Genomic DNA, 136,942 nt, shown 5'->3' on the forward strand with positions numbered 1-136,942 from the left:
AGATCATTCCCCTCCCCTTTTAATTTCTGATTTCTTCTCTGAGTGTCTTCTGAAGTTAAATCAGGCTCGCCTCAGGCGTAATAGAGACATGTGAAACCACTTGCAGAGCGGTTTTTGGCTCAGGTGTGATTTCCACAAACAGGCAGGATGATTGACGTTGGCTGGCAGACAAGAGAACATGTCTCAGTCAGCACATTTGTACTATAACTGGAGAATAGAATAGAATAGAATAGAATATAATAGAATAGAATAGAATAGAGGGATCTGAGGTGGAAGAATCAAAGTTAAGTTGAAAATCAGTTGACATTTGGTCCGTGTTAAATTATCCATGACTGAATGCCACAGACTGTGGACCTCAGTGAAAGCTACTTTGTCTGAGTGAGCTCTGTCTGTCTTAATGAAGCTAAAAGAGTCTTAAACAGCTTAACACAGTCTTCAGGTTTCTACCTGTGTAAGGCAATACAGTGAGTGTAATGATGCACAGAGCAGGGCTGCTGTGTGTGCACATGTGCACGAGAGACGAAGATGGGGTGTATGCGCTCTACTGTATGCGTGTGTGTGTGTGTGCAGGAGTGTGTGTGTGTGTGTTTGTGCATGTGTAGAGGAAAGCAGAGACGACATCAGAGTCCATATTAAAGGATAATTACAACTAAACAACAGGAGCCTGTTCCCACGAAGAATCCTGGGGGATTATCACTGCTTATTGCTCCTTTACATTGTACAGCTTTCATGCTCCTGTGTGTGTGTGTGTGTGTGTGTGTGTGTGTGTGTGTGTGTGTGTGTGTGTGTGTGTGTGTGTGTGTGTGTGTGTGTGTGTGTGTGTGTGTGTGTGTGTCTCACACACACACGCACCTATCCACAGTGTGACTAGTCCCGTCTAGTGTTTTGTAAAGCAGTTCAGCACTCATACCTCACAGAGAGTACACTCCCAGGTCAATTTTGCCGACAAGGCTTTTCTCCACGCAGTTTGCATGTTTCCCCCTGTGCAGGCATCGATTTGATTGGTGACTGTATACAGTTGGGCCTGAGATGTGCTGGGTACCTGCTGTGATCTGCTCTTTGCTCAAAGCCACAATAATCATAAATTGGATTAAGGTAGTAAAGAATACAGGCGAAAGAATGTCATGAAAGTATATTTTGTAATTGTCAGATAAAGTGATGATACGTGTAATCTATTGAAATCAATTTAATTATGTTTTATTTCTTTTGCTCCAACATAGCCATGTCATGTCATTTCACATTAAAATGGAGAAAAAAAAAAGAAGCCTTCGACAGCAAGCAAAGTGAAAATAAAAAAGGAAAAACTTTCTTTTAACATGAAGGAAACGTCCAGCTGTACCAGACTCAGATGATGCATTTTTCTATGTACAAAAGAGAAGACAAAAACAACATATGAGCTCAAACTCAGACAGCGCAGTATTTCACACACGACAGACAAATCACAAACATCCATCTTGGTGTGTCCAGCTCTGTAAACCTACAGCAGCTTCACTAAGAAAATGGTCCCAGGTGACCTAATCTATTCTTTTTTCTAAGTCTCATCAAATAGGAAGGTTTGTGGTGTAATCTCATCTCTTTCCACAGCATATATGTGCTATACAACTTCTAATAAAAACCGAATAAGATATTATTATATGTTTAATTTTGAGCTTCTATACAAACAGTCAGATTTTTACTGTGTTGCAGTCAACAGTAACTCATTATACCAATGAAGCTTGTGTTCACATAATATCATTTCTGTTGAAATGCAAACATCATGCAGCTTACATGGAGTGTAAACAACGAAAATGCTGCACTCAGTGCGTCTGATTTCATGCAGTAGTTGGTAATAATTGCCTAAAGCACCGATGACCAGCAGCATTTACCACTGAGTCCGTCTCCTCCCAATAGATTTTTGGTATTTGTTCTAAATTATTTACATGAGGAAGAGGTAAACACTATTTCTTTCTGAAGATGGAAGTAATAAACTGGGACTGATGAAATACGGCTTCTTATAAAGAGATATAAGCTTTGAATGCTCATAAGCCGTAAGTTACTGATAAAGTAACCATTCTCACACATTTCTATTGAATCTTGTTTATTTTGTTTTTCTAGTTGAGGTGGTAATTGTCATGCAAACATTTGTTCTGGATCTGATCTCATGCACCCGCAGCTCATACCTGCATATCTGATAATTCACTGTCATTGATCAAGTGTTGGACTGTTCACTGATTTGACTGGGAGATCAAGTTTTGTGAAAAAGCATAATGAAAATTGAATAAGACTGGACTGGACTGGACTGACACAGTGCTGTGGTGGTTTATTACACCAAAGCGCAGCAGGAATGTGTCTGTTAGAAACACGATGGCCGACAGGACGTTCCTGTGTGAAGGTTGCATGTTTTTCCTGTGTCTGCTTGGCTCCAGCCTCATGTCCTTGCCCTTGGTCTGTATAAAGTGTTGGTACCTTTTCAGTGGCGTTCAGTGGTTGTATTGGTCAGAAGCTTCGTTTCATAGGAAACAATTATAATATATGAATGTGAACTCGTTAGAAATGTATGTCAATCTTATCTGTGTGATTAAAAAGATGATCTAAAACAATAACGAGCATCAAACAGCAGCATATTCTTTCATATTACAATATATATTAGTTTAGTGTCACCCTCATTAAGAAAATGACCCTCAGTAAATCCTCATTGTTACACGGGAACTTCAATAATAATAATAAAGCCAGTGTGGCTTCAAACAGTCACATTAATGATGTCAATAAAGTCGATGATTTTTTTATGTTTTATGTATTTTTAAAAATCTTTTACTTTTGTTTTTTTAACTGATAAAAAATATATCGGCAGCATGTTGTAAACTTTGCGGACTTACAGTTAAAATAATTGTCCCAAAATAGAAATCACAAAACTCTGAAATATTTAATTGTAAAACCTAATTTCTCTGCTTTTTCTTTTACTTTTTGATCTGTATCATCTTTGACTGAATTATTTTCACACTATCACATAAGAGAGATTCCCATATTCACATTTAGATTAGGTATAATGAAATACTGTCACTTTCCACCACATCTGTTTTCATTGATTTTCTGGATGGAAAAACAGACGGAAGTGTTGGTATGATAAGTCGCTTGTGGAAACGATGATTTTAAATCAAATATTGTTCTAATTCACGCAGATTCAGTTGGGGCTGGATCACAGAGACCTTAAGAAAAGTTCATGGATCTCGCGGTGTCGCTCCTCTAAGCTGGAGTCCTCCCTGTGAGACAAAGTCTGATTCCCAGTAGAAAATTAGTGCATTTAGCTGTCATCGCTCAGCTCGCTTTACAACCCCAACCAGCATTCACAGAAAGAGAGAGAGGGAGAGAGAGAGAGGGCACTGGCCTCTTTTCTCTCCCTCCATCCATCCACCACCCCGCCTCCCAGCCTCCCAGCCTCCCAGCCTCCCAGCCTCCCCGCCTCGAGCCCTCGCCTGCTTGCTTGCTTTCTTTCTTTGAGTAGGAAAGGCGATCCCATGTATAGCTCAGAGATCAAGACAGGAAGGTGTAAACTGCAGATAAATGTGATCAAGTGTCTCTGCTATCACAAGCCCTCGCATCGGAGTGGCTGGCTAACTGGCTGGTCCCCCCCCACCCTCCCTCCCACCCTCCGTCCACACCAACATGGATTAGCTGCCCCCTCTTTGTGCCTCTCAGTGGAAGCAGACAGGTAGAGATGAGGAGATGTTCACTCATTCTGGACTTGCAAACCTTTCAGGCCGGCTCTCAGTGGTAAAATAACACTGAGTGGCTATCATTAACCCCCGCAGACCGGCTGTCTCAAAGGTCATCTGGGGGGCCTGCTGGATAAACGCAGGTAACTAATGTGGAACAACGTCGTAGGGGGTGGATGTGAGAGAATGTTTGAACGCCAAATACCAATTAAAAACTCTTCACGTCATACATTTTGCATGGAGAGTTGTTTAACTGTTAAATATTGTTTGATCACAGTATGTCTGATGTATTTATTGCTTTAAAACAGCAGAAACAACCTGTTATTTTAAGTTGTATTTAGATATCAAAATGAAGAAATCTACAAGACGTAATCAGATCGTTACGTTTGTGGGCTGTGAAATAAAAAAAAGAAAAGAAAAAAGAATGAGAAAAGTTGAGGAAAATAACAGACGCACGAGATTTTCCTCTGTGTAGGTGGTAGTTTTAAAGGAGTTAAGTGACTTTCCTAGTAACTGAAATTCAGTTAAGTTGAATAGACTTATACTGTGTTTTCACTGCTTCAGTAGCCTCAAAGTACTTTTACACTGTTAGTCTCACACACACACACACACACACACACACACACACACACACACACACACACACACACACACACACACACACACACACACACACACACACACACACACACACACACACACACACACACACTAACTGAGGCTGACTCCCACCGTGAGAGGTGTTCAACTTTCCATTGGGAGCAATTCGGGGTTCAGTTCAGTCTATGACTCATTAGATTCCATCATTTGGAGGAAAGTGAGGAAGATGCTCCAGAGTCCGAATGTTCGCACTTCTTTGAAAGAGGAGAAGAAGAAGCAATAAAAAACTACCAACATATAGTCGGATTGCTTAAGAGCTGACTTTAATGTTTCTTCCACTCTTACATTGGTCATCCAGTAAACAGGAGTTTATTGAAATGGCTGCTTGGAGTTTAATTCCTCTGATTTGTCTTGCTCACGGTTCTCAGTCGAGGAGACTATCTGCATAGGAGGCGGTCAGGAACATAAGCCGGAGCAGACACATAATCCACTTTGAATTTGTCCTGCGGAATCACACCATCGGCCCTGCGCTCTAGTCTGATGCGTAAAGGAAATCTACACCCCAACTCTTACCTGCTACTCGGCTCGGCTCTGGGAGACAAAGAGATTCATGGCAGATGGCATTTCAGGAAAGTGGCTGATGAATGTGTCCATGAAGTGGCCATCATAAACAGTTTTTGTTTGTCTTAGACATCAGAGAGTTTGATAGTTAACGTCACTTCCGCATGAGCAGAAGAATTATTTATCACGGTCGTAACAGCGCCCTCTAACCTCTGGAGGTCTTTGCAGGGGAGAAAGGAATGTTCCAAAGGTTTTGCGGTTACACTCGTTTTCGTTGTCGTGTAAATCGGGCCTTAAGTGGAATCCAAGAATTACTGCTGGTGTCAACAAGTATGTTTGTTTGTTTATTTGTTCGCTGCTGTCTTCCCCCTTAATCTCTTTATCTCGCCTCTGAATGTTGATCCAGAAGTGTTTTTCTATAAAAGTGTGGCTATGTTGTCATTTTCATCCTATAAATTTAACTTAATTAAAACCTTTTGTCAAATCGAGTGAGACAATGTTGTTAAAGTATTGACCATGTCACAAACTTTAATGAGATTATTGTCAAAATGGATAAAAAAAAATTTTTTTTTAAAAGACTTTGTCAGTTCTTTTTAAGCTCAAATATTTCAGTCCAGAGTTACACGATCAAATAAAAAAAAAAGAAGCTTTATTTGAAAGAAAACGAGTCTCCTCCCTGGAATACTGCAAGTCATAAAGCGTTGACGTTACATGCATGTTTCTCTGGTTACCGCTGACGTGTGCAGGTTATTACTAAGAAATTATTACGTTTTATTTCTGAAAGCATCTCAGTTTATTTTTACTTCCTGTAACTTTTGCTCTGTGCCGTAAGCACTGAGTGGGAAGCACTCCATTTACACCTCATTTCTCCACTTTTTTTTTTTTTTTTTCCCGCGTATTTTTCCTCTCCATCCCTCTTTCACGCTCTCCTTCGACAGTTCACGTGTCTGATAAACCATTTATCCCTCCAAGGACGTTTTCCCCCATCCTCAGCGACCATCCAGTGAAATTACACACTCGACGCATAATAGAATCTGTTCCTATCGTCTCGGCACAGAGAGACCCGGAACCCACATCTGCTCCCGAATACCCCAGACAATAAACAATCCAGTCCTCATGTTCAAATCTAATTTTTCGGACAAAGTCTTGACAATAAAAAGCAATAAATTACGCTGCCGCTGAAGGAAGCCGCCTTAGCCATTCTGGAGATGTGGGGAAAAGTTTTTCTCCGAGTTTTTTTTTTCTTTTTTTTCCGGCGGCGAGCTGATTCCTCTGAGCTAGCCATTATCTCAGGAAGGAAGTTAATTAAAGTGGCCCAGTCTGAATCAATGGGGGAATTTGCAGGCAAGCAACGGACAGACCAACGGACTGACGGGAAGAGCGGAGTGATGGCCATGACACCACTTCAGAAGAGAAGATTAGCACAGAGACAAAACTCTCAGCTCTGATCAGCCCTACAGAGTGGCGCTCCTCCTGGATTACTACGCCCCCCCCCCCCCCCCCCCCCCCCCACCCCCTTTCTTTTCTTTTTTTTCCTATCTTTTCCTTTCCATCCATCCATCCATGCCTCCCCCATCCTCCAGCCCCCAAAAGAACTTGAGGGGGCCTTGTCTTCAAAGCTCGTCTCCTCCTTCCGTCCCTGTAATTCCTCACATCATTACCAAGTTTCCAAAACTTAATTTTAGCAATTACACATGCAATTAATTAATAAATGTGCTGTCATTAAAGCCCCTTGTGTGATCTGAGCCCCATGAATGGGAGGTTGAAATAAAGTGGTCAAATGAACTGGGAGGGCTTCAGAGAGAGAGAGACAGAGGAAAGAAGGGAGGGAGGGAGGGAGGGAATGAGATTGTTATTAAGGGATTGCAGAGTTAATCGTTTGAGGGGCTGCCGCTCTATCAGAGGCAGAAGTCTGCAGGGAGCGCCAATGAGAAACAGACTGAGAAAGAGATAGGGGACAGTCGGGGAGTGAGAGCGAGACAACAAGAAATGTACAGAGCGGAGAAAAAAGAGGAGGGCAAGACAGACAGGAGGCTGGAGATGGAGAGCGAAGGAATGGACCAGAAGAAACACGAACAAAAGAGAAGAAGAAGAAAAAAAAGAAGGAGGAAAATGGTGAAACAAAAGACGATGAGGGGAAAGGAAAGAGAAACGACGGGGAGGCGGGGGTTCCAGCTCCGTGGAGTGAGCTCAGCTCAGTCAGCCGGATTATTAATGAGATCAGTCACTTCTCAGGTCACTTCAGGAGCATGAGCAGCAACGCAAAGACAACACACACTGACACGACACGTAAAATAAATAAATAAATCAACTCATCCCAGTCCTGAAGTTGTGGGAGGGGCGTTGTTTATTTTTGTTTAGCGTTGCATGTAAACACAGACATTCACGGAGTGTTAGAGTTTTCTTTAAAATATATTTTGAGAGCGAGAGAGAGCGAGAGAGAGAGTGTTTTAATCAAATGTACCTGAAACCGCATGTCTTCTGCATGAGGTTTGCATGTTCCTTCCACTCCCGTCAAAACCCAAGCCCAAAACCCAACTCAGGTTTGTCAGTGTGACTGATGATGGTGTGAGTGTGTTTGATTAGATTCTGTCCACGTTGCACCCTGACCTTCATCCAGTGGCTTTAACTCCTGTGCCCATGACCATAGTCTGGATGAACGGAGGATGGATGGATGAGTGGATGGATGGATGAGTGGGTTGATGAACATTACGAGAGCAGATCGCATTCATATTATATTTTAAACATATTAGATTATAAACTAAATATTTTATAATGTATATGGCATGATAATTCCTTTTTTAAATAAATATTTGGATTATGGAACAAATGTTTGGGATTGACGTAAACAACATTGTGTGACATTTGTTCAAGTTTGGTGAAAAGTACCAAACTCACCAAAATCTCAAGTTTTTAATCATTGACATCAGTAAAATGCTTCTCATCTTCAAAATATCCTCGTAGGATTACTTCCTTTACACCGCTGAGTCCTATTATGTCATGAATGAATGGCTGATAAAAAGTATTTGACCCAACACCTTCTGCATATGATTTGCATGTATGAACTTTTATTATGTGACTGTCATTACAATGTTATTGACAGTTTGGAAGAAATGTGAAGTTTACCAATAACAATGGAGGGTTAAGGTGCCATCTGGCATCAGGATTGACAATAATTAACCATTGGGGTTACTTATTATAGAATCTATTATAAAATCTATTATAAATCTAATTACATAACAGGCAGTTCAGTAATTCTGATTGTAAATCAATAAGTGACAGGAGTGCAGGATGAAGTTTCCAGAAGCTTATTGAAGCCTCTCATGTTGAATGAGAAAAGAGGAAAAACAAGATTAGAAACAGGAGAGAACCTAAATTGACTCTCGGTGTCGCCTCCCGGCTTCTCTAATCTGCTCTGAGTGCAGGCTGCGTCGTCGGGATGAATTAAAGATGAGGGTTAAAACAACACGGCTTCCCGGGTTAAGAGCAGAGGAGAGCGAGATCAAGTATCTAAAGTTGGTGATTATTACGTCTTTTGAAATTTCGCATGAGAAACTCTTGCATATATTACACTGTGTATGGCTGTGGATCCGCTCTCGGCCCCACAGCGTGTTTATTGGTCGAGGATATTCGTTTTAACTCACTGTAACATTGTTTTAGTCTGGAAGAGTGTGTTTACCTCTGTCAAAAACTGCCAGTATGTATGGGTATGGTCCGCACGCTGCCAATTCCATCCCAACACGCCCGCTTGTCAAAACAGCAACTCTCCCTCTTTATTTTTTATTTTTTTTATATTTAAATTTTTTTTTTTTTTTAAGAGAAAAAGAGTAATTCCGTGAATTAAAATGCTTAAATGACAGTCAATCAGGCTTGTAATTCCGTCTGGTATAATTAGAGGCTGGGAAAACTAATTACAGCGGAGAAACCTAACTCTCCTCTCGCTACTACAGCAACCCTCATCACCGGGATCAGGTGACAGCTATCAAACTCGTTAGGCCGTCACGCACCGCCACGCGCACAAACACGCATGCACGCAGACGCACCGTGTGGTTGAGCGAGCAGCTAGGCCGAGGGGAGATGAGTAGGAGGAGGAGGAGGAGGAGGGGGGGGGGGATGAAAAAAAAAATAGCAGCAGGTAATCAAGAATGAGTGGCAAAAACAACAGGTTGTGTTCTTAATCAGCAGCACAGAGCGCGAGAGAGACAGAGGGAGATGCACGAGGATGAGGTGAAACATGCGGAGAGGAAAAAAGAGCAGAAGATGGGGACGGCGAGGAGGGATACGTAAAGAGGGAGGTGGGGAGAACATATAGGCTGGAATGTAAATTACTTGAAATGCATCTCGTAGCTCCTGGCTTGATTACTGCAAGGAAAAGGATGTTTGCAATGAAAAAAAAAAATAAAAAATTAAGTGTTTCTGATTATGCCCCACAGCTCGCTCACAATTTCTCCCATCTGAAAGACACAGCCAGCTGATAATTAGTTATGACTAGAATTAACAGCTTAAAACTGCAGAAGAACTTGGTTTCACCTGAAGGACAAAGTCCTGCGAACAAAACAACCCAAATACCAGAGCATCACCCTCCTGTCTGAGTCTGCTGATTTGTATTTTGACAGAATTGTTCAAGAGCTGTTTAGCCTCACTTTTTCTGTAAGTTAACTCCTCTCTAATTATTTTACCAAAGGTAGAGAAATCTTTCCGTATAAAAGAAGTGCTTACAAGCTGCAATGCGTCGGGTAAAAACCAGTCGATTCAGAAAGCCGCCCTGGTCCAACCAAAACTCAAAGGCTGTATTAAGAGACTGATTATTTGAGCTGGGAGGGTTTAGGAAGTAGAGGAGTTGTGTTTGGGATTGGAGGTTCACAGGTTTGAACTTTTGACCCCCACCAGCTCACCTGGAGCGGCACTGCGGCACCTCACTACCTCTCGTATGTGTACTTAAAGTTAACTATGAATAGGATGGGTTGATTGCAAAGAAGAAATATCATAATACTATATGATTAATAAAGTTTGTTTTCTTTCTAGAATTCTGCAAAAAGTATTTAACGAATTCAGTCTCGGCCCCAATTTAATCAATTCAAAAGACATAACGACACTGAATAAGTCGGTTTGCAGTTTCTTTCCTTGATTTGATGTCTTGACAAAATGAGGCTCTGATGAATAATTGACACAGAAATACCAAACACTATTGAGGTTGTTAATATGATACGTCACAATGTTTTGAGAAATGTTGGGTTACATTTTCTCTTTGGATCAGTTCTTTCAGCTCCACCGCCTCATGCAGGAGGATTCATATATTTGACAGTGTCACTTGGCAGCGCGTCAGACTGGTCTGGTGGCGTTAGTGCCACAGGTGGACATACGCCGTGTTATTTTGACCGTCCTGGACAAAAGGCAGTAGTCAGTAGTGGTGTTATCTCTGACTTCGGTATAAAACCCGTGGCGTGGTCGAAGGAGAGGTCAGCCATGTCACAGTGTGGCAACCACAAACATCCTGAGATTTTCTTCTGATCTCCACCTTAAAGCAAAAGTGTCTCTGCCGATACAACTACAGCTGCTAAAAACACAAAACACAAACGCAGCACAAGATGACTTGATGATACCAAGGAGGGACCAAAACTTCCTTTAGTAGGAATTAAAATGCTGGACCACGTCCGGAGTCTTTGTGTATTTAATTGAAAAACGTTTCTATCGTCACGGCAACTCCAGAAGATTCCTGAGACAAGATCCCGTTTGCACACTCGATCTCACTTCGCACCGGACAAAAGATTGACAATCATTTTCACAACATTTCAGACTGTTTTTTGAGAAGGTCTGGCTTTTTTCGCGCTGAATCGGTCAGCTGTTGTTATTTTCGCTCGAGCTATCTTTGATATCCCAGAAACCCTTGGGGCGGGTTTCCCAAGATGCCATCAGTTAGCAAAACCAACACACAGTTTGAAGGCTACAAATATCGGCTTGTTTGTCAACATATTGTCTTTGTTGTGATCGATTTAGGCAACTGTGGGTTGGAAATGAGTGGAAATGATCTTGTTTTCATGCGTTGGTTTATTCTCTGTTCAGAAGTGAGAACTTTAATGGGAAGTCCATTTTAAAGATTATTTTCTGGCAGAGTAGCTTTAGCAGCAACGTTGCGCTGCCCAAGTTGATGAAATCCATGTTTCACAGTGTGGAAGCTACTTAACTTGCTAAAACCTTAAAGTCTATAATGAGCATTCAGGAGATGGAGCAGATGTGGTTTCTCTCGTTCCTGCGTGTTTCTAATGAGTTCCTACTTCAAATAACTGGAATGTAATGACTGTTCATGAAGTTCAGCCTGGCAAATAGCTCCTGTTTACAGTCGGGCAGATTGAAACAGGTACAGGCGGAAACCACACAGGACTACGGCCCTCCAGGAACATAAGTGCCGACATCTGAAGAGTTATAAAGTCAATTACCATATCATGACATTGTTGTGACTTGACCTCCGTCATCTCTGCAGGGCTGACGCATTCCGCTCCAAAGCCAAAAGCTCCCTAAAGTCGACTGCCTCATCTGCTGTAGTATTAAGTATTAAGACAGAAACAACACGACGAATACAATAAATGAAAAACCAAAAGTTCTCCAGCCAAGCAGCTCACTGTGCAGCCGGCTTCAGACGGAGGAGAGCTCCACAGTGAGGAGCGGGAGCACTGACGTACCTCCAGGCTCACGGCGTCTGTAAAAGGATCCCAGCTGCTGGCTGGTCGGTCAGCAGAGGCCTGGTAGGTTAAACGCTTTGTAACATTTAGCCCCTTTTACTTCCCTGCTGCGACAGAGTAATGACCAGGTATCGCGGCGAAAAGACAAACCCATTACGTTGAAACCAATCGCCCAAAACCAGGTTCCCCTTGAGCTGCAGGCTGGGATTCGGAGCGGGTCGGCGGCGTGAGTCTGGGATACGTGCCTGAGAGGAGAGTAACAGAATACTCTTACTTTTTTTGTTCCAACAGAAAAGCAACAGGCTGCATTTCCCTTTACCCTTTACTCCATTTAGTATTTGTTTTGGATCTGTGTTGGTTTTAACTTATTCAGTGTCGACTGCTCTCGCTCATATCTTCAGCATAATTTAAATACATTTCACTGTAATCTAACAGTCTCACAACATACACATCTTTTCTGATCATGAGCACCAGATTTTAGCTGAATGTTGAACTGCCATGTGTAAAGTAGAAGATGCAGTTGTTTTTTTTTTATTGTTATCATGAAACCAAACACAAACAACGATATGAAATTGGACGTTTTTAAAGACATTACTGAAAATAAAAGTCTCGATTTGTGGCTTACACCTAATGTACACCCACAGTTTTACACCGCAGCCTGTTTCATAGCTCTGCTGGTTCTATCTATCTACATTGTTTGACACCGCTCTCAGCGTCCCTGATGACTGTTTCCCTCTCTCTCTTATCAACCCATTTTTCATCCCTGATGACTGTTTCCCCTCTTCTTCTTCACTTGGCATCGTGAAGTTCCACTACCACCATCTGCTGGTTTCAGCTAGTTCGTACCACCAACCGCTCAAAAAAAGGGGGAGAAGAAAGAAAGAAAGAAAGAAAGAAAGAAAAAGAAAAGACTTGAGCTATCTCATACAACTTCATAAAACCTGTTCGATGTACAGTTTTACATCATTGTGTGTGAATTTTAAATTTGACCCTATTATCCTTATGATATTTGGTTTAACTTTTGTTTCATAACTTAATTAAGTTGATTTCTCCTCAGAAATCACAGGTATGAAGGCGCACGGGGAGACGTGAAATTCTAAACCAAATTTGTTTGTTTTTTTGCTAACCTCTAAACACGTCTTTTTTCTTTCCTCTCATATACGAAGCTTGTCCCTCAAACACTCGGCCGACTCGATTGAACTCTCTGAAAATATCTGGTCAAAAACTTTGACTTAGCTGGTTTTAAGATGCCTCATTAAAATTTTTTTCATTTTTCATTTCTGTGCTTGATTACATTTGAAAATAACGATTTTTCATTCACTTTTAATTGAGTGAAAGAGCCGAACCGGCAATTCTACTTTTTCACTAGTTTACTTGAGAAATAAATGTATTTTTTGCCACCTCTGATCCCAAAAAAGCGCGAGCCCTGCCACTTCCTCTGTGGACTTCGTTTCTCTGGTTTACTCTGTGTTCACCTGTTAACCCTCCGTGTGTCGCCGGCTTTGCCCTGAGAAACCGGCTAAATGTCACTGTATGTTCCCTCCAAACCATGTCGCGAAAGTGGGTGGGGGACCTGTTTCCAAGGCGACAGGGGTCTCATTTTTCGCCAGCGGCCCATTCCCAACCTGTTACCAAATGAGCCGGAGCAGCACCACTGAAGCTTCAAAGAGCAGCAGCCTCAGAGCCGCCACAGGGGCTACTAATGTCAGGAAACCCAATACCGCGGCCAGGGCTTGGAAGATTTCAGTCGGAGCTGCGCGGGTAGATGGAGAGACAGACAAGTTGTTTTGAGCTTGACTTTCAGGAAAAAGAAAACAACAAACTCGGCCTCGTTCCCTCTTTGGTTTGTGGCTTTCTTCTATCTAAGCAATTTATTCTCATCAAGTTCAACTTCCACTGATGGCAGCGTGCCTAATTCACATTTTACTTTCTGGGACTTTTCAAAAGTTTGCGTAAAATTCACTTGATAGTTGGATGGAAATATTCAGTAACAAGTCTGCCTCTTCCTCACTCCTTCCTCATCTACCTGCATTTCTTGCTGTCTTTCCGTTTCCCTTCGTGCCTGGAGGTCGCAGAGCTTCAAAGTTTATTTCCCTCCATGTTAACTTCTGGGTGAACGCTTGAAATGAAGAGGGGAGAAGAGAAGAGAATAGAAGAGAAGAGAAGAGAAGAGAAGAGGGAAAAAGAAAGGCACATGTACAGAAAAAACATCCCAAAAAATAGAAATATAGATATATATATATGTATCAAAATAGATTCACAGCCAGGAATCGTGACCAGGAAGTCTGTCAGACTTGTTATTCGAGCTCCAGTTGTTCAGATGTCAAAAAAACGAAACACAAAACAAACGTGGATCTTTACCGAGACGTGTGTGTCTGAAGAGTAATCAACCATTTACTTCATAAATTCTTACGGTTCCCACCCTGACACTCATTGGATTAAAGACATCAAAGACTGAGAGGTTTTAACAAAAGTGCAGATGTTGCTTCCCTTATTTCATTTTCACCTTGAATGCTACCAAACTGCAGGGCATAACGGTGATTAGAGTCTTTCTTTCTTTTCTTTTCTTCTCTTTTCTTCTCTTTTTTTGATCTGATGCCACTATTGGAACTTGACATCGTTTGTTTGTGATGTTCAAAGCAAGAACAAATCACTGTTGGAAAATAAATCAGCTTTATGATCTTGACAGTGCTGTAATTATGATGTGGAGGAACAATGTTGGCCCGCATGACTGTTGGTTGCACTTACTTTGCACATGAGAAATTTACCTGCTTTAACATGTATGTTGTGCTTAATGTAAAGATTCTGGACAATCTTGATGGATGATTCTGTCCGTTTGCTGGTCAGTACACCCCAAAAGGGCCCAACTGGTATTTGAACCCACGGCCTTCCTGCTATGAAGTGAGAACAAACCTTTTAAAGTCTGTCAGTGGCAAAGATGACCTTCTTACCAGGAAAAACACTGGTTGAATAACCATCAGTTGCACCTCTCGGCTTGTAAAAGGCTGAAATGTTTCTTGTGTGTGTGGAAGACAACTCCTCCTCTGTCTCCCACATGAGCTGCTCTGGACAACTTTGCTGTCGGCTTCGCTGTCGCGCGGAATTGGTGTGAGTGTGCCCGTGCGCGTGTGCGTGTCCGTGTGAGTGTGCGTGTCCGTGTGTGTCCGTGTGTGTGTGTGTGTGTGTGTGTGTGTGTGTGTGTGTGTGTGTGTGTGTGTGTGTGTGTGTGTGTGTGTGTGTGTGTGTGTGTGTGTGTGTGTGTGTGTGTGTGTGTGTGTGTGTTCTGACTCTGAAACAACAGCTGGTAAATAGTGGCAGCTCCAGTTCCACTCTCTCCACCTCCCGGACCTTAATAAACTGATTTCTGGGATTTTGGTGGAAAACTGGATCCAGGAGAAGCATTGAACTTGATCAAGTTTAGGAGCCTTACGAAATGATCATCCCCACCTCCCACAGGAAGATGACACACTTCCAGCTTCTATTCAAGGGCCACTCGTCCCTGTGGACTTCCCCTTGTTCTCTCAACCTGGCCTGGATGCCTCCATGAATCTACTGCTCACGTATCCACCCGACTGTCTGTAGATCCATCTATCTGTCTGGTCGTCCAGGCCTGTGTTCTCTCACCAGGGTTTGATTTCAGGCTGAATCGACGCCCTGTAAGACGAGTCGAAGCCAGCGGCTCCTTGGAGGCTCCAGGGAGGGGGAAAGGGGCGTGTGGCCAGGTTTCATCCCAGGCAGGGTGCAGTGTTCTGGGGTTAGGAGTGGCCCGGGGGCCCCTGGGCACGATGGAAGGATGGATGGGTGGATGCACTGACTGATGATTATGTTTCCCCCAAGGCAGAGACATAGATCACAGCAGGTAGCGAGAGCGAGACAGAGATCGCCCGGTAGAGTTAACCAGTTCACTTTATATGGAGGCTCAGACTGAACTTACTGCCCCATGCGGTGTGTTTGTGCTGGGATTACTTTTCAAGATTTAATACTCCTTAGTGAGGATGAATTCATCGATGCTGCCGATGCTTTCAGGGATATCGCCGTCGGAAAATCTGACTGACAACTATGCTTGCAGATTGCATACAATGTGTGATAACTTAATTCAAAACCACACATGACCTCCTGGATTATAAAGTGAACCATTTCTTTAATTGTGTTGTGAATGATTGTAAATATTATATTGATAACCAATTCAAAGACATTAAAACGTATGGGGCCTTTCCAGATATACACTTTAACAGTAGGAGTCTGTATAAAAACCACAATTATATTAAACAATATTTGAGTTTATTTCGAAAATCATGAAAATCAATGGTTAGACAATGAAATGGGGTTTGATGTGTTCATGGAGGGTTATGAATTAAATAGGACAAAAGGTGGGGGAGTTGCACTATATGCACTGTTTTTACTTCAGAAAAAGGTCATTATAATATATAAATATAATAAATATAAATCAAGCTGACTTTTATGCTCCCAACAAACTGTCAGGTTAAAGACTTATAAAATACAAGATATTGTCAACCTTAGCACACTCGCAGTGACCTATTAAAGGAATAGTTATAATCTTCCACCTTATGTCCAGAAGATGCTCGAACACAGAGCGAGTCGCTATAGCCTCAGGGGGTAATATGTGTTTCTGTAAGAGGGGTTAGTTTATGGAACAACTTAAAACTTCAAAAAATCTAATACGCTACAAATATTTAAAAGGCGGTCTAAGCTCACTATTTTCAAAAATATTGAGTTCAGGAAGACTAAAAAATTCAAAGTGTTTTTTCAGTCATGGCAAAGCAGATGTAAGTCTCCTCTGATATTGACATTACTGATGCCGTTTTCAGTTTTGGCAGTTAATTGTTTCTGTTTTGTTGCTTTGATTGTAGAAGCTTTTACTTGTATTATGTACAGGGTTTAATCAGTAAGCTTTTAATTCAGCCTAAACCCTTTGGTCACAAATTATAAGTATGGATGTTGTCTTGTTGACAGAAATAGCTTTTCCTCAACTCTCAGTCCGGCTCAGCTGAGCGATTCATCTTGTTTAAAAGTAGTTTCCTCTCTTCACCTGCGCTGCCTCATTTGCGATTGTGTGTGTGTTTTTTTTCCCACCGCTTTTCTAATCTTCACTTTAAAATTAAATGGTTTTATCTCAAACGCTTGGAAGAAAACGTGTACAAGTGACCACATGGTCTGGCTTAGTTGTAACTGTTCCTGGGGTGTGACATTTTGAAATCAAAAAAATCTAAAGTTTTGAACCTTTCATTGGATCATGTATGGAAACCAAGCTGCAGTCTGAACAGACATTTTAAGAGAATAAGACGAACACGGTTCAATAGCTAGAGTGGTTGTGTTGGATTGTTAGGTTGAAAGATACAAAACACGCTCACGAAAGCGAGCTCATACTCTTCAGTCGTTTGTTGTTAGTAGTTAGAACATGAACCATATCCCTCAAACATGAGCACCAACAACTAGCAGCAAATATATCTATAGAGTGACAATAAAAAACAAACAACCCCCCCCCCATCACAAGTGTAAATACAAAGCATTCAGTGAAACAAGTGAAGTAAAAATGACTTTGGATTGTGGCTGCTGCTCTCAGGACTCCACTGAGCATGCTCAAAGTGAACTCTTCACTTCCCTAAAACTGACCCCACGTTACAGTCGTCCTCAGTCTTCACCCCACGTGTGTCTGGATGTCCACATGCTTTGTAACGTGTGTCTTATTACATGCGAGCAGCTGGATTTGCTCTCAGGTCCCTATACGTCCATGTTGCTATGGATACTAGAGATCAATTAGCCTTGGGATGTCTCTTAATCCGGACCATATCACAACAGCAGCTATAGCTCTGCTTGGATTAACTCAATTACGTCTAAGTATTATTACAGGACACTGTTCGCACTAATTCTGGCTCTCTTTCTCGCTGCCTTTCTGACAGTCTCTCATCCTATGTAATAAGTGGCACTAACGTAACACACAACCCTTTAAAGGCACCAAATATAGATCCTTTGAGAGCGCCGTTTCATTAAGATCAGTGGTGGGAAGTACATTTTGGTGTAATCCGACTTGTCAAATTAACATCAAAGAATTGGCGTGAACACAGACTCAGACGGAAAGAAATATTTCCTGTAATTGACAGATCATCCAACAAAGGGCGTAGAGCAATAAATTCAAATTATGATCTACGACTTCCTCTGTGTTTTAATGTTGTTCTTGGCACAAAGTCAGAGTGGTTGCATTTTGATTCCGCTGCATCCCACGTCAGTCGCTGTGTCGGTACCGTGGCTCTCTATCTCAGATGTTCTGATTTATTCCACACAATGAGGAAGTGCGTAATTTGGTGTGCAGCACACTTGTTTTTATTGGAGGGAGCTGCAGTACAACAGAGTACGTTCGGGGGGAAAGAAGTGCTCTGTGAATCGTCATGGATTTGACGTGGAAATCAGACAAACGCAGTTTTGAGGCATAACAGATTAGGCAATCGTTATAAAACCACACGCTCGCTTTCATCATTTACATGCTGGTATACACAAAAGAAAATAAAAAAACACACTAAGAGTGCGTTTATTCTTGTCACGTTTGGTCCAATTGAAACAAACCTTGCATGCGGGAAAGTAAGTTGAGTGAACTTAAAAATAAAATATCTTTTAAGTTTAGTAAAGTTAATATGATGGGTGTGTGAACGCAGCTTTAGAGTTTTAAATGCCAAAAATTTAGAAAGTCTTTTTTACTATACTATATATATACTATATAATACTATATCTCACCTCCAGTTATATGAGAAAACTCCACCTTTGTCGGTTTTTTATAAAAAGATAGGGCTGATTAACAACCAAATTTGTGATCATTGGGTTGTCCCAATGCACTTTAAAATATATTTTAAAAAAACTAAACAAAAACAGGCACTTTACCTATTCAAACTACTGAGTAAGCGCTTTAATATTTGTACTTTATGGTAGGTTTTTTTAGGAAGAATTATTTTATCATCTTTGTCGTTTTACCATATTGTTTCCACATTTTTATTGTTTATATATGTTTGTAACCTTGTATGATTTTATGTGGGACAACGGATGGATATCAGCCTTCTTAGGTTGTGAAAATCCCACCACAGTAATCCAGCAAGGCACTGTAGTGCATTTAAACCATTATCAACATAAATAACAACTGTCCTGCCAGAGATTTGTGTCCATCTTCTGGTGGAAAGCAAACCTCACCCTACCTGTGTATTCATACATATGAACATAATTTCTTGGCTTTACATAATCACACCTGTCTCCTTCATAGTGTCGGACGAGGCCGCAGGTTTCATTCCCTGAGTGGCTGCAACCCAATGTGGGTGAGGACCGACGACAACAGTGTGGTACAGCACTGTTATGGTGACACTGTGTAATTACATTATGTCCCATTAGTTGTTCCTTACGCACATTCCTTCACACTGTCGTTATCTGATCTGTGAACAGCTCCATGACGGCACATCCAGGATCGGCGCATGGTTTTGGTCTCAACGCTGTGGTCGCATAGTAAAAATCAATTTCTTAACTATTGACATTTCTCAAATCGCAGTATTTTACTTACACTTTCAAGGGCATTTATGAGTTTTGTATGGTCTGACGATGACGTGGGATTATGGATATCAGAAGAAGGGAAAGAGTGAAGCTATAACATGGCTGCCGTCAATCATTCTATTCTTCTCTCTCACTTGAGGCTGTGGGGTGGGGAGCAAAGCCGGCGCCACAGATTTCTTGCTCGTACTGGGAGGGTGACGGCTGAAATGTACTAAGTCACATCGGTCAAATCTTTTAAAGTAATTACACCTGGAAAGGTTTGATCTCCACTTTGGTCATTTTGTGGAGACAGGTTCTGTTTAGTTTTTTGGGGCTATGGGCTCTCTCACTGCAGCATTCTGGAGAGTCTGTCACGTTTTTATTCACTCATCTAGTCCATCAAAGTTTCCCACACAAGATAAAACGCTGTACCTTCTAGCCAGTGTCTGACTCCGTGCAGTCCACAACACAGTTCACAGGTTTGCACCAGTTCACCGCGTAATTTCTTTTACTCCTGCCAGCGTCTTGCTCAACTGTTCCAGGAGGAAATCGCTGAGAATCATAATTAATTTTTGTCTTCCTGTTGCTTTACAGGGTTGGCAAGCGTGCTTTCTCTATTATTAATACCCTCTGGTATTGGGTGTGTGTTGTGTTGCAGCCGCACTTACATCTACAACAGGAAATTCAAGACGATTATATTTAACGTGGGAACTTGAGACACATATTCTCAGCCAGACTGAGAAGCATGAAAGGACAAGTGGGTATGAGAAGAATCCACACCGAAGTCTCATACCTCATGTACATGTCTGTTTTCTCCTAAGTCTTTGTGTGTGTGTGTGTGTGTTTGTGTGTGTGTGTGTGTGTGTGTGTGTGTGTGTGTGTGTGTGTGTGTGTGTGTGTGTGTGTGTGTGTGTGTGTGTGTGTGTGTGTGTGTGTGTGTGTGTGTGTGTGTGTGTGTGTGTGTGTGTGTGTGTGTGTGTGTGTGTGTGTGTAATGAAATGAGATGAAATTAGAATCTGAAGATTTTTTCTCAATGTGACTGGGAAATAAAAAAGTAGCTCCTGTGACACTGAGTGACAGTCTCACTTTGTCACAGAGGGAGCAGCAGTAGTAGCCCGAGGCCGGAGTGAGAGCAGCGAGTGTGAGGCTGGGGGGTGGGGGGGTGGGTGGGGGAGGTCAGCTCAGCTTTGAAGCTGTTTCAGGTAACTTTGTGCCAGGCAGGTAGACAGGCAGGCAGCCCTCAGCCTATAGCCCATGATACCCTCCCTGTGTGTGTGTGTGTGTGTGTGTGTGTGTGTGTGTGTGTGTGTGTGTGTGTGTGTGTGTGTGTGTGTGTGTGTGTGTGTGTGTGTGTGTGTGTGTGTGTGTGTGTGTGTGTGTGTGTGTGTGTGTGTGTGTGTGTCCAACAGTAACTCTCAGGGGAGGTCTCCGGCGGTCACAGAACACTGTCTGATACATGAAGGATGGTCTCGTCTCCCTCCTCTACTTTCTCCCACTTTATTTTTCTCTCGTTTTCTTTGACCCAGCCCCTCCCTGGGTCTCTCTCTCTGGTCTCTCTCTCTCTCTCTCTTTCTCTCTCACGCTCTCTCTCGTTTAATTTAATAGATTTAGAGGTAATAAGAAGGCATGGCTCTTGTGAGCTGTCAGGTTCCCTTCATTGTCACAGTCATAACACTGAGAAGGCCAGTTTCCTCTTTGTTTCTCTCTTTCTCTTTGTCTTTCTCTTCTTGTCTGACGAACTACGTCTTTGCATTGGAAACACCAGAAAACCTAGGAAAACTTGTCTTTGATGGATTGTTTCATTTGTTGTAACAACGCTTCTTGGCAATAAATCTTATTGTTGGGACTCCTGTTTATTTCCCTGCCATATTCTAGTAGAGCTTGAAAGGGACGCGTTTGTGGGAGCAGCCGCTGAATTCTGCTGTAGTGACAAACAACCTATTCTGCTGATGACTCTTGTTTGGAGGATGTGAATAAAACATTTTTGGCAATATATAAATGTAGAAGCAGGAGCCTCAGCAGCATGTGGAGGAACATCACAGAGCCATATCAGGCTGGCACCTCCCCCTCATGTGTCGTTGTGACTCAGACGATATGGTTTTGTTGGTCACTCTGACATGAACAGTGGTGTTAAGATCATCCTCTCCCAAACTCTGGAGGTGGTCCCTGGTCAACGCTGCTCTGTGGGGACGACTGTGTTCAGTCCTGACTGTGCAGCTATGGGATTGCTCTCTGTTTATCGAATCGCATTTTATTATTTCCTTCCAGAGATCGCCTCCAGAAAGCTTCCAGTGAGGAAGAGGCTTCACGTGGGGTGCCAAAGCATTAAAACCATAGATTTTCCATCCAAGTCAGCAATCAGACGTTCACACCCACCTTAGGGTCTGAATAACATCAAACTGTGGAAGGAAACAGGAAGACTTGGAGAAAACCTTCTTACGCTGAGGAAGAATATGCAAACACTCAAGAAAGGCTTCGAGTAGCGCTGCAACAATGTTGGTACAGTAAAGGCAAAATTAAATATTCTGTGAAATATTGCCGGAATAAAAGGTTTTGTTGTTTTCTTTCCTCTCAATCCTTTTTTTTTTTTTTTTTTTTTACTCTTCTAGTTTTACTTTTCAACACATAAATATCACAAAGCTTTGGGTCAGTGAAAACTCATAACTTGGAAAAACTCCTCGCAAAGTTTTCAATTTTCCACCGTGATCTATTTTTGATGTGACGCGAGAACAGTGTGTGCCTTTAGGTTGGAGGTACTTTTGTCTGCAGTGTGTGGCCTCCTTCTTCGTGATATTTCAGGAGCAGAAGTATCGAGATTTGATGCGATCACTTTCAGAGCAACAAGTGATTTTTTTTGAACAAATTAAACGTCACTGCATTAGCAGCATTACTCTTTGTTATGGAAACTCTGTAGTGGGTCACCAATATTTAAAAGCATTATATTAAAACAGGATATTCATTGATTTTGATATTTTGTTTAAAGGTTGTGTTAAACATGGAGATAAGCTTTGTGTGCCTTGGTTTTATATTGGATGGATTTAGATACGTTTTTAAGCTGTGAATTGCAGCTCTGTTATTTCTTCACATTTATTATCCAACAATGTATAACAGCAGGTGAACCAAAGTTTTGCTGGTGTTGTTTAGCGAGTAAAGGAAGTTTTCAGAGAAATCCTATCGACAAGCTGATGCCTGAAATAGTGAATTTGTGGAGCAAAGACATTTATAAAAACTTTTATTGTGCCAGAAACATGTCATACTCCTTTAGTTTCAGCACATTATGGCCTCCTGCCAAAGAACGTTGTAACTGAAACATGCTTTTAACTGATGGTGCACGATCAAAGTTAGACGAAACGATAATAATATTGCAGGCAGTTGTACCTCACTGATGCCTTTATGTTGATGTGCCTAATGACAGTGCAGACCGTTGGAGATGAATTATGCAAAAGGGAGTTTTCTGTTGCTGGCTTGACAACTGTCGCCTTGCACTGCCTCCATCTGATCATATAGATAGTACCAGCTACTAAACACAGATGTTATTGGGGTGCATGAAAGGACATCGGCCTTCAAGCCACGACAGAGTACAAGTTTCTAAAAATGCATTAATGATTAAGCAATGACGTTTTTATTCAACTTCCTGTGTGCTGTGTGTGCAGATTTACAGTGAGCTTACTTGACAACTTACCGTCCTTAAACAATAAGAAATATGGACCGCGCCAACTTTTCTGGTTTGGAAAAAAAAAAATTCAAAGAATCAATTGTGTGTTTTTGTCGACCAAATATATAGTTTTAGAAAAACATGCAGCAATACTCCTTTTCTGTGATCCAAAGTTTCTCATAATGTAGTAAAACCTAAAAAAAAATAAGTAACTTAAACTTGTTATATTTTGGACATTAACATGAAATGATCAGAAACATAATCAGATTTAGTGATTAGATAGAAATGCATCATAGAAAGAACCGCATGACCTTTTTAATGTAGTTTGTATAATAATTTGTTAAGGCACAAAGAGAAAAGAGCGAGAAAGGGAGACATGCTTATTGTGCAGTCAAAAAAAATAAACGTTATGTACAATTTCTTATTCATATAAATGAAAGGAATCAAAAAGGAATAAGAATAAAGTTTATCTATCTTCATATATGAACAATATATATATATATATATACATATAAACTACCAAAATAGATCATGTGTAGAGTAGAATAGTTAGAGAAGATCGTTTGTGTCTGAACAAGGTTCAAAGCATGAAGACCCGTTTGAGTCTGATGGCATTATTCTCCGTAAATTACCCACAAAACTGCATAAACTGAAAACAAAACGTATTTGTCTTGTGTGTCATGTGTTATTTCATTCACCTCATGCGAGAGCTGATTGAATCAGGTCCAAACTGTCCTGGTTTGATGCTGTTTTAAGGTTAAAAAATGAAATATCTTGTGCGTCTTGTTGGTTCCAGCAAGTGTTTCCAGAGAAAGTGCTTGAAATGCAGTTATGGCTCACCCACACCCTCTCTCACCTTAAAACTGACAGTTTAACCATTTGCAAATCCTATCATGACATCTGGGTGTAGAGAGACGTGCAAAGACACATGACTGATGTCTGAAAAGATTTACTCTAAACCTGTCAATGCTCTGACATTGCGAAGTCGTCTTTATACTGCTGCTTTTTGACGTGTGGAAAAAAAAGATGTCAGCATGCCAACAAATCCAGAGTGGATTAGATATAATCTTCCTTTTTGGAGAGATCAAAAAATATTACGACAGGCCCCGGTCTACCTCTACATATTGTGTAGTTGTTGTAGTAATATTCTGCAGTTGATTTTTGCCAGCTTTTTTCACACTGGCAAGCTGTGAGGAGGTAAAGGAGACAGGTAACATGTCGTCCACGCCCACAGACGCACAAACACACACTCGCGCCCCGAGGCGTGCTGCCGAGCGCAGCAGGACAGGTTTGTGGAAGCAGAGGGCTGTCATTACACCGCCATATGGAGAATGACGATCAAGTCAGAATTAGCTGTCTCATAATCCCCGTCCGCTCCACCCTTCTTCCTTTTCCTGTTACTCATCTCTTTGTGTCTCTTTCTTCCTTTCTCTTTGTCCCGAACGGCGAGAACATCGAGCACCTGTGTCAAAGTTTGGCAGCGACGATACAACTAAAGTTCTAAAAAGGCTGGGACGGTGTGTGGGATGTAAATTCAACAAGCTACAAGGCGTGCGCAAATTATTATGGAATGGTATTTTATTAACGGTGGAACTAAAATAGATAATAATAGATCAAATAAATCTTTGTGAGGAATGGTTAGGGTTAGTTCTTTCTAACAGAGAAGGGACATATATTTATAATATGTGTATAGCAAAAAAAAAAGAAAAAAAAAAAGGAGCTGTTCTCAGGAAAAGTGTTGCAGCTGGTGACCAAGAATAGCAAAAAGTGAGCAGCCCTGCTGTTCTGTACGGAAGAGTTTTAGGGCCACTGAAGAAAAAAAAATTCGGAGGCTAAAAAAAAAAAAAAAAAAAAAACCTTTGTGGGCTCAGAAAAAGTCGAAAATCAAAGTCGAGATTTTTTTTTTTCACGGTGGAAAAAAAAGTCTGTCCATCCACAGGCCAGCGCCTGTGACTGCTTCCTCAAACTGCATATCAGGCGGTTTAATGAAGTGATGAAAAGATGCTTCAGGACAGAATGTAGCTCATAAACACGGTGCAGTTATCATCAGTATCAGGACTATAAGAGACAGAGCAGCCTGCTGCCTTGTTCCGTCGCGGAAGTTCGTCGAGTACGAAGGACAAAGGCACGGATCCCGGGCTGCTTATTTAAATGTGTTCTTATTATTAATCAAGGAAATCCTGTGTAAAATCACATGTCCATAAGCAGTAAGCAACCCGATATAGTCAGAATTAAGTGATTTAATATGAATTCACATCTACGGGCAAATGATGAGGGATGGACAGACGTCTCCCCGTGGAAAAAATAAATCTCGACTTTGATTTTCGACTTTTTCTGGGGCCATGAAGTTTTTTTTTTTTTTTTGCCTCCGAATTGTTTTTTTTCCTTCAGTGGCCCTAAAACTCTTCCGTAGTTCTGGATGTGTCTCTTGGTAAAAAAAAAAAAATTTAATTAAATAATGTGTATTTTTGCTGCACTGTTCCACAGTGCAATTGAAGCCACGTTCTATTAAGTCTTAGTATAACAGCACTGCTCTGAGGATACAGATATAGCTTCATATTTATGAACAAGCCACCAAAGCTCATTATCAAGGGGCACTTCTAGACTCACGGGGCAAAAGTCCTGTTTGGAATCTCCCTTGACCAAATGTCAGTGGTCTCTGGGAGGCCGCCATCCTGCCCTGTAAACAGTGACACCGTGTAGGCGGATTAGGACGACCTTGCTCCATCTGGATGTGGTTGCAGACAGTATCCGACAACAGGGGTTCCATCAGATTGTCATTGATATGCACCAATATCAGTCCTCCCTGGGGCGCCTCCTCACAGCTCCACCTTTCCCATCCCGTTGTGACGCCTCTGCTCCTCACAGCAGATCGCACTACGGGAGCCTTATGAGCTCAAACTTGTGTTGAACACGAGGCACAAAGTGCACACGCTGTTGCATTCAGTTTCACACTTAATTTCCACCCAGGCTTGTCTCAGCTGTTTTGGATCAGACCAGAGTCCAATAGCTCAAATCCATTGCATTACATTTCATTACATTTACTGTATGTATGCCCATTAAAATATTGCATGTTTCATGGCTCTTATTCAGAGAAAAACCTGAGAAACTTAAGTAAATATGGCTGTGGAGAGTGAGAACACATTTTCAGAACTTGACTGTTCTGGTTGTCGTTTGAGAAACGTAGAAAGAAAAGATAGGACAGAGACCAACAAACAAACACACTACAGATTGTTCATGCCAACCATGTCTCAGAAAATAACGTGGTTATGATTATCAATTGCTTATTAATACATCATTGTTGCAATGACAAGTAGAAATTGTAGAAATATAGAAATAAATCATCTGGTCTACTTGTGCACTCGCTCTCAAACCAACACATTGAGCAAAATTCAGCATAATATTTAGTTGATTATTGAGCACGATGTCCTGCAGGTATCGCAGTATAATTTGCTGCTTCTATTCCTCATCCCAGTGTGAAGATGACAGCCAAGTATGTGTCTTGGTAGATTCAGAGCCCCCACCCCCCCACCCCCTTTACTGTATGCCATGTTGCTACGTAATAAACCTCTCTGCGCCTTCATCTCACTGCTGCAGCTCTGTCAGTGTGTTTGTTGCTCTGAATGGGATTTAGTGTCACACAGAAAGAGCCAAGTCTTCTTACAGCATGTTCTCACACACCCCTGTCCCTCCCTAGCCGAGCTGCATGTTGTGCGTTTGTGGGAGTTGTGTCAGGTAGGTTAATGCAGCCCTGTCATCAAAAGCCTTATCTCAGTTGGACAGGATTCAGCGCTCCACCTCAGTGTCAACTTAACTCACAAGCGTGCACACACACACATACGCACTCTTTAAAATAACAAGGCTTATGTCTTGGCACCTCATTAACGTTTCTGTGGAAGTTAAAGTCGTGGCAAATACCAACAAACTTTATTTGTCATGCATGTCCATGTGGGATCTTTTTATTTATTTATTTTTGCATGGGATTGCAAATCAAACTGGATAATTAATGCCTTAAATATTCGTGCAACCATGACTGAGTAGTGGGCGATTTTCCTAAGAAGTTTTTGACTTGTAGCGCGTCTGTTTGAGGGTTCTGGGTGCCACAACATAAGTAACCTGCAGCACGGCCATATTTCTTTACCTGACAAAGAAAGATTTGTACTCCCTGCATTTTTTGCATGTGACATTTGGTGCTTGAATTAGATATTATGCTCTTGAAGCCTGCAGGCTTCTCTGAGGCCCCATTTAACACGACGTTTCAAGGAACAACAAATTGACCGTTATAGAAAAGTGTTGCTTTTATACTGCAGCAGCGGACACAACGACAACGATGGAGTTAGTATATTAGGCCACAAAGGGGCGCTGTTGCTTGTTTTTGCAATGAAATGACACAAACATGTGCAGAGAACAATACGCTAAAAACTTTAACAAAATCGAGAGAATCCGACATTCGTACCAACAGATGACGAATCAGATGCTATCGGGGGTGAGTCTCAAGTAAAACTACCGATCTGGACGATAAAACCTACAGAACGCACTTGGAGTCACGCCACTATGGAGACGGCCATGTTTGTTACTCGCTGAGCACAAGGAACTATTTAACACGGTGGAGCAGCAATGGCTCCGACTGTCTCTGCGGACGAGAGTCAGAAGCGTGAAAGTAAAGTTCCACCATGGCAGCCATTATATAAAAAGTGGATCCGGACCCCCCAAAATGTAGGAAATTTTTTGCGGTTACACTTGTTTTCGTTGACATGTAAGCGGGGCCTGAAGTCAAAGGGGATTCACAGCAACAAGGAGATCAAACATCAGTCACCCAGTGCAGGTCGATTCCATATCAACCTGCACTGGGTGGGGGAAACCAAATGCATGGTGGTCATTTTTACTGTAATTAACTGGGTCATATACCATCAACTTGTTGCTGGAGAGCAGTCTGTCAGCAGAAACTGTTTACTGTGGTAAAGACACTCATCATTCATTCATTCATTCATTTCATCTGCAGCCAAACAAGCGTTGCTGTAAACCAGTGGCTCTCGTCTGGTCTGGCTTCAGGACCCACCGTCGCCACTCGGTAACAAGCCACCACTCAAATCGGGGGTGAGTTTCAATCTTTTCTCAATTTTTCAAATGTTGTGCATGAAGTTATGATCCCACAAAAAGTACCATGATAAACAGCAGGTGGCCTATCACAGAGATGAAAATATTCCATTTTACATTCAATTACATGGATTTGAATTAAAAATGAAACTCTTTAATTAAGTGACTTCAGTCTTTTTCTTCTTTTTTTTTTAAATCCGGGCTGATTAAATGAAAGAAAATCCTATTTTTTACTGCGATTGACCAGTCAGGTGAGAATCACTGCTCTCAAACACAAGTGTTATGGGCAACACACAGCTCAGTTTGGTTATAAGGGGACCAGAGCACCAAAAGGACAGGAGGATAATTGCATTTAATGGAAAGAAATACAGCACATTCTGATGATATTTGCACAAATGAACCTTTTATTTGACTTTTTACAAAGTTTTTGACAACATATGAATACAGGGTAACTCGCTTTAACAAAAAATGGCAAAAAATAGGAACGTGAGCTCCTTCTATTTTATTATATTTTTACTTATTTGCTCATGGATAAACAAAAGTGAGGATGTAAAAACAGTACAGTGGTTAGCACTGCCATATGACAGTAATAAGACGTGTTTAATTCTGGACCTGTTTGGACATTTAGCTCACATTAGCTTTATTGTGATTTACTTATGTTATAAATTATGTGCCATGACAACCGAAAAAATCGGACATATAAATGGTTATACAGTTTCTTTTCCCCATACTTTTTTCTCAGTTACCATTTCTTTTTATGATAAATCTGTGTTTTCCGCTTGTCTTTATGGCACCTATCTGGTAACTCTTATCTGGTACACGAGGATTATTGTAACCTCTATTTGATGAAAAAGGAAGCACTATCTGTTTTCTCCTACAGAGTTGTCCACTTAACAATATCCAACCTTAATGATAATATTAATGTGTATCCGGCGGAGTCAAGCAGAACAATTAGAGTCAAGTAGCCGCTGAGTATTTGGCGGCTTATCGCAGCTCCGCTACGCTCAAAGACAATTGGTATTATCTGTAAAACAACTTATTACACAGACTATCAACTTAAAGAGCAGGAGGAAGCGACGCACACAGGCAGGCACAAACACTTCAACACACACACACACACACACACACACACACACACACACACACACACACGCACACACACAGGTTTATCTCCGAGGTCAAAGCTATTATTAACCCCAAGGGTCTGAGTATTAAACTCTTCCTTCACACGGACAAAAGAGCCTCCTGAAGAGAATAACAATCACACAACTACCAAAGAGAGAGCCTGATAGCTTCTTAAAAAGAGAAAGCCACATGAAAAAGATAAATAAGCCATGATTGCCTCCTCCTCCTCTTCCTCGTCCTCCTCCTCGCTGCGTGCACACCCCGAGGCTCATGAGGAAAGGCTCGGTATCAGGTGGAGCCTGATTTGAGCTTACCACCGTTCCTATTGTCAGCGCCCTTTTATGTGTCATATTAGTTACAGAGAGACAAAGGCGGGATCGAACCAGCGGAAACCAGGTACAGCAAGAGGCGGAGGAAGGGAGGGACGGGCTGAGAGGAGGAGATGGAGAAAGTTTAAAGCCGTCGTGTTACTATCAAGTTTTTTCCTGCGCTGAGGTCAGTGGGACAGGAAGGCCTCACACAGGCTCTCACAAATACCAGGACAAAGTCTCGTTACCTGGAGGGAAACCCTTATGAAAGCTGCTGCGCCGTCCCAGAAACACACACAGGTGGTTCCAGGAACAGAAGGTGTAGAAGTTACTTTAGTTAAACAAGTTCGATTGCAGTTTCATGCATCGTTTATATCGATAGCACTTCAGATAGTGAAGTGTTGAGATTTGAGGATTTATAATGAATTCAGTGAAACAAACAGTGCAGAGGCTCGAACGGGCACTCGGTGGAGCGCATACCTTCGCCAACGGCACTTTTGTCACCATGGAAACCAATGGATGACAAGGCTGTTTGATCCACTACACCACTCCTTCCATCATTTGTTGTCGTGGTCGTTTGAATTGCTTCATGTCATCACTGTTTGACACTGATGTACACACATTTGACAATTTCCGTGTGACCCCCCCCCCCCCCCCCCCCCCCCCCCGACCTTTAACCCCCAATCGCTAACCAGGGTCATGACGTCACTGCATCATGTGGCATATCGTTTTGGTGTCAGTTTGACGTCAATCGGATTAAAACTGATCGCGTTATGACGAAAAAACACGTTTGACCTTTTCGTGACCTTGACCTTTGACTCAAGTCGCTCTCAAAACTAAATGGATCCATTTTTGAATGGGGACAAGTCATCTCTGAAAATTTCATACCATTCAGGCGAATAGTTTGTTTTTTTTACGAAAAGTTGATGAAACACATACGTGCATACATGCAAACCAATAAATGAATTAATAACTACACGCAGACAAAAACATAACCTTCGCCCCATCTTTCGTTGGCGAAGGTAAAAAGAGGCAAGTATACAATTAAGAAGGCCATAAACAGGCCAACAGCTTCACAGCTTGGCAGTTTAATGCAAAAAGTCATCCAGATAGTTTTCTTCACGGAGAGATACACGTGAAGTAACTCCTGAAAACCTTGTGACCGCTCCCTGATGTCTTAGTGTGTGCATGCGTACTTGGGTGTGTTGACAAATACCTCCCTTGTGAGCTTTTAAAAGGCAGCAAAAAATGAGAAAGGACATATTTAAGGCCGCAGACGCTGTACGAACAACCAACACAGACGTTTCCCCAGACATTTATTACTACAAACACAAACCTCGGTAAATTCGGTGTGTACCCAGTACTTGACTGAGTGTAAACACGGTTACAGCTAGAGTTTTTAGATATGACCATAGTTACATTTTGAAGTTTAACTGTAGTTGCATTTAAACTTTTTGCGTTTAACTGTAACTACAGTTAGATTCAACATTTTAACTGTAACTTATGAAAGTACTGCTGTTATAAAATCATCAAGGAAGTACTTTTCACATTAACAGTAGGATTTATGAATGAATGCATTTAATTGCTTCGTCAATGAAAAGCACTTGAGTTAATTAAAATGTGTATAACGTGTTTATGGTCAAAGCACATTTCTTACATAAACACTTAACTATATAAAATCTACTAAATGGAGGAGCCATATCCATCCATCCATCCATCCATCCATTGATCCATCCATCCATCCATCCATCCATCCATCCATCCATCCATTGATCCATCCATCCATCCATCCATCCATCCATCCATCCATCCATCCATCCATCCATCCATCCATCTATCCAGCCATTCATATTCTACACTATGGTTGAGGGCAGGATGCACCATTATGGTTTTAACCTTTTTGAAAGGGCAACAAACCTTTATTTTTATTTATTTTTAATTCTCATAAAGACCTCAATTGTAACTTACATACCAGTTTTTTTTTTTTTTTTTTCTTGCCTTGTTGGGAACCTGTGATACAACATGTCTGAGTCCATGCATATTACATCGCAGTGTTAATGATAATGCCCAAGAATGCCACTCTCATCCCGTGTCAGCATTATTCACATGAAGTAAATAACGTTAACAAGAGGAACACTGATCTTTAAGGCTTCTGTGATGTTTATTTACTGAGACGGTCACTCAGGGTCCAGGTAAACAGGCCCGTCAACGCCCGTTCACTCCGGTCAGGAGAAAAGGAACCGGGGCCGGCTCCTCCACCCAAACCCAGGGGAGTGAAATGAAAACGGGGCTGACCAGTCCAACGACTGAGAAATAAACAATATGAGCCTATTTCACACCTGCTCCTCTGCTCTCCGGGAAACAAGAACATAAATTCAGATAAGAGGAACTGTATCTCAGTGATCGTCTGGCCTTCCTTCTGGCCCACTTTGCAGCCCATGTGGGACCAAGTCCCAAGACAAACAGAAACTACAGAGTTTTTTGAGATTGTCTGTCACAGATGACAAACAGTTTCATGACATATCAACTGCTTCACAATTCCCACTTAATTCATTCATTTATCTTTTATTACTGCTTCATCCACACTGGGGTTGTGGTAGTTTAGGTATATGGCTTTTCTTAGTCCTTAGGCATTAACTAAAATGTCACTGAATTTCACTCACTCGCTGTGAATCCGCTTCAGCCCTGAACCGGTTTCAACGACGGCGACTCGTTCGCAGCTCTGCTGGAAATACAGCGTGTGCTGCATTTTCATCACTTATTAAAACGGCAGAGAACATCGGATTGAAGTTTTAATAGACTGCTTCTTTCTCGCTCGCTCTAACAAGGACAGATTCAACAGCACTAGCGGTTAACCTTGGGCCCCGCGCTGACTTCAAGATGCAGACCTTTCATCTCGCGCTGCAGCTTCACTCTGCGTCAAGGTGACAGTTACATTCAGAGCCGTTCGGCTGCTCCCATGAACACGGGGGACAGCGACGTTGATCGCCTGACATTTCTCTCTCTCTCTCTCTCTCTCTCTCTCTCTCTCTCACTCAGCGTTCGGCGTGAAAAACTAAATGTGTTCCCATTGTGCGTCTGTTTGTCTCCAACTTCTGCTGGAAACTGACCTCATCGGTGCGTACGATGTGACTCTGACAAAAGTCACAGCGGAGTTTGGTACAGTACATCTATACTTCAGATGAAATAACTTTTGGAGTTATAATAATGTCGTGGTCGGGTATAGAAGGTGATGCAGCTGCACTTGTTTGTTTGTATTCTCTATTTGAATGAACGCGGCAGCTCGGATGAATTCACTAATTATGCTTCAGATCATGTAAAATCTGTAAACATCAAGGATCCTTGTTGTAAAAAGCAGCTGGACTTTACTTGAGGGTTTGACGATGTCTCATCTGCAACTCAGAATCACAGGCTTGTCCTTAAGCCGGTAGGTTTTCAGTCATTAATATCTTTATACATAAAATAAGAGAAGGAAATTTAGGCGATCGGTCATGAGAAGACAAGTGGATCAGCAGAAAACAGATTTCTCAGCAATATAAGTGTATGGTGGGATAAAAAAAACAGCACAAATAAAATGTAAGGCCCAAGACAACAATTATGTCAAGGTTTTTCTGTGCGTGAGATGATCTGAGGGGAGGAATCTAAATGTGACATTCAGAAGATGCGCACAGATAGGAAAACTGTTCATGTGTGGCCTTAAATAGACAGGAATAGATAAATCTGATAGAAAACTGAAAGATAGAAAAGTATGATATTTTGTGATTATGTGAATGAAGGGCGTCTTACAATTATATAATAAACACTATTAGATGGCTCGATCTATTGTTCTCCTGCACCTTCTGAACACCAGTGTAAAGAAATGTTTCCCATAGAGGTCACGTAAAGCATAAATATATTAGATTTATTTATTTAAATATATAATACTTAGAAAAAAAGTTTTGATAACATGGAAGTGAAGGATTTTATCTTTCAATAACAGGTAGGATTTATTAAGTTTTTACTTCCTGTCACTCCTTTTTCTAAAATATGTTTGGGTTACTTATTTTTATTTAATTTTTTTAACTATTAAAGTTGTTTGATTAAGTCACAACTCAAGGGTAGGATCACACTATGGCATATAGAACATGAAAATGTGGCTCCGCCCTGCCTTGTGCTGGTGGTTCAGTTATACTTCAACAACATATTACATGAATAACTCTTTCAATACATTGGATATTTTAAGCCACATCTTTGGTCTTGATGGAGTGAAACGCTATAATGATAAGTTGAAGGAGCTTTAGGGCTCGAATATTAAATGTTCTCGTCCTTTGACCCGAACAAATAGATGATTTCAGTGAAGAAGTTGGGGGGGGGGGGGGGGGGGGGTTGATAATAACTGGATTTAATCGTTTGATGCATGCTCACTTCCTCTCCCCCGCGGTGCTCTCTGGTTTCAGCGCAGGTCAGGGTGGCATGAGAATGACCGAGCAGGTAGGGGTCAGAGGTCGCCGGGTCAGGGCTGTGCTCAGGTACAGGGGTCCTGTTACACATGAGAAGACAGGAGAGGCGACTTGTCACTCACTGTCAGCAGATCACACACCGAACCATAACAAATCTCTCAACATGGCAGGCTGCACCTCCAAGGACCAGGAAACAAGACTGAGCATGGATCAATATTAAATTACTCACCTTCAGATTATGACGGAGACGATGTTCTATCAAATATCTTGATGAAGATGCAGCATTATTTTTTTTCCAACAATTATATATTAAGTTTAGGATTTATTTAGAAAATGATTGCAAAACTGTATCGGTGTGTGAAATCAATTATTCTAAAACTACAGTTTGTACTCTAAACTGTGCTTTGCTATAGAATAAGTATTAAATCATCAGGAAACTTTATCATGACACTGCAAGACTGAGGACAAACTTTAAAACCGCTTTGTGCTTTTATCAAATGCTTATCTTATGCTCTAGGTGGCAGCGATGAGTCGTTTCTCAAGTTTGATTTTAGTTGCTCCAACAACTCCAGTGTTTCTCATATGTATTGTTTTTAGAGCGCAAATCTGCTGCTGCTTGTTTTCTTCTTATTTTGAAGGTAGGAAATGTGGTAAAGTGACTCCCCGCACCATCTTGTGGTATAATGAGGTATTACAATAGTGATTTGGCTGTGACTTGCTGATTAGCTTGTGTTAAATCTGTTAAATATTTGTCGGATTTTCTTGAAGAGTTTCAGAATAAAATCTACGGTCTCACACACAACAGGTATGGTGACTAAACAATACTCAAATATGAGGCAGTCTTGTTTCCAGTGTTTTAAAAAAAATCTCTTCAAAACTCTCCACATGGAGATTCATTTGCAAGAATTGTTAAAATCAGATAAAAAGTTTAACATAGAACTATGCCCAAGGTCAATCCTTAGATGGATTTTCTGCATTAAAATATAAACTAGTATCTTCATTTTCATTACATTTGCAAAGCATCTGTGCAGTTCGGTCTATTCCTTTTAGTGTCTGTGACTATCCGTATACACTGTTATGTAGGTGTCGGTTTAATTATTTGTTTTGGGAGTCAAAGTTAATGTAGATGATCAATGTTATGTGACATTTTTCAAAATGTACAAAATGAGCACAACACTTGTTAATACGATGTAGCCCTGCATGGCCTCGACTTCACTGAGTATGCTTACATAGGTTTTGAGTATCACTGTCGGGAGTCTTGTCCGGGTTTTCATTATAGTCTCAACATAACGGCGCCAATAAGTCGGGTCAAACATATCCAATTGTAAAGGACATGATGGATAACAGCATCTTGATTTCTGCACTTCTACTCAATATTTGCTAGACGTCTCAACACATACGACAAAGTATTTTTTAATATCACCATGATGATGGTGACAGGAGCATTGATTGCTGTGAGCCACAGCAATGAACGGAGGATGGAGGAATCCAGCAGGGTAAAGAGAAAATACCTGTAGGAGTTGATCTTCCATGGGTGGCATGTGGGTGCAGTTTGAATTGTTGTCTCACAGCAGCAATGTCAGGGATTTCTTCAGGGACTCTTCTTTTCGTTCTTCTCTTAGAAACCCCCCCCCCCCCCCCCCCCCAAAAAGGCATTTTAGGTAAATGATTGTGTTTTAGTGGGTTTAACTCCAGACAGCAGAATATTCCCGGTTTGATCAGGACCTTTGTGGGTGGAGCATACATGTTCTTCCTGTGAACTCATGGGTTTTTCTTCACTGACAAAATAGGATTAATATATGTTTGTTTCATGACTGAATTGTGATACTTATGATATTGTATTTGTGAGGATGGCGCGCTAAGCAGTCCACCACTGTGCATTCTATGAATACTGTATGCCAAATTGTCTTATGCAGACAGGAACTGAGACGAGGTGTATCCATGCATGGATTTTTCAGATTCCTTGAGTACTGCACCTCATAAAAGTTAAATTTTTTAAATATTAGAATTTGTAATTTTACCGATTTTAAAATTAGGATTTAATAATTAGTGTCTAAATTGCCCTCATCTCTAAATGTGAGCGCGCATGACTTGTCTGTGTTTTCCCCCACAAAGCTGGACTGGTTAAAGTGGTATAGAAGGGAGGTGGATGTTTACCCGCAGTAGTGTGGTGACTCGCAGTTTTGCTTCATGCCAAAAATGTGCGTTTATATACCAATTTCAAATCCAGATTTTATTTTATTTTTTTTTTTCTCCCATTTCCATGTCCACTCTATGCAGGTTTGGCTTTTCTTTGGTTTCCTCTGACAGTCCAGAAACATTTATTTGAGGTTTGATAATTTGAAATGGCCTCATAAGTAAGTGTGAATGAGTTTGTGCCTGTTTGTCCGTCTCATTGCGTTTAACCTGTGATGATGGATGGAGGCATGCATATACATGGAAAATACATCATATTCAAAATTCTAATTTTCATGTAACTAAATGTGTTGAATCGATAATAATGATCATGTTTTCACCATGGACTTTCTATCAGAGCTGGTTTAAACAGTTTCAATAGAAACGTGGCTGGTAAAAATGACCACAGGGGACGATTCGGTTTTAGAAAACATCTCTTGTTTTGCGTCTTGTATGATATTGAGATATAAGAGATTTGTTGTCCCATAGTACACAATGTCTTGTCAGAGCAAATGAGTGTATCACACCATGTGATGACATGTATCACATCGTGTCACACAATGTGGTACTTTGTCAGATTAATGTCTGTTTCTACTCAAAGTTCAAGAAGTTCAAAGTCTGCCTGCTTTTAATTTCATTCTCTGTCTCCCTCTAGTGCTAAAAGGCCCCTGGAAAAAATGTAAAAATGTATTCACTTCTCAACATAACATTTATGCATTTCCTGACCTACTTATAGTATTTGTTTCTAAACAACAACAACAGACAGCAGTCAGCTCCATGGTGCTTTTACAATGATTATCACCAATATTAGCAGTGTATATTAAAAAGTAAATATTATTAAGAGATGGAAACTGTATTGATTGAAATTCCCCCCAAAAAAGACTCAAATCCTGGTAATAACTTTGGATTTTACTGATTTTCAAGCTTCGGTTATCTATATTTGTGTCTAAATTATGTACACTAGAAGGCTTTGATTTGTACTATTTATTTATCATTTTATCTATATACTAAATTTATATGCATTCTGCAAATGCCCCATTTTTGAAACAATTACATTTTTAACTGGTGGCACTTCAAATGCTCTCAAGCAAAATTATATTTGAAATAATAATTTTGTATTGTAATAGTTTTTTTTGCCTTTTTATTCAACTTTCTTTTGTTTAGGGATATCAATGAAACAACAAACCTCTGCTTTGGGTTTCTAACATGTAAAAGTGTTCAACTCGAGAACAGCACACACACACACACACACACACACAAACACACGCGCGCACACACACACACACACACACACACACACACACACACACACACACACACACACACACACACACACACACACACACACACACATTCATCAGGCTTTGGGATCCAACAGCTTAGCATGAAAGCAAAGGTGAAACTGAATCTGTAAATTGCAGAGCAGGGAAAGGAAAGAGAGAGAGCAAGAGAGGGCGAGAGGGATAGACAGAGAGCTGTTATCAGAGCAGGGCCGTGTGTAACCTCATCCCACTGCTAGGGTTTCCTGATCGGGTCACCTGACCGTGGCCTCGGGGTGTCATTGGCTGATTGGCTCCTGCAGCCAGGTAATGATGTAAGGTGAGTGTGTGGGAACGAGCGAGGGTGATAAACCTGTGTGTGTGTAAGTTTGTGTGTATGGGAACAGGGTGGGTTGATAACAGCTTTTCCCACTGCTGCCATATGACCCTGTCAGCTGCCTACCCAACACTAGTTATCACCAAGTCCTACACAGCAGGAGGTCTGTGTGTGTGTGTGTGTGTGTGTGTGTGTGTGTGTGTGTGTGTGTGTGTGTGTGTGTGTGTGTGTGTGTGTGTGTGTGTGTGTGTGTGTGTGTGTGTGTGTGTGTGTGTGTGTGTGTGTGTGTGTGTGTGTGTGTGTGTGTGACTTCATGAGAGAACGCTTTCATTGAAACTCAGATGGGCAACTTTGATCATTGTGATAACCACAAACATTCATCCTCACCACATCATGACATTGTTAGTGTGCACTTCTACTACAAAGATTTATGAGAATAAAGGCGTATAACTTATTAAAAAATCATCTCTAATTACATGCTTGCATTGCACATTTTTCTATCTTTAAGTGAACCATTTATATTTAGTCGTCAATACCTGGTCGAGATGTGTTTAAAACCATTATCTGCAAAACCATTGTGTAATAAAAAAAATTAAATTCCCTCCCAAGCCAATAAGTATAGACACGGGGGCCATATTTGGCCCTTGGACCACCACTTTCCCATCACTGATGTGACTGATTGAGTGAGATGTGCAGCAGGGAACCAGGTTTCATAACCAGAAGTAGAGCGATATGTTCTATGTAGATATGTTGTTTTGGTTGTACGAAACTCTGACTTCTACTGCTGACATGAGTTTCCTTCACTAGCTGGAGTCATCAGGTGATAAAAAGTTGGTTTAGATAGCAACTCAAAGTTGTACAATGTTAGTCTGTGTCAGAAATTTCTCCACTGGAGATCATATACATATAAAAAACACTCGTCAATCCCTTTCTGTAGTCGTCGTCCATTTGTGGCTGTACTGTTGTGCAGTCGCTGACACACTAATCTTATGGGCTGATGTGGGCCTCGAGTTCAGGCCAGGCTCTTCTGTGTGACATTTGCATTTTATCCTTAAGCATGTGTGGATTCTCTTCAGGTATTATGGTTTCCTTCTGTCCTAAAACAAACATTTGAGTTTAATTGACGACTCGCCGTAGATGTGTGTGACTGTCTGTCTTTGCGTTTGTATGGTTGTCTATCTAACCCAGCTGCTCCACAGTCCTCTACAGGTTGTCACACACACGGACACACAAATCACTCATGCACGCGTTTACGCTTGCAAACAATCCATACGCAGCAGTTACCTTGAAAATGTCTTGAACGTGAAACTCGAACAAATTGTGACAAATCGGCCACAGAGTTGGTGTTTTCAGCTAAAGAATAGTGCACCGACAGAACGTTTCTTTTTCTTTTTTTTTCTTCTTTACAACATTTTAGACTATTTTCCCCAAAACCCTGATTGATTTCTATATGGTGTGTGTGGCTATGAAATAAACATGGTTTGAAAAAGAATTTCGCGGATGAAAAGTTGTGTCCTATCTGAAAATAAGGTCAGAACTTCAGGAGGGGCTACTCAGCAGCGGAAATCAACAGGGGGGGCTCGGGGTTGTTTGGTTAAGCTTAGAGGACTTGGATAGTTGTTGTATTGCGTAGTTATTTTGATTACCCCAGCTATTATTGTCCTGTAAGTTAGTCCTTCAGTTATCAGTGTATGTAAAATAAATAAATTAATTAAACTGAGATGTAATCTGGCACAAATAACTTGTTTAATGTCATAGTTGAATTGTGTTGATTTTGTCGTTCTAACTACGTATGTATAGATTCTTTTTAAATAACGGTAAATGCAGGCAACATAATTTATTTATCTTCATGTTTACAGTCACTGCATTTGTTTTAGTCGTTTCTCAGCAGCTGTCGCAGATGTTACGATGGCGGGAGAGTCGTTAGTGAAATCTATGGTTGTGGCTCTAATCAGTGGGCGTAACGTCGCACAGTGTTCATCGACGGTCGTGGTCGTAAGCCGTATCAGACGGTGTCAGATAATTGGGGAGATCGTAGCTGCTGCTGCAACCTGCTTCCTTAGTGTGTTGTGTGGGGAAAATGAAAGACCACAACGGTAGATGTAAACGAAAAATGCTAGCAAACGCTAATACGTGCTAATACGTGCTATCAAGTATAACTTTTTGTCTTAATGTGACAAAAAAAAGTTCTTTAGCGCAATTTTCTTTTTCTTTTTTTTACTCAGTGAAGGACGAACAGCTTCAAAAGATTTTAGGACACCTGCTAAAATAAATTCACAACTTTCCACTGTTTGATGCTTCTACGTTTCTTCTTCTACACTGATATTCCCATGCAAACACATAAACATCGCTAACAACAGCTCCCAGCTCCCCCGCCATGACCAGGAGCGCCATCCAACTCCGTTCCCATCGTAGTTGCCCAAAACCTTAATTGATCTTGGCCTTCAGTGTGTGTGTGTGTGTGTGTGTGTGTGTGTGTGTGTGTGTGTGTGTGTGTGTGTGTGTGTGTGTGTGTGTGTGTGTGTGTGTGTGTTTTTGGACTCGGAAAGAGTGAGACAGAGGAAAGAGGCAGCGACAGTCACTGGGAATAGATTTTCTGGGAACCAGGAGCCCCCATGAACACCACACCACATTTACCACACACACACACACACACACACATTCACTCCTCTCCCCACCCCCGTCTGCCCCCTCGCTGGAAGAAACTGGCTGGTTCTCAGACACCTGGTCATTACCATTGCTAATTAGGTATCATTAATCAGGCCTGTATGAGTGTGTAAGTGTACGTGCGTGTGTGCAAGTGTGTGTTTTTGCATGTGAGCAGTAAGATTGAGGGAGAAAAACAGTAAAAAAGCTTTTAAAAAAAAACACATAAAAACCGGACCAGGTGAGTTATTTTATGAATAGTCTTGAAAGTTTAAATTATTAATAAAACACATTAAAAAAAAAACCTTTTATTCAAAATTGTATTCAGATATAGGACGCCAAACTGCACGGCTGTTTTGGCTGATTATCATTTGGCATCGTAAAGCCCGACTGCACCAACTGCTTTGAGTAAGAAACCTTTATGGTGGCCTCTCTAGTCTAGTTGTTGCTTCAACCCCGACCCAGGAGACATGGTGTTTGATTCCTATGAGAAAATATTAGGTACAAAACCATAGAGTTTTATACATGGGTATGAGAACCTTTATTATTGCTATAGAAACTAGAATAAAGGGCTTTAACTTTTTTTTTTTTAAACCTAACTCGAGTATTTTAATGTCAAGAGGAGTTGTTTGTCAGCATTATCAAATCTTATTCATAGATTACACATTGTCCTGCATTTTTGGATTTGGTTGTTTCAATTTGATATCACATTTATAGGTCATTTATAATATCAAAAACAGAGTCACCAATTGTAGTAGTAAATAAATCTATAAAAAATGTTCAACACGTGGACACCATCCCATATTGTCTAAATATGGGAAGTATAACAAAAATTTCAAATTTTTCAATGTAGTATTTATATAAATAATACACATATACATTTATATAAATAGAATTTCTCAAGTATGGAAAAAGTGTGATCAGTTAAACTTCCTCTACCAGAAAAATCTTTAAATATACTTCCCGTAAAAGGTATCACGTCCGCACAGAGAATAAAGCAGTACAGGAAAACTAGACCATCACCACTCATTTCCACTCATTTCCAAGCCGTAGTTGCCTAAATCAATCACACCAAAGTCGTTGTTTGTTTGTTTACAAACAAACCGAGATGTATAGGTTTTGCTAACTGACGTCACCTTGGGAAACCTGCCGCAAGGGTTTCTGGGATATCAAAGATGGCGTCACGGCAGCTCCAGTGAAAATATCATCAATAATTGACCAAGTCAGCCCAAATATTCAAGCCACGAGAAGAGTCGTAAATATTGTGAAACTGATTGTTGATCGTTTTTCCAGTGCGAATCGAGATCGAGTGAGATCCAGTGTACAAACGGGATCTTGATTGTGACACAACGATTCGGGAATCTTCCGGAGTTTCCATGACCGCAAGACGTCAACAAACCGTGGGATGTCTCGTTAGATTTAAATGCTGAAAATTCATGTTTTTAATGACTAATGTCCTTCAGAAAGTTACTGAAAACATACTAGAGATGTACATCAACAATTAAAGCTTGGTCCTAAATGTTTCCTTTTCCCTTGTGGATTCTGGTAGAGTAACTTTAACTTAAGTTACTTGCACTCTTGTACTACTTGTACTCGACTTACAGGTAGTGAGTAGTTGAATTAAATACAATGGAAACGTTTATTTTTCCTGCATTTGAATCAAAATGGCCACATCAGCAAGTAATCTGAAATATGTCAACCCCTTCTTATTTTTAATCTTTATCATTTTATCCAATGAATCGGGAGAGAAAGTTTTTTCATGGGGTCAAAGTTTTTTTTTCCTTCACAATTAAAGCTTTAACAACAGTTAAAAGGTTTTTATTTGATACGTTTAGCTGTTCTATCAAAACCTGAAATGTAGAATAGTAAACTGTTCATTTTTTTTATAGAAATAATGTGGAAATACATACTGTCTAATCAATTACTATCACTATATTCTTCTAATTACCTATACCTTTACTTTTTATTTCTAAAGAAGTTAAGTTACCTGCACCTCATTATAGGATTACTTATAGGACAATATATATACATTAGAAATACTTGGTGAAAAGAATTCAACTTATTGTCATTGTTTCAGAAACAACAAAAAAACTTAAATAGTAAAAATAAAAAATAGTATTACAGTATGAATTGAAGCTATCGACAGGTGTGACCAGTAAATTACATTGTGTTAACATTAATGAGTTTTTAAAGGCTCAGCAGCTGCTCAGTGGGGTTGAAGAGGTCTCATCACAACAAACGGGGGCCTCACTGAAGCAGCATTTCTCCTAACAGCTAAAGTGTGTGTGCGTGTGTGCGTGTGTGCGTGTGTGCGTGTGTGCGTGTGTGCGTGTGTGTGTGTGTGTGTGTGTGTGTGTGTGTGTGTGTGTGTGTGTGTGTGTGTGTGTGTGTGTGTGTGTGATGATAATGAGCGAGATGCATCAGTGAGCTGTGTCATCCACGGGTGTTCAGGGGGGGTTACTTGGTTTAAAATCAGAGCACACATCTCCCACTGTATTCTCCACATACCTCCAGTGTTAGCAGAGGCAGACCGTCCCCTCTTTGCTCCGTCAGCCCGTAACAATAGGGGAAAAAAAAGAAATGAACAAAACACCAAGAAGGCTGACATGCTCTGAATCATCGGATCGGAGGGGTACACTTTGTTGATTGCCGTGAGTAATCTTGTAAGTGAACCTGAAATAGTGGTTCATTGTTATTTGTTTGGCTTGTGCTCGCTCCTTCAGCACAAGTGTGTGAATGTTATTAACCAAAACATTGCGCTGAGATTGAACGAGAGACGCGGCTCGCTCATTTTCTCTTTTCATTGACAAGGTGGGAAAAAGATGTCCTTAAAAATCAAAACACAGACTTATAATCAACAATAATCCACCAACGATTTAGGGCCACCGTTATGATAATAGAGATCTGAGAATAAAGCCATTTATCTGTGTTGTGCACCCTACGGAAAATGTGTTATTTACCACAAATGCTGATTAATTCTTTAAAGAGTGGTGGAGTGACTGGAGTGAATCATAACTTGTTTCTGGAGAAAGTAATTGTGGCCACAACACATCGTCAGATGACATTTATTGTGACGCCATTATCACAGTAACATCATCAGAGGTTGCATTATTGTTGTCAATCACTATTTTGAATGTGAAAACAGATAGCGCTGCTGTCTCTTGAGCTCTTTAGGGCCTGTCCACACGGGTCCCAGAGTGGGACAATTATAAAACACCGGCTCGTCTTTGAGGTGCGGACGGGCGAGACGCACATCTGCAGAAATAGACCCTAAAAACTCCATGTATTTGGTGAGTCACAGTGCCCCTAAAGGCCTGGAATATGTACTACATGCCTTGAGGCATGGTGTAGAGCCGTGGTCATAGTAACGGGTGGACTGAATTTTATTTGAGAACGCCGAGGAGACAAAAAAAGATCGTTTTGGCTCGCGTGGACGGGGCCATAGTCTCTCGTGAGGATTGGCTCTGATGCTATTTCTCTAAACTCTTGTTTACTATCGGAAAACATCCTCATTTATCCTGAAATAACTAGCCTGTATCCACAGCACCGGTAATGAACAAGAGCAGTGCCATATGGACTGAAACGCATCACACCTGTGAGTCGTTCACCTCAGCTGGTTTGTTGTTGCTGCTTCTCGTAGGCTTTGGAAAACAGCTAAAATACATTTTCCATAAATACGTACAGAGCATCTTTCTCCCAGAAAAATCGTGTAATCTAAGATGAACTTAACCAGTTGTCAGATTGACCTGCTCAGTGCCGACAGCTCAGATAATTTGTCACAACACCACCAGAATATTACATCTAAGTACATATTATTAACACATCCTAATTATTCCATCCGTTTTCTATACTGCTGAATTCAATCCAGCTGACTGTTGACGAGAGCAGGTGAGACCAAACACAACCAAATACTTTAGAACTGAGTGGCAATTCTTTTTTACAGACCAATTAACATTAACTGTATGTTTTTCAATGTATTATATTTAAAAGTCACGCTTCCTTTACTTTCTGCAGTAACTAACCTTTAAATTTTCATATCGCCTGCAATGAATTTATAAGTGGTACGATTGTTTTTTGTTGACAAAAGAAATTAATCCAGAATTAAATAAAAACCTAAATGCATCTAAACTGAACTATATTAATATGAATACAGTCTTCTCCATTTCAAACATTATTTGTGGAAAAAAAGTGCTGAATGCAGGAATCTAAAAGAGGTGAAGATCAGTCGACGTGTTTATTTTCTTAATGACCAAAAGAAAAACGAAGCATTTATCTTGTCAAATATCATCGAGCACAACGTGGAGGCTTTTGCTTAATGGGTAATCCCAACGCTGGTGGTAAGAACGCAAATGAAGAGTCTTTGGGCGAGGTAAGAAAGTGGCTTAATGTGCTTTGGAAGCAAAAGTCCATTTTTCAAAACATTTTTCTTTGGTTTAGCTTTTGGTTGCTCTTGTTGTGTTTTTGCAACTTTACAGTTTTCACAAAACTAATATAGAGACCTTGTTTGTTCATTTTTTTTTTAAGAAAAATCAAATCTACTTTGTCAAAGTTTGTTCCAAAAAGGCCAATGCCATTTAAAATACAGCACTGAAATGTCACTCCATCCAAAATCAGTCCAGAAAGTCTTCTGAGGTTAATTCAATTAGCTCGCATGCAGGGTGATATTTGTTCAGTTCAAGGTTTCCCCAAAGACTCTTTTCAAGCGAATACCGGGCTGCTTCTTGGCGAACAATCTTTTTCTGCACTTTTACTGGGAGCGTTCAAGGTTATTGAGCTTCTGAGAGTAACTTTTTTTTTTTTTTCACACGTTGTCTGAAGTCCTTGATCTCTAAGTAATGTCATCTCCTGAAACTGCAATTTTCAGAATTACACCTGATAAGATCAGATTCACAGCACAGCAATGATCTCTCCTTCTCGTCGCTAATTGCCCCCGGAGGATGTTGTTTGAGAGGAACTCCTCATCAAGCCACGCTGCCTTCGCCATGACCACATGGCCACAGTTTTCCACGCATACGATCTACCTCGGCGCTCGTCGTTTCCCTTCGCGGAAGAACGCAACGAGCTCAGTCCTTCGGGAAAATGAGTGTTTTGTTCTTACTGATGAATATTTACTCGAGTGGATTTGGAGAAATGTCGGTATTTCTTTTACGACTGCCGTATTTGTGAAAATGTTCTGCAAAGTTTGTCACGTGTCTTTTTCATTATGATCTTTACTGTCAGATTCATTGCCACTGATCATATTTTCTTTCAGTGGCATAACTGAAAAAACAAACAAACAAACAAACATTGCAGAACACAATGTGAGGACGAGAGTCGACAACAATGACCTGCGAGTCGAGAAGACGGCGTTATCAAAACAACACAATGACCTTGAATGACTATAACCCGACGCTCTCCTCCTTTGTCGCTTTTCTTAATATGCAGCTTTTTTGCGTTTTATATATGTAGCCACAAGTGTGTGTGTGTGTGTGTGTGTGTGTGTGTGTGTGTGTGTGTGTGTGTGTGTGTGTGTGTGTGTGTGTGTGTGTGTGTGTGTGTGTGTGTGTGTCAGCTTTCTGAACTTTACCAACTATTTCCATCGGTTGTCACATAATAATTAAACATTACAGCGTTGGTCATTCAAAGTGCATTAAGCAACAGCATAAAGATTGATTTACTCTCCTGCTTGGATTCCTCGCTGGTAATTGAATTGAATGTGGAAGAATGTCGCAGACGCACGTGTGCATTATTTAGTTTGACAAACATCTGCTGAATTTCACAGAGGAAGTTTCTACGGTTGGAATTTTCAAATCACGTTCATGTCAGTCAGAATAAAAGTTCATCAAAGATGTTTGTGCAAAAACCTCATCGCATACTTCATTTGCATCCGCTGACGACTCAGTCAGATTTAATGAGCAATTCTTCCAATGACAAAACTTGTGATTTGTACTTTTATAGCTAATTTCAAGGATGGATATTTTTCACACTCCATTCATTATTCCTACAATCTTGTTTTGTATGGGTTAAAGAGCATGTTCAAAGTTTTGTTCTAATGGGAGTTTAGTAAGTTCAGTAAATGAGTTTGTTTGCATAATCCATGTGAGAATTCAGACAAGAGCATAGATTATATAATATTGACCACAATAGAAGATTAGAAGAAAAAAACAAACCAACCTTTGAGTGTTTTGTGCAGCAGAATGAAGAGCCATCAAAACCTAAGTGCATTAGGACCTAGATTTTGAGCTCAGATCAGATACATTTTATTTCCTATCTGTCCCTGAAAACACAGACGAGTCTTGCAGCAACCAATAATGTAATCCTGGCCAATAATGTAATAACTGCCAGAATTGTAATAACATAGTTAAAGACTTTTTACAACCACAATTGAGCGAGGGGTGCAGAGTATGTACATATCGATGATGATGGTACCTATTTCTATAAACTAAAGGCACAAAACCTGCAAAATAACTTTGATTCCCAAGTAACGCTATTATGTATTATTACAATATCACTAGGAATCATTACATATTTAAAGGATATTCTTTTAAATTCTACTCCTTAATGTAATCACTTATTGAATTATTGTGAAAAATGTTATTAAGACAATGGCTCGAATATCCAACTACATCATTGGAAAGTTATTACATTATTGGCTTTAATACATTCAAATTGGCCAACATTACTACATTACTGATTGTGACAAACAAGTGGACAGTTTGGCACTTTGCCACCTATTTCATTTCAGTGAATTTGACAAGTTAAATATTTTTCTTGACGTGCCGTGGTGCGACGTTGAGGTGTGACAGTGAGCGCGAGGTTGAGAGCCAATGATTTGAAGGCCTTGTGGGGAGTTTCCATGTTTTATGATTATTTCCATTATTCTCATATTTTCTTATACCTACTTGATCTTAGAAACTCGGGTTTGATTGATTGCATGCTCAAGGTTGTCTCTCAAGACTTTCATTTACTTCTACTCCCAGACATTCACCCTACCATTCATCAATCAATGCTTGAGTGGGTACGGATGGATGGATGGATGGATGGATGGATGGATGGATGGATGGATGGATGGATGGATGGATGGAAACTGTCCCGAAGATACCTTTCTGGTCAATCTTGTATAAAAAAGAACACGGTGATTTCAGGAATATTGTCAATGAAGCCTGTTGCATCCAAAATGTCTTAATTAGGTGTGGAATTGGATTATCGTGAACCAATCACAAGGGAACTTGAGGCCAATGCAGCGCTGATGGGAGAAGTGCTGAGTGGTAAATGTGAAGAATAGCAAGCAGAGGAACAGATCAGAGCCAAACAAAGCCGTACAGCAAGGTACAAACCACCATGGACAAAAGATTACATTCACACTGCGAAACGAGACAGAGAGTTATTCATGTGTTATGGATTATTAATAGGATATTTCAATAGTAGCCTCACAACTGGCAATATTCATTTTGACTAACAGAATGAGAGGGGATATATTAGACACTCCGTGTGAGGCGAAAGAAAGGCCACGTGGCGCTCCCAGGAAGTGCAGCCCATTAAGTCATTTATGTGAAACTGTAACCTAGTTAGCAATTCATCTGTGGGTGAGAAGAAAAGAGCTTATTCATTTTATTCACTCAGAGATTCGCCGGTTCATTTGGGAAAGTAGAAATCACAGGTTTCAAAAAAATCTACATATTCCATTATTTCCCTGCCATTTTCATTTTTCTGTGGCGTTAAATCAGCCACAAACACATAACCTGTGGAAGACTGAAGCCAAGTAAAGCCCTGAAATAAAGCTCCAAATGAGCAAATCTAGGTTTTTTTCCCCCCTCTTTTCCCGAGCACGGCATGTATCAAAAGAAAAGCAGGAACCCTTTAAGAAATGTTTCAGCACCCGTGCACAAAGTTTATTTCTCCCGTCTATTTTCCTCTCAGCCCAACTGAAGCTCACTGTTTGAACCATATTACAGCAGAGAAAACCCATTCGGCAGATCCGAGGCATGTGGGAGCCAGATTACCCAATGTTCCACACCACATTAGTCCCATATTACATTAAAAATCACGGCACTTTGGGTTCCATATCAAAACATGGCCAGAAATTAAAGCATTAATTACTGTAATGATGGTAATCTGAGGGAATGTGACACCACGTTAAAGCATGACAGATTTAGAGTATTTCTGAACGGGGGCTAATTTAAAAATGGTTTAATTCTTGCAGAGGTTTGAAGCTGGTAGGAACCCCAGGGGATAACATGCTGCCATGTTGACTAAAGTGACGCGCCGAGAAGTTCTCTCTATACTTTAAAAGTCCATTTCTGTCCAAAGAAGGGAAATGAATGTACAGACAGGTGGTTTCTGACCAGGTTTATGTTTGAAATGTTTGTTTTCGGAGGTATGAATGAACGCTCCGTGTCTGAAAAGACGGAGAGAATGACCTCAGTTCATTTATGGGCTTGGATGGATCTTACTATGTGGACGTTGCGTGTTTCTACCTGTGCAAGGTTTTCTCCAAGTATTTATATGTGGATGGATGGATGGATGGATGGATGGATGGATGGATGGAATGTATTTTGGCCAATAAACAGGTTGCTAATGGAATCAATAGATCACAATAAAAGCTGCAAAAAAAAAAAATGTTTCAGCTATGTAATTGGCAAAAAGGGTTTAAAATATGTTTAGTTTTCTCAGATAATATGTTGCTGGGTTAAGCTGTGTGGCTGTGTATTGATTATCACTGTTTGGCTTCTCGTTGATTTTTAAACTAAATGGTTTGGGGGGGGGGCATTTTAAAACCAAACGTCTTCATTTAATGTATCCATCAGTGCATTGTATGGCAAATTTAAAAACAACAACCAAAAAAAAAACATTAAAGAATATTTAACTGTATGGATTTGACATGAGAGTTTGATCTGACCACAGAGGAATGGAAACATTGATGATGAAGCCGAGCCAGAGCAGCTAGGCATTCCCCAACCAAGGCCTTATTTAAGAGAAATTTTTCAAATGTTTGTCAGCCAGCAAGACAAGAATCGAACGGTAGAAATGTCCTTCAAAGGAAAACGGTTTAGATTTATACTTTGAGTACAGAGGTGGCAGGATGCTCAGCTCCGTTTAGGCTCCCAGCACAACACAGAAACCTGTGTGCAATATGATACCAAAACATGAGAAACAGCTAAAAGAAGTGCAGTGGTCCGAAAAGTTCTTAGTTATTTGATTTGAAAGTGTATTTTGGACATGTGGGACGAAAGATGAGCAGCAAGGACGATTTGTTGTTTGAGCTCTGGTCCTGAGAGGTCGTCCAAACAAAGGTCGCCTGAGAGTCAAGACATTTTAACCCGCTGTCCCGCCACACCTCCCGGTGTGACTGCAGCGATGACCGACGACTTCCTGCAAACAACAGGAATACCACATTTGATGTTGCACAATACATGTGTTTTTGGTTAAAAACACCATAATGATATTTTACAGATTTCAAAGGAGGACAAAGCTGCACCGGTTCCTCGGTCTTCGTGTACTTCTCTACTGAGCTTTTCCCAGGATAACAAGTGCTTCAGAAATGACCCACACAAGATGTAATGTAGAAATATTCCCAAAAATACAAATGCAGGTATATATTTATGACTGCATGCATACAAAACCCATGCAAATACACCCACACACACACACACACACAAAAAGAATCCAGTGATAAGAGTAAACAGAATGTAAAGGAAATAACAATCCAAAACAACTGGATGAAAATACCCCCCCCCCCCCCCCTAAAAAAAATGGTGAACAACTAAAATCAAATTGGAGTATTTTAAAATATATCTAAAACATAGAGGCATAGATAAAAGAAAACATTGTTAAAAACAATAGTAAAACCTCAATGTAGTAAAGTATGATGATGTCAACAGACAAACTGTCAAGATAATATCCTGAGATTAAAGTACAAAGCGTAACATAAAAAGGTGAAGTACACCTCGTAAAATCAAGAAATGGCTGCCACTCTCCATTAAATCCATTCATCATTTCTCCGAACCTGCCTTAATCCAGTTCCAGATACTTGAAGATCAAGTTGATTCCAGATGATGGAGGATAAAAAGCAGGTATGTTACATCCTGTTCAGGAAGGTCCATGATGGGGCGAACACAGGCCTCATATTTATGAAAAAGAGAAAAAAAAAAGCACACGCAGGAAGAACATGCTAAACTCTCTCAATCATTTTACCCTTTTGCAGCCAATTTGCACCTTCTTCACTGTCTGAAACAACAAAAAAATAAGAGCTTCTCGATAATTAGAAAGTTCTACAAGTCACTACATTCTGACCACGGATAGAATTTACAGATTGTTCAGTGTGGATCTTCACAAAGCTCGAGCTTGATGAAAGGATTAATCAATCGATATGTGCACTTTGCCACTTTGTATTTTTACAGCGATTTTGACTCATCGGCGACTAGATGCAGGTCTGAAGGAAACATCCTGAGTTCAAAAGCATTAAAAACCTACGTTTGTCCAAAGTCTGTTGATTTGGCTCAGAATGACCCCATATACGTACGTCAATAAAAAAATGCTGGACTCTGTATAGAAGTTTATTTTTTATTTTTTAAACACACCTTTGAATATATCCTAAATGTATAATGCCGAGTGCAGAAATAGATGAAAATCAATGCGGAAGCTGTCAGTCTTCATAGCTGATCAATGTTGGTGGTCAGCAAAGGCCCCGGAGGCTACGAACCGACTTGATTTGGCGTCGACGCTGTGAGTTTGAAGTCCACACCGGCATGAGCCAGGGATCACACATGTTGGTTAAAAGGATTAATTGGAAAAGGTTCTTCATTTCATTTAGGCCATGTGAACAGTAGCAGACTGTGAAGCAGCAGAGTCAAGTCTTGGCTCACCTCGCGTGTGTGTGTGTGTGTGTGTGTGTGTGTGTGTGTGTGTGTGTGTGTGTGTGTGTGTGTGTGTGTGTGTGTGTGTGTGTGTGTGTGTGTGTGTGTGTGTGTGTGTGTGTGTGTGTGTGTGTGTGTGTGTGTGTGTGATACAGAACCAGAAGTAGCACCAATTCACTAAGTAGTCCAGTTGGAGTGACAGAATGACTAAATGGTCCAAAACGGACAAACAAAGATCCATATGCCCATGCTGTGCATATGCCAGCTCTCTCTCTCTCTCTCTCTCTCTCTCTCTCTCTCTCCTCTCTCTCTCTCTCTCTCTCTCTCTCTCTCTCTCTCTCTCTCTCTCGCGCTCAGCAGGCCAAGTCAAATCTTGTTGCTAGGTTTAACATGCTGGCAATGAACCAAGCCACTCATGCATTGGAGTGGACTGTTGGACTCCGTCGCACCCCCCCCCCCCCCCCCCCCCCCCCCCCCCCCCCCCAACACACACACACACACACACACACACACACATACACACCCGACCATCATATTTATCATGCAAAGCAAAGTGAAAGCTCCCATTGATAGTAGAGCCAGACTTAGATGGGAGTGAGACAGGCAGCGAGAGAGAGATAGAGAGAGAGAGCGAGAGAGAGAGAGAGAGAGAGGGGAGGGGAGTGCATTTCTCTCTCCTTAACAACCATCATCTTTAATCACCACTTCTAATTTCTCCTCCTGTTGGCTGTCATGGGCTCCAGATTCGACTCCCTGTCCATGTTATTAGCATTTTGGAAAGTGAAGTGAAGTTCTCAGGAAGTAAAGGACTCAGCACACTGACACTGGAAAGGCACTTCAGGGTAAATATGCAGTTTATGTGCGAGTGCGACGCTCTGGCCCAGACCACAGTACTTTAAAGCTGCTATACAACAGTTTTCATTAACAGCTTATCAAATGACTGTAATTGTAAACGTGTTTCTTTTGGTAAAGGATCAGTTTTTCATCTGGGGACACAATTTTGCTTAATAGTGTGGTTATTCTCCGGAGCCTCTTCAGGCCCCTGGTTAGTTTGTTTAGTTTGAATTTATTGACACACATCAGATGACTTCTGTTGAGCATAAAAAAAAAGCTTTTTTTTGTTTAGAAGCAGCAGCAGATAGGAAATGTTACAAGTCTATGGCACGCTGCTTGCTTTTTTTTTTTTTAAGATTTTCTGTTTTTCTTTCAGATTCTTTTTTTTTTTTTCATTTCCACGAAACATTGAGGATCACTTTAAAAACATTTCAATGCAGATCGACGTTTGGAAAAGCTCAGTGGACCTGCCGTGCTGTTGCGTAGCTGTCAGGTCAAAACAAAAGGCAGAAAAACCTCAAACAAAAGTCAGGAGACAAATTGAGCTGAACTGTCAAAGAAATCATATTGTTTTATCGTATGGCTTTTATTACTATTGTTTAACTGTACAAAAGTCGCTGTAGCATGGAGAATCAGTACTCTGTCGTTTAGACAAGGACAGTTTGTGACACGTTTAGATTGAACCAAACAGAAACAAACAAGAAGGATATGATGGTACATCTAAATCAAGACGATAATCCAACTTTAACCAGCTTTATTTCTTCTCCTCCGTCTCTTTGACCCTAAAAAACATTGCCGTGCTGACTATGCGAAGTTTCGTGTTACAATGGCGGGAACATCTTTGAAGCTTTCACAATCAAATATTTACTTAGTATGAAAAATGGCGAGGCGGCGAGGTTTGATGGACTCAGGCGCGGTTGTATTTTACTGTACGTATGTGCATGTGTGTGCGTTTCCACTTTGGACTGGGATTACCGTCGCCACAAAGAGACAGCAGCTGCCTCAAACAAACACCAGCAGAGAGTTTCCAGCCTGTTTCCTCGCGTGCATATATAAGCCAGAGTAAAGAGAGAAGCTTCCTGGCAGACTGAGGAGTGGTGCAACCACTGCACACACACACACACACGCACACACACACACACACGCACACACGCACACACACACACACACACACACACACACACACACACGCACACACACACACCACAACGAAAACTCGTAGACTCAAAAACAATCAGAAGATTAAGGAACAGAAGCATCCTTTGATAGTTTCCGTCTCCTTGAGTAATTAAACCAAAAATTTCACTGTGTTAAAACTTTGTCTTCCCCAGCTTAGAATGTACTCACAACAGCTTGAGGTAAATGCCACCACATTGATTTTATATAGTTGGCCTGGTCAAACCTTTTTGGTGAGTACGGATTACCATCTAGTGGTAGGAAAGAGAACTTCATTGGTGGAAATGAGCTCCTGAAAATACTGTCTGTTGCCCACAGAAATGAAGTCCAGTTAATCCTGTCTGCTCAGTAAAGTCCCATTGTTTGGGCATTTTAAGTCACACACTTACGAACATTATCTCACATATGGAGTATGCTGACACATCAGTAATTGAGTGAAATCATTTGGAAGTCATCAATAGAAACTCGTGACCACGATATATGTGACACAATAATATAATGTCATATAGCTCATAGGATATTTATCAACCTCTAACATAAAGGTAACATTAAGACACAAATCATAACATTTGATTTGACAGTGTAAGTTGTTCACTGTCAATATGCCAGTTATTACATTTCAGGTTTTATTACATTTTATTTCATAATAATTCGGGTCCTTGTTACATTTTGGGTCATTGTTAGATATCTGGATCTAACATGAGCGGTTGGGCTTTCCCAAGTTAAGGAAGTTACCAACATCACAGCCCCAGTGAGGTTTTGAACAATCCTACATATTTTATTTATGGATTTAGACTCTTATTGGATTGTAACAGTGTGGCCCCACATAATGCAAAAGCACACTGCCCATACAGTGATCACATTACACCTGATTGATAGTAGCATCAATAGCAAGTTTAGGTATTTCTGGAAAGTAAAGTACAACTTTTAACCTACTTTTTCTTCCATATTTATTGCACCTGAGTGTAAAACTCAGTGAGGTGTCCTGAATGTGCAGCTGTGAAATTGCACGCACTGCAAATATATGTTAATAAAACACAATACATGGATATAAAACATGAAATATATAGATGAGCTGCTATTGTGAAAGATTTAAATTCCAATTGAATTCAAACTGAAATTGATCATTTCACCAGAATCATTTCACACACACACACACACACACGCACACACACACACACACACACACACACACACACACACACACACACACACACACACACACACACACACACACACACACGTGTCTCTCTTTCCTGCTTCCTCTTCTCGGGCGGTGGGCGTTCCGCGGCTTGCCGCCTCTTCAGAAGCAAAGACATGAGGGTAAAAAGAGGTGCAGGAGGAAAGAGGTGGAAACGGGGGGAAGCAGGTAAGGCACATGTTTGGTCTGTTCCTGATGGAGGCTTCATATAAACATGCTGGTCCGTCTGCCTCCAGACACACACCTGACTCCACATGTAGCAGAGAGAAAAGAGCAGGCACCTGGTGACTCCATTTCCTCCTTTTATCATTTTTTATTTTTTTTTTTCCAACTTTGGATTCTGGTTCTTCACTATTTTGAAGATCTACCACTACATTTGTTTGTAAAAAATATCTCTAAACAGTTGCCGGAGGAAGTTGGTGAATCTGTTTGATTGAAAGAGATGTCGAGGATTTGCTGTGAAAATTTGGCACAAAGCGAAGTAAAACATCGTGTGTTGCGTCAAGTTACAAACACACAACGCTCTTTTATTAATCAATGCGTAGGAGTTTTAACCGTGAAACAAACAGTCAGCCATCACCCATTACTGTGACAATGTTTGTGGAATGTGCGTGTTGATGGGTGTTCAGGATGCCAAGCGATAAAATGTGCAATATAAATAAATCCTGTGCATCATTTCTCAAAACGTTTGAGGGGGTGAATCTTCACACACATTTGGATTTTGAATGAACTCCACTGAAACGCCACATTTTCACCACTTCAGCAGTCTCAGAGATATTTTGTTTACACGATCAGTCATGTTCACACCAAAGGTGATGGAGCAGCCATTCAAAACTGTTCACTCCCTCAGAAGTTACTGGTTCAATATCTTCCCCAAGGAGAATTCAGAAAATGCAGACGTCGATAAAACATCCAACCACTGGATTGAGAGACAACCTACTTCCCCACTGAGCCACAGTGTGCAGATTTATTATAAAGTTTTAGGTTCAACACTTTATGTAACTACATTTGAAAGCTGCTTCGTCTAAGGTGACTGATGTATGCAACTATGCACTGCGACGGCACAAGTATGGTCAAATGCATCTTTAAGTATTTTCCCTTTTCGATCCCAGTCTAACATTCACACATAATCTGATTGTTAAATTTGTGTCGAGGTTGTTGTGTGATGGCGTCACACTGGTGCCGAGCGTCCACGTAGAGGAAGTGGAGCCTTCTGTGTTGCATGTGGGGGGGTTGAAAGGTGGCTGTAAAAGCATTCATGCTGCCAACCTGCATGGAGGCACTCTTTTAATTGCTTGTGTAGACTCAGAAAGACACCATCTTCTCTTTAAAACAAAAGCTTAAAGCTGTAAGGGTTCCATCATAGGACCTATTAAAGTAAACGCTGTAATCCCTGTCCAGGATAGATCATCACAAATCGGTTTCTATTACCTTAACATGTGTGTTGTGCCCAATAAGTGAAGTCATCCTCCGTGTGTTCTACCTTCTGCTCCACCCTCCCTGGCTTTCAGTATAAGTCCACATGGGCTTTTTGTGCCAGGCAAAAACAATATTCACCCACACCACCATTCAAACACAGAAATATGGCTTACGATGTCTGAGCTATGGCTGAAAATGAGAAATTAAAATTGCAGATTTCAAGTAACTGTGACCTTGTTTCCAGTTCCTTGTTAGGGGGGTAATCTGTGTAGTACATTTCACCTCAACACCTGGATTTGAGCCTTCGGGCGGGTCCAACATTGCTCTTTCAAGTGTTATCATCTCAGAATCTCCAACCACACGATAACAACAGTTCTGTGAGCAAATCTGTGGAACTTAGAAGTTTTTGAAATGTTGTTTTTGGACTTGGTAAGTTATTTCAAACAGTGATTAAAATCCTTGTGTACATTACAGTAGTGGCAGTAAGGGAAGGACATCATGTGTCTCTTCAGATTCATGCAATCACTGCAGACACACACACACACACACACACACACACACACACACACACACAGTAGCAGCTGTAATGGCAGTATCAGGAATTACTTCGGCTCGTGCAGATAAGAGAAGTTGTGAAACGAACTGTGCAAATCTTTCCACTTCAGCTCAAACTCGGTCTCATATCAAAGGTGCGGAGCGATAACAGCTCCCCCTTGCTCACACACAGACAGTTCCTGATAGACTAACTATGTTGGTGGTCTTTTCCCCCTCTTGTCTGCCTCTCTCTTAGATTAGCTCAGTGACTGACTGGTATGTACGTCTCAATTCCCAGACATTAGAGTCAGACTTCGACGTTACTGAGTCGCTGCAAGCAAAGACAAAAAAAAAACGGTTGTATTAAACACCGCTGATTATTAGGGACCGAGTTAATAGTTTTTACATCTCTTTTATTGACGTTCTATTTAAAAAAAACCTAGTCATTTAAAATCATTGTGAAAATGTATTCAAATTGTTATTTTAATCCACATGTTCAAGTACAAACAAAAACTTGTATTTTATGTTTTTACAGAGATTATGAACAGAGGTGGTAAACGAGCCCATGTTATTTTCCTGAGTTGAAAAGAAAACAACACTTTATTTACACCATGACTAAAATCTTCTAGGAAGTGGTGATTTATATACTTTATTTAAGTAATGTCATCTCGTAAAAATAAAAATCTGTTTCTGTTCTGGAGTTTTGTTGTTCTCCAGTAATAATAATAGTAGTAGTAGTAGTAGTAATAATAATAACAATCATAGTCACAATGTAACCAGTTGGTCCTGGGAGTTTTTCTATGAGGAGTTTCCTTGTTCTTCAGCTACATATGAGAATTTTCTCCAGGTACTTTGGTTACTTATCACAGTCGATAAATATCAGTTTGAGGAGTTTGTGGTTCATTGCAGTCGATGGTAATGTGAATATGTGATGTTGTCTCGCATAGACAGCTGGAGCTCCATTTCCCTCGACCTCAAGTTGGGAAAAAAAACGATAGTAAAAAACGTGGATGGGTCGATAATACTAATAGGAAGAAGGAATGAACAAGAAAAATACTTAAATTTTGCTGGAAAATACCTGAAGTGGATAAAAACAGTAATTAGCACTGTTACTTCACTAAAAAGGAGCCTTGCTGGTTCAAACCTACTACCTGAAACTACCTTTCTGTGTTAAGTCTCACTAGCTTCCTCCCACAATCCATGTTTTGTAGGGAAACTGGTGACTCATAATTGGCTGGCGATCTTATTGCGTCCATGGTCGCTTATGTGTCTCCCCGATTTTGATTAATTGGATATCTGTCATAGTCTATTCAGGCGGGGCTCCATTATCCCCGTGACCCTACGGTGTAAAGAGGATATAGTCTTGTGGGCTGAGGAGAAAATCAAAATCAGTGGCTGCAAGATTTTTTTTAAAGTTTTGTTTTAGAACTTAACATAGTGGCTTAGTAATTAGTGACTCTACCACAGAACCAATTCACTGTGCACTGGTCTCTTTTTGAAGATTGTAGATTAGAAACCCTCTAACACTATGGCTTGTACTTCACAACTTCATGTGTGTTTAATTTGTAGGAGGTAAGACCGGGGTTACCCCCACTTGTGGTGCTTAAGGTTAGGATAATGCTGAATGCGTCTGCGGACTGCACTGCTTGAATGAGAATGCTGAACAAAGACAAAGTAAGTTTCCATAATGATAGTTTGTCAATTTGGAGGTGAGAACATGTTGTAAAGACTGAGTCAGTAAGTTCACTATGGTATTTATTTTTTTTTTTTAGGAAGAGGCAGTTAGTACTACTGGTTTAGTTTTGATTAAGTCTATAGAAAATAGATAGTCCATGCAATGTCCATGAAAAAGGACATTACGTGTCCATACATCCGTCCATCTGTGCGTGTGTGTGTGTGTGGTGGGCTGCTGGTGTGCTGTTACTCTGTATGTGTGTGGGACATTCTCTCCTGGTGCTGGAGCAGAACAAACATGGATTAGAGACACACCACCATGCAGGTACCAACAACTCCCTCTTCCTCTGCACACAAACATACATGCACACACACACATATAGGAAAGTCATGCTGCAAGCAGCCAGCTGCTGCCGCTTACATGATGTCAGGGCCATTAAAGTCATGTAGCTGAAGAGAGCAGGCAGATGAAAGGCTTGTCATTTAAACACAGCGAACTATGAGAAGGCTTATGGTTGCTGACAGGTTTATGCTGCCTCGGGCATGGAGGCTGCAGAGGCCTGCGAGCCAGAGACGACGGTAGACGTACAGCATGTGTTCATTAAGGATGGATTTTTTCACATTTGTTTCACATGCATCTTTTTTTTTTTGATACATTTTTGGCAATGATGATGATATGAAGAGAAAAACTTCATTGTTGAGCGGGTGATTAGTGGCTCTGATGTTGATGAACACATATGCTCACCTGCAGCGCTGAGAGTTCAGCCAGAGGTTTTCCTGATAACACCTGTAACCTGCCGGGCTTTTCTTTTCCAACAGTAAAAAGTTTTAACAATTTATAGGTTCTTTTATGTTACTGTGGAGTATCATCAGACAAATATGATAAATTCTTCATCTAATTCATAGGTATTCTGAGGTTTTCATTCATTATATTCAACAAAAACATCTAACATTTGTCCATTATGATGGAAAAACATATACCCAGAGCAAAATGACAGTGAGTGTTGTGAAAGGTTTCATGTATGATATTCAGGTATTTCCATCATGTAGTTATAACTTAAAATATTTCAAAGGAAATACATTGTGTGGTTGTTGTTTTTTTTTGCTTTACTACATCTGAAATGTGCAGATTAGGACTTGTTAAAACCTTCAGAAAATCAAAATATACATAAAGAAATGTTCCCAAACTAATAGTTTAAGTCAAATATTGACCCTAAATAAAAAAAAATTTCTCTGAACCATTTGATGCTGTCCACCACATATTGTAAGAACTTTGGTCAACAGTGTGACATGGGCAATTTTTTCTCAGCCTAAATAACAGTATACACAATATTGTTTTATATGTAATGTTCTCTATGTGTCTCAGTTCGTCCTGTTTTTTTTTTTTCAACCCGTCATAAGTGATTATTCTATGGAATAATACACTATAACTAAATCTATCAGGACCTTTCAGTCCCATTTAGTGATTTATAATAAGTGTTGGAAAATACATTTTGAGGAGTATATTTAGGATATTTGTCTTTCAAACATTTTAGATTTTTTGCTGCTTTGAGTCAAACTGACTTCCTTCACCTCTGGTTCAGTAGGGACACCTTGTTGCTGGTCTACGGAAGCACATCTGAGCGTGTCTGAACTCATGTGGACACACCCGTCCAACCCAGCTGCCGCTGTGTCAGTCACCAGCCGGCTCGCCGAGGGGAGCAGCTACACATAGGGGCCCTGCAAAGGCCGGAGTCACCGGGGTCAGGCGTTACCGCGGCAACGTCAAACACACGCAAATGCACATACACAGGCAGATGTACATTGTGAAAGGCGGGGTTTCCCAGGTGACGCATGCTAAACACATACACCTCATGAAGAGGAGAGAATGTGTGGGTGTGTGTTTGTGGTTGGTAAAGGTGGTTTATCAGAGGCCATTTTACTCTTTACTCACCTTCTCCTTTCTGCTGATGCTCTATAAAGATCTCCTCGTGTTGTGTCCGTCTGCTTCTGTCCCTCTATTCACCAACATTCTGGACAACACACTCAGAATAAGTACATTTGGAAGAGAAAATGAAATAGAACTGACACATTTTTTGCATCCGCGGTGAAACTGATGCAGGTAACTGCAACCTCGCGTTGTAACGTTTTGTGTTTGCCGGGTCGTCACTTTTTAATTGTGCATGATCATTTTGATTTCGTTATGTCAATAGTGTTCATGTCTGGAGGCTTTTCCTTTGAAAATATAAATAATTGTCAGTCTTCATATACCATCATCACACCAGTTATACTTGTGTTTTTGTACTTTCAGTCTTCTATATCACTTTATATTACTCTGGAGGCGATCCCAGCTGACTCGTTTCACTATCACTAATTTGCCTTAAATGCATACTTCTGGATTGTGGAAGGACACTTGTGTAAACAGGGAACACATGCAAACCCCACAGAGAGGTGAGTAAACCCAACCTGGACTCAAACAAGACTTTTCCACTTGAAGTCCTAACCGCTACACCACTCTTTATATGTAAATATATATACACGTATAAAGAGAGAGACAGAGAGAGAGAGATAGAGAGGGGGAGAGAGAGGCACCTCATGCAGGAGATCAATGGAGATCAACATCTGTTACCATGGAGACGCTTCCTGCTCAGTGTTTCACAAAGTGACGTAGCTACCTGCCGGCTATCATGCCATCGATGCTAACTCTGTTCCGCAAACAAATGTGGCGTTGGTGAAGGTCTGCGCGCCATCGAGTGACGTTCCAGTTGTTTGTGTTATTGTTTGATATCAGATCTGCTGTGGTGATGTCACCAGCCAAGTGAGTATGATGTGGGTGGGCTAAGAGTCATGGGTGAAGAGGTAGATTAGATGTGGAGGTCGGGAATGTAAATAAAGATTATTAGTTTTTAATTTACAAACGCGCAATTACAAGGAAGACACCACATCCTGTGTGTGTGTGTGTGTGTGTGTGCGTGTGTGTGCGCGTGCGTGGGTGTGAGGAACAGGAGACCTGTCCAGGATGTTCTCTACTAATATGAGATTAATTTGTACCCAATGTTTTAATTTGTACACAACACAGTTCTGCAACTGAGTCAACCCGGCCTAAAGGATTGTGACTAAACCTCCCCTGAACCAGCTTAATCTGAAAATGTGTGTTTGTGCTTGTCAAAATGATGGAGGTGCTACGGCTGCATTTTCAAGCTGCTGCTTGTCTTTGCAGAAATGAAGCAGATCGAACAGCAGAAGAGCGTAGACAGCAGAATCTCTCTCTCTCACTCTCTCTCACGCATGCACACACACACACACGCGCGCGCGCGCACACGCGCGCGCACACGCACACACGTACAGCCAAGAGGCGACCTTGTGACATGAGATACTGAACAGTTTGGGCACTCCGTGGGTGGCTGTACCAAAGCAGATGCCACATGGTGTTGTGTGGAAACCTTATCACCGAAATCTGTGAGATTTCAGTGTGAGCAACCCATCGTTTGGAACTGTGTTGCACAGGATTTGACTCAAGAGTCAGATTGGAGGAGCAAAGCTGATAATTATGACTGTGATATCACCCTAATCCTGTCAGATCAACTGTAACCTCCCAGTCACTGTACTGACACTCTGTGGTTTCTCAAGCAATGTTATCACTTATGTGTATCACTGAAGGTAAACTCTCCTCCAAACTCAAGGATTCAAGGATTCTTTATTGTCATACAAATATACTTTGCATGACATGGTACGAAATTCTATACTTGAGGCCTGGCTGACACAAAAATATAAGTAAGTAAATAATAAAATCGACAATAATAGAACATAGAAGAGCAAAGTAATGATAAATAGGCCCAATAAAAGAAACATACACAGTGTTTACAATAGTAAACAGTTAAATAGGCATGTGATGTCAGTGCAGGAAAGAAAGTGTCTCTAGTTACAGGTAGGTTAGTGGGGTTGCAGAGCGACAGACCACCGTCAGAGTCGAAAAGCTTCTGGAAAGAAGCTGGTGGTCCTGCTCTTGATGGTCCGCAGTGTCTGCTCCTCCTGAGATCCACGATCATCTCCTTGGTCTTTTTCACGTTGATTTCTTTGCATCAGCTCTTCAGATGTCCCACCTCCTCTCTGTATTCGGACGCAATAAACTGCATCTTTTGCAGCATCTTTAACACACGAGTGCTGCTACGCTCCGCTCTGTGTTTCTTGGAGTTTTTATTGACCTTTTTTTTTTTTTTATATTATTGTGAGTATACTCTTTGAGCTCCTCAAAGCTACACTTTTTATTTCACACAGTAACCTACAAATTACATTTTCCCTTTGATAACCATAACACTGCAACTAAATAATTCAAGGACAAAATTGCTGATATTTACAGTTGGAGGAAAAACACATTTTGCAATAATAAGTCACAAAGTTCACTCGTACTATCTCATGTGATGCAAACTCTCATAAAATCCATCTTTAGAAACATTTATTATTATTTTTTTTTTTTTTTCAATTAAAAGGGTCTGGCTTCATCTGTATGTTCACTTCAAGGTGTTTCCAGGATTCTGCATATTTGTTTAGTGGTCAATATATTCCAAATAATTCTCAGTATAATGCAGTCAAGCTTAATGCTACTACAAACTGCAATGTTGAAAACGACCATGAACATAAATCAAACCCTCTGTGATTATTTTAAGTGAAATTGATTGTTGTTCCCTTTTCAAACACAGATTTGATGGCCTGGATATTTTATAGACTTTCCTTGTGTTTCCATGTTTGACCCTCACAAAGACAGAGCTCCCCCACATTAGGACTTTATCACGTCAACACAAACCAAATCCTTGTGCGTCATGATAAAAAGAACATTTTTCAAGAGCAATGTTTTGAGGGATCCTCATAAAATGTCTGAGAAAGTTATGGAAGACCTCATCTATACAGCTTTATATGTTTATAAATGCACATTTTTGCACATGCAACAGGCTGAATTAGCCTGAATTAGCTTTAGTTTACAATTTTAAAGTATTTTAAAAGACATACCATGGTGGGGGGAAAAAAGAAATCCAAGATAGAAACAGGTTCGGATACACACAGTGGTTTCTGCATATCAAGCAGGGAAATAAACCCTCTGATAAAACTTATTTGCCATTTTAAATTTATTCCTTGTCAATACTGTGCTGCCTTACTTCTGCTATTTTTGCCATTTCTCAGTGAAAGTATCACCCTCTACCCTCTGTGTGGCTTATTTATTAAGACTCTAATTCGTTCTCTGGCAAGCCATATAACACACACACACACACACACACACACACACACACACACACACACACACACACACACACACACACACACACACACACACACACACACTAAGTCAGCCGTAACCAGGTCCAGTGAAGTGGATGAAGAGCTACCTTCCCCTTGTCTCTCCGGGTCACAGACTAAGGAGGTCAGGGTGTTAGGTGATGAACTAGTACCTCCTAAGGAAACCCAATACCACCCACCTGGCTACACACACACACACACACACACACACGCGCACCCACACACGCACGCACGCCCACCTCTGTAATGAACGCACACCGACAGAAAACTATAGCAAAGGTGCTGTGATTCAACACACTATGAGCTTTGTGAATTACACATAAGGTGTATGCTTTAGCAGAGATATTGGAATAGTCTGTTTGTAACACCTCAGGTTGTCCTCAAGAGGGAGACACTCACCGCATATCAGATGTCCTGCACAGCTTTCACTTTTGGTGAATTATTTAAAAAGTGAGACCTGTGAATTTGCAGCAATTACAACATCAAGCTTAGAATAAACTTCTTCACTCAGCGCTGCCCATCTGGAGGGTCAGAGTTCAATGTCCTAAAAAGATAAACTCATCTCTTCTCTTTTGTTTGCCTTGAAATGCTTGTCTAGATTTGAAAGCTTTCTTTCTATTTTTTTTTTTTCCCATTTATCTTAATGGTCATTTGGTATTGACTCAGCCATTCATTTTAAAAGCCAATCCATTTCATTCCTATTCCTCTAAGAGGCCAGATGACTATTTCAGTTAGGCTCCCCCGAGTCCACGTAGTGAGACAGATATTTATCCTAACACAACAAGACAATCGCTAATCTACACACACACATACACACACACACACACACACACACACACATTGCTAACTTAGGCCTGAGCAAGCAAGCATTACATGGCGAGCGGGGGCCAGTATTGAGAAGGAGAAGTCCTCTTAAGCCTATTAGCGCTATTAGGGATACTCAGTGGTAATGATTGAAAGCCACTTAGCGCTGGTGTATTTACCAAGAGGATCAGCCACAGCATGGTTAAACAGGACTGATGAATTAACTCAGTTCAACACTGTCAGGCGCCCTTACTGAGAGGAAAGGAAAGGAAAGGAGTCATACTTCCTCCAGTGCAGTGGTTTCCAGTCGTTGGGATGAATCAAAAACCTGAGAGGGCTCCCATGGCTTTGATAACAATTATGTTATTTATATACATATATATATATATATATATATATATATATATATTTTTATTTTATTTTTTTTTTTAAACATTTTCTAGACACAAGAAGACCTGGAAAAACTGAAAAACTGCACATTGCTTTCATTATTAGGACTCATAGTTTTGGATGAGGTGAGAGTGGGTGTGTGAACCTGCAGCAGATCAAAGATCAGACACACCAGATTGATCCTAACCTCTAATTCAGGTACGAAGATTGGAAAACACGATCAGTCATTAATCTTTTCATCATCTACTTTTGGACAGGCATGGGAAATAAAGTTTGATATAAAACTGTTTGATACGTATAACAGTTACAAGCTAAGGGAAGGACGGAGACAATAAAGAAACACACACACACACACACACACACACACACACATGTTTATAATAATTCAGAATACTTTTTCAACCTTTCAAAATGGAAATTGCTGTTAAATACAAACAGACGACATTTAAAACAAAGAAAATATTGTTGACACACATGTGATGTTTTAATGTGAAATTTGCGTTAAATGTTATAAATGCACTAATGGTCCCCGATATGCACAGTTCAATTCAAACTGTAGAAATATTTTACGCAATAGGTAAGATTCATAGACAAACAGAGTTCTGTCGCATTCTTATCTGTACAGCATGCCAAAGAAAAAAAAAAGTAACCTGTTATTCTGCAGTAATAGATGGCAAGCAATTGCAAGATTGCAGTATATAGTTAAATCCAACACGGAGCTGGGAAAGCAGCCAGACATTTTCTGGTGTCTTGCCATCCATTTTCATGACAGACAGTGAGGGCATTATGGATCACCGACCAGCGCTCTCCTGTTTCAGGTACAAAGACACGCATTAAGCACACATTTCAACTGGCAGCAATTGTGCGTGACCATGCAGCATGATCGGACTTATGCTTCATGGAGCCTAAAGCATATGACAGAGCTTCAGCTTATGCAGTGCCACGTGTGTTAAATGATTGAAAGATGCTTTGTGGAGTACTGTATTCATTTCTTAATGGAGGATTAGGACAGTGGCTCTCTCTGACACGTAGGCTATAGAAAAGGTTTAGTCTGCCTCGAACAGACGTGGCTATTTTTAGTTGCTTGCTGATGTTTTGACTTTAATCCCCAGCCCCTGCAAGATGGTAACAGACATAAAGGTGAGGCATGTCTCTACCAACCTCCCACATTGAGACAAAAAAAAAAAAAATGATCATACCGTTTCTATCTCGACCAGCTGTGAGGTGGGCTCTCCCAGATGTTGCTGCCGCAGTGGTGTTATGTAAGTCAGTGTGAACTAGAGATTTCCCTGAGAGTCACATGGGCAAAACCACTGGCCTCTGGGCTCGCACTCAAACACAGTCAGATAAGGGATTATCCACAGGATTTGCTGAGAAAATCTGTCTTTTTACGATGAGTTTACAACATTTCTGCTATTTTTTTTTTTTTTACATAAGGTATGTGACACTGGCTATTGTATGTGATAGAGGAGAGGGCCTTGAACCCAAGATGTTGCAAACACTCAGACACAGTTAGTGCCTCACTCTGCTGAGTCGGAGAGTGGCGGCCTAAAGCTGTTTTAATCCTGCAGATAAATGTGTATTGGTAGCTTTTGGCTTAACTTTGCGTTTTGGTTTTTTTCCCCCCGGGTCTTTTATAAGGACTTTGTGATTGAGAGACCTGTGGGAGAGGATTTCATGTTGCAGACGGCTGCATCACACCGTCACCTTAACGGGCAAAGGGGGGACAGTATGGTGGGAATTACTCACAATCATGCAAATAGTAAGTGGATGTTGCACCCTGACCGGAGAAAAGAACTGCCTGGACAGCAGCAGCTGTTCTGCTCCAAATATAGCTGCTGGAACACATTGATCACACGGGATCGTTAGCATTTTGCCATTTGCTCCTCCTTCCATCAATGGGAATAACATGTCGGTGTTCTCAATCATACACTGCATCAATTCACAAAGCTCAGAGTGCAGCGAGAGCTCAAGATGGTCCAGGCGTCTGGACATTTCTTCTCCCGCCCCCTCCCCTGTGTGATGTCATTTGTTCACTCTACGTTATTGACGAATTGGGAGGTATGGCAGCCAAGTCTGCACAGGGGTGGGAGGGAACATGAATGGATTGATCGCAGGGAGAGACACACGAAAACCCAGATGACATCACTTTATGTGAGACGCCTTGCAAGAGAATTCCAGGATGGAGCATTGGAGACTGGGGAGGCCCGTACTCTGGAGTCTGGATAACCCCCAAGCTTTCCGTCAACCCACGTTTGAATGAAGCGGGGGGGGTAGGTAAAGACCGGTGAAATAGAGGAGTCTATTTCAGCCCATGTTCAATTAGCGGTGGTCTCTGACACAAAATAGATGAATACGTGTCTCGTTGGCAGCTCGCCTTTTTTTGTTTTTGTTTTGTTCTTAACCAAGATCACCAAACAAGTCCTCACAACTTGCACCATATACTTATCTAGTTATTGGAATAGATATCATAGTCAACAACAAAGCAATAAATCAAAGCGCATTTATTGAAGGGTGATAGGGCTTTTATTTTGAAGCTTTTCTCAGTCTATCCAGCTATTTATTCCATGAATACTTTATTCCAGAGTCAAACTTAGAAATATTTGTCGTGGGTTCGAGTGGAAATGAACGTTTGCGTAAATCAACTGTAAACCTAGAAACTATATAGTAGTTTTGCTTTGTTAATTTCAACTCTCAGGCATGCTTAAAGCAAAAATGTTTAAAGTCTTGATCTTCTTTGCATCTTGTCGTCAAAGAGTTTTCACAAAAGATTGAAGTGTCTTGTAAGGAGTCTTTAGTTTTCACTCACAGGCCTGCATCATTCCTACTTGGAGCGTACAGTATTAGTGGTTTCCAAAGTGCTGAGCTCTGCTTTCCCTTAGTGCTGCAATATACTTTATGTGCATTGCATATGGGGCACGTTCTGGGCTGTTGAGCATAACGTGAAGAAGACAAAGTTCAACATTTAAACTAGTGTTTCAGCTATAAGTCACTGGAAACTTAACACGTGGTTTTATTACACTATCATTTCATTCCGAATCAGTTTTTTAATGCACAAGACATGGGATTTGTCACCTTCAGACCTACAAGCATACAGGCCCAAAATGCAAAGATATGAACAAATATTTTTTAAAAGTGTTGCTTCATGGGAAAGAGTTGTGACATAAAACATTGATTTGATTTGGATTTGTTTTCAGTTCATTCATTCTGCCCATCAAGTCAAGTCAAGACCTTAATTTGTCACAATAATGCGGTATAACGTGCATAATTATCAAGTGATACAAAAATAATCTTAATAGCTTTATTTTTTGGTCCTTGGAAACCTGTTTTACACGTTTGTCAATTTATATCCAAAAATTAAGACACACACACACACACACACACACACACACACACACACACACAAGTGGCCATTGAATGCAGCAGGTACAATGTGAGTAAAAGTGACACTTATCTATAAAGTCATAAATGAGGAACACATCTGATAGGATTCCAATTTAAACTGAAACACAGAATGATAACAGCCAGTGTTATCAAGAACTACTGTATGTTAAGAAAACTTCTGAAAAGGACAGTGTGCCCCCAATAAAGAGGGTGTGTCTGGACAGAGTGGGCAAAATGTAAACAGTTATAATGATCCACAAGGAATGAAAACACCTATCTTCTTGATGCTTTCAAATCTAGTCAGTGTTTATATCTGGTGTCCACAATTCATTACACCAACTGTCTTTAAAAAAACAAAACAACTCTCCTTTACATTCCATAACACAAATTCAGTAAATAATTATAAATTCATTATGTTTCACTCTCCACTTATTTCTTCTGAAAAGTGAAAATGAAGACATCCTGTTGGGACAAGGCAATCCCTTGACCTATCTATCTATCTATCTATGAGTGCAGGCAAACAGGTAGGGGGCGATGAGAGGCCACAGGGAGAGCACGCACTCACTCACCCGACGTGCGTGCGTGCGTGCGCGCTTGGAGGAGAGATGTGCGTACGTGCGTGAGAGGGCGCGCGCTCAGAGAAGTAGTGAGTGTGTGTGTGAGTGAGCGCACGCTCGGAAGAAACCGTGCGTGTGTCAGTGTGTGTGCTGGCAGGGGAAAAGTGATCGTGGCAGAGCAGAGATGTAGCAGCAGCGTAGCTCGCATCGGACTCCGCGGCCAGCCGTCTTGTCACTTTTACCTGGACCCCTCGTTCCTGGCCGGCTTTCGCCGCGTAATGCCGAGCGGCCGAGGGATTTCGCCTCCGCACGGTGACTCCGAATGAACGTGCCGCGTCATGCGACCAGGACGAGTCGCCCCCGGCGGGAGATATTTATGTTTCGGGACGTTTTTTTTTCGGAGTAGCTCGTTGCTAGCGTCGGGCTAGCGGCTGCGCTGGCTGCTCGGAGCGTTTCCTGCGAGGATGCTACGGTGGATACGACAGCAGCTGGTGAGCCCCGGGTCTCCCGTCTGATTTTCCTTCACCCGTAACCTCTGCTACGTCGTCGCTTTTGCCGAATTAAAAACGCTTCGCCGAAGCGGAGGCTGTTTCAACTTTTATTTTTATTTTTTTATTTACTTGCAGGAATTTTGGCGAGCTAGCGTAGCAAATTAGCTGTTGCCGATGTGTCCCAAACAAACATTGTCTGGTCTCGGTGCCTGTCAGGTGTTAATAAGGTTCTTGTTAGCCGCAGCCCAGCTAGGCTCCTTGGAAAATAGCTCGATGCACTAAGGAATCTTCGACGTGAGGGAAAGTTTGCGCTTGAAACGGTGTTTCGATGTAAAGTTTGTGACCGTTTTAACCACTGTTGAATGGTTTTCCTGACGCAAATAAACACCTGAAAGTTGACCAAACTCGACACCAGCTAACTGGCTAACGCTGAAACTTGACAAAGTTGAAATAGCGTCGACAGCACTCGGGTTTAGTGTTGAAAAACACGTCAGATTGACGTTTTGTTTTTAGTTTTTTTTAGTATATGGAGTGTCAGGGGGGCGTCTGAATCAACTTTAAACGTTACCTTCAGCACCCTGAATGCATTAATAAACGATAACCAGCTGTTATGCTCACGTTGGTATCGTGATATTAATCCGTTGTCTGCAACATCTCCTGAGTGATGTGGATAAAAATCTAATCGTCTTTTGGATTGAAAGCTTGGGCTCGGTGGAACGTCCTGGTTTGCTGCAATCACCTGTTTTCCTGTAAACACGTCTGTATCGTGTCGCATAGAGACAAAAAACAAAAAAAAAAGGTCTCTGAAGAGGTAAAAAAAAATTTAAGAACACACCCCACAACACTGGTCCATGTCTGGAGGAGGAGTCCTGTCTGATTCAGATCTGAGCCCACCAGGAGGGTGCAGGCTGTGGTATACATGGTTTAGGGATGTGGTGACGGGATTGTTGTGTTTGCCAAGGTGTTTTCAGAACAGTCTGATCACTCAGTTTGCACTATCTGGGAGTGGTGACTGGTAGAGGTGGTTTAGGAGCATGTGAGAATGGGGGATGTGCATGTGAATGGATGAGTGTTGCTCTGCAGCTGCAGAAAGCTGTTTGAAGAGAGGAAATATTCTTCACACACAGATATCCCTCAAATTACTGGCGTAGGTCATAAAAGATACCTAAAGAAGGGCTTAGTTTGCTGTGATCACAGAATTATTTCCACTTTTGGGTCTAAGCCGGCTGGTGTCAGTGTGTATTGAAACTGCTGGACTGATAGTCAGATCTAATAATAAGAGTACATTTCAAAACTTTTCATACAGTGCAATTTGAAAATTAGTTTTCTGAGAAGATGTGTAAAATAAATCGCAAGTGATTGTATTTTGGTTTGTTTTTCCTCAGACATAAAATATTTTGTTAATGTAATCGTTTTTCAGAAGTTTGATCCTTGGCGACTGTACCTTGCGGCTCCTAGAACGTGACGTTCTTAAACAATGGTACAACAGAAATTTTGACCGCATAATTTTTCTCCTCTAGACAGTGGTGTCAATCGCTATAGTATACTCCAATGCATAAGAATAACTGGGTTATCCTGAATGTTGTGTACATGTGCCACAGGTGCCTTCAAGATATATAAACATAAATCTAACAGAGAATTGAGTCGTCGTTCCAAAAGCATGTATGTCTAGAGACAAAGATTCAGTGTGGAGCTAGATATAGAAGGTGGACATGGGTCAGCATTTCACCTCCCGAGGACTCTGCTAACTATAGTTTTGGTGCAGTGCTGGTGTTGCTTTGAGTTTCATAAAAATTTACACTACATTTCTACTAGTTATAAGCTTGTGTAACTTGTGGCAGCAGCTAAACAGTGATGGATTGAGACAACGATCATGAAATTTCTTAAACTGCCAGGAAAAAATTAAGATCAGTCTGTCTGTGGTCGTATGACAGTGACTGTCTGCCAGTCTCGCTTTACGATATAAAACCACAGCTTTTAATGCAATGAACAATGCTAGAATCTCGATGGCTCATCTTGTGTCTGAGATGGCTAAAATCACAAAGTGTAGGCCGTTTTTCAAATGTGTGGTGCTGTTTCCTGGTCTGGAACAAAAAGCAGGAAAAAATAAAACGTTCCACTCGGGTCTGGTTTCTCTTGCACTTGCTGTTTTTAATATCGGACAAAAAAAGATGTAAACAGAACTCCTGCTGGACAGCCGTTGCGACGTATTTTCCGCAACATAACTTCCAGAGGGCTGCACAAAACGAAAGCCATTAAAAATGCATCAGGAATTTCTCAGTTATGTGTGCATCACTGATAATATACAGCACTTTAAAAGTTTGTCAATTCTTGTGTATGGTCTGCTTACTGCTCTTTGGTATCTGCTGTTAATTGAATTGAACCACAGTATAGTTCCATCTGCTTGTTTGGTGTGCACCAGGGAGCCGATGGGAGCATTCAGACTTCCACAAATGAACCGTAATAATGCAGCAGTTGTACTATTCGATCAATGTTCACTTAAACTTCCATGTCCTAGTCACTGTGTACTACTTATTCTAAAGGTTAGGTGAGAGTGACACTTATTAAGTTCTTTGAAAAACTTTCAACAGAGCAAGAGTCAGTCTGTTCAAAAGTTTTCTGTCTGCTCTTAAAGATTAGGTTTCACCCGTCACATCTTCAGTGCACCACAGAGAGATAGCTCGGCTCGTTTGACCCGTCCCATATAATTGACCTGCCTAGTTAATTAAAAGTGTTATTAAAATGTGTCTTAATGCAACTGGCTTAATTGGAAAAGTCTGTCCAGGAGCATTGGTCTGACCTTGATATCAGCTGGAAGGTGATGCTGTGACGTTTGTTCACGCTCATATTGTTTATCAGCTTCTGTAAGGCAGCGTGAAAGTGGGAAAGAGGATGTGGAACATTTTTAATTGGCAACATGACATATTATCAATATCAGTCTTCTTCCACAAACACTGCTGAAATGTTAGTCATGTTGCTATTACAGAATACATAATCACATGAGCCACAGTATCCTTTATGAAAATTGTACCATTTTTCTAAAACTGAACCCTAAACCCTGCAGTCCTCACTCCACCACAACTGCTCTCAATCTGAACTCCTCCTCCCGCGAACCTTACCATTGTATATGTGTATATACTGTACTTTTAGTATATATATATATAGCTATTGTTATAATCTCATTTCGCATATGAAGCTGGCCAATAAAAAATACCTTTATATAAATTAACTTTGTAAGAAAACACAAAACAGTGCGGGGGGTTTGTGAACCACTGGCCTAAATGATAATGAACTCATGGTTACCCATTATGACTTCACAGTGCTGGATGAACATGGAAGTTTTGAACACTGAGTTTTGTTGTTAGCGCAAACATCTTGGTTTAGCACGGGAAGTGCCCAGACTCAAATTCATTCGAGGACTTAAGTCAACATAGTTTGTTTGCCATTTTAATGACGTTTTCGAAGACAGTTCTAAGCATCGGTCAAATTGGTTGTCAGAAAAACATTAACTGTCAACAGCCAAATTCATTGTATATGTACACGAGGGAAGTTCCTGGTAACTGAACAGAAAACTTCGGGTGCTTTCACAGCAGCCGTGCTTAAATGGACCTTTTTAGTTTTTGCTCCGAGTGCGATGCAGCTGTGTCAGTGTGAAAGCTAAGCTGAACTCTTGTGCTGCTTGAAGGTGGTGTCAAACAAATCGCAGTCAATTATAGGCCAAATGTCTCTCCTCTGCCATAAGTTTGAGCTAAAAGGGCTCCTGGAGTCCAATGAGCAATTTTTAATTACTTTTTAATTGCACATAACCTCAACACGCAGGAATAGTGATTTATATGCTGAGTTCAGTAAACACCTCAAGGAAAGGGAGAAATCATATATAACAATGCAAATGAGAATTTTTTGTCAATTATTGTAAACATAATATTGGAGGACAATCTGAACTCCTACAATCAGAGACCGGTGAAACAGTTTCACAATATTCAAAAGCCATATTAGATTGTGAATAAGAGGGACTTTGCCTGGAGGTCAGCATTTTGCGTACATGTACTTGTACTGTTAATTGAGGCTCAGTATGTCGACATCCTGAAGCTTTACCTTCAGTGAAGTTAAGTGGAAGCAGTTCTCTTGAGGCCATTGTCATGCTGACCTGTGTTACCGTCTCTGACCGGGTGCCAGCACAGCGTCTCCAGGTAGACAATTTCAAAATGACCTGAGTATGCGTAGCTAGCCCCGCTAACACCAGCAGCCGTTGTTCCATCAGCTTGAAATTGTTTTTACTTTCTATGTAATAGCACTGCCAAACTGTTCTGCTTTGGTGAGAAGACTTCTGTTCATTTCCCACAGCGTTTTTAAAACTCCCTATCTATTTGACAACTGCAAGTAGATGGTGTTGAATATTACAGTTTCTATGATGCATCGCGAAGCAGATGTAGACAATTCTGCATTGATGGAGTGACAAAACATAACCTATTAATATTGTTTGGAGAATCCTTAATATTCATGAGAATGACAAACGTAAAGCAGACCGAAAACTATGATCTGATCTTAATATCAAGAGGAGCTGAAAGATGGTTTGTACACACAAGCCGATTCTACATGCTAATGATGATTAAAGTATGAGTTTTCAGTAATTAACAACGAGCTGGAGCATGTGTCGGCACACAGCATACTCATTCTGCAGTCTACAGTGCGCATAATTCTGTGCGTAGATAGACGTTAAGCACTGACCTATGCATAGCTGACTCGGCTGCTGGAGGTGCAGGTAGCATCGACACAAAGCATGTACAGTTATTGTCTGCTGTGTTCAGACTAGTCATGTTTATGATATTTGTTATTTCCTAAATTAAAAAGCGAGTTCATATGTATCTGACTGCTTGTATTCATGAATGGGAACACTTTGCAATGAGCAGTTATAAAGAAAATTGAGGATGCAACACATAATTATGCATTTCTGATCGGCCGTGAGACCAGTGAAGGTGCACAGCCTTAAAATATCGGCGTGTTTATTTCTGCCATTATTTAATACACATATAACATCATGCTATTTACTTATTTCCACAATCACTTTGATAATCCAACTTTGGATTTTTAGTCGGCGTGTAAATGGGCTCGGTGACTTCACAGTTTCATTCAGGATCTACTTTAAAAATCTGTTTTCATGCAGCAACAAAACATCTGATAGTTAACTATCTCATGTCACCCTTGATAAACCAGTTGTGTCTCAACTGTGGCTGGGCTTCAGGCTATTCATTTTATGCCACATGCTGTTAGACATCTTTTTTGGCACGCCTGTAGTTATGTTATTATTCCTGTTGTCAGAAATCATATCGTCAAAAGCAGCACCTACAGCCTCTGATGACACACTCTATTGTGCGCTCTTTCTTCTATTCTGTTGTTTTATCATTCTCTTCGCCGCTTGTTCTTTATCCAGCCACCTTTCTGCCAATTGTGTGTGCGTGTCTGTGTGTGTCTGTGCAGCATTGCAATAGTGCAGGGACGCATTGCCCCAAGGCACTATGGGACTTGTAGGCTTTATACAAAGAGTAATTACCTGTCAGACTGATGTGAGAACCAAAGTCTGCGAACAGATGAAAAGGTCTTATTTCAGCTACTCGCAATGTTTTTTTTGTAAATTACATCATTATTGTTTCTATGCGTTCAGTCCACACAATATTTCCAACTTCAGTTCTTAGGTTCTGATGATATATCACCTTTTTGCACAATAGTCTGCAAGTTTGGTGTATTTTTTATTACCCAGCTTTTGTGCTACTCTATTTCTTCAAGTAAATGTTTTCCAATCCCAAAAGAGTAAAGACTTTTATCTAGATTTCCCTTTCATTTACGTTCTTAATGAAACAGTAATAGATTAGTCCAACAGCTAAATGATTATATACGCTGTTCATATTACTCTATGAAGTCACAATTACCTAAATGTGGTACTACTTTGATTTGCTTTGGTTGAACTCAAGTGAAGCTTTATGTTTTGCATAGTAGTAAACTGAAGGTCCTTAGGTTTTGACTGTTCAGCAAAAACAACATCTGAAGTAGTCACTACTTTTTGGAATTCCAGTTCACTGTTCTTGCTTCCTGCCGTGTATTTATCTAGAAAATGATCCAGATATTAATAAGTGATGTGAATTCAAATAGTTGCAAGATTACCGCACAGCTGGGGGATCTGGATAATGTGATTGAATCCTGCTGTTCATGTGTGTACTGCCTGTGATGTATTTATCATTTTTTTGTAGTGTCTATTGATAATTTACATGCTGTGGGAATCAGCAGTATGTTAATTCTGTTACTTGTGTTTCTGTGTACAGCTAAACTCCTTGGTGTGACATATAAAGGAGCCACTTATGTTGATTATATGCATTTGCTGACCTAACTGAGATGACCAAGACTAACATAATAAATAAATCTGCTGGGTATTAGTATTTATGTCACAAGACTTGGTTTAAGAATATTTGCCCTTTGCTTTATTATTTTTATGAAAACATGACAAAGGTATTTTGTTTTGTATCATATGCATCCATCCAGGATTACCCACCATGTTCCATGATTTAGTTGCTCTCAGTAGTGTAATTTTCACAGATTTTATGGAGGGAAGTATTTAGAGTTTTCTTGTTTTTAGTCACTAATGCTATTGAATAATAAAAAAAAAGAAGTCATTCATAACTCCCAAAGCATATACGTTGTTTGTAAGATTTTTCTGTCCGCTTTTGAAAAACAATATTTACTGTTCTTACGGTTGTCTGCAATATCGGTCAAACATTGTAAGTGTCGTTGCTGATTATGATTAAGGTCCTGGAAAAATGTCAGTGGAAATACCAGCTTAATTGTAACTTCTTCTTTTTTTGTCTAAAAACATAAAGCAGACCGAAAACTATTGAGTTGCTATGATCAGTGTTGTTTCCATTTGGGTATTTGCTATCTGGTTCACCTGTTAAAACACAATGATAGGGAAAACTTTCTGTGTCTGAGCTGAGCACAAAATCATGACTTTATCAAAGCGGCACTGGTGTTCTTAGCATTGCATTGATTGCAGCGTTTTCCTCCCTTTAACAAGGCCACGTCTTTGTTACAGACAGGACGGTTGGTGTGTAGCCGGCGGGCTTTTACATTAACCAAAGCTTCAGTGTACAAGGACATTAATGATTGAGCAATTTAAGTCTTAGATGACTGCTGAATCTTTAGACTGTCGGAAAAACTGTGGAGTAAATGAGACTGAACTGTTGGGAAAAGGCAGATTAAATAAGCTGTTTACTGTCGTAACGTGCAAAATTACCATGCGCAAACAGCAAAGGCGTAATCGCTAATTCATCAATGCCAGTGACTCAATAATTGCTTTGCAAGAAGTGTGTGTTTTCAGGCTTCTGAAACTCACGGGTTTATGTCTTAGTATCTGTAGCAGATAGTTTGTATTTCTCGATATGAAATGTAAGGCAGTATTTTTCATTTTTACTTAAATTTTAGTTGACACTACTATATTTTATTGAAAGTGAATTGCCCATCCAAACCGTGGCACTCATCTATTTTCTTGGAGTATCTTTGGCATCTACCAGTAAATATACTACAAAATTATGGATGAATAACTTTCACACTTTATGTTGCTGATGCCTCAGTCTGTTTTGTAGAGACTGTTTTTTAACAGCAAGAGGTTTAGACGCGACACTGCATTGTGAATTTCATGACGTTGGGTGTGACAGTAAGTTTGACGAAATGATGTTGCTCTCCACTCAGTTGGAGTTGATGTCAACTACAATGCACTCCAGTACCCAGTATTTCATCTACATACAATGCTGGTGCCTCCAGGGAACAACTCGGAGCATCTACGTGCAGGGAAAAGAGTTTGGTCATGGAAATAGGCAGAGAATGTGGTGATGGTTCAACATTTTACTTCTTTTGGAACCTTCTAACTTTTGTTTTGGTGCAGCGCTGGTGTTGAACTGATCATCCCATCCTTTTTTTATGTTTTTCTTCTGGTTGGTACAAACTGATAACTTGTGACAGCAACCACGCTGAGTGGTGTTTTAATGCGACAGACATCAAATTTCTGACACCTTCCCAAAATAATATCGGGCTGTCGATGTTTGCACGGCCATGACAACGGCTGTCCTCAAACCTGTCTCACTGTAAGACATACAACGACACATCTCAGGCCACGATCAAAGATACTGTCACAGTTGTTTATTTTGGTCTGAGATGCCCAAAATCACAAAGCGCATCGGATAATTTATCCATGTCACTCTAATCCAGTGCTTTTATTAGGGTAGCTCAAAAAAGTTCTGCTTTCTGGTGCAACTCGAGAGTTACTTTTCTGCAAGACATTTTCGTCAATCATTCTAAAATAATACATACACAAAAAAGCATGATGACTTCTAAAAGGACTGTAATCTCTCTTCCTCTCATGCTCTTGCTTTTTGTTTTTCATGCCTTTGTTCTAAGTTACACTGATTCTCGGATTACAGATGTCACATTTGCAGCACTTATACTGCAGGGTGTGTTCCCAAAATGGGAAAAAATCTGAGATCCCTCTGTTTGCTTGCTGACAGTTCTATTATAGTTCTATTGCACATTGCTAACATCATGAGAAAGTTTTCTGTTTGAATCATTGTGCCTCCATAGTCTGTGATCATCTGTCTCTTTTGTGTTTATTTTTTTAACAAGCTGGACCAATTCTGATGCTTACAACCTGTCAGTATTAGTGAGCAGAAACTGTACAGAAAAGGCTCATCGGGTTTCTCCTCCAAGCTGGATTCACATTCAGTTTGCTGTTGTTACTGGCTGCTGAGTCAGACATAACTAGCCCAGTTGAACAGATACAAGTGTCATTGTAATTCTCAATAGTTGATAACCTGGTTGTTCCACTTCAAATCTGTCTTAATGCTTAAACATCTTCAGTGCGTCATTTGGCATCAGGAGGGTTCAAGTGGAGCCAAATGAGTAAGAAATTATTGAAGCAAGTTTCAGATGTTGAAGTAATGTTTGACTTGCATTGTAGGTTTTATTTTCCTTCCCTATTTAGACACAATTGCTCCATTGGTGGTTCTCTAAAGTAATGTTGAAAAGCGGTAGCAATGTACATGTTCTTCTTACCCTGACGGTTGTACTGTGCAGTGTGTGGGCCTGAGTCATCAACAGGATGTTAGTTTCTGAAAGTTGCTATTCATGTTTAATTCACATTTTTGGGTTTTACATTTACATCAACCAAGAATTTATAAACAAAGCTTTTTTTATTTATTTCTTTTGATTTGATTCCTCTTTGTGGTACTTCCCTACAGGAATGATCTCACAGTGAGTTGAAAAATGCTGTTAATAAGTTTTCTGACAGGTTTAGTATGATGGTGAATTTTAATGCGGAGTTTCAAGTTTTGCAGAGTGCCTTAGTACACTGAAGTGGAACAATGCAGTAAAGCAAAAGCAAAAATAGTTACACAATTAGCATTTTACTTATTTTGTGTCATAAATACTGTTAAGTGTGGTCCACCATTGAATAAATAACTTCAGAGGAATATAATAATAAAAAAAAAAATAATAAATCCTCAAACACTGTCATTGAAATGTTTGAGGACAGTTTAATTGCATAAATGACAATGAATTGAATTCTGAACATGTTGTGGTTATTTGGTGGCCTAGATCTCCGAGGACACAAGAAAGTACTTATGGGACCCTGGATATTAGAAATGTGTGGCCTGTAGTTCTACTAGTCATGTGAGGAGTGGATATCAGTTTATTGAAAACAGGAAAAGGTTAATCTTAGTCTTCTAAGTTGATCTCAATGTCAATAGTGTGTATTTGTTTATTAAACAAAATGAGAGCAGGCGGAGGTGGAAGGCCTGAGAGAGCAGCACAGGACGGCAGTAATAGTTTACATATGTCGCTGAACAGAGGAGAATCTGTGTGGGAGGGAGTGGCGTGGCCCGGATATGTTCCTGTGTGCGTGTGTGCATGTGTGTGTACACACACACACAAGCGTGCGTTAAAGTTACGTCATGCAGCATTTGCAAATGATTGTGAGCGCTTGCTTTAACCTTCTTAGCATAGCAGTTGGGTTAGGGTGTGACGCACATGACGGGACCAGAATATGTATAAACTATAACCAGATCATTCCTGTGCTTAAGACTCACGCACACACGCGTTTCAGAGTGATGCATTCGTCATGTTTGTTGGTTTCAAAATGACATGCAATAAGTCACCTTGTTGGCACACTACGATCTGAAAAGACAGACAAAGAAATTGTCTGATGACTCATACTTTATTTCTTTGGCTGTACCTTTTTTCAAAGTTGCATTATTGGAATAATTATACACGCATGCATTGCTGTGTGCAGGGCCCACATAGAGCAGCATTGAATATGCAACATGCAGCAGTACAAATGTAAAGAGATGACACTGTAATATAAGTTATGAGGCCAGCTTCCTTAAACCAGGTTTTACTTTAGGTTCAGATTATTTACCATTAGAATAAAATAATACAACACTTTCTAGAATCTAGTGGGCTTGAGAAATTTCCTTGTGCTTTCATTTTGAAGGTTAGGGTTTTTTTGCATGTAATTATTTATACCAGCAAACTGATTATATCATTCTATACTTGGTTTAAATTCACCTCTATGATTTAAAACTAAACTCCAAAATAGTTGTATCCTCCTGCAAAAAAGTTTCCCACGTTACTTGTTTCACAATAAGGTGTTTTTAAATTGAAAGTGTTAGGGTGAGTGACATTTACCATTCATTCTTTCTGACATGCAACAATCTCGTCATTGGTTGATATTATGTACCGCTGTAGGATGGAACCCATACTACATTAAGTTGCTGCAGCACAATGGCCAATAGACGAACACTGAACTATACATCTTTTGAAACCACAGTGAATACAAAAACATCTTGCCTCAGGTAGATTTGAGTGTGGTGCAGAGTTTGGGTACATATTCACACTACAATCCAGTGCCAGACAATACCCAACGACTTGCTGTATAATACTGTTGTAATGTTGTATTTTGATGGCCAGCATCTTTAATTGGTCGAGATTAGTGAGGTATTTTATCCGTGGACTATTTTAATTGTAAGTAGTTTACTGAGGAAATTGATTTCAATGGGCTAGTTGTGTTTTTTGATTCGAGAAGATTGGCATTTCAAACAATACTGCTCTTGTGTTGGATTTATGAGATCTAAATTGTAATTTTAAAAAGAAAATCTTTTTTCAGTATTAAATCGGTAACAATGAGATTTTTCTCGATTATTTGGTGATGGTCAATGCATAATCCATAACAGAAATGAATTTGTGTCTATTATAGTGTGTGTGGTCAATTTATTGTGCGTTTGAAAGTCAGATGTTTACATGCAAATACATTTCATTTTCAGTACTTAATGCTAAAGTAGTGACCTGTTGTTTTCATTTCTTCCCACCTCACTCTCTCTCCTCTCACTCCTCTCTCTCTTTAGGGCTTTGACCCTCCTCATCAGAGTGAGACCAGAACGGTTTATGTGGCCAACCGGTTCCCCCAGCATGGCCACTACATACCACAACGGTTTGCAGACAACAGAATCATCTCATCCAAGGTACAGAGTGTTTCAAATCCATTGTGGAAAGTTTATATTGTGATTAGTTCATATAAACAGAATGGGAAACAATTCAGCTAAAAAAGTCATTCAGAATTCTGCTTTTAGGTTTTTGCTTGTCCAACGTACGTCCTCACCAACATCTGTTAAAAGACGAGCGGTGGAAGGACTTGTTTTGTTTATCAATTCCCACGTTAGGTGGGTGCACAGCCTTTCCTATGATGAACCATAAAAACACATGAACCTCAGCTGAGCAGTGAGTGAAAGCAATGGCTGAAGAAAACATTTCACCCACAGACACTCAGCGGCTGATTTGTGGCCTCCAGCATGACTGGTGTTAAATGAATTAGCCGGGAGCTCTGGTGTGGTGGGAGAGAGAGGGAGGGAGAGAGAGTGATAAGCTTGAACTGTGATTTGTTGATAACATGAGCAGAATGAGAGAGAAAAAACTTCACTGCTGGTGGAAGGATTAGAAGTTCAGCTGGTTGACCTGCAAGACATTCAGCCACAATTAATCGAGTGCAAAACATCAGCATCAATGAAAAACTGTTTTTTAATCAATTGAGTGATTTTGGAATTGCAGTGTGTTACTGAGGTGAAAGAAAGTTTTGAAACCACTGTATTCTCAGCTCAACATCTTTACTACTTGTGCGTGTGTGTTGACTTTCTGTTCTCTCTCTCTTTTTTTTAATGTTTATCAACCATACACATTTTCTTACATGATTTTTAATATTTAAATTAAACCATTTGTAAAGCTGGTTCAAACTCCTCCACCATGAAATATGAGCTACCTCATGTATTTAAATTTTTTCTAAATGCATCCCAAATCTTAAGAATATGGACCACCAGACTTCTCTTTCCAATGTTTTATTCTTCTAAACCTTTTTTTCCCCCTACCTTTCAGTACACAATCTGGAATTTTGTACCCAAGAATCTGTTTGAGCAGTTCAGAAGAATAGCCAACTTCTATTTTCTCATCATCTTCCTTGTACAGGTAATAACACAAACAACACACAAAAGCAACTCCTTTTCACAGGTGCAAGGTCTTCCCAGCCAAATGGTGGCGTGTCAAATGTGACCTTAGTTTTCCTGCAGATCTGTGTGCGTGTGCGTGTGCGTGTGCGTGCGTGCGTGCGTGTGTGTGTGTGCGAGTCAGTGACTCATCGACTTCGAGGGACAAGAGGACAGACAGGTCTGCCTCTGTATTAAAACATTACACCCACACATTTTGTAATATGTGTGTCTTTACAGCCAGCCTCAAGCGCTAGGCCATCACTGTGAATCAATCATCTTGTGCTGGAGAAGGATTTGGCTTTCAAATTTCCAGCGTTCTCCTGATTTATTTGAGTGTGTAGTGAAGCTCAAGCAATCGACCCGACTCTGCCTAAAAAGGACCACTTTTTTTTTTTACCCACTCACATTGTCAGTAAAGCTGAAGTCAGCTCTGTATACAGAGAGCTCCTCATTTCATCTTGAGATAGAGAACATGTTGTTTTCTTAGATGTCCACTTCGACCATTTTAATGTGGCTTTTGATGCATTCTGCAATATCTGTTGCGTGCCCTAAAAATCGAAGAAAATAACTTATCTCATCTGTTTTTGTAACAGTTTTTTTTTTCCTGAATTGCTCCAGTAATTCTTGATTTACCTTCTGAAGGTTTTTTTTGTTTTTTTTTATAAACAGTTTCTGTCTAGACTTATAGTAATCCAGAGTTAGTATGTTTTGCCGAAATCCAGCAGATGTCTCCAGTGCAAATCTGTCCTCAAACAACTTTTGCAAAGGATTTTGAGGAGTTTGGAATGCCACATTTAATTCATGTTTATTTGTAGCAGTTTGTATTTTTCCTTCTTTGCAGAAGCATTGTTGTTTTTTGGATTTCAAGCCACCTGCAGATCAGCACAGCAGTGTGAAGGGCTGGTAGGAATATTTATTGTGCCACCTGCTCGACAATAAAAAAAAGGACATTGTTATCAAGATTGTCTTCAAGTAATAGCTCACATATCAAAATCAATAGAAAGCTTATTCACTTGGTGGATAATTCATCCCTGAAACAAGTTCTGAAACCCTGTCACTCTCTCCACTTTTTGGATATTTTTGACAGGTTAATTGAACTGAGTATAGAGATTACTGATAATTGGAAAAGTTGAAGAATACATGCAAATGAATTTAAAATAGAGAAATTTCAATTAGGTTTTTCTGGCCTGTGCACCTGTTCTGTCACCAGTGTCGAGGTGGTTCAATTCACGTTATTGGGCAGTGCGGCTAAGTTTGTCAGTCCTTGCGGAAATAGGTGTGTGCGTGTGTGTTTCTGGGTCTGACTGCCTCTGATATGACAGTTAACCTTTGAAGGAAGTTATAGAGGCTTCCTGTTTGACACATTAGCTTTGACTTCTCTCTGTTGTTTTTCCAGTTCACTTGTTTTCTCTCTCAGGCCTCCCACCACTACTCTGTCCAGCTTCGGTTTCCCTCTGCACTTCTAAATTGCTGACAGTCTGTACTCTTTCTGTATTTGTCTTTCCAGTTAATGATAGACACCCCCACTTCCCCAGTCACCAGCGGCCTGCCTCTTTTCTTTGTGATCACAGTAACTGCTATCAAACAGGTGAGATCACAACCACACGATAACTTCCTCTTTGTTGGCCTCAAAATGGGGAACCAGTTTATTCCACAATGTCACTGAAGGTGGATAAATTTCAGTCGGAGATCTATAATCTATAAAGGTTTTTTTTGTTTTTTGTTTTAAGGTTTTTATGGAATTCAATTATTGCAGTGTTAATTTAGATGTTTTTGCACCAAGAAAATATATGAATGTTGTGTGATTAAAATTTGAGAAAATTTTAATAAAGTTTAGTCATAAAAGAAAAATAACTTCACATTAAAACGGTCTGTTAATGGTTCTTTCTGTTGGACTGTGGCAGGTCAATGTCACCATGTCAGTTACAAACACATTATAAATGATTTCCTCCACAGGGCTATGAAGATTGGCTGAGACACAAAGCGGACAATGAAGTGAACGGCGCGCCAGTGTTTGTGGTTCGCAGCGGAAGTTTGGTTCAAACAAGATCCAAAAACATTCGGGTATGATTGCAAAAACTCTGTTAATCAGGTTAATTTGATTAATACAAGGTACATTTTGAAAAATCAACGTTTTTTTATAAAGCTTGACAGATTGAACCCATTGAAGAAAAAGAGATGCAGTTTAAACTAAAAGCCATTACTATACCGGATATGCCTTTGATAATTTGTTAGCAGGAAGGAAGCTTTCGGTCCCACATCACTCAACAGCTCGGTTTCAGTGTTGTGTTAGGTCTGCTACTCCGACTTAAACTGAATAGTCCCTAGTGAATCAATCATAAACTGTATTTCATTATTTTATTGAAAAAGTAAATTTAATATTTTTGGAGGCACAATTTTACTCATTGCAGAACCGTCTCTCAGGTTAGACTGCAGAATCTGACAGGCTGCTGTTGGCCCACAGGCCGCATGTTTATCTTAAGGTGTTAAAGATTAGCCTTCATAGCGAACTCGCTTTGGCTTTACAGGTAGTTTTCTGGCCGTTGCAGTGTTCCCTATAACCTGCGGTGTATAGATGGATATATTTAACACAAGTAACTGCAAAGGTCACTGGTTAGTTTTAGATTGGCAGTCTCAGCAGTAGCAGCCACATGACATTTCAATGTGTGTTCTACTCATTAATTGTACATGCTGGAGATCGTGCTCACTGCAAATGACTGCTTACCATTCACTGACCTACTGTTCTGGCTACATGTACAAAAAATAAAAATAAATTGGAATACCAAGTGCTATAAATTACATTCCGAATGAGCTCCGGACTTCTTCAAAGACCAATTTTGATGTGACTTTTGATTAATGGTCATTTCTAAGATTATTACGTATGTGTTTCGTTAGACTACATTAAAACCCTTCTTTATTTGCTCCTGTACCTTTTCACTTCAGTTTAATGTAGGCATTTCAGATTTGGCTAAAGAAAACGCTTCTCTTAAGACTACTGACATGAAGGATCAATACATTTTTGGGTGCAAAAAAACTAAACCGCTTCTTCAAGCTTGGTTAAAACATTGGGAACAGAAAGCAGGTTTGATCCAGATGACCAGAGAGTTCATCACATGACACTAGAACGGAAGCGTATCCTGCATTTGAACCATTCGCTTTAGATTCAGCGTGTCCAGCTGGTATCTCAACTGTTATCAAATCAAGGTTTCACCACTTTGGTTTGACCTCGGCACATTCTAATGCACACAAATCCTGAGAGGTCAGGAGTCTCAGAGATACTGTAACTAGTGTGTCTGGAGTTAATGCACTGCTGTCTGAATGACGTGCATCCTTCAGTAACACTACAAATGCACTTCTCGGGATGTCGAGCACATGAGATATTGATTATCCAGTCACAGCCAAGAGACTTGCTGTCACCATGAGTGAAACATAGTTATTTTAAACCAAGACATGAACAGTGTTGCTGTGTCAGTGGAAATGTGAAAGTTGAGAACATACAGAGTTTGAGTAATGTTACAAAGTTAAAATAGCAGATTTGTTTTAGTATTTGCATCTTAAGACACATCTTTGAAGAGCAGGCTTCTCAGTCCATATTGAATATTTAAGTGCCGTTTAAAAAGTTGCCCCCTGTTTTTGTGTGTCCTTCCAGGTGGGAGACATTGTCCGTGTGGCTAAAGATGAAACATTCCCAGTTGACCTGGTGTTGCTTTCTTCTGATCGTGCAGATGGCACCTGTCACATCACCACAGCCAGTCTCGATGGCGAGACTAACCTTAAGGTCTGTGAAATGTCTCTCTGACTGCCAACATGCTTGTATTTATGCATAGTTTTCACTGAATAGGATCTGGCTCAGAGAGATTTGACGGTCTTAACAATCGACGCGTCTCAGCTGGCTACAGTAAACATTGCATAATAACGATGTGCGATCTAGGGAACTGCAACAGATGAGGTTTCATAGGCAATCTTGCCCAGTCATAGTCGTGCCGCAGAGTTAAAGAGAGCTGATCTTTTGCTGATGTCACTTTTCTAATTGTGCTTTAGGCAAGACTCTATGCATAGATGCATAGATATCCTCATTGAGGCTCATTTATAAGCATTTAGATGGAAATTGATTGCCCATATTTGCAATTGGCTTCTCATTAGTTATGAAATAGTTTTAGTTTGCAGATTTCAGTGTATCGCTCATGACTAAATACTTTCCACTCTTTAACCCCCCCCCCCCCATTTTGCCGGTGGCCATGTAACTTAATTGTCTCTGTATCGGCATCCAGCTGCTTCTTCCGCACTGAATTTTTACCACATGGTGGGTTTTTCCTTCTGGCCTGAAATGGTGTTTGTACAGTCTTTGCACCTTTTGATATCTTTATGAAATGCTGTCAGTTGCATCCGTTTCTGTATTGTGAATACAAACAGTTGTATTGGCTGAACATAATGTTATAGTATGGTTTCACTATTCTGTGTCACAATTGTGAAAGCATTGTTTGATAGAATAACATGTTTTAAGATAATGTAGAGAAGCACGCAGTGTTGATCATTGTCTGACAGATCAGTAATTTCCTTGTGGTTAAAACATGATGAAATAAAGTTACTAATTCCACTAGTCCCGTCGGTCCAACTTAAAGTTAAGTGTGTGTTTATATTTAAAGAATTTAAACCTTCACAAATTCTCTCTATTGAATTAGGATTTGTTCAGCATGGAAGAAGAAAAATGTGCTTTTTCAGTTGATAATCAGCACTTCCTGTATTTTGTGCATCTCCGTTTGCAGACCCACTACTCTGTTGCAGAGACTTCAGTGTGTCAGTCAGTGTCCCAGTTAGAGGCATTGCAGGCTGTGGTGGAGTGTCAGCAACCGGAAGCCGACCTCTACAGGTAACCTTCTGTCTTTTCAACCACTGTTGTTTCAACTCACTTAGTAGATGCACATAGTACTCAGTACTTAGCACTTAAGCAGTTATTGTCTTTGTGTAGTAAGTGTTAGTCTCTTAATTCTTTAAAAAGAAATGTTTTAATTCAGTTCAAAGCTGTAACTTCCTCTTTAGATGGAAAGATTAGGCATTTGGTTGTCTGAGATCAGGGTGTATCCACACATTTTAAAAACAACTATAAGTAATGCACTGTATTAAAAGCAGGTCAGAGATATATTATGACATGACCAATTGGGTGAGATGGCTTCGTCACCTCTCTTCCTCTTGTCTCTTGGCCTGCTGCTTTCGGATCAATTGATGTATTTTCAGAGCTTGCAATTCATTATGAGGAAGTTTTCTTCCTCCTCTCCAGTCTCTTTGTTTGCCGTTTTTTCTTCACACTCACTTTGTTTATACACACTTCATCAGCCCTGATACCATCATCTTCATCTAATCTGAGCTCTGCAGCATAATAATGACCTGGTTTCCTGAATCAGGTTTAAGATTTTAACGTTCTGATGCAGGAAACAGATTTGATCTTTTTCACAGGTGTTTGAAGTTATTCCATGCTTACATGTGTATCTCAAGGCTTCAAAAAACAAAGTATTTTAGTGTCTGAAGAGCAGTAAAATGAAAGGACCCTCCGTACTTATATTGTGTAATTAAATGTCTTTCTGAAACTAAAGTGATTAAGTCAAATACAGTCATGAACATTTCTTTTTCTGTTTTCTTCCACCAAGTGAAGGTAAAGGGTTTTGCTTTCACAGTCAAAAAGCCATCCATGTTACTAAGGCAATAATCCCTTCAATTTGAAAATGCAACTGAAAACAGATGAAAAGAAAGTTAGTGGTCGTCTCTCAATCGAAAGGTTGCAGGTTCCATTCCCAAAGTCCGTCTTGTCCACATGTCGACGAGCAAGAAACTGAACCCCAATCTGCTCCCAATAGATGGACTGAGCACCTTCCATGGCAGCCGCCTCCAGTGGAGTGTGAACGTGTGTGCGAATGGATGAATGTGATTAACAGTGTAAAGAGCTTTGGGGATTGCTCAAGCAGTGAAAAAGTGCTATATAAGTGAAATTACTTTGCCATTTTGCAGCTGTCTTTCATTTCGCTGAACTGAAAAACTGCTGGTGTCTTCCAGATTTGTTGGTCGCATCACAGTGACTCAGCATGGGGAGGAGATCGTCAGGTAAGACCAGACTATAATGACAAATATGTATTTGAATTACTAGTTCTACATCTACATCTGTCCAATAAAAGTTGTTTTCGCTCACTATCGCTAAGTGGAAAAAAGCAGTTTTGTTCATTCCCTAGATCACCAATCAACACAACCCTGCAGCAAACCTTCCTGATTTTTTTAGTCTACTGTGCCGTCACAAAATGTGTTTCTTGAAGCTTGCTCCCACATTCACCTTTGTTTCTATTTATTTTGTTTACTTCTTTGCCAGACCGCTGGGTCCAGAGAATTTGCTGCTGCGTGGAGCCCGGTTGAAAAATACCAAAGAGATTTTTGGTGGGTCCAAATAAAAGAAATTTAAAGAAATGATATAGCTAAAATAGACTTTCACCCTCGAGGAAAGCAACTAAAGGAGCACATTCTCTCTCACAATGGGAGGTTTGTTGTTGTGCTAAAGAAGTTTCCTCTGAAATGGTGCTGCGGTCACTTCCCAGCTGGGCATAGATAGTATTTTCATATCATCTTTATGATATGATTGGGATCTGATATGTTATCCAAAGACTTTTTCTGTCAGATCTGGAAAGAGGTTAATCTGCAGTGCTTTAACAGTGTGTACTGTGTAAACATTGTGTATACCAGAGCTAATACAATCGTGTGAATGCATCTTTGCCTTTGTTGTTTTAACTGCCAAAAAAGCTGGTACACAAATTGATCACTCGTGCAATGAACAAGCTGCAGGCTTGATGTCATACTTTTAACACACTGTGTTGCTACAGGTGTGGCAGTTTACACAGGGATGGAGTCCAAGATGGCTCTCAACTACAAGTGCAAGTCCCAGAAACGCTCTGCGGTAGAGAAGTGAGCTGTTTTTGTTATTTTCAATTTTTTCGCTCTAAGAAATTATGCTCTTTGAAAATCTAACGGTTTTATTTACTTGCTTTCAGGTCAATGAACACCTTCCTAATCATATACCTGGGAATCTTGTTATTTGAGGCCATCCTCAGCACCATCCTCAAATATGCCTGGCAGGCTGAAGACAAATGGGACGAGCCTTTCTACAACCAAAAGACTGAACAAGAGAGGAACAGCAGTCCGGTTGGTCTTCTTTGCTTTGTTTATAACTAAAGCATTTAGAATGCATTCTAAATGACTTGTGTTTTTGTAATCAGGACAGAGAATCACAGATATAAGTTGTGATGAATTTTAGGTGACAGATCACGTTGTCTTTTGTGTTACATGTGCAACCTGCACCGTCATCCACTTTTTCATCTCCACATGAGTAAATCCCCAAACCCACAGGAGATCCGACGCAATCATGGTGACAATAGAAAGATGAGACCATACTGGTCGGCACGCAATGAGCTTAAAGGATGCTGGTAGAGAAGTCCCAGCATATCTCGATTTTGTGACAAGGCATGAGAAAAAACGCGCCTGTCACGAGTCTCCAAGCATAACAGCCGACATGCCAACACCGATCAGTCAGAGAGAACAGCAGCCTCTATGTATTAAGACATTCACTGACCAAGAGAAATCCCAGAAGTGCATTTTCCTATGGGGCTCCCTGAAGACAGACAGTACTATCGGCTGGAAATGTTTAAACGTTTACTTTAGCGGGTGCTCCAGCAAGCCTGCTGATCCCATTACCTCTACCTTTAACAGTTGACACTACATCGCAGTCACTACTTTCACCTGGAGATTGATTTCCCAGGGTTTTTTTCCAGACTTGGAGCCTAAACGGAAATAAAAGTAATAGCTAAAACATTTGTATCATTTGTAGAAATATTTTTAAATGTCTTAATATTTCTCTAATCCAATCTAAGTATTTTTATGGGTTAAAATGTCATCATTCACTCTTCATTCAGAAGCATTAATCACAGCTCATACCAGGTCCAGTGTGTCATGAAGCACAGGTTTTGTAAAGCTGTTAATACTCTTTCCCTCAGCCTGTGCTCCGTTCTCTCCTTTCCTGTCACACTAACTAATTAACTGCTTAATGGGAATGAATTGGCCTGCCTGCTTTGATTTAGGAGTATCAGTGTTGAAGCTGCCTCATTTTGTGTGTGGCTGTAACTTTTACTAAGAAAATATTTTGATTGACTGCCTTAATTGTTGTTTTTTTTCTTCTGCTTTTTGTTTAAATTATTCTGTTGTCTTTCATTTCAAATGCTTGTGGTTCAAAACAATGCAGATGATGTCAATGATTTACATTTGTTGAATTTATATGCAGTTAACTTAGCCTAACTTCTCTTTCTTTTCCATCCCTGTATTATAACCTCACAGTACCAACATTATTCTCTTATTCCTTTTCAGATATTAAAGTTCATCTCAGACTTCCTGGCTTTTCTGGTCCTGTATAACTTCATCATCCCCATCTCACTTTATGTTACTGTGGAAATGCAAAAATTTCTGGGCTCATTTTTCATTGGCTGGGATTTGGACCTTTACCATGAGGAAAGTGACCAGAAAGCTCAGGTCAACACCTCTGACCTCAACGAGGAGTTGGGCCAGGTATGGAAGTGAAAATATGACGAAATCTCACTTTATGTCGAAGTCATATAAACTTGGGTATTGGTAATGCTATAGTGATATATACGCTTTTCCAATAATATACACATTACTTGCGTTTCACTTAATTATTAAATTTTTCATAATATTTTCATGAGTAAAGTAAGCCTACCTTTGCTGATTCTCAGCTTGTGTCTGTGTGTGCTTGTATGTTTTTGTTTCCTAGGTAGAATATGTGTTCACTGATAAGACGGGTACGTTAACAGAAAATGAAATGCACTTCCGCGAGTGTTCAATCAGCGGAACAAAGTACCGGGAAGTTAATGGCAAATTGGTACCAGAGGGAATGACAGACGATTCCCCAGATGGTTCTACGCTTCACCTGGTAATTCTCATAGATGCACATCACCATTGTTCTCTCTTGTCAGATACAAAATGGTTTCACTGCTGTCATAAAGAAGACCCGCCAATGATGCTCAAACAACTCAACCTCAAAATGTGTCTTTTTAAATTCAAGCTGCTAATATGAATCAAAAATACTTGTAGTCATTTGTGATGGAGAAATCTTCCACTGATTGTAAATTTGGAGAAAAATATATTTTCTTAAATTTCAATATATGCATTAAATATACTACACCTCCACTTCTGAATCTCCAGTGTCCCAAATTATAATTGCCAGATTATTTTTTCATTCTTTCCTTGTGTCTCCTCCTCCAGGTCGGTGAAGAATTGTTATTCCTCAAAGCGGTGTCGTTGTGTCACACGGTTCATATCAGCTACGACCAACCCGACTGCCTAGTAGGGGGAGGAGACCCATTTTCCCATGCCAATGGTTTCTCCTCCAATCACATGGAATACTACGCCTCCTCACCAGACGAGAAAGCTTTGGTGGAGGCAGCAAAAAGGTACAGTAGCATTAGATCATCTTCAGTCGACGAAATTGGGAGTAAAACAATTGGGAGACAATCTTAGAAACTGAAGCTGAAACCTCCGTTTAAAACACCCATTATACAAAAAATGCTATTGTAGGGGACCAAATTAACAAATTTTGCCACTTTATAGACTTCATGGAGCAATTAATCGGTGTCAGTGGCTAAAATGGTTTTCAAACCATCTTGTTAAAAGTCTTCAAGATGTAAGGGTCAACAGGAAGCTGTTACACATGTTTCGGCATGGACAGCTCTGGAGTACAAAATGTCCTACCATGTGGTCTAACAGTGTACTGGTGTGACAATAAAGAATCCATTAATCCTTAACCAGTCACAGAATCAAGCTTTGGTTTTTTGAAAGCTTTTGAAAGTTCATTTATGTATTAAACGTGCTTAAATTGGTCTCTTTTTTTTTCATATTTAAATGTTAAATATCTTGTCATTATGTAGCCGGCAGATCAAGGATAAATGAGTAAATCATCTTTTGCATGTCTTACGGGGAGCAATTTGGCAGCAACATTTCAAAATATGCCAACTTGTGGTTGTTGCAGGGCAAAGTGTTCATTTCCTTCATGTTTACAGCTTTGTGTGCTGTCCTCGTTTCTCCGCAGGATTGGAGTGGCATTCACTGGCACCAGCGGAGACACCATGGAAATCCAAACATTTGGCAAGACCGAAAAGTATGTCCTCCTGTGGACAAATGCTGAAATATTTATGTTATATTGAGACACTTCCAACATATTATTGAGGTCAAACATTTGATCTCCTATGGTCATGTTTTCTATAACTAAACTTAGTTCAAATGTTTATTTTAATATTTGAGACAGCAATTTTATTTGTCTGAAAACCACAATTTGTTCTGTGCCTGAACCTTCAGTGTTGCAAAAGTGAAAGTTGAAACCTTCTCTCCAAAATCTATTGTATTTTTGTTCAGCGGTCTGATAAAGTGAAGTAAGTACGGGTGTTTTTGAATTGTTTTTCAGGTATAAGCTCCTTCATGTTTTAGAGTTTGATGCTGACCGTAGGAGGATGAGTGTCATCCTCCAAACTCCCTCTGGTAGGCCTGACTTATACAAATACACAGTTTTTCATACACAGTACGCATTTTTGTAATCATTGTTTATATATATATATAAAATTCTGTTTGTCTTATTTTTGGTGCTTGATCTTGTAGGAGGTCAAGTGCTCTTCACCAAGGGTGCAGAGTCTGCCATCTTGCCCTTCACAACAAGTGGTGAGATTGAAAAGACCAGACTGCACGTCGACGAGTTTGCCTTGGTGAGAAATATTTAGTTTTTGTTATGTACAAACATGTCCCGCATTAGTTTATTCTTACTGTGATAAGGCATATCTGATGCAAAGCATCTGATTCAAATTCCTCAAATGTTTGTCAAATCTAATCCAATTTTTCCTGTGAGTGTCAACACTAATAGAGACCAACAAGTAATACAGAAAAATTCCCAACAGGTCTTTCAGCTTTACAAAGACTACATTATTAAATGGTATGTGGAAAAAAGAAACTGCCTTATGTATGCATGACGGAGGGCAAAAAGTATCTGTCCTTGGAGGTTTATTGAATAAGCTTTACATACTGCATAAGCCATTTCAGAGTGAAATAAATTCAAGTACATTAGACTAAAACCATTGCTTTCAAGTCATCTCAGAAGACTGCTACCCCAGTAACTCTAATTGAGTTCTGAAAACAGTGTTTCATCCTTTTTAAGCTTTCACATTTCTTTGCGAGGGACTGAAACAAAAAGCTTGTGACACTGGTGTCAGTCATCCATTCGACCTTTTCAAATTTTGGAAAAGATGAACAAGTGCATTGATTTCATGAAGAGCTTACACCTCTCTCTGCAGTGATCACTTTGCACGGAAAGATTTATCATACTTGATTGGAGAGGATAGGGATTCATCTGCCTTTACTGTTTAATTGGGCTGAACTTCTGATAATTCCAGCAACTTCTGGAATCTTTTCAGGCAGGATGTGCTCACTATCGTCTGTAAGTTGTGTGGGCATTCATGATAAGTATGGCCACTATCTCATTATTTATCCATTTTTAAAAGGATCATTGTTCACATCTGAGAGGCTGCATTTGTCCCATCAGTTTTCTGCACACAACACCACCAACACATTTATATACTCATCATTTTTTATTTTGCTTTAATTAACAGCATCATTTCTTCTGACGTGATTGATTGATGCTGATTCATTATTGCTTGTCACAGCCTTTAACTAGAGACCACAGGCTTTAGATTATTTGATCTTTGGTTCCTACATTGCTTGTAGGGTCCCATGTGCAAGGCCTGACATTTTCCAGTGTTAGAGTGATTACGTTTGGCTCTGTTGCTTTCTGTTCCCATTAGTCCATATTCTTCACCACAACAGCTTCACGAAGCCACACGACTACACACTTATTTCCAGCCCCCCACATCATGCCATCAGACGTCAGTACCCAGGAGTCGGTGCTCTGGCCTGGGTTGATTTGTGGTCATGGCCCCCTCAGGCTGATTCCGTGATATAAAGCCAAGCCTCGATAATTTGCTTCTCAGTTATGTTCTTTCCGTCCCCTCTTCTCCACATCTTCTTGACTTTCCCATGTTTGTACTTCCTTCGTGCTTTTTATTTTTATTTTGTTTGTTTATTGTTTTCATCTTTCTCCACTTTCATTTATTCCCATATCTCTGTATTTCCCTACACCCATCACCCATCCTCCTCATTCTGCTGCAGAAAGGATTACGAACATTGGTAGTGGCATGTCGCCACTTCAGTCCAGAGGAGTACATCGATGTGGACAGGCGCCTGAATGCTGCCCGCACCGCTCTGCAGCAGAGGGAGGAGAGACTGCAGGAGGCCTTCAGCTACATCGAGAGAGACCTGCAGCTCCTGGGAGCAACTGGGGTGGAAGACAAGTAAGGAGGTTTCAAATATAAATAAATTAGAAAGGTTAAGGTGGTGTTCCCCATAAGAACAATGCACAACACATTCATAACTCATCCCACATGGATTCATGTAACTATGGAATAATTGGGCAATCACTATAAGCTCCCAGGAGAAAGTATGAACAGTTTGGTAAAGTGTAGTCATAGCAACACTTATATACCATGGCATATGTGTTTAAAGATATCTATTTATGAAATGGTCTTGGATCTTAATGATGACCTGGGTGTTCTTTGGTTATTGGCATTATCTCTTTAAGTCCACGGATTGGTGAATTGACCGACATCTGAAGCCTTTTGCCCAATTACAACAATATTAAACATTAAATGTGACGTAACTTCGACATATTTTACCTCTCGTGTTCCCTCTGGCAGGGATTAAATGAGATGTTCATTTTACAGAGAAGGCAACATATGTTTTATTTCTGCATGATTTATTTCAACAACGGAGTATCCTATGTGATAGTTCGATGTCAAGTGCTGCATATTTTTGCTTCTTTCTGAGCAATTCCTTTCGTACCAACGACTGTTGTGCAGTACAGTTGGCCATGTTTGTTTCAAAGTTGCTTTACCGCCAACATTGATTCACATTGATTACACATCAGCTACCGGTTACGATACAAGAAAGTTTATTACAGCATTCATTAAAAGCCTTTTAACTTGAATAACCTCATAGTTCAAATTTTTTCTTAATACACTTGGCCGTTTGTTTTGACTTGATCTTTATGGCTTCACTTTTTTTTTACTTATTATATTATGACTACGGGCCTTAAATGCTGTAGTTTCACATTATGTAACAATCTGTGCTGCACATATATCCTCGCACCTTTTTAACACCACCAGCATTAACAAGGTCTAGTCTTCACTGACTGCATACATCACCAATGGTTGCCCATGATACTGTCACTGACTCCCTGTTTTGTTTTGTTTTTTTTTTCTTGGCTCCATTCTGATGTATACAGACCACACGTTGTGTGAACACCACAAAAAAAAAGTAATCTAACCATTAGCTATTGTTTGACCCTTTTCAAACTCTCAGTCCTTTATAGTTGCTCTCTTGTACATTTTTGAAACAACATATTAATACTGATATGAGATAACATGAGGTTGCTGCCTAATATATCCCACCTATGAAGAAGAGACCCATCATTTTTTCACACCACTTTGTCCAATTTAGGGTTGTCTCCTTCTGGAGCTGAACCCATCTGACAATGGACATACATACCCTGTTCAGATCGCCACCATTACAGGGCAAACAGAAGGACATATAATTCCTCACACTCACATTCACACCAATCAGACCTCAAACATAGTTTTGGACAATTGAAGGAAACCAGAGTACCTTGGAAAAAAACCCAAACACACAAGGTGATGATCCAATGTCCACAGTTTTCTTTTCACTTCACAAATCATTAGTAATAATGTTATGGCTGATCAGATGTCTAAATGTTTTGAGTTAAGGGATGTTCTGCTTTAGGAGGTATTAAAGCATTTTCTTTATGATGCAGTTGAGATACATCTTCATTGATGAACCAATTTAAGTGTCTTGTAAAATGCTCTGTCACAGGTATATTTAGCATCATAATTTCAGATATAAAAGGATTAATATGTCTATTTGATTTGCCAGGGGTGTAAAGAATAGCCAGCCGTACTAATGAATATTTCACAGGACTTGAATTTAGTTTGACACCAAAGAAAAAAATAGGACATTATAAAACTATTATTATTACCATTATAAAAAGTAGAACATTGCTGAGACAGACAGCTGAACAAGATGGGAGGAGGAATCTCCAATAAACAAGCAATTTAAAATCAGCGGGGAGAGGGAGACGTCACCTCGCTGAGCCTCTCTGGAATGAATGTTGATATGTGTTTGCATCAACTCACCATCTGCTCCTCACATAAGCTGCTCGCTTCTCCCAATTTGTTTATCTCTACACTCATTCTCTTTTCTCTCCAATGCTCGGTCTCTATATCTGAAATGAATTTCTCCTCAGGCACACATGGTTACAGTCAAAGGATCTTCTCCATTATGAGGACAAGACATACTTCCCCCTCTTTTATCGGTTCAGTATGAAGAATGTAAAGCTTATAGGCATAGTAGTATTAGATGATATCAACTGTTGAATCTTCTCTTTAGAATATTAACCGCCGTTAGAAATAGGATATATGTTCTCTAAAAATTAAAAGCGGCCTTTGCACTTAACTCTTCAGCAGATGCCGATGGTCTGAATGCAGCCATGAACACCTCGACCCTATGCTGGCATTTTCTATAAGAGTGTGTATCAGTTGCCAGGTTGTTTAGTTGTATTGTGCTGCTGGTATTTGTGTTCATGTTAGTTGTTTGAAGAGGTTCAGAGTAATTTGAATTATTGGCAGTCCTTGTGAAGTGGTGATTTCTAACACCGTATTCTATTCCACATGAAGCAGCGTCAGTTTTCCTACAGGTCACCGCTGGAGCAGTACATTTATGGAGCTATATCACCAGATTTCTGGCAATGACGGTGCTGTTACCTGAACGCACAGTTCAACTCTCGACCTTTCAAATTTTCAGACTCCAAGACAAAGTCCAGGAGACCATTGAGGCTCTGCGGCTGGCAGGAATCAAAGTGTGGGTGTTGACAGGCGACAAACACGAGACAGCAGTCAGTGTCAGCCTGTCCTGCGGTCACTTCCACAGAACCATGAACATCTTGGAGCTCCTGCAGCAGCGCTCTGACAACGAGTGTGCTGAGCAGCTCCGCATACTTGCCAGAAGGTGAGTCTGTGGTCCTGCGTTCATAATGCAAGTGTTGTCAATAGACTAGGGATTGTGTCACATTAGTACGGTGCTTTTACTGTATTTTTGTGTTTTCATTATATAGTTTGGACTGGTACATTAGTTAAATGAAAGAAAACAGTTATACATTTTTTTGAATGTTAAAAGTTACATGAATAAAAGTTGTAGGGGAGAAAACATTTGATGTTTGAAGGACGTTACGTTTGAGTGTTTGTGGTGTTACATGCTAAAGTGATTCACAATAGAAACTTAATGAATATAACTCTGTTTACCATGTTATGCTGTTGATTGAACCAATGTTGGGTTTCAACATGGTGCTGCATATCAGAACTACATCATAACATTTCTTCTTCTCACATTGTGTACTTGTTGGATTTGCCGACTTTCAGAATAAAAGAGGACCACGTCATTCAGCACGGGCTGGTCGTCGATGGAGCCAGTCTGTCTTTAGCATTGAGGGAACACGAGAAACTCTTCATGGAAGTTTGTAAAAACTGTTCAGCAGTGCTGTGTTGCCGCATGGCCCCTCTGCAGAAAGCCAAGGTACTGAGGTTGTGATATGTCATGAAGGTTTTTCTCTTCCTCTTGACAAGTTTTCATGTCGGATGTTAGAAGAAAACATTCGTAAACTCATCGCTGATTTTCCTTGTGCTGGGTAGGTGGTACGACTTTTAAAGACCTCTCCAGAAAAACCTATCACCTTAGCTATTGGGGATGGAGCCAACGATGTCAGTATGATACAGGAAGCCCACGTGGGCATAGGTAAATATTAGAAACACTCAGGCCTTAAGTTTATCTCTCTTTGTGTCCTACAGTGTCATTAACTTGCTTATGTGTTTGCATTTATCTCCAGGTATCATGGGGAAAGAGGGTCGTCAGGCCGTGAGAAACAGTGACTATGCAATTGCCAGGTTTAAGTTCCTGGCAAAACTTCTGCTGGTCCACGGTCACTTCTATTACATTCGAATAGCTACGCTTGTACAGTACTTTTTTTACAAGGTAAATCGCTTGTGTTGTCTTTTGTATAGTTTCATACTTCTCTCAAGTTTGTTGGAATAAATCTACATAAATATACACTGATCAGTCATAATGGATACGATGGATGGCAGCAGAGAAGTATCTCAGAAAATGAAAACAGGCCAATGGCCACCAACTTTAAAAGCGGTCTAAGCATCAGTGCTCCTTTCAGTACGTTTGATATGACATCTAGAGTATGAAAACGTGAAGCAGTACACAGGATTTAACTGACCAAATGTCCCACATATCCCTCAGGTTAGAGCTGGTAAAGGTACCGTGTTCTGATGAGTAAAGTTGATAAGTTGCTAAAGCCGGCCGTGTTGCCGGTACATCTGTTTTATACAGGTCTTATACAGCAGAACATGTGAAATGGAACACCCAGTAGTGGAACAATTGAGAAAGAAGAGTCCAAGATAGTTGTGAAAGAGGGGCCAAAAATTGTGACCGGGACATCTCTAGTATTATCCAGGAAGTGAACATTTTCCCTCTAAAATTGATGGCATAGATGCAGACAAAAAAAGACAAGCTGAAGGTTAATTATGAGTTTAGTGAGGGCTAAATAGTGCTAGACGACTGATTCAGAGCATTTCTGTAACTGCGGCTCTTGTTGGCTGATTCTAACAAAAGTAGTTGAAGGAAAAGCAGTAACTGGGTTGGCTGGGTCTTGGGCTTTTAACGCTCATTGATGTACAAGTGCAGTGAAGCCTGTGTGATATAAAAATGTCAAAATATCCCGTGCTTCAAACTTCGTAATGTTATCTCTGATCGAGGTACTGTGTGTGTGTTCCAAGTCAGCCTCTACGTAGCTAGTCATGTCATTGAGGGAACACTTTAATGATAATTTTATTTTTAGTAAATAGCTTTTACCTGAGCTTTGACTGTTTGTGTGTCCAAGCTTGTCATCTCCTCGTGCTGTGATTTTAATGTTTCACTCTTTCACTCTGTTTTCTAGAATGTGTGTTTTATCACGCCCCAGTTTTTATACCAGTTCTTCTGTTTGTTTTCACAACAAGTAAGTCCCTTAATCTCTCCATTTCTCTCACACTTTCATGTCATTGTTGTTTGGATCCTGATTTTAATGTTGCACTTAAATTAAGCTGATGGAATTGTATAATTAGTACGTTTGAGTAAGTTTTTATAGGGCGCCTGTTGGCCTTTCCTATAATTCCTGTAGCATTAGAATGATTTTAATCTTGAATGGATTAATATTCATATTAAATAGTAGATGTAACATGCTCCTTTGAACAATGATGGATATTAAATTGTCTCCTTCTGAAGTACGAGGCAGATTGTTACAGCATGTTGGCCTGTTAAGATAAAAGATAAAGTGTTAATAGTCATCAGCTAAAACTCCATGACTCAAACTGGACAAAGGGCCAAAATCAAACAAATACAGATCTTTTTTATTTGTGAATTATGAAAACATTATAGAATTTACATTTTGAATGTATCATTTTGAAGTTTTTAACTATTTATCTAATTTATGTTACATATTTATCATTACTCTGAAACTGTGTAATAATTTCTCGTTAAATACATGGACGAGTTCAGAGTGTTCGGTTAAAGAGAAATGCTATGCCTCATTGCAACCTATGATATGTCCTCATTATCTTTCATGCCCTGCTGTATAGAGTCAGCCCTACTGACTCTATTGGTCCGCTCTTCCTGTTAATTTGTGTATTTTTCAAGATACATTTAGGATGTTTGTTTTAACTAATCGGTTTGTGATGACTGGACTGGCGTCTCTTTCCACCCTAGACTCTCTATGACAGTGTTTATCTGACACTCTACAATATCTGCTTCACCTCGCTGCCCATCCTGGTGTACAGTCTCTTTGAACAGCTGGTCCATCCACATGTGCTGCAGAGTAAACCCGGCCTGTACAGGTAAGACTAGTGTGCAATATCTATTCATGCAGGATAGCATCGTTCACCATTCTCGTATATTTAAAAACAGAAGAGGCTTTATTTGTTGTTGTTTTTTCACAATAAATTGCAATCTAAATCAACAGTTGACTTTAATGTTTAAAGTTGCCATGTTATAAAATTATTATAATTATTTTTTTATTTTTTTATTTCTGAATGATTCAAGTTTGCTCTGACGCAGAGTATCCTGTTTTAAAAATAACTGTAATCCCCAGGGATATCAGCAAGAACTCAATGCTGTCTTTCCGGACGTTCTTGTACTGGACTCTGTTGGGCTTCTGTCACGCCTTCGTCTTTTTCTTCGGTTCCTACATTCTGATGGGAGAGGACACAACACTCATGGGCAATGGACAGGTGTGTGTGATTGTGCCTGAGGATTTTTTTTTTTATGCGTTTACTCTTTCAGTGGGATCCATAGTAAAGAAAAATAATTTATTAAAAAGGGATTCACCTAAAAGCTTGTTTAAAGGTTTGAGGGATCCATGGTAGATAATTTGCACATGCAAAACAGTCAGGTTTTTGTGTATTTTGTGAAGGGAGGGTTACTTGCTGGCATTTCTGCATCGACTTGCCTCCTTTGATCGTACTCATTTCTTATCTCTCTTTTCCACATCCCCTTTGTCTACCAGTTTACAAAATCTTTCTTCCCTCCTCCTTTTTTGTATCTTTCCATCTCTTTCTCTGTCAGAAGTTTGGTATTTCAGAAAGCACTCACTTTTATTGCTCTCGCTCTCTCTCTCTCTCTCTCTTGGTTGTCTTTTTCCTACCATCTTTTGTTGATTACACCTTTTTCCTTCTGCCTTCATGCTGTGCATGTCTTCAGATCTTGCGAGCTAACAGGCAGCTGGTAAGAGTGTGCTCTACAGTTGAATGCATTTCTCCATGGGGGGTTAATGAGGGGGCTCACAGGTTGAATCTTCAACGTGATTTTGATGATAAAATATTGATAACGATGCTAAAGGGATGAATTTCAGTCACTATATACTGGAGAATATTTCAATATTAGCTGATTTGTGTCTTATACACCACTATCTGAAGTGCTGTCTTGCGTTTTGTTCAATCTTCACTGATTTCTATTTGATTTTTGTCAAGTTTGCTTAAGATGAATTGTTTTTTAATCAAAACCCAATTTATGACATTTAGATATAATGTATGAACAACTATAACAAAGTGGCACTCAATTTGTGAAACATAATAGGGTTTTCACAAAAACTAAAAAAGGGGGGGACTTTCATCCTTTACTCGATCTTTTCTAGATGCGTCTTGTTCCATTCTCTATTATCCTTCAATGTTCAGACTCCTGCAGGGGCTTGAAATGGCTGCCAACAAATCAGTGCCTCCTGGTAGGGCACTTCAGTGCCGATCTCCTGACAGTAGTCACACAGTATGAAGGCAGGGCCTCATTAAAGGCACCATAACCACCACCTAACTTGTTAGCCAAGGCTGCTGCCTTGAAAAGAGTTACTGCTTTGAGTAAAATGAAGCATATATCTGTCCACCTTGTGGTTTTTCTGAAACTATATCATTTTGTGTGGGAAATACGATCAGAACTGGTACCTGTGGCATTCTTTTCCATCCATAGTTCAAGGAAAAGTAACTTCAGTGACATCAAAGATCGGTGGACCAACCTTCATTGTTGTCAGATGTGCTGCCACATCAATACATGCATGCAGAGCTTCTTTTTCTGTCTGCTCAAAAGTATCCCTGCGTTACTGTCGGCTGCTATTAACATCATCTTTATCATCTTTATGCATCTTTTTTTTTTTCGTAGATGTTCGGCAACTGGACCTTTGGAACACTGGTCTTCACTGTTATGGTCATCACTGTGACATTAAAGGTAATTTGCATACAATTCCCACAAAGAATAGGCAGAGAGATCTAGGGTGCGATGATCATAATTTTATATTTCAGGTTTTTGATACATGGGCGTCAAACTCAATATAGCTCGGGGGGCCTCTTACAGCCCCATTTGATTTCCAGTGGGTCATCGCAGTAATACGATAGCATAATGTAACCTTTAAATATCAGCAGCCCCTGATGTTTTCTTTTTAGTGCCAAGTGCATCTTCAGTTAATTAGCTAGCTTTTCATAAAACCTGAGCAAGTTTTCTAAAAATAAAATAAAGTCTAATTTCATCATAGACTTATTTTTATTGATGTTTGCAACATATAAGTTGACTTTGCTTTATTGGGCTCACTGAATCATCTCTATAACAATGTGTCGCTTCAGACTAATGTTGGAAAAGCCCGTTAATCAGTGTTCAGCCTGTATGTTTTCACTTGTCCACCCTCACTGTTTGGCTTTAATTCAAATGCTGTTTCACTAATGCAGCATCACTGATCTTTTGGCTCAGGCCACATCGTTGTGTTATGTCTGCCACTCTTGCATTACTCTTACATCAACAGTGGTATCCGCAGTGAACAAATTAAGAACACTTACTTTGATTGAAAAATAAAAGTTATTGCTTTCTTTGTGTAATTGTTACACTTTGCATTGTTATCCATTTGCCGGGCCTTAGTTTTCATAGTAAGACTCTTTTCATAACAGTACATTCATTAGTATTACTGATGTAGTAGTGCTTGTGTGTGTCAGTCATTATTTTAAATGTCAAAAACAGACGATATCCACAGTCTTCAGTCACTGTTAATGAGTGACCGGTGAAGAAAGCAGAGGTGACGTCCTCAGTTTTTTAAAACTATATTTTTGATTAAAAGAGAACACGTCCCTTAAGAGTGAGCCATACTTGTTCCTTTTTGGTTTGTACAATGTACACGGAAAGAAAATACCAAAAGGAGAAGAGAACAAAAGAAAGATAAAGGGCAGAGTAGAAGAGTGGTCCTTTCAACAAATAACGGGGGGGCTTGGAGATAACTGGAGAAAGGTGTAAAAAAAAAAAAAAAAAAAAAGGGCTACCACTTATTTCAAAACATTTTGGTATTGACTCTGAGAGCATGAAGTTCTCATATTGTCCTCTTGTGTTAGGGAAAAAAATGGTACAATCATTGTATCTTAAATAAAATATAACTTTATAGTGTTTGTTATCAGAGAACCACCCTTTGTAATGGTCCCAATATGAAATACAGTATGATGTGATGAGGATTAAGTCATTTTGTAGACGATCTGTCACCGGCTCGGGTCAGGGTCTCTCTCTCTCTCTCTCACTGCACAAAGACAGATGGCAGTTTATTGATTCACTGCTTGTGTTTTACATCTACCACCCCTTCCTTGTCTGTTTTCTTGTGTGTGATAACAGCTTGCATTAGAGACACATTTTTGGACGTGGATGAACCATTTTGTGACGTGGGGCTCGATCGCCTTCTACTTCATCTTCTCTCTCTTCTATGGAGGCATCATCTGGTAAGAACAGCTTCTTTCAAAAGGTCTCAAGTTATTCATCATAGCGCAATACGGTCCGTATGCTCAAGCATCACATGTAAGCACTGCGGAGTCTTTCAGTACTGCAATATTCTGAATAAAAGGACATCTTTGTTAAAATGACACTGTAGCTCTGAATAACACAGCCAGGCTTGTCACTTGGCAGAAGAAAACACTGAGGCTTTGTCAAAATCCCCTGTGATTATCTGGTCGTATGTAGGATTGATCATCACATCAATCTGCATCACTTTACCCTTCCCAGACATCTCGCAGACTCACGGGAGCCTCCATGATGACGCTGGACAATAATTGATATTTGTGGGCTGACATATGCACCAATCGTTAAACGTTTGTGTCAGAGAATAATATAATCATTCTAAGAGCACGACTCCATCAGCCACTGAGACGCGTATTTAGATTGAAACCGAGCCGAGCCATTCTGCCTGCCTCTGTTGTTTACATGAGCTCTTATTAAATGTTGTTGTCTCTTTTGGCCAAACCCACTGCCAGATAGTTTCCGTCACTGTGGAAGAAGCTTAATCACAGAGTGTCCTCCGCTCCCCCAGGCCTTTCCTGCACACCCAGGACATGTACTTCGTCTTCGTGCAGCTCCTGTCAAGCGGCTCGGCCTGGTTCGCCATTATCATCATCGTCATAACCTGCCTCTTTCCTGATGTGGTGAAGAAGGTCTTCTACAGGCACCTGCAGCCCACAAGCACACAGAAAAGTCAGGTACAGAAAGGACACGATACAGAAGAACTAAAACAACTTGGGATTCAACATTGTGAGAAAACTGGAACACCTTTTTCCTCACAGCAGTTAACAGTTTGCTTACTAAGAAAACTTAACTGGGATTTTACTCGGTTGTAGCTTCTCTTAGCAGAACAGATGTGTGTTGTTTTTTTCCCCCCACAGCTGAATCATGCTGAAGCACAGAGGATAACTTACACTTAGGATTTACAATCAAAGGATTTACAAATGTATATCTGGTGTCAAGAATTCCATTATATGTAACGCTGCTTGAAATAGTTTCTTAGACAAATATTGGGAGCATCTATAAAAGCAATGCACGCAAAAGTTTTTCTTAAACTTTGTTAGCTCTGTTACAATTGAATCAGTAAAGTGAAGCAAGCAGTGTTTGAGGGTTTTCTAAAACCAGGCCGGCTCATGTTGAAAACGAATTAATATCATTGAAAAGGCCAAAATATCTCCAGTAGTCAAAATGTCTTCTTCTGTATTAGATTAAATGCATATTCCTACTTGTATCTCACAAATGGAAATTATATTTCCTGTAAGGCGAGCGGCGCCTGGAGAGCAGAAATGATCTATAATGTCAAGAAAACATATAATTTAGACTGAAAGAAATGTTATTTGTTTCATATTATATAAATAGTCTCTGCATTCATGAGCAACTCGCTTCTGAAGAAGAACAGCATGGTATTTGTAAGCACACCGCATGACACCCTGCTGATCGCACAGACACAGAAATACACACACAGTGTGTGTGTGGTCACCCCTTCGACAAGCCGTGCTGTTAAAGTATTGATTTGTCCAGCTGGAGCTTGCTTGTTTTAGTTTAGACACCTCCTCCAGTGAAATGTCTCTGACTAGAATAGATTCTCAGAAAACAGTTTGACTGCCTTCTCCGGCCCTGGGTGTTGTCGGCTCTAACCTTTGTCCTGTTTTGTCTTTCTGTGTGTGTGTGTGTGTGTGTGTGTGTGTGTGTGTGTGTGTGTGTGTGTGTGTGTGTGTGTGTGTGTGTGTGTGTGTGTGTGTGTGTGTGTGTGTGTGTGTGTGTGTGTGTGTGTGTGTGTGTGTGTGTGTGTGTGTGTGTGTGTGTGTGTGTGTGTGTGTGTGTGTGTGTGTGTGTGTGTGTGTGTGTGTGTGTGTGTGTGTGTGTGTGTGTGTGTGTGTGTTTGTTTCTGAGATGAGGTTGAGTATGAATCGTTTGAGAGTTGAGTGTGTGAGAGCATGATTCTATAACTTCTTCTTGTCTCTGTGTTTTTTTTTTTTTAACCCTGTCCCTTGCCTGTACTCTTCCGGTGTAGATGTATTCCAACCGTGTGGCGATAGGTGATGACTTCATCGCTCTGCAGCCTTTGTCCAGAGCCAAGAGCCAGCTGGGCAAAATTAGGTAGAGGATTTGAGAAGGACTCAGCCCTGGGCTTAAAATAGATCTAAGGCATTTACAAATTCAACAATCGTGGAAGAAATGCTTCTTTCAAATGCAATATTTCATCAGTCTGGCTTGTTCTTTTTCTCTGAATTGATGTTTATTTATTTAATCTTAGTCCCATTTTTAAATTCTATTATCTTTCTTAATGTTTAAAAAAAAAAATGTGTCTGGTGAAAATGTTACATTATTATTACATTAATTATTTCATTAATGAAGTCTTCGCTTATTTAAGTTACACTTTTTACTTTCTCAACACATGCTACATGCAGTACTGCTGTTTAACATCTCACCTCAATCACACTAAACTGGACACGATGTCTTTGCATAATTGTAGACTGCATATGTTGTTGAGTTTAAAATACTTTGGCAATGGTAAGTTTATTTTTGTTGTCAGAATTAGGTTTGTAATGCAATATAAAAATTTTTTTTACTTTATATCTTAAAATGAATAAAAAGCACCCTGTGAAATGAGCAACAGGAAAAGGTCCAAGGTTCACAATGTAAGATTTTTTTTTTTTTAATACATGTAAGCAGTGGATACATGGAGACATGACTGGTAAAAAAAAAAAGTGGTATTAGACTTCATTGTGAATTTAAATTTAGATTTATTTTTCTTTGAAGCAAGCCTTACCATCTGGCAATAATTCTATTATTTTTTTATATTTTTTGCCCACTTCTGTCAATGACATCACTCACATAGACTGTATAGTTTTATACTCCTGGTTTATAAAAGTCGCAACATAGTGATACTTGAATAAGTTATACTGCCCAAAAAAGTTTAATTTGTAGCCTTTTATACAACAAAAAAAAAGAAGAAATATTGCATTGTGGTTTGAAAAAAAAAAAGTGCCCTATTTTGTAAGCATTTATCAAATTAAACTTTAAAATATTTTTTCCCAGGGCTGATCTTGATATATAGATTTTCCAATGCCTTTTTCTATCACTGGCAGTATCTCGACTGCATAGTTGTGTGCTGTTAGTTTTGGAGTAGGGCCTTACGTTTCATGTCGGTTCCGCATGTGCCAATAAGCATTCTCTGTGACTGGGTTGGAGGGAGGTAAATAAACCTTAATGAGGAGGGGAGGGGCCTATACGGGTGGAGATTATGCTGAAGATTGGGATATGAAGCATTTCTGCTGCTGCATGTGTTGCATTTCAGCGAGACGCTGACAGAGAATGTGGACTGAGACCTTACCCACTTCTGCCTCTCATTGCATGATCATCGTCATTACCCCTCCCACCATACCCTTGCATGAATTAATGGATGAATGTCCAACCTAATGAAAATCCTTTTTTTAATAATATTTTTTAATCATTCATCATGATTTTAAACCAGTATTGTGATACGGGGGTCTTTGTTTGGGTAATGTTTTGAAATGCACAGTTCTAACGGTGTCAGGGGAACCCGTGGCCTTGTCATACTGCCACCGCCTGGCATGCCACCCACATGTGAAATGCATGGTGCAGCACATCAACCCACTCCTTTGACTCTATAGCATGATCCGTCCTCTTTAAAGTATGTCCAGCCAAAAAGCCCCGCCGACTGTTGCCGCCTGATGAGAGGTCCTCCTGAGCTCAGTTATCCACCTGCATGGATTCAGCAGATCCACAGAACAGGACTGTTGACCCTCTGGTCCTGCATGACAGACTCGTGAACTGGTCTGGACTGTCTTGTACCATCATATGATACCGTATTGGTCTGAATATACGATAGTGTTAAATGTATGGTCGTCTATTATCCATGTTGTTATGCTGAGCTCTGCATCTCAACAGAAACAGGACCTCAGAAACAAAACTAAAGCCAAACTAAAGTTGTCAGTTTGCTGCAGGATGTTGGTGTTACCAAGCCGTTCAAAGTCTTTGCATGGCAACAAGGATGTCACGCTGTGGTAGGGGCAGGCAGAGATCTCTGACAGGAATAGACTGAGGAGACTGAACAAAACTGTAGAAAACCAGAAAACATCAGAAGTTTAGCAAAGTTGCTGTTCAACATGTACACATACCCTGATGTCAGAGTGTGGCCGTGCTGCACCCGTGTCCCATTACTTGTTTTTAGAGATGAGGCCGATGTCTCATAATCAGACCAATACAGTTTATATGATATCCATCAAAACCTGCGTGTGAGAGGAATGCTAACATCTTTAGCTTAATGACTCAGGGTGGAAACCACAACCAAAAGGAATTTCTTGATCTTGGACAGCTTTTGGTCATGCCTGCTAAACATAACTAAATATTTGGTGATATGTTACTTTTTTGGGAGATTTTTATTTTTTATTTTTTTCAAAAGTTGTATTAATACTTTGCTGTCCAAAGTCATGTGAACAAACCCTTGTAGACAATATTAATTATTCTTGCATTGTCTGTTTGTTTAAACATTTAAAGGTTCTTTTTCTGCATGCATATTTAAAATTTTACAGCCCAATAAAGCTCACTTTTCAAGGTTGTTTGGGACTAGCCATAAAACGTAAACAGATATTTATATAAAGCAATGTCTCTTCATTATAGAGCATTTATTATGGACATTTTAACTAGATATGCCTAATGAGCTGGCATTGGTGCACCTTCTCCAAGCCATTGACGGTGTATCCTGATAATAATACAGAAAAGTCTATGAGTAGAAACTAAAGAGTTTCAGGCTGGAAGTGTCCTTATGTTAACAGGGGGACATAATGCAAACCAAACCCCATAGCCTCAGTTTTGAGCACAATGTTGAATTCACGGACAGCCATGATAGTCTTTCTACATTCGGAATCCCAATGCTCTATTTAAATGAGCGTGCTGCATTTGTCCTCGAATGCAATTCACTTAAAATAATTTGAGCAACTTTCAAGTTGTTTCTTTTCTTTAGATTCAGTGACGTAACCGCAAAGAAACCCCAGAGGCCCATCCCTGGGTTTATCACAGTGTGCCGGCTCTGTGGCTGTGATAGATTCAACAGCAGGTTAATTGGAGTGGATGCGAATAGATTTGCTGCTATGTGCACTTCCCTCGAGACGTAAGCCTGAAGCTTCTCTCTGCTCATCTGCCATTTAGATTTTCAGCTTATTCCCTGCAAGTATGTTCACGTGGTTTTTTTTTTTTTTTTTCTGCCTTCGTGGGAAATCAGAAGCCCTCCTTGAGCAACTTCATCAATCTCTTTAAAGTTTCTAAACAACATTTCTCACCTGGTGATTAATGATTATCTCACTGCTCCATTTAAAAGAGGTTTAGACCTGCAGCAGGGGAATAAGACCAGAGGTTGCACACAAAGCAGGAACCATCTGCTCTTATACTCTTTGCTAGTCAAAAATGTAACTTTCAACTTTCTCGACATTGATGAAGTTTGTTGTAAAGGGCACTGGAAATTAGACCAGTGCTGCAATACTGTCTGTGTTCACATACTAGAAAACACTGTCGAGTAATTGCCAGGCTTTTATTGTTGACTGGCTCTCTACAGTGTTCAGCCTGGACTGACTTATTGACTGACTGACTGACTGACCGCTTTGCTCACTGATTAATCCGCCATGATGAATAACCAGCACTACAAAACATATCAATAATACACAGAATGGTTCTTTTTAAAATAAATTCTTCCAAATCTTTTCTTAATCCAAATCAGTCAAAGGTGAATATTATGCTTCCTTCACCAAACTGACAGTATTCCCCAAATCTTAGATTACTGATCTGATTTAATCATCTAAATTTTGTTGACACACAATGACTTAGGAGGATATTTTTTGCAGTGTGATGGTTTTGTTGCTGTGTCAATGTGTGGCCTACCGACAGTCCACCAGGTTGACTGCTGGATGTTCGACCAGCCAGCAGGCCTCACTGTAAGCATCTTGTGTCCTTCAGATGGAAGAGGGTGAGGGTTCAGTCGGCCCAGAATATGACCCTGTTAAAGCCCAACGGAGCCCAGGGGAGGACAATTGGCACCTGCTAGCTGCTTATCCTCCCCCTGCTGCCCCCGGCCCAGACCCATGCTCCCCTAGGTAGTACCACACTACTGCTTCATTCCCATTGTCCCCCTTCCTTGTTGTGTCACTGCCCTGGCATTGTGCCTTCACCTGAGGACCAACCAGCCCGAATGCTCCACACCACCCAGCTGCAGTCGACCCAATGCTTGGTTACACCAACTTGCATCTTCAATCATGACCCCATCGCTGTGTGCTACAGCTTTCCCACACTGCCCCCTCTCCTATTTTTATTTTCAATTTTTTTTTTTTACATGTAAAATACAATTCTTGTGTGTGTGTGTCCCCCTCCATGAATAACCTCATCCTTCCCTGCCCAGATGTGACTGACCCTGTCCTCCCTTACCCAACCATGACTGCCCATCTTTTCCTTTAACCCGGTCTCTATTCACCCCTCAGTGTTAAATATCAGGTATGGATTCAGAGTTTAGACGGAGAGAGAATGCTGTTGGCATGCTAGCTTCTTTGTATTCGCCCATATTTACATTCATTCGCCATCTGTTCCCACCATACCCGATATATTGTCTTTTGCTTGTAAGTATTTGAATCATTTTAAAGTATGATGTCTTGTTTTATTTTTGTTTTTATTTAATCCAATAATTTGTTGGGTCGGATTTTTTTGTTTGGTTGGTTGGTTGCTTTCGGCTACAAACACAACATTGTTTTCAAACACCCTCCAACCAATAGGTCAGGATTATTATATTTTTAAATTATATAATATTTTAAAGAACTTTTATCATCAAAATATAATCAGTTACAAATGTTGATAATTTATAATGTTAATAGTTTGCACATAAGTATACAATTATACCCTAAAAAATTCAATATTGAATCTTTATTATAAATCTTATTATATACATATGTTGGTGTACGGATCAAAACAAATATCAGTTGTCAGTTATTTACTTTTCTGAGTTTTATTCAATATTAATGCTTAATGTTTAAATGGGTGGTTAAGTCACGTCTAATAAAATCTAGACAGAAACTCCTCAAGTGGCTGCATGAAAGAGCTCTGTTGAATTCTGAAGCTGTCGCAGTAACTCAGCAGGTCAGTAATGTTGCCTATATAGCTGTCACTGGGACTGTCACTCATTTTTTATAGCAAATACCTCAATTCTGTGATCCAATTCTCAGAAATATCGCGTTTCCAAGAGAATTATCAACCACATGGGTTTTGAATGTTTGTTAATGTCTGGGCCTTGTTGGGCCACTGCTTCTCCAGACCTAAAAGTAATGACTCTAAATAGCTGGTTCAAAAGCAGTAAGGAGGTGAAATGATCAGTTCAGTTGATTCTTTTCATTAGGATGACCTATTATTAATTTATTGGCTGGAGAAAATACTAAAAAACCGTAATAAAATGCTTGTTTTTTGCCCATGTGGTAATGCCAACGTAGAAAATTGCACAGCTTTGTTTCCGAGGGTTTGTGCTGGTTGTACGTCTAGAATAATGGCTGTTCCGCCTCTCTGTGATGGTGGAGGTGAGTTTAGTTTTATGGCAACACAGATACATTTGTTTGTCTTTTTCTGAACACAAAATAAGCAGCAATACCGATGGAGTCTGAGCTTCAGAATTATGCCTTTATTACCTTGGAGCACCTGAACCTGCCAGAATAATACATCCTCACTTTGTTTTGTGCGTGCTGTGTTGTTTTCTGGCCAAGATTCAGAAGAGCTGGTTTCTTTCCAGCAGTGTCTCCAATATCTGTTGCAGCATCAGAAGCCAGAGCTCTGTGGAAAACAATCGACTCAATCTCAAGTAAAGGACAGTTATTTATTAGATTAGGAGGCAGCATGATATCATCAAATACAAAACTTCAGAAGCTGTTTCCAATAAAACCAAATATTGGTGTGGAATTGTTTCTATTGTAGATCCTAGGGAAATACTGAGATCTTCTCTGCTTTCAATGGCAAGTTGTTAGTGCTACAGCATGTAGGGTGAAAGACGTTAAGCTCTGTTTAAATGTGTTATGCTGTGCAGAAGAAGGATGCACAGTGCAGAACTGGTGGGTGTAACCTCACCCTGCCCTCGGTCTCCGTTTCCTCTTTGTCTTTCTGGCGTTTTCTCCTCTGCTTCACTTAGTCTCTCAGCTGCTGAGTCAGATCAACAGGGTCACCTGATCCCACAGGTTCATAAGCAGCAACTTCATTCAGCTTCAACCACATCACTGGCTTGGTGTGAAAACATAACATAAAATGTAGTTTTGTTTTGTTTATTAGTAGGTTCATGTACTGCAGTGTTTTGAATTAGTATATTATCCTCACATATGTGAAAGTAGATAGCCCCACCCCCTTTTAGTCTGGTATTGTGCAAGGTTTTTCCTCTTCACTGTGGCCTGCTACTACACATGTGTGATTTGATGCATTTTTGATGAGCCAATCGAGACGATGTATTACAACATGATGTAGTAATTATGTCTATGAAGAGCTAGAAATAGGATTCAAATTAAAATAACTTACTAATATCAGGTATAAATAGCTTAGTAAATGTTAATTTGATACAAAAGGTGTAAACAAGAATTATTCGGCTCATATTACTGCCTGTGAAACCGAGCTCTTGGCCTCCGTTCATGGTTAGTTTATGCTGAGGGATGTGGATTGGATGCTGAGTGATCCATCATAAATATCCCTGCAGGATAACCTGAGCCGAGCTGTCGAGGCCACGAACACAAAGGCGGCTCCGTTGGCCTCCAGGGATCTCCTTCAACTTATAACACTACAGGTTCAATGTGGCACTGCAGTGAAAGAAGTGCTGCTCAGTGGGAGCGTCTCTACCAACCATTATACAATAGTGTTTTTACCATGTTTATTATTATTGTTAATGTGTCACCTCTAGGATCCCCGGGGTATCAATCATTTAAAAATTTTATTTCATGCAACTTTCAAAACACATCTCGATAAAATGAAATATACCGCAGATCTTATTTCAGTCCAAACAGAATATTTTGTTTTGTTTTCTTGATGATTTTCTTTGCTTACAGGTTTGATGATTTTTTTTTTCATTCATTTGCAACATTTCAGTCATTGATGTATGTTGCATGTTGTAAATGTTCTCCTGTCCCCATTGCTGATGTGACAAGCATGTAATATATCGCCCCCAAGTCGCCCTTGTCATCCAGTCATAAAAGAGTTATTATTGGTTAAGCCTTAATTTTCACTTTTTTCTCTTTCTCACCTCTTCTGCTTTTGTCCTCTTTTTTTTTTTTCTTACATTCCTATGGTTTCTTTTACACTCCCAACTTTTCACCCCATCCCTTCTTTCACTTTCTGTCGCTCTTTCTTTCACGCTGTCACTGTCTCTCCCCTCCTCTAGCCTCTATCCGCCCCCCAGGCGCAGGACCTCAGCTGTGTGGAGTCCCTGTGCTGCTACCAACATGGGCAGAGCGGCTGTACCCGCCTGGCCCGCCTCCTGGAGCACATGACCGGACAGTGCAAAGCCAGCGCCAACAATTGCCACGCATCCAGCCGCAGCAACAGGTGGGGGGGGGGGGGACTACGAAGACACGACACACTGATAATGAATCCTGACGAACCCTCACCGTCTCTCGGTGTTACAAACCCGTGCTGCAGTCCAGACTGTTGCAACCTGTGACGCGACTGCAGCCGGACCGCACGTCTTTTCTCGTTCAGTCGTAGTGTTTTCAACATATGGTGGTGGGGAAGTCGGGTTTCAGGTGCTCCCGGACGCTGGTTTTAGGGAGCAGCTTTGCAGGACTGTGAACAGAGGCTGAAGATTTGTGGCTCAGGCAAACACCGGCTGCACTGTTATGAGTTTTTAATTTCAGTCGCAGTCTGTGCCGTAAGAGCGCGGACAGAATGATGTGCTTCGCCTCGTCTGCACAGGATTATAACATCGGATATGTATGGGTTCACCTTGTAACCAAAACCATACAGACCAGTTATTGAAGAAGTGGCAATGGCAATCCATTCTGGTAAGCCAGGGGAAGTCTGAAATATATTATTTTTATGAAATGATATACGTGCACCGGTGTCAGTCCTACACTATGGCTTGTGTGTGTGTAGCCCATGCATAAGGGGACATTTGCCTATTAGCCCATGTGTCTGTGTCCTTATCATATGATATAATCTGTTGTTCTGTCTGTCCTTACCGTGTCCTTTATCCTATCCAATTACACTTCCTTAAAAATGGAGTTTGGTGTCACTAATTGGAGCCTGAAATGAGGCCAGGTGATGGATAGCGGAGTCCCAAATTATCCAAACACCCAACAGGAGCATTTTTTTTGGCATTAACTTATGTTTAAGAAGTCTGATGTTCCTGCGACTCGGCGTTCAAGCTGCACTTTGCCAATTGATCATGCTGGTTGCTTTCAATGAAGGCGAGCAAGTCAGTGAAATATTCGGCCTTCAGTGCACAATAATACTGAAAATGATGTCAGTGCACTTCACCAAGAGGCTTCAGAGCTTATTCAGGTCAGGCTTTGTTCAGTGCTTCAAGTCCATCAACAGTTTTGATTCCTCCGCTCAAGGTTTTTGCCGAGTGCAGCTTTAACGACTGGTGAGCTGAGTTCACAGTTTGCTGATCTGCCCTGTTGGCAGTTTTAGTGTTATTGTGTCTTGTTCACCTGAACGCCAGAGACTCTGTGGGGGTCATTGATTAATTGACCCGATCGGCCCTTTCTTGCTGAACAATCAATATTCCCCAAAACATCCTGGGAGTGTGTATTGATCCGATCAGTAATGAAGATGTAGCATCCCTGTTGTCGGTGTGTGAGCCTTTTTGCAGTGGATCTCATGCACAGATTCATGTGTCTGGACACACACGTTTGTTCACTGCTGCTCTGAGTGTGTTTATGAAGGTTCAGACAGCATGTGAGACAAATAGGACCCTCTGGACGGTTACCGATAGACCCTGTGGTCTAATAGAGGACCGTGTCACTACTGACGTCAGATCCTGAAGACACTGCAGTCCTGCTATATATAGATAATCGAGACTCACTGTAATGCCATCCAACTAATTAACTTTTTTGGCCACAAATGTTTAAACTTTGATTCAGCCAACGCAGAGCATACATTTGGGTCATATGCTTTAATTTATATGTCCTTCATTTTCTCTCAGACGTTTGTAAGTGAGCTTATTCCGTGTGAAATACTCTATACCAGTTGCTGACAGAAACGACATCCTTCAGCATCGGGGTGAAATTGCCACTAACTGCATGATTCAATATAGATGAATTTCTTCCTGTGGGAGTGATTGATTTGTTTTCTGACCTTGGCACGCACCCGCCAACCGGATTCTTCCAAGTGAGCAAACAGCAATTTGTACTCCCACAAGGATAAACACAAACAAAGAACATGCATAAACTGCCTTGCTTCGGTGTGTTCTACACTGTAAATACAAAGGATGTAGTCGACTAAGAGAACCCGGGCTGAATGTGCAGGTTTCTGTTTGTCTCCTCCTCTCACCCCGTCTCAACAACGCACCGGTAAACCTTTGGCTGTCCCTCCCGTCTCGTCTCCGTCCTTCACATTTTGGGTTTGAGGGAATAGAGGACGCGGCTGAGAACGCCCGAACAAGTAGTGGGACTCAGCCCATGTTTGGCCTTAATGCTCGGATACTGCCATAGGGGAAAGGGAATATATATCCACCCATTCCTGTATTCTATGCTTAATAAATGGAAAGAACATGTAGCAAGCATATTTACAACTTATATAATACATTGTGTATTTATCTGATACTTATCGGAAGCCAAACTGTAGTTGGCTGCTTGACTTGGCCTGTTGTCACCGCAACGCAAAGTGGGAACAAAAATGATTGATAAGTCAAATATATTTCTCATTGAATCGGTTGATATTCGTATGCAGGTGTTTGATTCAAGCAGCTGAGTCTCCATCCAAACATCAAGTGAGTTTTAACTGAAGCGTGAGTAACCAAGTCCAGATTCGTGTCATTTAGGTTGAGAATATAGACGATATTGGAAGAATCCATTCATGAGTTCATCAGACATCTAATGAATCCTGTGAGCTGCAACAAAACAATGCTCCTTTAGTATTTTAATATCGGTATTTTGAATATATAAATATAGATAATAGAAGGTTTTTTTTTTCATCCAAATATTTACAAATATTCTCAAATGATCTTACAGCAATAATAAACTGTCACTGAATTATCATCCTATATAAGATGTTTTCTGGAAATATCACCTGGAGCCTGGCCAGCCTCATAATATCACTTAAAAAATGTAGTGAGTCTGTGTCGCAGGTTCTGGATATCCTGTGAAAGCTATAAATCATTACGTCTGCTTTAAAAACACTGAAGCTTTTAGCAAAAAAACATTGACACCACTGCTGCCTTCTCTCATGATGTGAACAGTTTGTCTTTTAGAAGCGAAACTAACCATAAAATGCTTTTTACACCTGGACTCATACATGAATGAACGTACATGCTGACCTTGCTACATGTCTAATAAAGACTCTAATGCCCATCATGTATGTGCATATATATTTACATCAGCAGGCTAATTTGATGTGTGTGTTGGATTATATGAGTAATTATAATCTTTCTCTGGGTGTTATGACATGAATGGTGCTGAAACACAAGCAAAGTTAGGATTTTGTCACGACCATGAAAGCGAAACAAGCAAAATGTAGAATTAAGACACAAGACACATCTGAAATTACATTTTTCTCCTGTTATCTTATTATTCTAATCTTATAACAGTAAGGCCGTTTTTTTGATTTCAGCTTCAGTTTAGCTTTCCTTCGGTTCAGAACTGAAATGTGCCACCTGCTTTGTCGACTCCACATTTCCACCTGATGCTTAAAGTTACATCACAAAACAGTATTTGAGTCCTACATAAAAATATATTTCCTGTTCTGATCTCTTATCATTTGACAATGGACGGAGACTCAGCTGCCGTCTTGCTCCTGTTCTACCAGAACGAGGGGACCACGCGTTAAACCAGAGAGGCTGCTGGGAACCGCAGTCCCACAGAGTCCTTTGTATTTTTTTCTTTTTGCCACTTCCTGTATCTTACTAATCTTTTTATACTGGATCCTGAAGCCTTATACGTGCTTCTGATAAGAGGCCAACATTGTGGGGTGGGAGGGGGGGGCGTGCTTGTTTTATAACCAGGGGTGTTCCAGGCGGGTGGAGCAGAAACTCTCCCTCACCTGCCGGATGCTACAAAACAAGAATGCCCCGACTCTGTCTTGTTGCATGGGGGCAGCTGTTTCAGCCTTTCATATTTTGTATACAATGTAAACCTGTATGTACCAGCCCCCCCCCCCCCCCCCACACACACACACACACACACACACACACACACACACACACTCACACACTCCTGCACTCGTCTCTTCCTGTCCTCTCTATGTCTTTTGTCCTTCTGTGTCTGAAATCTGCATAATGTTGTTCGACCTTCCGGATTAATTATTCATGTTCTGTTAACGTCCCCTGTGAGTTTGATCTTGTCAGAAATCTGCCCGTCCTGTTCCTTTCTTGGGTTCATGTTCCTGCTGGCTAATCCCAACAAAAAGAAGAAGAAAAAAAAACCCGAAGTGTTTTGGGTGCTAATGTTCTCGTGGTCCACTGTTTCCCGCGGAGCAGAGGAGCTTTTAGCACTGAGATGTTTCAGTTTGACCCCGACCCCACCCCCCACCCCCCTTCCCCAGCCTCCAGTCCAGCCACCATTTGAGTCGCCAGCCTATTTAAAGTCCCTGGTTGGTGCAGATTCTCTGTTTTCCAGGTCTCAAAACGGTTGTCTTGATCTCAGAGAGCGATGCCAAACGAAAAGTCCAGAGAGACGGTTAAAGTAGAGACGACGGTATTTACTGAACATGAGGAGCTCTGACCCTCGGGCGCCCGGTCAGGTTCTATTGTGAGTCCGGGCAGCAGGGGGCGCTCCGCTGTGACCTCTAAGCCCGGTCAGGCGGTGGGTTTTCGTGTGACGTATCTGTGTTTCCCGACATGTTTCCGGTGGACGAGCTGGTGTGAATGTTCTGTCTTTGTTGAGACGTTTCCAAAGGAGCTCCAGCTCGTAAAGCTCCAGACAGGAAGGACTGTGCCTCTGTCATCGCTGAATATATCATTTTATACTATAGGGAGCGTTTATCTTTGCTGTTTAGAGACGTGATTCAGTGTGACACCTATTTTTCTAGTAAATAAGCAGATATTTGAATAACCAGCTGACCTTTACTTTGTATTTTCTACCTGCATTAATAGATACTGATGTTTTCTTCTTCTTCTTCTTCTTTTGAGGGGATAAATGGGAAAGAATGATTCTGATTGCTTGTTAATCATGATTTATTTTATTTATTATCATTTAGAATTATTGGCTTCATTTCTATCTATTCATTGAGTCGCTAAAGTCTCACCTCAGATACTCAAACTAGGACCTGAAGTTTTAGTGATATTTATTTGTATGAGATTTGGCCTTTCTGACAGTCACAAAACCAACTTCGCTCTCAAATAATAACCTGTAGCTTTCGTTTCTTTAAGATTTATTAGTTTAAAGACTTTCTATTTTATTAAAGCAACAGAGTTTTTGTTGTTTGTCCGCCCACTTTTAGCCTGTCAGAGATTTCAGAGAGTTAAAGTTTTATCTTCTGTCTTAATTAAAGATAGTTTGACGCTCTCAAACACCTGAAAACAACTTTGGAAGTATTAAAAGTCGTAGTAATAAGCAGACTAAATACAAGTCCTCACCCAGACTCACTCTAAAATTTCCTTATTACCAAATGTCACAATAAATCAAAGTGACAGAGCAAAGTATTTGTTATCGCTGACGTTCAGATATTTTGCCGTTATTGGGCCGAGTGGTTTTGTCAAATTCGAGTAGTAGCAGGATAAGAGTATCGGAGTGAGTTCATGAGGAGAGACTTCTGATACTCGTCACTTTAACGCCATCCAAAGCATCACTAACTCCCCACCTCACTGCTCTCTGCTTCCTCCTGCTCGCTCCCACAGATTATGGCCACGTTTCCAACGAGCCCGGGGGTTTAAAGAAACTAATATTTCTCTACGCACATTTACACACAAACGATGTTTCCTGAAAACTCCGGCCACACTGGAGATCTGGAAAAACTCACAATTCATGACCCGGTGTTTTTTTTCAAGGATTCTGATTGGCTATCATGGCTTCATGCTGCTTTGTTACACTGCCCCCTGCAGGTTTGGCTGCTCATAGCAGCTCTGAAGCTGCTTCTGCGTCAATTAAGTTGTTTTTTTTTTTTTTTTATGTAGAGCGGGAAAAATTCTTTTTTTGTAAAAACCTGGGTACGTGGAAATGTGGCCTATGATTGCAAACCCCAGAACACACACACACACACACACACACACACACACACACACACACACACACACACACACACACACACACACACACACACACACACACACACACACACAGCCTCTTAACTCTCAGTCACTGCTGCATGTTTTCAGGTCTTGGAGCGACACGGAGAACTTCTACTCCAACGATCGCAGCATCCTGACGCTGTCGCCCATCGAGGCCTCCCGCTGCTGACTCCCAGGGCCACAGACTGTAACACACACACACTCACGCACACACACACACACACACACACACACACACACACACACACTCTTTGGGGAAGAGCCGCCGCGCTGCCATGAATTCATAATCTCACCCCCGGCCCTCTTCTCCCGCCGTCACGTTACAAATTAGCTTCATTTCAAACTCAGAGGAAACAGACGGCTGCTTTTCCTTCGCCGGCCGGTTCCTCAGAGTGGAACCGCCCTGAGAACAACTGAGAACCAGTGAAGGAAATGGAAGGAGGTGCACGTCAGACAGGCTTCACTTTGGCAGATCCCGTCGCCTCCCCGCCACTTTGCACATGAATTGAAGATCTTCAGAAGCATCTTCACGGCCTGAAGTTTTCTCTTCTCAGCTCCAAGTTCTGCTCTGTTACCTGGAGCTGTTATATAAATATATAGAGAGAGAGATTTTTTCCAGTTTCACATCAGTTGGCAAAGTTTTTTATCTTGCAACTGATACTGAAAGGACCTCGTCAGTCGAAGCTGGTTTGGACTGCATGACCAGCGTCGCTGCAGGAGTCGGACCAGCGTGAAGCTCTGCTCTCAGAGGCAGACCACATTATTAACCTCCCATGAAGACTCCTGCTGCACCGTCAGACCCAAAGGGAAAGAGCCGCAGTCCCGTAGCATCCTGTGACCTCGCCGACCGGCAGGCTCCGTCTATCCCCTACGCTCGCCTGCGCCGCGGCACCAAAGACCAAAGGATTCAGACTGGACTTTCTAAAGTGTTTATTTTTGTGCCTGATTGTACAGAAGCTCCTATATTGTTGTTGAGAAGACTCGTTCCTGTGCTGCTCGCCGCCTCCCCCCCCGGAGGCCGGACGTCATTAAAAAGCCATAAACTCTGAAGAGGTTTTATTGTTGGTCGGCGACCGAAGGTCCTGCAGCCGGCGGCTGCTTGAGCCACTCGTCTCTCTGAACTCCCTCCCTTTCGATGCCTTTTCTTTATCAGCCCGGCGGCGACTCGGCGTTAAAGCCCCGAGACGAGGAGGTTCCTCTGGTCCGCTTTGAACCTCGGGAGTGGCTCCGGATAATTAATGCTGAGCTGTTCCTCCGACTCGCGGCTGATCCGCGTCGACCCAGACGGCCGAATGTCTCCACGTCCAGAAGCGTAGATAGAAATATATATATTTTATCTTTCATCAAAGGTTTGGAGAAGCGGAGCGTTTTGCACAAGTCACATATCAAAGTCACTTTTTCTAAAACGATCTTCCCTCCGTCATCGTTCATCTCAAATCATTTAAAATCACCTTTTCTTTGCTGTTACATTGGGGGGGTTTTTTTGTCTTGCGTTTTCTTTTATCCACCAGCTGTTGAAATGTTTTGTGCGCGAGCACGTGGGGTTTCTTCTCTTGTCTCGCCGGGTGAAGGAAGTCGGTCACACTCCAGCAGGGAAGAATAAAGACTTGACCCCTGAAGGTCGCTGACGGACGTAGAGAAACCTCTGAAGACAACCGTTTTAGACCGTGAGTGGAGCCGAGGTTCGTTCCTCCGCAGCCCCACGTTCAAGTCGCTCCAGCAATCGAACGTTGTTGATGTTTTTTTCTTTTCCAGTTCGGTCCCTTCAGTCTGACAGTGGAAGTGTATTTATTAATGTTGTACTTTTTTTTTTTCTTTCTTTCTTTGTTTTTCCTCCTGCGTTTGTGTTCCGTGTCAGCCGCCTCTGTAACGGAGCTGCTGATACGATGATGTTTGAAGATGATCTCACGGTTTGTCTGCGGACCTCATTTATATGGGAAACGTTTTAAATCAGTTGACCGCATATCTGTTATTAAAATCTCTTGTCTTGAAACACCTCGTGACTCGTACATTGATTTGAAGAAGCTCTTGAAAGGTTTTTTTTTTTACGCTTGAAATACCTTTTTAAAACATGATCAGCTGCAGCGAGGACAAATGGAACAGGACCCATGAAGCGAACGTGCGACGGTCTCAAGGTTCAGGTTGTAACATCCTGGGTTTTTAAAGGTTGCCATAGCGACCAGGTTGGTGATATGTTTCGTCCAAGAATATTTCAAGAGCAATTTCTACAGGGTTTAGTCACGCCTCATTGATTTGTCTTAAACATCAACTTAGACGCTCCGTCTTCAATCACCAAAGCTTATTGATTCATCCGTCTCCTGCACGCTGGAGCCGATCCTTGATTTCAATTTTAGATCGGTTTTTTTTCTTCTTCTTCTTTCTGTGATGCTGCTGCACAGTCGCATCGTGATGAAGAGAAAGGATTCTTTTAGATGGGGGGGGGGGGTTCTCACACACACACACACACACACACTGCCCAGTTTCGCCTCGGCTGGTAAAATTACAGCATAATTAACTATGAATAATGACGCCTGCCAAAGTTTCCATTTGTTTTAGAATGAGGAGGTTATAAATCACCTACATTTAATTAAATATGTTAGAACAAAAACTGGATACGTTGAGGTGTGAGGTATGCATTAAACAGATCAGGTTTATCAGGTTAAAATTATGAATCCTTTTCACAGAAATTGTTCACTTTAGCCCCCCCTCGTGGTGAGTAATGATATAGATTCATCTCTCTCTCTCTCTTCCAGCCAATCACACAGGGGTTACACTCCATGGATTAAAGTAAAGAAGTTTTATAAAAACCACATCCTCTATTTGCACGGCGCCGTTCTGAATGGTAAAGAAAGAAAATACCCTCCAGACGTTTCTCACGTCTTTAACTTTGCCGCGTCTAGGTGTTGTGACGTCCGCGGGGAAGACGCTCAAAACCCTTTTAACCAAAATGAACGTTTTTGTTTGCAATGCTTACGCCTCGGAGAGACGCGCTGGGGGCCAGGATGAATTCTCTGGCCTCCTGGTCAGACGTTCGACACCCCGGATTCTCAAGTTGAGAGTCGCCCGAAGCCGGACGAGCACCAACATGAGAGTGTGTGTGTGGAGCGGCGACTCTGCTGGGCAGATGGCAGAGGAGGGAAGGAGGCGACTGAAACACCTGCAGTGTGGGGGGGCACATCTGATGCCCCCTTGTGCTCCGCATGAAGACCCAGTGGTTAAAAATAAATAAGTAAATGAAGCAAATAACTCGCCCTGGCTCAGGAAATGTCATTTTAAATGGTCAGACACAACATGTGACAAGTCGAGATCAATGATTAAAGATATTAACTTCTGATCTCCGATGGAAAATTAAATATCTACAACTGAATTTAGTTTATTCTTCTTCTTTATTAACTCAGCCTGTACTGTGACTGTTGTGATGGAAACACATAAACACCAAAACCTCCTCGCTCCATGGCTGATTTTGCTCTTTTCCTCCATCCTCTGAAGACGACGTCCTCCCGTCTCCCATCACCACAAATCCGGAGTGTTTCTAGAAGCAGGAGATTACTCGGCCTCATAACTCACAGCGGTTATTTAATATTTCATCTCGCCTCGACCCCTGAAGGCGAAGACGTCTTCCATCAGCGGCGCCATCCCGACTTTAAGGTTCCAGCTTCATCATCATCGCTGTCCAGACTGGGAGTTTAAATCTGGAGTTTTCATACAAATAAATAACGACGATCGATCAGCTGCTGTCTGTGACGCTCGTTGTGAATAAAATACAGTTTAATTAGATAATCTGGAGTATTTAACAAACTCTTCAGGAATACATTTAGTAGAAATGAAAGTTTTTCACTTATTAACACTTAACAAATGTGAGAAACACGCAACAGACGTTATTTTGACAATATACAGGAAGTCGTCTTTGAGTGACAAAGATTTAACCTGAAAATGATCAATTATGAGCTTGAAGTTTTTCAGGTTAAAATTATGAATCCTTTTCACAGAATTTGTTGACTTTAGCCCCCCCTCGTGGTGAGTAATGATATAGATTCATCTCTCTCTCTCTTCCAGCCAATCACACAGGGGTTACACTCCATGGATTAAAGTAAAGAAGTTTTATAAAAAATAAAAAAAACGTTCTACTGGTTTAGTGGATGTGTCACAGATGCATCGTCATGATTTTAGAGAACTGATCCAGAAGAATGTTTTTGACTTTGAAAGATTTAAACACAATCTGACCCTTGTGGCCTTCTTGACCTTTTTTATTTTATTTTATTTTATTTTAATTCATTTAATTTTCTGAAAAATCTAAATCGATGTTGCAGGTTACGATTGACTAATGAGAGGCTGTCAATATTTATGAAATAACTTCATTATACAGAAAATATTCACGTCTTTTTTTTCTGCAACTCAGTAATTTTGATTCAAATTAAAATCAAATCAATGTAAAGGAAAAACTCAGACCATGAAGATCCACATGGAGGAATTAGTTCAATTAATTAGTTGCATGTTTGAAAACAAACTGGGTTATTTCTACCAACCCTTCACAAAAGGGTCCCAGTTGTTTTGTGAGTTTGTAATGGAGCGCGGCGCCGAGTGCCGAGGTCAAAGGCCCAACAAAGGTGAGTAAAGCGAGTTTGACGAATCGTGCCGACGTCGGTTTTTATTTCCTAACGCGACTCGGCGCCGACCCCCTTAATGTCTGAAACTATGAAGCGTCTCCTTGCTGGCTCATTTCTTACCTTTCACACACATTTTCCTCTTCTTCACTTAGAAACATCTCATCTCGTTTCCATTCCTCTCCTTCGTGGTGTACCCCAGGGCTGAGTCTTGGGACTCTTGTTTACTCGGTACACATAAGCATGACTCCTACGGCAAGGTATTTAGGGCCGCTGAAGAAAAAAGGAATTTGGAGGCTAAAAAAACCTTCATGCACTTCAGATTAAGTCGAAAATCAAAGTCGAGATTTCTTTTTCACGGAGAGACGTCTGTCCATCCTTCATCATTTCGATGTGAATTCACATTAAATCACGTAATTCTGACTACATAGGGTTGCTTACTGCTTATGGACATGTGATGTTACACAGGATGTCCTTGATTAATAATAAGAACACATTTAAATAAGCAGCCTGGGATCCGTGTCTTTGTCCTTCGTATTCGACGAACTTCCGTGACGGAATAAGGCTGCAGGCTGCAACTGTCTCTTCTAGTCCTGATTGATAACTGACTGTGTTTATGAGCTAAATTCTGTTCCGAAGCAGATTTTCACCACTTCATTAAACCGCCTGCGATGCATTTTGTAGAAGCAGTCACACGCGCTGCCATGTGGATGGGCGGACTTTGTAAAAAAAAAATTTTTTCCACTGTGAAAAAAAAAAATCTCGACTTTGATTTTGGACGTTGTCTGACATGCACAAATTTTTTTTGTTTTGTTTTTTTACCTCATAAAAAAAAAATCTCAACTTTGATTTTGGACAATTTCTGACGCGCACAAATTTTTTTTGTTTTGTTTTTTTACCTCATAAAAAAAAAAATCTCAACTTTGATTTGCGACTTTTTCTGACGCGAGCGAAGGTTGTTTTTTTTTTTTTAACCTGTCTGAAGTGGTAGTGCCCCGGCACTAAAACTTCCCACTTCCTTTCAGAAAATATTCTGATAGTCAACTTTTATTTATTGAGCAATTCTTTATCCAGTAAAAATCAGCATAAAGTGCTTTATATGTTAAAAAAAAAAATCGAAAAGGGCAATAATGAAAAAAGGTCAGATCATGGTTGAGAAGTCCAGTTGTGCAAAACAGGTTTTTATAAAATATCTGCAATTCCCTTAAACGTGTCGCCACTAAACCGTTGCTTTTTAAACACAGAAGAAGAAACGAGCCTCACAGCCGCCGTCCTCGCTGCTCTGAGCCAAACTGTCCTAAAGTGTCCATCAGGTGAGACTCGAAGCCGTCAGAGCTTTTAAAAACATTTATTACAGCATTTGATTCGCTTTTCTTTTCACTTTCAAATCAAGAGTACATGTACAAACAGTGTGGAGGTGAATGCAGGCGTCGGAGAACACGGGTTAGTAAGAAGAGATCTGCACTCCAGTTTCCTCCTGTGTGGGAAACATCTGCAGGATTTACAGAGAAAAGAACTAAACATCTGTCCACTCAACGCTCTCAGGGACCGACGTTCCACCATTCTGAAGGTTATTTACTGAAAACCTCAGAAAAACAAAAAAAAACTCAACTTTGATTTTCAACTTTTTTCTGATGCAAACGAAGGTTTTGGGTTTTTTTTTACCTCCGAAAACTAAAAGAGCAAAAACATAATCTGGAGTGTTTTAATCTTAAATATCTATTTTAAGCTTAATTCTTTAACGTGGGAGCGTCACGGTCGTCTCTTCTGGATCAACAGCGGCGAAGGAATCCTTCTTCCTGTGACATTAAAGTGTTCAGACGTTCATTCTCCCAGAATAAAACTCTGAAGTATGGAAATGTGTTGGAGTCTCTGGATTAAAGAATTAAAACAGTAACCTGTGTTTAAACTTCACAGGAAGCCCAGATCTGGGGACTTTGTTTGCTCTCAGCTTGGATCATTACTTCTGGCCGAGATCTCCTCGGCAGAAAGGTGGACAACTCGTGGTTTAGACTCGGAGACAACCGTTTGACAAAACCACATAAAAAAGGAACAAACACTTTATAAAACAGCTTTTTACTGTTCGCATCATCCTAACGACTTAATCCCTCAGCAGATCATCTGAGTCTGAGATGAAGATTACAGATGTTGGGGGAAGGTCCACATGAAAACTGGGTCGTTAGAACAATATCAGCTCGTCATCGAGTTCTTCCTCTCTGGTGCCTGCGGTCGTCCTCCGAGGACAAACCGTCTGGAAGCGCCGCTTTAAATCAGGAGACGGTGGACGCTCGGTCTGAACGGGACACTCTCAGACGTCTTCATGATTTGGAGACGACGTAAAAGTTAATCATTCAGAAAAACAGCTTTGTGCTTGTGGTGAGAGCGGGCGCCTCCACAAAGGTTTTAGCAGCCCGGGAACAAAAGTCTTAGACGCGACGGCGGCGAGCTCTTTACACCGTTAGACGGTTAAGCGCGGGAAGACGGTTTGTTTTTCACTGAAGCTCGTCGTTCAAACCGACGTCCCGCCGTTGTCAGTAACTAGATCAGCATGTCGTCCCGCGTCGAATGTGAAAACGGCGTCCAGAGAAGCGCTCAGATCATCACAACCCGAGTGCGTTAACAAAAAAAAAAAAAAAAAAAACACCTAATACTAACAGAAATCAGAGAAAACGACAATAAAGGAACTCTGCGGTGGAAAAAGGCAACGTTACAGAAGTTTCATCCTCTGGAGGAAAGATTAGGTTTGTTAGCTGCTACGTTCAGGTGCACGTCTACCGTCGACTCCATTCTTGTTCTCGCGTTGAAATCGTCCGTCTCATCCGTCCGTCTCATCCATCCAATGGAAATCACTGGCTGCTGCTCCCCTCCCCCGCCCCCTCCCCCTCCCCCTCCTCCTCCAGCTCCACCAGAGCGGCGTGGCGGTTGGCCTGCGAGCCCTCGCTGAAGAAAACCTTCTTGATCACACCCGACTTGGGCGCTCGGATGGTGTGCTGCAGGGACGAAAACAAAAAGGATGAAGAGTGAGTGTGTGTGTGTGTGTGTGTGTGTGTGTGTGTGTGTGTGTGTGTGTGTGTGTGTGTGTGTGTGTAGCTGTGGTGTTCAAGTGTGTGTGTGAGAGACTCGCCTCCATTTTCATAGCGATCATCACCATCAGAGGGTCTCCGACAGCCACTTTGTCTCCGGCCTTCACCAGAACCTGAACACAAACACCCGGACGTCATTTACAGAAAATAAAATCGGATCCTAGACGTCGTTCATTAACGACACGGTGAAGTCAGAGCTTTAGTTCCTGACGTCGTTCGTCATCTTTTTCTTGTCGGAGCGAAACCATGAGACACTCCAGAGGTGGATTAAAAAAAAAGAAACAGTTCAGGTAAAACATGATCGGATCATTTCACACTTTCTTCAACATGCAGCAGTGAGAAACTCCGTCTGCTAAACAATGAATTAAAGGTTTTTACCAGAATCCAGAAGATGTGGTTTACTATCTATTCTAATTGTATTTTGACTTAAGAAAGGATTTACATTTTCACATTTCAAATTTTGATCTAAAATGTTTCCCATCATGCATGAAGAAAGAATTCCTGAGCTTTTCCTCCATTGTGAAGCTCCGAGACTCAAAAAATGACCAATAAACTCCTCAAAGCTCCAGTTTCCCACACAGGCCGACGGTAAAAGAAGAGAAAGGACATGAAGCCGGACTGACCTTCTCTATGGTTCCAGTCATGGGGGCCACGGCTCCTCCCCGGGCGCCGCCTCCGCTCACGGCTCCCAGATACTTCGGGACAGGAGCAGACAGCTGGGAGCTGTCCTCCTGCAGGACACATTGACAAACAGCTTAACGTCTCTCGTTGATTCAAAAAAAACAACAACATTCCATTAAGTAACTTTATGTTACTTCACGAAGCTTCACGAAGCTTCATGAAGCTCTACTTTCTCGCAGCGGCGACTCGGGGCTACATCGGAACTCGTTTCAGTGTTCTGGATCGTACCGTGGAGAAGAGGTGCACCGTGTCGTCCAGGATCACCAGTTTGGGGCGAGATTTCACTCCGTTGACGGAACAGTGCAGGAAAGTAGCTCCGCCCTCCGTCTCCACCTCCCCGGTCACGTGGTACACCTCGCCGGCGACCTGAGAGAAGTTCATATGTTACAGCGGGTTTTTCCTCCTGGTCGTACCGTAACAACGCGCCACCGTTTAAATTCTGCGCGGGACCGTCCTGTTCTAGTCGCTTCGATCAAACAGGAGCAGACCGGCTCTGTAGCGCCCTCTAGCTGCAGAGACCGACACTCCCCGCCACAGAAAACCAGACCAACAGGATAAACCGGGTCGACCGCCGGACTCACCGTCATCAGAGGAAAACATGAACTTTGTTAGATTTTATGAGAAATATAAATAAACTGTGAAGCTGCTCCGACGTGACATGATTTCTCTTTTCTTTTCTTTAAATCGGTTGTTTTCAGGATGTCCTTTGTCTACGGTCAATTTTTTGAAATGGAATAAAGGACATTGTGGACCTGGACTGTAAAATATGTAAACAAACTATTCAAAATAAATAGATTAAATATGGTGCTCGTTCTCATAATGTGAAAAGAACGGCCACACTTGATGAAAGTGCAAGTATTTGATTTTAACGTGAAATAAAATTAATATTCTGGAATAAGTCCAACTGATACACAGATTAAAACGACCATCATCCCACCATTTATTTATTAATAAAAGCATTAATCTATTAATTTTTATTAATCGGTCGCACCAAAGAAAATGTATCAAACATCTCTTTAAATGATAGAAAAAAAAAAAAAAAAGTACTTTAAAAAGTGTCTCCAAATGAGTGAAATGGATAAACGCTCACCTGCATGTTGAAGCTTCCATCTTTGTTGTACGTGACGATCACCTGCACCTCTGGAAACACAAACCAAGGAAAGAAGTTCTCAGGGAGAGAAAGCAACGAGTCGAAACTCAAATCTTAAGCTGAAAATAACGTCAGCGTCACAGTCGGAGCAGCTGGGGGGGGGGGGGGGGGGGGGGGCTAGTTTCTGCAGCAATTCTAATAGAATCATTAAATAATGAAGAGACGTTCATTAATAAACTGTCACAGAGGAAACCAACCTTTAACTTAATTATTCAAACAGTCATTAAATACATCAGACACTCCGTTATGACGGCGCTCCTCTAGATTGACAAGCTTGAACTCGATGTTGTGTAATGACAGGGATAATGTCATTTAATAATGTTAATGTACATAACGGTCTTCAATTTACCTTAAAGAAACATCTTTTAAAGGACTGCCGTTACCAGATTCGTTTAAAATCTCAACGCACCACGGTTTCAACCCCATAACTTACAACTATGACATTTAAGTAACAATCCTTCAGGGAACAAATAGAAATAAATACAAAACTCACCGTTATGTTTCATATAAAATGGGACAAATTAAACCAATTTGTTTAGATTTCATGCTGAATCAAGTGAATTCCTTGTTATTTCAATGGTTAAAGTTGAACATAGGTTCATATTTTCCAAAATATTGCAGAATAAGTAAATTTACACGGGGGGGGGGGGGGGGGGTGGCTCACTTTTATCTCCCAACTGCAGCGTCATATTTCTGTTGAGCTGGATGTTGTTTCTGTAGCCGAGGCTGGAGCCAAACGGAGCAGCAGGATCTGCAACAATCACACACACACACACTTCAAGTAGCAGCATCAATTCTACCAGGAGGAATAAAAAGTTCGGACAAACTTCATTCTGTTAAATTAACTTTTCCACTCTCTAACACCAAACGTCCCCCGGTGTGTGATCCAAGGTTTGCGGCGGCGCCTCTGACCTGTGGCGCTCTGTGTGAAGCTCTGCGTTTGCTTCCTCTCCTGCAGCACCAGACCCAGAGCCGCCTGGCAGACTACGGCCCCGGACGGCGCCCTCGGCGCGGGGAAGAGGTCTGCGTAGTGCTGAGGGATGAAGCTGGTGGTCACGTTGCCGGCCTCGAACTCCGGGTGGCCCGAAAGACTCAAGAGGAAGTCGATGTTCGTGTTCAGGCCGACGATCTGAGGAGACGCCAGACGTTAAGACAGCGAGAACACCGAAGGGGTTCCCCGTGTATTTGTTAATTGTAGTGAGGGGGAATCCGTGTGTGCGTCTCACGTTGTACTGTCGAAGGCAATATCTCAGTTTCTTTAGAGCAGCCGAGCGATCCTCGCCCCACACCACGAGCTTGGCGATCATCGGGTCATAATGTGCCGACACCTCGTCCCCTGTGAGCAGAAACAAAGATCAAACAGTGGAAGCTGCAGCGCAGTGACGAGACGGAGTGGATGTCAAGAACTAAGAAACTTGTGAAACAGGAATGAGAAGTCATCTGAAATCTTCTGCTCTGCAGCTGTGCACTCTTTGTGTCGCAGTGAGAATATCCTCGCCGGGAGTTTGGGCTTGTCGCTGTGGAGTTTGCACGTTCTGCTCGGGGTGTAACCCGCCTTCTCTCATCGTCCGCTGGGATTCGCTCCCTTCACATTAAAAGGAGCATCAATATCTATGATACAAGCTTTGGTCTCAATCGGTATTAAATCAAAATCACTAGTCTCTGAAAGAAATAGCTTTAAAACAGTTGGAGGGAGGAATTCTATTGGTGAAGTCAGCTTGTTTCTTTTAATTGGACAAAAGGTTTAAGGGATTTTATTAGTGTCAGAGTTCCATTAAAATGATTGATTTCACGCTTTACTGTACAACTGGTATTTCAACAATAAGTACTGTTGATGTAGGCCTGTCTGCACTTGTTTCTGCTCTGCCTTCATTGGTTTATATCTCATCCCTGATTCACCTCCTGTCATAAGTCAAGCAGTGAAACTCCTTTAAAAGAGTGATCAGTCGTTCTGTTTCGGTCTTTACCCTCCCTGACTCCGGTCTCGATGCGTGTGTGTGTGTCCGACGGAGGCGTGGAGAGATGCAGCAGCGGTCCGGCCCCTGGAAGGAAGTCGTTGTTTGGGTCCTCTGCGTAGATTCGAGCCTCGAAGGAGTGTCCTCTCAGGATGATGTCATCCTGAAGGAGAGGCAGACGCTCCCCTGCTGCCACCTGGAGGAGGATTCCACAAAGTGTCAGCGCAACTCGGGAGAAACCCCTGCTGCTGCTCGGGCAGCGTTCCCCTCGACTAGCCTGGGCTCACCCTGAGCTGCCACTCCACCAGGTCAGTCCCGGTGATCATCTCAGACACCGGGTGCTCCACCTGCAGTCTGGTGTTCATCTCCATGAAGTAGAAGTTGTGCTGTGCGTCCATTATAAACTCCACCGTGCCTGCGAAGGAGGCCGGACCACGTGAGGTGAGGATGCTGAAGCTTCGTCATCCGAGTCCGAGTTGATTGATTGCGTTTCTCACCTGCTCCCACATAGTTGACAGCTTTGGCTGCTCTCACTGCAGCCTCTCCCAGCTTCCTGCGGACCTCGGGGCTGATTCCAGGCTGTGACAAATACAGTGCGATAATATTAGCATGGCCCTGATGTCTCGGTGGTGGGAACAGAGCATTCTGCACACTAAGCAGGTTTTCTCTGCTTTTGTTTCTGAGACAAGGAGAGTCATTGAAATCACCCCTCTAAAATAAAGAACTAAATGTTTTTCTATTAAAAAGAATACCTGTGAAATCTATAGCTATCAGAGAAAAAGGAGCCATTTGACAATCACCAGTAAGAGACTGTGTTTCTCTTTTAAATGAATAGAAACTAGAACAGTTGAAGACATGAAGATCCCAAAATCAGACCTGTCAAGACATTTGATGCAAGTCGTCCAGAGACACTGCGACTGCTAATATCTCATAAGTGCAGCCTCACTTCGTCCACAATGGAAGTTATTAGTGGTAGTGAAGCTGAACTTCAGTTTCGAACAGCCTTTAACATGTATTTATCAAAGGTGACATCTATTTACAAAGGAAGTTCGTCTGAAATCCAGAGATGCCATTGAGCACACCAGAACTCAAACCCTCGGCCTGCAGAATCCCAGAAAAAAAGATTCACAGCAGCTCTATTGATTTCTCTGACTCGGAAATGAGCAAAAATGGAAACAGCTCAACTAAACAGAGAAAAAAAAAAGATTGATTAAACAACTTGAATTATTAACTTTCTCTGTATCGTCAGTAGATTTCTTACCGTTTTTGCTGCAGAAAAGAAGTCGAACATGTGCTTTTATTTTACCGGCAAACTTATTGATACTTTTATTTGTATTTATACCAAAGTGAAGACACAGTGTAGATTCTCTTGTTCTGATTATCCGCCAATAAACAGCCAATCAACACATCTCTGCTACCATAATAACTCGCTCACCCCTGGTGCTTCTTCTATGATCTTCTGATGTCTCCTCTGGACGCTGCAGTCCCTCTCAAACAGGTAGACGGCGTTCCCGTGCATATCTCCAAACACCTGAACCTCCACGTGTCTGCAGCAGGCAGGCACACAAATTTAACTGCCAGGTATAGAAAAACAAATAAACAATAGTGTCGCTGGTATTAACCTTTAGGGGGTGACAGTTACCTGGGGTCCTCGACAAACTTCTCAACCAGCATGACGTCGTCGTTGAAGGATTTTCTGGCTTCACGTCTCGCTGATTCTAGTTGCTCTAAGAAGTCCGAGTCCGTCTGCGCGATTCGCATCCCCTGACAAACAAACACACGTTTACACTCAGATGAAGTCACTTCAGTTCAATGTAAATTCATTTTGCCTTGTCGGTTACCCCTCACCTTCCCTCCTCCTCCACGAACTGCCTTGATCATCACCGGGAAACCGATCTGGGCCGCCTCCGCCTGCAGCTTCTCGTCTGATTGGTCCTCTCCATGGTAACCGCCAATGATCGGCACCCCGGCAGCTGACATTATGTGTTTGGATGTGCTGAAAAAGTACAAAAGAATCTCTATCAAATCAATATATAGCGAGGAGATAACCGGACCAGATCCTCAATCAAATATACTGTGGGCCTGTTTTTGGTGTGTGACTTTATGTATATGTCTCCCATCAATGAAACAGGAAGTGCAGTTTCTTTTATTCTGTCTTTGTCTCCTTGATGGTGATTGGTGTGTTGACTCCGTAGGTGGGGGTGGAGGGGGTGGTGGGGGTGGTGGGCGGGGGCACGTAAATGAGCAAATATTTACTTTCCTTTCACCGAATGAAGTGTGAGTGTGAGTGTGCGTGTGCGTGTGCGTGTGCGTGTGTGTGTGTGTCACCTCTTAATGCCCATGTCTCGGATGGCAGAGGAAGGAGGCCCAACAAAGATGATTCCTTCCTGTTTGCATGCTTCTGCAAACTCTGTGTTTTCTGATAGGAAACCATAACCTGGATGCACCGCCTGCACAGACACACAAACACAATTTTCGGCATGAATTAGGCACAATGAAAATTAAATATTTTTAAAAAGATAACCCGAGTGAAAGAAGTAAAAAGACCCGACTATTTGAGCTTAAAATCTTCCCCCTCGAGGAGCAGCACTCACATGTGATCCTGACCTCTTGGCCACTTCTAAAACTTTCTCCATGGAGAGGTAACTCTGCTGGGAGGGAGGAGGGCCGATATGGTACGCTTCATCTGCCTAAGAGAACAAAAGCAAGGCCAGGTTAAACAACTTTACAGCCTCATAATGTCTCCTTTCATTCATTAGAGCATGGAGAGAGAAAGTGAATTCAGATCTGTGTGGTACAACCAGAATCAGACTCAACTCACCATTGCCACGTGCATCGAGTGCCTGTCTGCATCGCTGTACACGGCCACAGAGCGCACGCCCATCTTCTTGGCCGTACGCATCACCCGGCATGCAATCTCTCCTCGATTGGCAATCAGCACCTTTTCTATCCTTCCAGACCCTGGAGAAAACAATCAGAATAAATACGGATCAATTACAGTTGCATCATGTAAACACTTCTGATTAGAATAGAATTTTAACTGGATAAGAGGAGACGGTGTAATTTTGTTTATGATACCATCAGAGTGCAACATGCTACCTGTATAACCTGTATATACTTTTTATGCCTCCAGCTTGTTTGTTACGGTACATATTTTTGTGTTAATATATACATTTGTATACATCTTTATTTTAAGAGAAGTCCTGGGCAATTTCACTATAAAATGTACAATGACAATGAAACAATGACTATTCTAATTTTGATTCTGATATAAACACAGCACACAGTTCTCACATTCAGAGATTTGTGCACGACTGTTATGCAACATCCCCTCATGACTCTTCATGCGGTGTGTTGTGAGAAAAATGACAAAACCAAAGCCAAACTGGTCAATGTAGAGGCAATGTAGTTGCTATTTCTTCCCGAAAAGAAACTGAATAAAGAGAAAGTTTCTTTTATTTTGCAAAAAAAGAAACAAGCACAAATAGTTGAGCTAAAAAATGTTTTAAAAAAACATCTTCGGTGGCAGGATGAAAAGTAATGCTAAATGTAAAAGTTATTCTTGGCGTTTTAAAACCTGCACATAACTTTATTCAGTGTTTATTTAAAGCAGATTTGATCAACATAATTTTGAGGCACCTCTTCTTCAGCCATGGACAGTTTCTATCGTAAAGTGGGATTCTGGGGTGAAGCGCAGAAGACTGGCAGAGCTCTCAGAGACAATGCAGTCCAGGACCAAGACAGAATTAAAAAGGTATCCGAGTACTGAATTAAATCTAGTGAGAAACAAACATTACTCAACGCGTGAATAATTATTAATGATTGATCTCAAACAAGATGGACTAGCTTATTAAAAACACAGACATGATGTAATTTCATGACAAAGATCCCTTTTCCAACTCCCTCCTTTCATTTTACTTCACACCATCAGAATTAAATGTGCTTCACTCTCAACATGCGACACATTTTCAAATAACTTCACTGAACTGATGTGATTAATGATTTAAAAAGCAGGTTACATTTTCCAAGTGAACACAAGAGTTTAAAATATTCAAATATCTACCTGGACATTTTAACAAAGAAAATATCTTTTCTCATGATTTTATTTTGAAAGGGAGGAAGAATGCATGTGAACAGAGACCGTTGCCATCAGAAGTTCGTGTTTTGAGATTGTCCACTCACCTCCTGACACCAGCCTCACGCCTCTTTTCGTCCATGATAGTTTTCTGAGGAGCATAAACAAGATCTTCAGTTCCCCTTATGAGCAAAACACAACGACGGGGGGCATTTTGCAATAAATAAAGTGTTTGGAAATGACAGCAATGATTACATTTGCACCCAAATAAACCAAAAACATTAGCCACGTTAGCTGTCAGTCAGCTACCTTTATTTAACCTTGCTAAGTTCGCGTGTTACTTTTGTAGCTCGCATATTGAAAAAAAAAACGTTTTTGCCAACTCTTTATTGGCACAAATAATAAATGACTGCGTGTGGCTTGAGGTCGTAGAGCCTCAAACATCTGCACACAAAGTACAAACGTCCCACTGAAACACCTGAGAGGTTAGCTGGTGCGCAGGTTAACACTTGTTAGCGTAAACAAACGTAAGTTGACGTTAAGGCGAGCTGGAGAACTATCAACAAATGTCAACTTGCTTGCAAAACAACCTCGAGGGATATTTCTGGGTTTGGGGCACTCACTGTGTGAAGTTGCGCAGCCCCTGCAGAGTGGGGAAAGTCAGAATAACTGCAGCCATGACGACCAGCAGCCGAGGCTAACTGTGCTAACAGGCTATCTGCTGGAACCAGCTGAGGACGAAAAGGCAAAGCGGAAATTAATAACACGCCAAAAACAGCTTTTATTCTACAAGGAAACGGCTGAAGAACTCGCACTGACACAAAAAGGAGATACTGTTGACCACCACAGAGTCACAGTTGCAGTCAAAACCACCGCCACTTTGTATAAAATGTATTTAATATTCTTTATGACCTTCCCAGGGACTCGTAGTGTAAGCAGCCAATGAGAAGCGGGGACAAGGAGGCGGGGAAGGAGCCTGCAGTTACCACTAATAACCAGCAGAGGGTAGTGTTTGTTCTTTATACGCCAATAATAAAATCCACATAAACAACTAATTATTCGATTTTCTCACAAATGATTACTAAGTACAGAGATGTGACCAATATGAAACAGAATATGTATAAAATGATAACGCAGTCATTGGTAAAAAAAAAAAAAAAAAGTATCAACAACTGTTTCATCCATTTTTATTATATCCTCTATGAAGAATTTGCAAAGACAAAATTATAATTTTGTTATAATTTGCAAAGTAAGCCTGTTTCCCATTTATATAATACCTGCCAGAAGAATATCATTTTGATAATAATATTATTACAAACATTGATGTAATTAAGGACAAGTTTCACCATTAACATTTAAATAGTTATAAAAACGTTTGGTGAAACTTTCAGTGAAATCTGACAGATATTTATTGTTAACTTTTGTCAGTCCTTAATAATAATAATAATAATAATAATAATAATAATAATAATAATAATGATAATACAGTAACATTGCCTTATTGAATAAAATAACACTTTTCAATGCAGTCATTTGCAGTCATGATATTACAAAGAGCAGTGGAGATTATAACAACAACAACAGAAAGGATAAAAAAAAAAATTCCAATTAAAAACAAAAAAAATAATAATTATAGTCATCTTTATTTAGAAAATTATTTATAAAATGCAACTTCAAAAACATCTCTATAAATACATATATACATATGCAACAGGTGTGTCTCAAAAAGTTTGAATGTCATTTAAAATGGTATTGTTTCAAATTGTATTTATCAGTTGTATCACTCATATAAACAAAAAAAAAACAAATTTAAAATCAATGTAATAATTTTGGCAGGTTTCTTTATGGTATTCAAACAGAAAAAAAAAGAGATAAATATCAAATGAGACCTAATACATGAGGAAAACACACCAAAAAAATCATGAAGAAATGATTAAATCAAATTAACCAAAGCAAGGTCAAAACGCACATAAAAGTACATTCTCGGTCGCTTCGACAAAAAAAAAATACAAAAAAACCCTTTAAAAAGAACAGCACTGTAAAACTGTTTAAGATGTTCAACACACAGTCAAATAAATATGATAGTCATCTACTTGTTTAATTCAGTACCTGAATGATTTTTGCTTAAAGTCCATAAGAAGTAAATCTGAGTTGTAATTTAAGAGCACATTCAGAGGCTCTCATATTCTGGTGTGCGGTGGTCTTTGATGAAGAGGAACGTCAGCATAGCAATCAGGAAGAGACCCACCACCACGGCTCCGATGACGATGGGAATGACTCGCTTGTTGTAATCAGCCCAACACTCCACCTCTGAAACAAAAAGACCAGGCAGCAACATTTATTTCTTTAATTAAGCTTCAATCTGTAGTTCAGACAGGTTTAATGTTTTGTATTTGTACTTCTTGTGTTCATATTACTGTAAAAGCGGTTTATTCAGTGTCAGAAGACTTAATGCTCAGCAGTAGAATATAGGCCCTAAAGTGAGTTCAATAGTGGAATTGATCAAATCCCGGAAAAAATAAAAATATTCAATCGTAAAAAACAAAACAATTTTAACCAATGTGTTGCTCACAAGTTATTGAGCAATAAATCAAGTGTCACCGACTGGACTTTAGCATTGATTTGACCTGGTTTTATCTGTCACAACACCCTGGTCTCTGTCCAGTTGACTCACAGATATAAAAACCAGAGGGGGAATGAAATCCTTTTTCAACTTACAACAGCCTAAATGAAAGTGTAATTGAGCAGCAGAGACATCAAAAGTAGTTAAAGAAAAACACAAAACCCTTATTGGGAAACGTTATAGTTTCAGTTTAAAACTATTCTTAAAAATGATCAGAGAAATCTACCAATGTAAACAAACCAAATGGCAAAGAACAGCTCAATATGACTTGTAATACCACATTATACCGTTAGATGGTGCAGTGAGTCACTATCTGTATTCCTGTTTTCAATTGAAGACCAGAAGAAGAAGTCAAAACATGCTGAGACAAAGAGAACGTGAGCAGTTCTTTTGGCATCAACAAACTGTCCAAACCCTGAGGAGGAGTTACTCAATACTGTCAACAGGTGCAGAAAAGGGGCATCGTTTTTATTCATGTGGACCTTTTTGTCTCTATGTTTCTGTTGCTTTGAATAAAGCGAACTCCAGTTACGT

At 40.7% G+C, this 136,942-nt stretch overlaps 3 protein-coding genes across 3 annotated transcripts in view; 1 reads left to right on the forward strand and 2 right to left on the reverse strand.

Moving 5' to 3' along the window:
- The first annotated feature begins 68,325 nt into the window (after nucleotides 1–68,325).
- On the forward strand, nucleotides 68,326–120,227 carry atp11b (ATPase phospholipid transporting 11B). Its single transcript, XM_080474144.1, has 30 exons — nucleotides 68,326–68,671; nucleotides 80,110–80,226; nucleotides 81,131–81,220; nucleotides 82,748–82,828; nucleotides 83,197–83,304; nucleotides 84,890–85,018; nucleotides 86,007–86,110; nucleotides 87,289–87,336; nucleotides 87,596–87,660; nucleotides 88,101–88,182; nucleotides 88,269–88,419; nucleotides 89,635–89,832; nucleotides 90,056–90,214; nucleotides 90,547–90,734; nucleotides 91,370–91,438; nucleotides 91,742–91,815; nucleotides 91,933–92,036; nucleotides 93,490–93,671; nucleotides 96,253–96,456; nucleotides 96,867–97,020; nucleotides 97,137–97,239; nucleotides 97,331–97,476; nucleotides 98,447–98,506; nucleotides 99,253–99,380; nucleotides 99,635–99,773; nucleotides 101,191–101,256; nucleotides 102,673–102,776; nucleotides 103,361–103,526; nucleotides 112,235–112,398; nucleotides 118,325–120,227. The coding sequence occupies exons 1-30, from the start codon at nucleotides 68,645–68,647 to the stop codon at nucleotides 118,404–118,406; spliced, it is 3,492 nt and encodes a 1,163-aa protein (XP_080330270.1). The 5' UTR covers nucleotides 68,326–68,644; the 3' UTR covers nucleotides 118,407–120,227.
- A 3,945-nt stretch (nucleotides 120,228–124,172) lies between these two features.
- mccc1 (methylcrotonyl-CoA carboxylase subunit) lies at nucleotides 124,173–134,690 on the reverse strand. The gene is made up of 19 exons (XM_080473998.1): nucleotides 134,409–134,690; nucleotides 133,893–133,936; nucleotides 132,532–132,671; nucleotides 132,305–132,400; nucleotides 132,039–132,160; nucleotides 131,559–131,706; nucleotides 131,353–131,474; nucleotides 131,146–131,257; nucleotides 130,208–130,289; nucleotides 129,998–130,125; nucleotides 129,723–129,906; nucleotides 128,982–129,091; nucleotides 128,668–128,884; nucleotides 128,420–128,506; nucleotides 127,696–127,745; nucleotides 126,834–126,971; nucleotides 126,548–126,655; nucleotides 125,966–126,037; nucleotides 124,173–125,831 (listed from the first exon to the last, which is right to left on the reverse strand). The coding sequence occupies exons 1-19, from the start codon at nucleotides 134,462–134,464 to the stop codon at nucleotides 125,688–125,690; spliced, it is 2,160 nt and encodes a 719-aa protein (XP_080330124.1). The 5' UTR covers nucleotides 134,465–134,690; the 3' UTR covers nucleotides 124,173–125,687.
- A 1,265-nt stretch (nucleotides 134,691–135,955) lies between these two features.
- The window catches only part of lamp3 (lysosomal associated membrane protein 3), a gene marked incomplete at both ends in the record, with an annotated part of 5,317 nt that continues 4,330 nt past the window's right edge, over nucleotides 135,956–136,942 (reverse strand). The window contains one exon of the mRNA XM_080473069.1: nucleotides 135,956–136,095. Within this exon, the coding sequence (XP_080329195.1) occupies nucleotides 135,956–136,095 (140 nt within the window). The remainder of the gene's footprint in view (nucleotides 136,096–136,942) is intronic.

The sequence above is a fragment of the Lipophrys pholis genome (genome assembly GCF_963383615.2).
Source record: "Lipophrys pholis genome assembly, chromosome: 10".
In the NCBI taxonomy this organism is placed as follows: domain Eukaryota; kingdom Metazoa; phylum Chordata; class Actinopteri; order Blenniiformes; family Blenniidae; genus Lipophrys; species Lipophrys pholis.

Bases quoted from the DNA above. Each gene is read 5' to 3' on its own strand.
- atp11b (XM_080474144.1), top strand. From the start codon at position 68,645: ATGCTACGGTGGATACGACAGCAGCTG. The intron at 80,227-81,130 runs GTACAGAGTGTT...CCTACCTTTCAG, and splicing joins ACAGAATCATCTCATCCAAG to TACACAATCTGGAATTTTGT. The intron at 81,221-82,747 runs GTAATAACACAA...TTGTCTTTCCAG, and splicing joins TCATCATCTTCCTTGTACAG to TTAATGATAGACACCCCCAC.
- mccc1 (XM_080473998.1), bottom strand. From the start codon at position 134,464: ATGGCTGCAGTTATTCTGACTTTCCCCACTCTGCAGGGGCTGCGCAAC. The intron at 130,126-130,207 runs GTGAGAAACGCA...CCTCCTTCGCAG, and splicing joins TGTCAACTATGTGGGAGCAG to GCACGGTGGAGTTTATAATG. The intron at 129,092-129,722 runs GTAAAGACCGAA...TTCTGCTCACAG, and splicing joins CGAGACCGGAGTCAGGGAGG to GGGACGAGGTGTCGGCACAT.